The sequence below is a fragment of the Hyperolius riggenbachi genome, chromosome 2 (assembly GCF_040937935.1).
Source record: "Hyperolius riggenbachi isolate aHypRig1 chromosome 2, aHypRig1.pri, whole genome shotgun sequence".
Classification (NCBI taxonomy): domain Eukaryota; kingdom Metazoa; phylum Chordata; class Amphibia; order Anura; family Hyperoliidae; genus Hyperolius; species Hyperolius riggenbachi.
The window spans coordinates 439,575,487-439,719,665 of NC_090647.1; the positions used below are offsets into that span (position 1 = coordinate 439,575,487).

Consider the following 144,179-nt stretch of genomic DNA (forward strand, 5'->3'; position numbering starts at 1 on the left):
TCTCCATATCCCTCCATAATCTTTTGGCTGCTGCTAAAGTGTTATTTTTTGTTTTGAATCTCTTTTCCTCCTCTTTTTCATGCTTTCTTCACCCTAATTACTTCAAAAAAAGGTATTTTGAAAATAAAGGGAGATGATGGCAAATTGTAATGCCTTTGATGCTAAACCCAATAGCAGAAGTGTTACTATTTCAATTAGAGGTGTGATAATAAGGTGGGTGATCTCATGTTCTGTTAACACAGAGTAAGCTCGCTCACGCTATGTTTATATAGCCATATATTCCTTTTTCATAAGCAGTGGTAAAGAATTTAGTTTGTTTTGAACAAATTCCATTTGAATAGTTCCCATATTATTGGTTGGTTATTTAAAGTCACGGCACCTTAAACTTGGAATTAATTAAGCCATTCACCAAAATACATGATTTCAGAGCCATTTATTTTGAAAGGATGTGTAATGGAAAGTTGCAAAAGCGTACTATTTAATTTCCAAAAAGAGTGAGCGACTCTCATAAATCACTGCACAGTATTGCCCCTCTAGAGGGATGACTCATTGCCATATATTTCAGCACATCTACCCAGAGAGTGCTCTCAGAGCTGTCTGGACTATGCTAGGCAGGGGGGAGGAGAATCATTACTAGTATTATTGCACCTAATCAAATGGCTAGAACGTGACACCAATTCATCATCTGAGTACTGTATAACAGCTTTACTGACAAAACATCTCTTCTAACCTTACAGAATAATGGATTCTAAGAAATACTACAAAGTAAGAGCTGAAGTGAAGATACCTGACCTGCATCAGTTCCTGTAACACAGGGTGATCTGGTGCCTCTGTGTATGGCTAGTTTCCTGAATAATTCTGAATGTTCTATACTTTGCTGTAGGTATGCCTAGTGTCTCCAATAGATCAGGGCTGGGCAAACTACGGCCCGCAGCCACTATGAAGCCGGCACATCGCTAGAGGGCCAGATTCCGCTCCTCTCCCATTCACTCTCCCGCCATCCTTAAAAATGCGTGCAGCGCGTGTACAAGAGAAGGAACTTACCCAATCCCATTCTCCAGCGCCGATCTCCATGGCACCAGCGGAGTCATGTGACCTGCTGTTAGTATGTACAAGTGTGTCACATGATGCTGCCGTCGCCATGGAGATCACCACTGAAAAGTGCAATTGGGTGACTTACAACCAATCATTCCCTGCACGCTCAATTTGGAAGGGAGTGGGGGAGGAAGGGGACAGACACAGAAGCAGCGGGCCACATTCTAGAGGAATTTGTCTGATCCCTGAAAAGTTTGCACACCACTGCTCTAGAGGGCAGGAACCTCCTCCTATTGTTTCTTAGTTTGCTGCAATTAATTATATGAACGTGTACCAATATTGGCGATGTCTCAAACCACATACGTATCTACTATGTTAGTATTTGTACTTGTATTGCTGGATGCCCTGATTTTACAGTGCTTTGAACTTGTCACGTATTTATGTTTCCCAAAACATTTTTTGTACTATGTACAGCGCTATGGAAGATGTTGATGCTATATACATAATAAAAAAATAATAATAATGTAAATATTTCTAATCTCTTCTCATTGAAAAAACAACTGTGAAATGCTGAAGTGGAAGCACTGCACTCTAGTGGCGGGACGTCACTTCATGGGTCAGGAAACTGAAGTGCATTGTGGGAGATGTCATTTATGGGCAGTGTGCTAACTTAATAAATTAGCACAAACCTTATTTGAGACAATTACAAATATGAATTTGAAGCTCCCACGTGCCACAAAAAAAGGCGATTCGGCCTTGAGTTTGACACTTGTGTGCTAAACATCTTTTGGTGGATCTCAGTAGCTGGTATGGTAGGCCTGGTTAACCACTTAAGGACCACAGGCTTTCGCTTCCCCCCCAGTGACCAGGCTATTTTTTTCAAATTAGGGCTCTGCAGCTTTAACAACTTCTGTACCACTATGGGTTTTGCTGATCGGTGCTGCGTGGGCTCTCCAGCCCGCAGCACCGATCAGATAGCAGCCAGGCCGATCAGACTTCCCCCCTTTTTTCCCCACTAGGGGGATGTCCTGCTGGGGGGGTCTGATCGCCGCCGGCTGCTTGCGCTTGCGGGGGGGGGGCTCTTCAAAGCCCCCCTCCGCAGCGCTTCCTGGCCTCCTTCCCCTTCCCTCCCTCTCCCTCCCCCTGTGAGCGGCTCAGGACGGATTTCCGTCCTGCGCCTGATGGGATAGGCTTTAGCCTATCAGATGCCGGCGATCCCCGGCCAATCAGAGGCCGGGGATCGCCGATCTCCTCTACGGCGCTGCTGCGCAGCAGCGCCGTATACATGTAAACACCGGAGAAAGATCTTCCCCGTGTGTTTACATTTACCCTGCAAGCCGCCGATCGGCTCGCAGGGTGTTCACGGAGACACCCTCCGTGAACTGACATGAAACGGCCTCCATGGAATACACTTCAGGATTCAGGGGCGTACATATACGCACCGAGAATCCGGAAGTGGTTAATGGCTTCCGTGCACACAAATTAATTCCCTTTCTTTTCTGCCCACCAACAGAGCTTTCTGTTGGTGGGCTGTGATTGCTGCTGCAGGTTATTGTTTTTTTTTTTTTAAATAAATGTATGTCTCTTTTTTTTTTTAATAAAATGTACTTTTGATTTCCCTCCCGCGTCCCCCCCCCCCCCCCCAGCCAATCACCGCTATCGGCTGTCATAGGCATCAGCCTTTGAGAGCTGATCACTCTTGTGCCTCCCCAGGGGACAGTCGAGTGACACGGTTGTCCCCAGTACAGTGCTAGGGTAGATCGCAGGGCTGCACAGTGTAAATAGACGGCAAAACAGTCTAACAGTCTCTTAGCGGGGATCACCTGGAGACTGATGCCAAGCGGAATGCGTGCGCATTAGAGTGCGATCCCCAGCAAATCATGCCCCCAGGCATTGACACCAATTGGTGTTACGCGGTCCTAGGGAAGCCGCCACATTCTCGCCAATTGGCGTGACGCAGTGGTAAAGCAGTTAAATAATAATAATTAGTAGATCAGGCAACACCTGACCACACACACCAGCAATCTTCATTATACCATGCAGTCCTAAAATCAAGACCCTCTTAAATTCCTATGTACAATTCAGAGCCAAACAATTCACTGTACAGCCAGAAGAACATTATATACTGAGGTGAGGAATACTGAAGTGAAAATAAACTGATAAGATAAACATGTATCCATGCAGTGCCAAGCATACAAATAACTAGGCTCTGTGCCTTTTTTTCTTTGTGGCTGAAAAAGTAAATATTCAGGAATGCAAGTGACAGTTTCTCTCCAGTCGGGACCCAATAACATTACCCTCACTAATAAGGAATTACAGCCATTAAACTTTTTCCCCACAGAGAACAGCTCCTGAGTGCAGGGGATAGATAAATCAATAGTTCATAGATTTTAGCTCTGGCATACTTCAAAGACTGTGTCATTGAGTAGAGACAATGAAACATTAAAAGTTTAAAAAGTAGATTAAAACATGAAATACAACTGTGTGATATCTTACAAAGTCATTTTTTGGAGTAGGGAGATAGATACTATTGTTTATTTCTTCAGTTTATTTTCACCTCGTTATTTCTTTAGGTAGGTAAACTTCGAACAGAAAAGGTGACTAGTATTTACTATTTACCACTGTGATTACCAATATCTTATTGTATTATTCCAGCCCAGCACAACGATTATTTCAAACCATGCACAGGTTGTTGGCAGTAAAGACAGTCACATCATTTACTAATAAAAAGGGTTCTAAAGGGACCAAAATAAATAATAAAGTTCCACACTGAAGCTGTGTGTTTTATTCTTGGAGTAGTTCGACTTATTTTAATTATATTCCATCAGTATAACCTTAGATGCTCTTGCTGTTCCTACGGTAAATTACATTATGTGTTATTATTGTTGGAATTCAACCTATTTATGTTTTTTATCTTTACTGAGGGAATTTTGGAAAAGAGCTACATATATAAACTCATGACCACACATCACCAAACATATAAAACAAACCACTGCAAATAGAAGATGCACAGCGAGCGTTCCAATTTCTTGTCAACAAGCAAGCAGCTCCTTCCCTCAGAGAGGCACGGCGCACTCTCTAGGATAGGCCAGGCCTTCTGGGTCTGCAGAGCCCGATCATTTCATGGTTCAGGAATGCTGAGCTGAGCTGTCCAGGGTGGAGTATTTCTCTCTCTGATGCAGCCACATTGCCAGGGACTTGGCACCAAAACCAAATAGTTTGAGGTGTGTTTCTGTCTCTCAGTTAGTATTAAAATACAGAACTACTAGTTTATGAAATTGGCATTAACATATGGAAGTTTGACTCTAAGAAGAATTTTAGGTGTAGAAAAATGGGAATGGCTCATCATGCTCGTTGTGGCGAAAACCTAGCTATTATTCATGGTGAGAGGTAAAAGAAAAAGGCCTAAAGCCAAAAATCTTAGCAATAAATCTTCACAATGTATACATTTATTTTTACAATATGTAAGAACTTTCCCTAGCTTGTGTTGTTCTTTCATTCATTAGCCCAAGTCTATAGCTGAGAAGATTCATTAATGATTTACACATATGTAAGATTTATCTCCAAAGGCTGTGTAAGTTTCAAGACCAAGGCCATCAGTCATGTGATCAAGTATAAATCAATGGCATATCTAAGATAATAAGCACCTACTGTGACTTGAAGTTGGTGTTCAGTTGTTTCATGGCCAGTGAAAGGTGTGTGGCAACATGTCGGACTCACACAATGACAAATAAATAGGTCAGTGTATACAAGTCCCTCAGAATACATATAGGCAACAACATGGCACTCAAACAAGTAGCTCCAAATGTATATCCACAGCGCTAGGCGATCACACTGATATCTGTAGTCACACCACAGTGCATATTCTCAGACAGTGACCATCACCAAAGATAAAATCACCAACAGGTCACTCACTGTCCTTAAAAACAATATATTTTAATAAAAACTTCAGTAGCACATATACAATATCTTACTTTAGGGGTCCTTTTGACAGGGACCCTTAGTAGTGATAAGCATATAGTGTATACAAATACACAAAAACAGTCTCATGATCTCTTGTACAATTGCCCAGTGTACAGTTGCCGTATCGACTGGTTTCGGCCTTTCCCCGTCGTCAGGGAACACTGGAGACTGAGCTTCTGGGCAAATTTATAAAAGATTACCTCATCTGGTAACGATCGAGGCCGCCGCGGGCACATTCACCGGCTGATTCAACTTGCCGGTAAACTCAGGCCCTGATTGGTGGGCAAGCGTCATCTGACCCCAGCGCGGGGATGCTTGGGAATGACATACGTCACACCTGACTCCCTCAACGCGCTCCTATTGGTGGGGCGGGTATCCTTAGTGATACGGCGCTTGCTGTTAGTTGCAGCCAAAGAGAGTGTCGGGAGATGTAGTCCATAACATCCCCGTTCACTCATTATGCGGAGAACAGTTGATAACACATACTGGGTGCGAGTTCCACCTCGCATACCCCAGTTGGATTTCAAATAATTAAAAATACATGCCTTTAAAAATATATACAAAATTACAATTCATATCAATTAATCCACCGTACTCTCTTATCATATATTTCATTGCACAAATTCCCAAATAAATAAATAGTCTGACATCTAGTGTCCAAAAATGATTATTGCACCTATGAGTTATCTATAAAACAATTGATGTTAAAATCAATATTCAAACCCCTTGGTTGCATAGTTTTAAGGGTGAAGATCCATTTTGTTTCCTATCTTTGTTTGACCCCCTCCAGTCCTGTTTAAGTTGATCGATTATACAGTATTTCAGAACAAAGGGATCTTTATTATGGGCGATTTTAAAATGATTGGGGATTGAATAATCTATTTCCGCTTTCCTTATATTGTATACATGCTCATACAATCTTCGTTTAAATTCTCTCTCTGTTTTTCCAACATATTGGAGGCCACAAGGGCACTCCAATAGGTACACAATATATGTACTATTACAATTCAGGAAGCGTTTAATTTTGAATGTTTCCCCCGTGTAAGTACTAGTAAAGCTAGTCATTTTTCTAGGTTGATTAGTGCATGTCCAGCACCCAAAACATTTTTTACATTTGTAAAACCCCTCCAATTCCAAAAAGGTGGGATTACACACAGGTTGTTTATATAGGGTGCTACTCGTAATGCAATTTTGCAAGTTAGGTGCTTTCCTAAAGATGACTTGAGGTTTATCAGTAATTAGCCCTGTAAGATCAGGGTCTAATTTCAAGATAGGCCAATGTTTATCAACCAATTTCTTTATCTCTTTGTGTTGCATATTAAAATCGGTGATAAAAGTGCAAGTGAATAAATTATCCCCTTTGTCCTTTGGCACACCACATCCATTTATCATATCCGTTCTGTTTTTTGTGCCAATCTCATCTCGTAATTGCACTAAAAGATCATATTCGTATCCTTTCTCCACAAGCCTGTCGACCAGCACATCAGATTGTCTCATAAAGTCCTCAGAGTGAGTACAGTTCCAAACACTCTTAAAAATTGTCCCGATGGTATAGCCTTAAGCCAACTAGGATGATGACAACTCCCTAGTGGTATAAAACTGTTGCGATCTGTGGCTTTAAAAAAAGTGGAAGTACTACATTTTTTTGCCTCATTCGTGATAACCAAATCTAAAAAATTCACTTTTTCTATGCTATATTCACAATTAAAAACAAGATTATCATTGTTAAAATTGATAAAAGCAATAAAGTCCTTTAGCGATGCCTCATCTCCTTTCCAAATAAAAAACACGTCATCTATAAATCTCTTCCATAAAATCAAATTTTCATGTTGTTTGCTAAAAATGAAATGATCTTCCCATCTGGCCATAAATAGGTTAGCCAGACTCGGAGCATACCTCGCCCCCATAGCCACACCCTTAATTTGTTTATAAAAAGTCCCGTTAAAAGCAAAATAGTTGTGGTTCATTGCAAAATTCAAGGCTTCAATAAGGAAGTCCACCATATTCACACTCATATTTGCAGCATTAACCAGATAATATTCTACAGCTTTAAGTCCAGCATGTTGGTCAATCACAGTGTATAAGGAAGCAACATCTGCCGTGACTAAAAAATGTGGTGATAAAAACTCAAAAGTGTCTAAAATCTCAATAAGGTGCTTAGAGTCTTTAAGTTAAGAGGGTACTTTTACAACTAACAGTAGCAAAAAAGTGTCCAAAAAATGTCCCAATCGGGAAGTAACAGAATTTATTCCACTGACAATGGGCCTGCCAGGGGGGTTTACTGCATTTTTGTGCATTTTGGGTAAACAATACAGTACAGGGGTTCGTATATATGAGGGTACTAAGTACTTGCTTTCTTTCTCCATAACTAGGCCCCCTTGAGTCCCTCTCTTAACCAGTTCCTTTAATTCCTGATGATATTTGCATCCTGGGTCTCCTCTCATAATCTGATCAGTTTGGACATCTTTCAACAGATCATTTACCATATTAATATATTTAGATGTATCCATAACCACTACTCCCCCCCCCCCCCTTTGTCTGCAGGTTTAATAGTTATTTGCTTGTCAGTAGCTAGTTTTTTTAAAGCTATATCCATATTCCGTTCACTCCAGACTTTCTTAATAGGTAAATTTTCAATGTCTCTGATAATCAGAGATTTAAAGGGAAGGTTCAGGGACTAGCTAAAAAAAATAAAAATCCATTTCCACTTACCTGGGGCTTCCTCCAGCCCGTGGCAGGCAGGAGGTGCCCTCGGCGCCGCTCCGCAGGCTCCCGGTGGTCTCCGGTGGCCGACTCGACCTGGCCAGGCCGGCGGCCAGGTCGGGCCTCTTCTGCGCTCCATTGTGCGTTTCACGCCGGCGCGCTGACGTCATCGGACGTCCTCCGGGTTGTACTGCGCAGGCTCAGAACTACTGAGCCTGCGCAGTACAGCCCGGAGGACGTCCGATGACGTCAGTGCGCCGGCGTGGAACGCACCATGGAGCGCAGAAGAGGCCCGACCTGGCCGCCGGCCTGGCCAGGTCGGGTCGGCCACCGGAGACCACCGGGAGCCTGCGGAGCGGCGCCGAGGGCACCTCCTGCCTGTCACGGGCTGGAGGAAGCCCCAGGTAAGTGGAAATGGATTTTTTTTTTTTTAGCTAGTCCCTGAACCTTCCCTTTAAACGTTTCTACAGAGTGATTGTTTGATAGCTGTGGGTTAAATGTGGATCTGTTTTTAAGGCCACTTTTTAAATATTGTCCATTAATACTGATATCAACAGTAGAATTGGTTGGTCCAGGGTTAGTAGCAAAATTTTTTGTTATACTTAATTTTCTTGCAAATTTATGTGCATCAAAAAACATTTGAAATTTGTTTAATGATGTAGGGGGGGGGGGGGGGGCATATTTAAGCCCTATGTCTAGCAGTTTAACCACTTCCCGACCGCCTAACGCACAGGGGCGGCCGGGAAGTGGAGCCCGGAAGGACCAGCTCACCCACAGAGGCGGCGGTCCTTGTAAGGGCATGGGCGGAGCGATCGCGTCATCCGTGACGCGATCCTCCGCCGGCGCCTAACTTCGTTCACCCGCCGCAACATCCCGCCGGCCATACGGAAGCGCCGGCGGGATGTTAACCCGACGATCGCCGCATACAAAGTGTATAATACACTTTGTAATGTTTACAAAGTGTATTATACAGGCTGCCTCCTGCCCTGGTGGTCCCAGTGTCCGAGGGACCACCAGGGCAGGCTGCAGCCACCCTAGTCTGCACCCAAGCACACTGATCTCCCCCCCCCCCTGCCCCCTGATCGCCCACAGCACCCCTCAGACCCCCCCTGCCCACCCCCCAGACCCCGGTGTACACCCAATCACCCCCCTAATCACCCATCAATCACTCCCTGTCACTATCTGTCAACGCTATTTTTTTTAACCCTAAACTGCCCCCTGGGGACTCCTGATCACCCCCCACCCCTCAGATTCTCCCCAGACCCCCCCCCCCAGACCCCCCACCCCCTGTGTACTGTATACCTCTATCCCCCTGATCACCTGTCAATCACCTATCAATCACCCATCAATCATCCCCTGTCACTGCCACCCATCAATCAGCCCCTAACCTGCCCCTTGCGGGAAATCTGATCACCCACCCACACCAATAGATCGCCCGCAGATCCGTCGTCAGATCACCTCCCAAGTGCAGTGTTTACATCTATTCTCTACCCTAAACACCCACTAATTACCCATCAATCACCCCCTATCACCACCTGTCACTGTTACCCATCAGATCAGACCCTAATCTGCCCCTTGCGGGCACCCAATCACCCGCCTACACGCTCAGATTGCCCTCAGACCCCCCCTTATCAATTCGCCAGTGCATTAGTTACATCTGTTCTTCCCTGTAATAACCCACTGATCACCTGTCAATCACCCATCAATCACCCCCTGTCACTGCCACCCATCAATCACCCCCTGGCACTGCCACCCATTAATCAGCCCCTAACATGCCCCTTGCGGGCAATCTGATCACCCACCCACACCAATAGATCGCCCGCAGATCCGACGTCAGATAACCTCCCAAGTGCATTGTTTACATCTGTTCTCTCCTCCAAACACCCACTAATTACCCATCAATCACCCCCTGTCACTGCTATCCATCAGATTAGACCCCTATCTGCCCCTAGGGCACTCAATCACCCGCCCACACCCTCAGAACGCCCTCAGACCCCAGCCCTGATCACCTCGCCAGTGCATTGCTTGCATCTATTCCCCCCTCTAATCACACCTTGAGACACCCATCAATCACCTCCTGTCACCCCCTAGCACACCTACCCATCAGATCAGGCCCTAATTTGCCCCGTGTGGGCTCCTGATCACTCGGCCAAACCCTCAGATCCCCCTCAGACCCCCTTCCGATCACCTCCCCAGTGCATTGATTGCATCTATTTTCCCCTCTAACCACCCCCTGAGACACCCATCAATCACCTCCTGTCACCCCCCTAGCACTCCTATCCATCAGATCAGGCCCAATACAACCTGTCATCTAAAAGGCCACCCTGCTTATGACCGGTTCCACAAAATTCTCCCCCTCATACACCACCTGTCATCAAAATTTGCAGATGCTTATACCCCTGAACAGTCATTTTGAGACATTTGGTTTCCAGACTACTCACGGTTTTGGGCCCGTAAAATGCCAGGGCGGTATAGGAACCCCACAAACTGACCCCATTTTAGAAAAAAGACACCCCAATGTATTCTGTTTGGTGTATGACGAGTTCATAGAAGATTTTATTTTTTGTCAAAAGTTAGCAGAAATTGATTTTTATTGTTTTTTTTTCACAAAGTGTCATTTTTCACTATCTTGAGACAAAAAAATAAAATCTTCTATGAACTCGCCATACACCTAATGGAATACCTTGGGGTGTCTTCTTTCTAAAATTGGGTCACTTGTGGGGTTCCTATACTGCCCTGGCATTTTAGGGACCCTAAACCGTGAGGAGTAGTCTAGAAAACAAATGCCTCAAAATGACCTGTGAATAGGACGTTGGGCCCCTTAGCGCACCTAGGCTGCAAAAAAGTGTCACACATGTGGTATCGCCGTACTCAGGAGAAGTAGTATAATGTGTTTTGGGGTGTATTTTTACACATACCCATGCTGGGTGGGAGAAATATCTCTGTAAATGGACAATTGTGTGTAAAGAAAATCAAACAATTGTCATTTAAAGAGATATTTCTCCCACCCAGCATGGGTATGTGTAAAAATACACCCCAAAACACATTATACTACTTCTCCTGAGTTCGGCGGTACCACATGTGTGGCACTTTTTTACACTCTAAGTACGCTAAGGGGCCCAAAATCCAATGAGTACCTTTAGGATTTCACAGGTCATTTTGCGACATTTGGTTTCAAGACTACTCCTCACGGTTTAGGGCCCCTAAAATGCCAGGGCAGTATAGGAACCCCACAAATGACCCCATTCTAAAAAGAAGAGACCCAAAGGTATTCCGTTAGGAGTATGGTGAGTTCATAGAAGATTTTATTTTTTGTCACAAGTTAGCGAAAAATGACACTTTGTGAAAAAAACCAATTAAAATCAATTTCCGCTAACTTGTGACAAAAAATAAAAACTTCTATGAACTCACCATACTCCTAACGGAATACCTTGGGGTGTCTTCTTTCTAAAATGGGGTCATTAGTGGGGTTCCTATACTGCCCTGGCATTTTAGGGGCCCTAAACCGTGAGGAGTAGTCTTGAAACAAAAATGACCTGTGAAATCCTAAAGGTACTCATTGGACTTTGGGCCCCTTAGTGCAGTTAGGGTGCAAAAAAGTGCCACACATGTGGTATCGCCGTGCTCAGGAGAAGTAGTATAATGTGTTTTGGGGTGTATTTTTACACATACCCATGCTGGGTGGGAGATATACCTCTGTAAATGACAATCTTTTGATTTTTTTACACACAATTGTCCATTTACAGAGTTATTTCTCCCACGCAGCATGGGTATGTGTAAAAATACACCCCAAAACACATTGTACTACTTCTCCTGAGTACGGCGATACCACATGTGTGGCACTTTTTTGCACCCTAACTGCGCTAAGGGGCCCAAAGTCCAATGAGTACCTTTAGGATTTCACAGGTCATTTTGAGAAATTTTGATTCAAGACTACTCCTCACGGTTTAGGGCCCCTAAAATGCCAGGACAGTATAGGAACCCCACAAATTACCCCATTTTAGAAAGAAGACACCCCAAGGTATTCCGTTAGTAGTACGGTGAGTTCATAGAAGATTTTATTTTTTGTCACAAGTTAGCGGAAAATGACACTTTGTGAAAAAAACCAATAAAAAGAAATTTCCGCTAACTTGTGACAAAAAATAAAATCTTCTATGAACTCACCGTACTACTAACAGAATACCTTGGGGTGTCTTCTTTCTAAAATGGGGTCATTTGTGGGGTTCCTATACTGTCCTGGCATTTTAGGGGCCCTAAACCGTGAGGAGTAGTCTTGAAACGAAATTTCTCAAAATGACCTGTGAAATCCTAAAGGTACTCATTGGACTTTGGGCCCCTTAGCGCAGTTAGGGTGCAAAAAAGTGCCACACATGTGGTATCGCTGTACTCAGGAGAAGTAGTATAATGTGTTTTGGGGTGTATTTTTACACATACCCATGCTGAGTGGGAGAAACCTCTGTAAATGGACAATTGTGTGTAAAAAAAATTAAAAATTGTCATTTACAGAGATATTTCTCCCACCCAGCATGGGTATGTGTAAAAATACACCCCAAAACACATTATACTACTTCTCTTGAGTACGGCAATACCACATGTGTGGCACTTTTTTGCAGCCTAACTGCGCTAAGGGGCCCAAAGTCCAATGAGCACCTTTAGGCTTTACAGGGGTTCTTACAAATTAGCACCCCCCAAAATGCGAGGACAGTAAACACACCCCACAAATGACCCCATTTTGGAAAGTAGACACTTCAAGGTATTCAGAGAGGGGCATGGTGAGTCCGTGGCAGATTTCATTTTTTTTTTGTCGCAAGTTAGAAGAAATGGAAACTTTTTTTTTTTTGTCATTTTCCGCTTACTTGTCACAAAAAATAATATCTTCTATGAACTCACTATGCCTCTCAGTGAATACTTTGGGATGTCTTCTTTCCAAAATGGGGTCATTTGGGGGGTATTTATACTATCCTGGAATTCTAGCCCCTCATGAAACATGACAGGGGGTCAGAAAAGTCATAGATGCTTGAAAATGAGAAAATTCACTTTTTGCACCATAGTTTGTAAACGCTATAACTTTTACCCAAACCAATAAATATACACTGAATGGGTTTTTTTTAATCAAAAACATGTTTGTCCACATTTTTCGCGCTGCATGTATACAGAAATTTTACTTTATTTGAGAAATGTCAGCACAGAAACTTAAAAAAAATCATTTTTTTTGCCAAAATTCATGTCTTTTTTGATGAATATAATAAAAAGTAAAAATCGCAGCAGCAATCAAATAGCACCAAAAGAAAGCTTTATTAGTGACAAGAAAAGGAGCCAAAATTCATTTAGGTGGTAGGTTGTATGAGCGAGCAATAAACCGTGAAATCTGCAGTGGTCTGAATGGAAAAAAAGTGCCTGGTCCTTAAGGGGGGTAAATCCCACGGTCCTCAAGTGGTTAAGTTCCGGTTCAGTTAGTGTCTTACTGCTGAGGTTAAATATGCCCCCTCCTAATTTCCTTTTGTTTTTTTGTTGCTGGTTTCTCCTTTTGAATTTAATCCCTCCCCTATTTAATCCCTCCCCTAGTGTATTTGTATACACTATATGCTTATCACAACTAAGGGTCCCTGTCAAAAGGACCCCTAAATTAAGATATTGTATATGTGCTACTGTTTGAAGTTTTTATTAAAATATATTGTTTTTAAGGACAGTGAGTGACCTGTTGGTGATTTTATCTTTGGTGATGGTCACTGTCTGAGAATATACACTGTGGTGTGACTACAGATATCAGTGTGATCGCCTAGCGCTGTGGATATACATTTGGCGTTTTTTGATACCTATTGTGGATATGGTCATCCTGAGCAGCTTGTGAAAGACATATAGAGGAGTTTCGAGGTGAAGCAGCGCCTGTATTTCATCATTTAACTCAAACAAGTAGGCGACATGTTCTCAGATAACAAAATTAGACAGGAATTTCCCCCCAAGTAACATAATTAGGCAACATGTCCCATTGTGAGACAAATAGCAATTGACAGTGTTGCACCTGTATATAGTTCAGCTGCTAAACCGAGAATGGGGTTACCCCAAGACCCCCGATATTGTAGAACTAAAAAATTGATACTAGGTCAGCGCTATGTAAATAGTTTAACTTCTATTTTTTTCAAATTGATCTATATAATACAATTCATATAGCAGCCTTCAAATAAGTGTATCTATATCTAGCAGCCTCCAAATGAGTGTGTACAGATATACATTCACACTTACATGCACATGTGGACGTGATTGGTGCATGTATGTGTGAATGTATATTTGTACATTTGTCTCATTTGGAGGCTGCTAGATATAGATACACTTATTTGAAGGCTGCCTGCTATATGCATGGTATTATATAGATCAATTTGAATAAAATAGAAATTAAACAATTTACATAGTGCTGACCTAGTATCAATTTTTCCAGTGTGAGACAAGAAACCCCATGGCAGACCTCCAGTAAGAGACAGCAACCCATGACAGACTCCAGTTATAAATCGATCCCCCCTCACACACACCGAGCATAGTGCTGGGGTAGGGGAGGAGGCTGGGCAGAACTTGCTAGGGTGGAAAAGGGAGGCTGGCAGTCCAGTGATGCCTGACTGTGCAATGCTTGCTGGGGTTGGGAGGGCAGATGAGTGGCTCAGGGTGAGGTGTGTTGGATGATTTAGGTGCAGGCTGGGTAGGGAGGAAGACTGTATAGTGCTAGCAGGAATCAGGGAGAAGCTACAAACTAGTAGAGATGGTTAAGGAGATAAAAATAATATTTAACTGATGCATAAAATTAAGATATAATTTCTGTCAAGGCAGGATTAAGCATTTGGTAGGTCAGGGCTGGCACTTCTGCTTGCTCAAACTGGACAATGGCCCAGGGCCCAATCACTTTAGGAGGTCATCAAGTCACGGGTTGTAGAGGTCACATGAATGTTACTGCCCCAGTATTAAAATGAAAAGGACTCCTCTTCCATCCCTGTAATGTATGGGGCTGAACAAAAGGGGTTACCTTTTTCCCCCAAAATAGTGGAGCTTTACTTTCTGATAAGACTCAAATTTCTTCATATCATGCATGATTATTACCCTGCATATTTAAAGTTAACATAAGGTGCAGGGGCATAACTAGAGGGGAGAAGCCCCTGGGATCACAGGGGGCTCCAGAGCTGTTGGGGGCCCCAACTGCTAACCCTACCTCCAAATGGGACGGATCTAGGGGTGGGCAAGCGGGTATCAGGCAAGTTGTTGAATTCTTAAAATGGCGGCAAAATGAATGGCAGTTTAAGTGCCAAAACCTGACCTTTAGGCGCCAAAACCTGACCTTGCCCCAGGCGCAACTTGGTCTTGATCCACCCCTGCCTCCAATACAGGTAACTATACTTCAGAGCAGCTGTTTTTGTGGCTACATTTGTTATGGGTGTGAAGATCACAATGGCCACACTTGTTTTATGAGATGGGCCCCAAGGCCATGAAGGGCACCAAGAGGAGGCAAGGGAAGGGGTGTGAACATTTGGGGGGCCCCATCAAAGTTTTGCTGAGGGGCCCCATGAATTGTAGTTACGCCACTCCCAAAGTGAGATACATATGGAGGCTGACATATTTATTTTTTTAAAAATGCACATTGCCTGGCTGTCCAGCTGATCCTCTGCCTCTAATACTTTTAGCCATAGATGCTGAGCAAACAAACTGCAGTTTAGATGCTCTGACTCAAGTCTGACAAGATTAGCTGCATGCTTGTTTCAGGTGTGTGATGTCAGACACTACTGACCAGAAAGATCAGCAGGACTGCAAAGCAACTAGTATTATTTAACCTCCCTGGCGGTACGCAGTTTCAGATGCTGCATCCGCGGGAGGATTTTTTTTTAAAATAAAATTTGATTTAAATGCTTAAGATAGCACTTTGCTAGCTAACTATGGCCCCCAAGTCCCCCGGCACCGCTCTGATTCCCCCGATCGCCGCCGGCAATATTTACCCGTCCGCAATCCCGCGAGAGCCGCAGCTTCACCATTTAGCTTCAGTTGTCGCTATGGCGACGATCGGACATGACGTATGATGTCATCGACGTCATGAGCAGTCCCGATCCTCCCCATAGCGAAGCCTGGAGCTGATTGGGAGGCTGCGCCATAGCGGGATCTCAGGGGGGGGGTATATATAACGGCGGCGACCGGGGGTGATCGGACAAGAGCGGAGAAACTTGGGAGGCATGGTTAGCTAGCAAAGTGCTAGCTTAAGCATATAAATCAAATTTTATTTAAAAAAATCCTCCGGGGGCCATGTGATCCTCTCCGGCAGCTAGCCTGAACGTAGGTCGGGCTTACCACCAGGGAGGTTAAAGGGAAACAAATATGTCATCCTTCATTTGGCTCGCACTTTGGGTTCCTTTTAAGCACTTGACTCTGGTTTGTTCTGTAAATAATGTGATAATAGTAAAAGGTTGAAACACTTGTGCTACAATTAATAGGTCTCTATGGATAGTTTCCCCCCATTAAATGAATAAACATACTGTTTTGGATTATTTGTTTAACTGGATTCTCATTTAGTGTTATGAGGTGCTTGAAAACAGATCATGGCTTATTTTGTATTTATGCAGCAATATTGGAAAAACTTTCAAGCCACACTGTATATGGAAATGGTGAATACACAGCAAAGAATTTTGGATGCAAGACTTCTGGTTAACAGCCGTGCGAAGATTCACCCCATTGCCACTTCCTCTCATAAGCTGAGGGGATCGCATGTGTACAATGGCAGATTGCAATAAGCTTGCCAAATTCTTGAAATGCGCATATCTGTCCTGATGGAGTTTCTTTATTTCCTTCCATAAAAGTTCATTTCTGAAAAACAATCACAATTTATCTCAGTTAGGTAATGAACAAAGAATAAAAGCGAAATTTAAAATACATACATGTTAAATGTTAATTCCTCCCAGAGTAAAATGAACTACAAATGACCTTTTTCCTATGTTGCTGGTCCGGTGTTAGTCGAGGAGCAGAAATGCAGACATCAAATCAACAAGCGCTGATTCCAGTGATACCTTTAATGACTGACTGTACATGGTTTATTGAAAGCTTTCGAATTGTTCTTCTTCAGGCATTATACAGAACTGGGTCAGGACCGTACAATAAGAAGTTTTGAATTACATACAGCTTTAAATATCATTCTGTAGGCTCAATCTGACATGATGTCACACAGTTAAAGCCCCTTTGAAATGTAAAAAGACTTCCTCAGGGGGTCAGATAAAAATGGCGCACAGCGCCAAGGTATCAAAATGGCGCCGTATTGAACTGTTATATAAAACGCTATCTAACGTTATGAAAGTTAAAAAATGGTGCATGGGCTGAAATACAGTACTAGTGGCAAGGAAGTTGAAATATGGCACCCGATAAATAGCGGGCATCATTATTTACCCTCCTTGTTGCTTATCGCGACTTGTACACGCCCAGGCAGGGGGGATAGTGTTAGGCAGTGGGGGTCAGGGGAGGGGGGAGAGTGTTAGGCAGCGGGACACTGGTGTCAGGCAGCGGGAGTAGGGGAAGTAGGATTAGGTAGAGGGAGGATTCAATGTGTGCATAGGCATACATTACCTTGTCCCAGCGATCGCTCCTTCACTTCCTCGGTTAGTTTGCTGTAGTCCTGCATTCAGCCAATCACCTTGTGGCTTCAGTCCCCATATGGTGATTGGCTGGCTGCAGGTCTCCTGCAAACTAACTAGGAAGTGAAGGAGTGATCGCTGGGACAAGGTAATGTATATAAACAATAAATAGCGTTTTGAAAATGGCGCACCGTTCCGCTGATAAATGTATAAAAAAACCGCTATTTACCGTTTTAATGTATTAAACATGAATGTATTTACATTAAAACAGTAAATAGCGTTTTATGATACATTTATCAGCTGAACGGTGTGCCATTTTTTAACCTGCATTTTTAACGGTATGTTTCCTCAGTGTTCTAATGAACAGCATTTGTCACTACAGTTAAACACATGCTGCCAGAGTTCATTAGAACACTGAGGAAGTCCTTTTACATTTCAAAGGAGGTACAACTGTATGACATCAAGTCAGATCGAGCCCAGTTCTGTATAATGCCTGAAGAAGAAACTTAATATTTTGAAAGCTTGCAATAAACCATGTACAGTTAGTCATTAAAGCTGACAGAACTGACAGAGTTTAGACTAGTCCATCTCCTCTGGGAGAAATTTTTCACGATAGGTTTTTAAACTTATTTGTGCACCTTTAGCGCAAATAAGGTGTTTATAAAAGTCCAACCATACCTCTAAAACGCATGCATGGGAGCGCTCATGCACACTCATGGGAGCGTGTGTACACACGCATGCGGTACATGCACATTTGAAACCTTCAACCTACGTCATTAGGTGGTTAAGTGCAAGTTAAATATGGCTAGTATAACAACTTGAATCTGTTTTTATATAAACTAAACATAAATCCCTGCAAACTGTACACTCACAATGGGCTTGATTCACTAAGACAAATAGCATGCCTTATATGAGTCAACGTGCCTTATCAGGGTTAACACATCTTATCAGAGTTAACACGCCTTATCAGAGTAGCATAGCGAGCGCTACAAACTTATGCCTGCTAATTGGCAATGACGAGAGCTCCACTCGTCCTGCCCTGAGCCCCTGCGGTCCAATCATTTTAAAGGACATTATCCCTACACTTTGATTGGCCCAAATCACTTGACAGGAAACTTAACAGCAAGCCTAATCGCTGCCTAATCTTAACCAACCCCCCTCCGCTGCCTAACCACTCCACTCCAATGGCTAACCTTAACCACTACACCCCTTGCCTGACCTTAACCACCCCACCTTAACTTAACTACTGCAAGGAGGTCTCCAGATGTTACACACAAAAGGGAATACTAGGCAGATACCATCTTTTCATAAAGAGATATGTAATATGACAACATTGAGGAACATTATCCTCGATGGAGTTTACTTGAAGTCACCTTCAATTGTTTCTTTGAATATACCTGTACCTGGCAAGCATTTTGCGTTTATGTGCGCTTTTTTAGCGCTACCCGGCGCACCACTGTGCGTTGCGTTTTTGTTGAAAGCGCTTGTCACGGACGGTTGCGGGGCCGCAGGCGCGTCCTGTAACCGCCCGTGAAGAAAAGCGATCGCACTCGATTCTCTGCATCGATTGCGCTTCAAATCGATACAATCTGGGTTGAGTGTGTAGGGGCAGCTGAAGTCTTTTTTTTCCCAGCAGAGAGATAGCACCAGCCCAACTGCTGGATGGCTCTTTTGATATGCTAATGAGCCTGGGCCCAGAGAGTCCCTGGCTTCAAGCTGTGCTGATGGCCCATCCATCAGGTATAGACCATGACAGAAGCAATCTAGTTGGGAGAAAAGCCAGACCCTCTGGCTCCCTCCCAGCAGGGGAGCTGACACCTAGCTAGCTGCCCCAAACTTCAAAGAGCCTTTGCCTGGGAAGGACCTGCTATCAATCCCAGGGGTATCTCATATTCCATAAACTGCTATATGTATCATATTTTCTGTGTTGCCAGGCTGGCAGACCCTCCAAACTAACGGAGCATGCTTGGCCCTATCTGGCGCTGGTTCTGAAGAAATTTCAGACCATTCTGAGGGAAAGACTGCCAGTTAGGCAGTTCGAAAGTGCCCTGCTGATACCACAAGGGTCCCACCCCTCATGTTTGGTATCAGGCTGCTGGGTACATCGAGGCAGACCTGAAAATATTAGTAAATCTGCCCTGACCTGTACGGTTCTGTGAGATAGAGCCCATATATGGTTAAGGTATGATTTCTGGTTCCCAGGACAAGGGGAGGACTCATCTCATGTTCTAAGGGGGTGTGTGGGCCCGCCCTCACTCCCTCCTACTGAATCAGGGGCATAAGAATGGCAGAGGACCCAAACTCAGTGTCCTCCACCTTGAAACATCTTGAACTCATCTGTGCCAGCTTGAGGATATGCTGGCATCCACCTGGTCTGAACTCTGAACTTTGATTGAAACCAAGAACTTTACAAGTTTTCCCACTAAAGGACATCTTTCCAGGAACTAAGTATTTTTCTCCCTTCTTTTATTTTTTATACTGGCTATTACTGTTTTAATAATTGTTGATTTTAATAATTGTCTGTATATATTAATTATTTATATTGCTGTGAATAAAAGACTTCCTCCAAGTCATTCACTGTTCCGCTACCCTGCTTATCAGCACACACAGAACTGATCCCGGGTCTCTGAAGATACGCTACTGTTTGTTTGTTGTTGGCTAGACAGAATACCGTGTGTTTAACCGTTTTATTCGCAGGATTAGTCAGTAAATCGGGTCCACTGGCCCATACCAGTGGTGGTGGCAGATACCGTGGAATCGTGTGTATGTTGTAATTACCCGTGTCTCACAGGCTCCCTTCTGGGTTGTCTGCGGCTAATTCTTAACGGTTCCTGCGCATTGACTGCGACCAGAGTTCGCACGATCTGTGCGCTGGCACCGTTCAGAAGGCTAAGTGCGGTCAGCCACTAGGGCTCCTGTGACAGTGTTAGGCAGCGGTTGGGATCTGTGTTGTGCTGAAAGTATCTAAGATAGCGCTAGCGCTATCAAGAAACGAACTAATTCGTTGGTGTAGCTGGAAGGCAATATATTTTTTATATATACAGAGAGACTGTGTAGCCAGTACCCCTCCCCAAAAGTTTTATTTTATTTGGCGTGGAAATGTCCGGGAACTACAAGAAAATGTGCCTGGCGGACCTGCAAAATCTTTGCCAAGAGAGAGGCATTGATGTCGGCCGCAAGAGACAACAGGACCTGGTAGCGGAATTGTTTCAATGGGATACCCAGCAACTGCGGGAGTTGGATGTGTCTGCTGAGGTAGACGCTGACCCATCTGACTCAAGGCAAGGGGAACCAGAGGCTGAAGATCCTAGGCATACAGAGATTGAGCATCCTGCGGGCCCTGTTGCAACAGTTACGCCAGAGACTGTCAGTATGGACCCCAACCCCAGAGTTTCTGAAAGCACTCGCCTGGAACCAGCCAGTACTGGACTGTCCGTTTGTACTGATCCGCTAATGCAGCAAGCATTACAAAAGCTGATGGACACTGACCTGGAAAAGTACATGCAGTACATGGAAGCACGAGAGGAACGGGAGCGCCAATCAGCAGAACGCAAGGCTGCTGCTGCTGAACGCCACGCGGAGAGGGATGCCGCTGAGCGAGAACGGGAGCGTCAAGCTGCAGAGGCGCGGGAGAGACGACAGCATGAGCTCGACATGGCAAAGGTTCAACAGGCCAGCCGGAGTTCACCGCCCAGCCTCCCTGCTGAAGGAGCTGCAGCACCCGTAAGTGCAAAATTTAAATTTGCTAATATTGAGAAAGACACAGACATTGACTTGTTTTTGCGGTCTTTTGAAAAAGCATGCCGTCAGTATCGTCTGTCCCAAGACCAGTGGGCCAGACATCTGACACCTTTGCTGCACTACAAAGCGCTTGATGCCTTCGCAGAATTGCCTGCGGAGAAGGATAATGATTATGCTGCTATAAAAGACGCTATCATTACTAAGTACCAGCTGACGCCAGAAGCCTATCGGAAAAAGTTCAGGGCCTGGCAGAAAAAGTCTTCTGATTCGTACCGAGATGTGGTCAGCAGCTTGCTCACCACACTCCGCCAGTGGACTCTAGGCCTCACCAAAGGGTCTTATGGCGTCCTGGAGGACTTGATAGTCCTCGAACAATTTCTGAACATTTGCCCTGCTGATGTACGACAGTTTGTGTTAGAACGCAGGCCGGCTTCAGCCACTGTCGCTGCAGACCTTGCTGAGACTTTTGCAACTACCCGGGTGGCTGATACCCGCAGAACTGTCCCATCCAGCTGGAGAGGAGGTCAGCCCAATACCTCGGCAGACTCTCCTGCCCCTGTGAGCCGTCAGCCACAGAGGCCACCCAGCACAGCTTCTGCACCCAGGGCTGCAGCGCCTGGAGAGGTCACCTGTCACTACTGCCGCCAGCCCGGACACATGAAATTCGACTGTCCGGAGTGGAGACAGACACCACCAGCACCTGGATCATCTGCATCACCTGTACCTCACCCACAGCAGAGGCAACCCGCCAGCGAACCACAGCCTGGATCATCAGATTTTGTCCTGTTTGCCCGCGGAAAGGAAATCCGCGACCGAACCGACCAGCAGCAACTTGTTAGAGTGAACGGCAAAGTTGTCACCGGATTCCGAGACACCGGAGCTGACATTACATTAGTTCACTCGCACCTTGTGCCAAAGGAGAGCATCAGCCCCAGCCGATCCCTTGCCCTTACTGGAGTAGAGGGCACCCTTTTTCACATAGCCCACGCGAGAGTGAAGCTGGATTGGGGAGGAGGGGTCCACGAAAGGGTTGTTGGGGTTATGAAGGATCTCCCAGTCCCTGTGTTGCTGGGGACTGATTTGGGCAAGCTTGTGTCCTACTATGAACTTGCCACGACCGCCTTGTCGCTCACGGAAGGAGACGGACTCTCCACCCACCACCAGGTACTTTATACCCTTGGGGGAGCACCAGGGGGAGGTGGGTTGAATGTGCCCCATTCAAGGGTACCAGGTTCAATAGTGCCTGCTTCAAAGGCACCTGAGTTTGAGGTACAGACTGTCTGTTGTGATGATGCTGTAACTGTACCTGAGTTTACTGTACAACCTGTCTGTAATGAAAAAATGTCTATGCCTGTCAATGTCATTACTGCATGCAATGATGATTTGAGTAATGTCCGTCTGTGCCATTCTGACAGTGTACCTGTGCTAGCCATACCGCGCAGCTGCACTGCTCAGAACCTGAGCTCAGAACAGGTGGAGGGGGTTCCGGCCTCCTCCCCCTCCTCTGACCGCAGGGATGAGACCTTTCAGCCGCTGGCCTCGTGTGACATGAACCAGTTGGCTGAAACTGACAGCGCCGTATTCTCAGCCGCACTACAAAGTGACCCAAGCCTGGAGGTGCTCAGGCAGCAAGCCGCTGAGCCCCTCGCAGACGGGGCCGCTTTCAAGGTGTACTGGGAAGATGGGAGACTGTACAGTGAGTCTGTACAGCCCCCTACAAGTAGATCCCACGCGAATACCAAATGGCTTGTGGTCCCGAGTGCGTTCAGGGGACATGTGCTGAAATCCGCACATGGTAATCCTCTGACAGGGCACTCAGGGGTCCGCAAGACACTTGCCGGTATTCGGAACCAGTTTTATTGGCCCCGGATGAACAGGGATGTAGCAAACTACTGCAGAGCATGTGCCGTCTGTCAGGAGCTGGGAAGGTCCAGGGATTCCCGCGGGGTTCCCTTAGGTCCACGGCCACTTAGCAGGGGAACCCTGCGTGGGCTGGCTGTTGACCTAACCAACCCACTGCCCGTTGTCAGCAGTCCCGGCAGACACCACGTCCGACTGCAGTGGCGCAAACGCCCTGTCCAGAACGGTCCACGTCGGGTCAACCCTGAGGGTAGCAGACCGCGACCGGTCCAGGGGAACCGAGCCACAGGCTCCAATAGGTTTTCCCGCCGCACCGGTAACCCGAGACCCGTCAGCCAGGTTGGCCGACACGCAGCGGGCAGCCGACCCCAGAACGCCAACGGGGAACTAGATCAGATCTCGCAGGTTGGCGGCAACGACACACATCTTGCTGATGCATGTCTATCTGCCTTCTCCCCAGGGGGGGCTGTCACGGACGGTTGCGGGGCCGCAGGCGCTTCCTGTAACCGCCCGTGAAGAAAAGCGATCGCACTCGATTCTCTGCATCGATTGCGCTTCAAATCGATACAATCTGGGTTGAGTGTGTAGGGGCAGCTGAAGTCTTTTTTTTCCCAGCAGAGAGATAGCACCAGCCCAACTGCTGGATGGCTCTTTTGATATGCTAATGAGCCTGGGCCCAGAGAGTTCCTGGCTTCAAGCTGTGCTGATGGCCCATCCATCAGGTATAGACCATGACAGAAGCAATCTAGTTGGGAGAAAAGCCAGACCCTCTGGCTCCCTCCCAGCAGGGGAGCTGACACCTAGCTAGCTGCCCCAAACTTCAAAGAGCCTTTGCCTGGGAAGGACCTGCTATCAATCCCAGGGGTATCTCATATTCCATAAACTGCTATATGTATCATATTTTCTGTGTTGCCAGGCTGGCAGACCCTCCAAACTAACAGAGCATGCTTGGCCCTATCTGGCGCTGGTTCTGAAGAAATTTCAGACCATTCTGAGGGAAAGACTGCCAGTTAGGCAGTTCGAAAGTGCCCTGCTGATACCACAAGGGTCCCACCCCTCATGTTTGGTATCAGGCTGCTGGGTACATCGAGGAAGACCTGAAAATATTAGTAAATCTGCCCTGACCTGTACGGTTCTGTGAGATAGAGCCCATATATGGTTAAGGTATGATTTCTGGTTCCCAGGACAAGGGGAGGACTCATCTCATGTTCTAAGGGGGTGTGTGGGCCCGCCCTCACTCCCTCCTACTGAATCAGGGGCATAAGAATGGCAGAGGACCCAAACTCAGTGTCCTCCACCCTGAAACATCTTGAACTCATCTGTGCCAGCTTGAGGATATGCTGGCATCCACCTGGTCTGAACTCTGAACTTTGATTGAAACCAAGAACTTTACAAGTTTTCCCACTAAAGGACATCTTTCCAGGAACTAAGTATTTTTCTCCCTTCTTTTATTTTTTATACTGGCTATTACTGTTTTAATAATTGTTGATTTTAATAATTGTCTGTATATATTAATTATTTATATTGCTGTGAATAAAAGACTTCCTCCAAGTCATTCACTGTTCCGCTACCCTGCTTATCAGCACACACAGAACTGATCCCGGGTCTCTGAAGATACGCTACTGTTTGTTTGTTGTTGGCTAGACAGAATACCGTGTGTTTAACCGTTTTATTCGCAGGATTAGTCAGTAAATCGGGTCCACTGGCCCATACCAGTGGTGGTGGCAGATACCGTGGAATCGTGTGTACGTTGTAATTACCCGTGTCTCACAGGCTCCCTTCTGGGTTGTCTGCGGCTAATTCTTAACGGTTCCTGCGCATTGACTGCGACCAGAGTTCGCACGATCTGTGCGCTGGCACCGTTCAGAAGGCAAAGTGCGGTCAGCCACTAGGGCTCCTGTGACAGCGCTTTTCTAAGCGCTTTTCCAGAGCGTTTTTTTAATTCACTCCCTGACGCAAGTCAGGAAGTGAACTCTTCACAATGTATTTATTCTTAAAAACGCGAATGCAATCGCTGCACAAATCGATTTTGTGAGCGTTTTTCCTATACCTACCACTATAGCACAAATGCCCCCAATAAGGTACAGGAAGCGGACGAAATGCGCTGATATGAATCTTCTCATAGAGATTTATTGCACAAGCGTTATGTGCACCGGCGTACCTACCGGGGATGCGACCCCCTTAGCCGCAGGGGGACCCGGGGCCGCTCAGGGGCCCGCTCACTGTGCGCGGGGGGAGCGCTGCCGCCCGCCCGATTCTGTACCCCCCAGCAAGGTGCTCAACTGGCCGCAGCGTCTTATAGACGCTGCGCCAGTTCATTCCCCGCAGCCCCGCTCTGGCAGCCTGCATATTCCTCCGGCAGGCAGAGCAGGGCTACGGTAAGATGGCTGCCGAAGAAGCCCTGCACTGGAGACTATTTATGTCTCCAGTACAGGGAGACAGCCATCTTGCCGTAGCCCTGCACTCTGCCTGTCAGACTCAGCGCGGAAGATGTGCTGCAGTGCACAGGAGGATCGTCGCTGGAGGAGCTGCGTGCGCACCAGAGGCCGGGAGAGTCTCCTGACAGGTAAGGGAATTGTTTTTTTTTTTTTACAGGGGCATTTTTTTTTCTGGTAACTGCTGCCCACATTGCGATATTCTGGTGTCTGCTGCCCACATTGCGATTTTCTGGTAACTGCTGCCCATATTGCGATTTTCTGGTAACTGCTGCCCACATTGCGATTGTCTGATGCCTGCTGCCCACATTGAGATTTTCTGGTGTCTGCTGCCCACATTGCGATTTTCTGGTGCCTGCTGCCCACATTGTGATTTTCTGGTAACTGCTGCCCACATTGCGATTTTCTGGTGACTGCTGCCCACATTGCGATTTTCTGGTGACTGCTGCCCACATTGCGATTTTCTGATGCCTGCTGCCCACATTGCGATTTTTCTGGTGTCTGCTGCCCACATTGTGATATTCTGGTAACTGCTGCCCACATTACGATTTTCTGGTGCCTGCTGCCCACTGTACGATTTTCTGGTGACTGCTGCCCACATTGTGATTTTCTGGTGACTGCTGCCCACATTGCGATTTTCTGGTGACTGCTGCCCACATTGCGATTTTCTGGTGTCTGCTGCCCATATTGCGATTTTCTGGTGAACGCTGCCCACATTACGATTTTCTGGCCCACATTACGATTTTCTGGTGAACACTGCCCACGTTACGATTGTCTGGTGAATGCTGTCCACGTTACGATTTTCTGGTTAACGCTGCCCACATTACGATTTTCTGGTGAACGCTGCCCACATTACGATTTTCTGGCCCACATTACGATTTTCTGGTGAACACTGCCCACGTTACGATTGGTGAATGCTGTCCACGCTACGATTTTCTGGTTAACGCTGCCTACATTACGATTTTCTGGTGAACGCTGCCCACATTACGATTTTCTGGTGAACTCTGCCGACATTACGATTTTCTGGCCCACATTACGATATTCTGGTGAACGCTGCCCACATTACGATTGTCTGGTGAATGCTGTCCACGTTACAATTGTCTGGTGACTGCTGCCCACGTTACAATTTTCTGGTGACTGCTGCCCACGTTACAATTTTCTGGTGACCGCTGCCCACGTTACAATTTTCTGGTGACTGCTGCCCACGTTACAATTTTCTGGTGACTGCTGCCCACATTACGATTTTCTGGTGACTGCTGCCCACATTACGATTTTCTGGCCCACATTACGATTGTCTGGTGAACTCTGCCTACATTACAATTTTCTGGCCCACATTATGATTGTCTGGTGAAATGCTGCCCACTTTACAATTAATTTACAGTGAAACGCTGCCCCATTACGATTATTTGGCACCTATGGGGGGGGGGGGGGGGGGCATCCAAATATTCGCAGGGGGCCCAGTGATTTCTAGTTACGCCCCTGGTTATGTGGGCGATTTTGAAAATCGCCTGCGCTTGAAAAAAAGGCCGAAAACACCCTTAGTGTGAAACGTTACTTAACCTTTACTAATTCCAGTTCCAATTGGTTTTAAAAATAGCATTTTGTTAGAACCATTCTCCAATTGATTGTAGCGCCAATATAATTATGTAAAACTAGAATAACTCGTCTGTTCGCGCCTGTCTGTGTAATATTCAAAAAGCAACACAAGTGCTCCATCTGGTGGCAAGTATTAATACTGACACTTGATACTACAAGCAGTGAGAAGAGATGGGCACTGGAAGCATTACGTGTCCAGCAGAGTTTTCGGAAAATAGTGCATTGAAAGTAGTTTGTAGACCACATATTGTGCTTACGATAAAGAATATTAATTTCCACTCCTCAATGCTTGAGCAGGGCGCAACAATGCAATGCCCGTATTAAAGATGGAGGCCATTATGCTAACGTTGCCGCCGTCAGGAGGTGTGTTCGTGACGTCAGGTCGTAGCGGCAACAGTGGAGCAAGGCCCCTGAAAGGTTACAGGCGGCCGATCAGATTTGAGGTCGTCTGTGTCAGGCAGGTAGAATTGAAGATCGGAGAGTGACCCGGATCCTCTTCTGACCGGCCGCCCATGCAAAAGATGCTGTCCCTCCTGTCCCGTGTGCTGCAGGGCGCGGCCCATAAGCCTGGAACTGTGAGTATAAAAGAGACAGGGGAAGGGCATAGAGCAGTGCCACTGCCCTACAGGGAGATCCCTGGCCAGACTGGTGCGCTGTGTATAGACTGGTCACACTGAGACCTGTTATATGGGACACTGTCTGGCCAGGTGTATTATTATTGTGTATGTACTATTACAGTATCTTGAATTTACATAGCGCTGACATCTTTGCAGCACGTTACAGAGTGCATAGTTATTTTACTAACTGTCCCTCTGAGGGATTCACAATCTAATCCCTACCATAGGTCTAGTGTCCCTACCATAGTCATATGTCCATCATAGTCTAGGGCCAATTTCGGTGCTAGTCTAGTTTAGAAGACCCTGCTGGAAACCTCATAGGGATCAGTTCTGGTCTCCCCAGAAATGTTTTACAGCTGGGTGGCATGAAAAAGTAGCTGGGTGGGGCGAGATGAGAGAATGCAGGGTCTGTGCTTCTGTGAGCGCATACATTTGAAATCGGCGCAGGAAGACTTGGGTGCAGGATTCAGCCGGTATATCTTAATTACTATTCCCCTTCCAGGCCACCATGGATGGTGGGGAATGATATAATTCGGCTTCCAGCTATTGCTGGAGTCCGAATTACTGGGTTTTAAAGCAACTTCAGCTCTGTCTTCTGATGGCGTCGACGTTGCTCACTGAGCGCCGCTATAGAAGTAATTCGTATTATAGTCTATAGTGGCGCCGGCTGCTCCCAAATCTTCCTGCGCTGAAAAGGACTGCTCCGTCTGTGAGCAACTATGCTCACAGCATAGGAGGAGGTGAGACGATTACAGCCGGGTGCTCACAAAAACTAGCCGGGTGGAGCACCCGGCTAAAAGAGCTTGGGGAGAACTCAGTGTCCTCCCATCACAGCATCCTCTACTGCACGAAGCCCTGTGATTAGCCTAATAGTGTAGGGACAAAAAGTAGGGATAATAAAAATTGCACCCTGCAGGAAGAAAACACAGAGACAACAGGAGCCCAAATGGTGCAGTATGTCACAGTACCAGAAGCATGTAAAAAATGTGAATGTATTATACTCACAAAGGTGGGTTGCAGAAGGGCAACCGACCACTAGAAGCAGGTGGAGATGTATAACCCCGACTCCACTCTGGTAACCAGACGGTGATGGTAATGGTCGCACTCTTGATAAAAAGCAAACCTCAAATGACCTAAACTGGTCAAAGAGGGTTGATCGCCCTCCAAAAGGAGGGTGAAGGCACAAGGTAAAGGGGGAAGAGGCGCCCAGAGCAGATAAAATACGTTAAAAACAAATAAAATGAAAAAAGTGAGGTGGCTTACCTCAATGAAGACAAATTCACGTATTAATAGAATTTTATTGCACTGGCAACGCGTTTCGTGGGTGCATACCCACTTCCTCAGGCACTACAAGCACTATTAGGCACTGCTATTTGGCCTGAGGAAGTGGGTATGCACCCACGAAACGCGTTGCCAGTGCAATAAAATTCTATTAATACGTGAATTTGTCTTCATTGAGGTAAGCCACCTCACTTTTTTTATTTTATTTGTTTTTAACGTATTTTATCTGCTCTGGGCGCCTCTTCCCCCTTTACCTTGAGCCTAATAGTGTGGTCGTAGTTTACTACAACCTATCTAAAACCTAAAGATTTGAGAAGGTGCTGCTCTCCTAATCATATTATTGAAATTTTCCTATGAGGTTTCCTGCTGGATCCCCTACACTAGAATAGTATATAAATGTTAAGGGTTAGTCAATAATTATCCTTTTAGTATGGTTTTTGGGATGTTGGTGGATATTGGAGTGCCTGAAGCAAACCCTCGCAGATACAGGAAGAACAAACAAACTCTGTGCAGATAGATTCAAACTGGCGACTCAGTGCTGCAAGGCGAAAGTGCTGTCTGCCATGCCAGCATTACAGACTGACCAAATTAATGTTAAGCACTGGTTGTACATACTGAAGCATTGGGCACATGCTTGGCAGACAGCCACATTGGTACATGCTGGACAGGCTGTCAAGGTGGGTGGCAATTCAGCTGGTTGTTGCTTTGGGTTCCATCTTGGAAGGCTGTTGCATTGGGTACCTTGCAGTCTGTCCGTCATGCACTACATGGGCTGCCTTGTGCATGCCGTACATTACGTACTGTCTGGGCTGTCCAACATATTGTGTACCCTCGGGGCAAGATGTTACCATAGGCAAGCTTAAATGTTGGGTACTGGTTAAGCAAGCTGACACGTTGTGGTCTTGACAATCCAAAGAGAGGGAAAGAGAGCAGAGTGGCTGGTACACAATGGGCTGATGCCCTGTACCATGGATCTGAGGTTGTGCTCACAGTAGTCAGAACCACAAATTGTAGAAGTAGAACAAACAGCACTGGGCAACAAAGATGAATACTTCAGAATTTATTCCAGTAGGTACATGTAGACAGAGGCCTAACAGCCGTTTCACTGGATTTTACCAGCTTCTTCAGAGATCCTGAAGAAGCGGGTAAAATCCTGTCAAAGGGCTGTTAGGCCTTAGTTCACTTCCCATTAGCGCCCTATCTGTCTGTATGTACCTATTGGAATAAATTCTGAAGCCTTCATCTTTGGTGCCCACTGCTGTTCATTCTACTTTTGCATGCTTTGGACTTGGCTGGGCTAATTTATGCACTAGGTACCAGCAGGGCTAGACAGATTGATGTTTTGGACACCAGCTGAGCGGGCTGACACATTAGTTACGTGTTGGGTCATAACAAGCTGCTGTCAGGAATATATTTATTTCTGTATCGTCCATTCACTCCCTGATCATCTCCCAGCTGCAAGAAATACTATTGTCCCCAAAGACCTCTACCTGAGATGCTCAATCTCCCTTTCCATACAGTCTTTAGGTTTCTGACTTATAGGGGTATGGGTCATCACACTTAAATGGGAACCCGAGGTGAGAGGAATATGAAGGCTGATGAGTTTATTTCCTTTTAAATAATATATATTGCCTGGCTGTCCTGCTGATCCTCTGCCTTTAATGCCCGGTTCACATTCGCGTTCCAGGTCCGGCTTCCCCGGAACGCTCCGTACAATGTATCCATTCACACTCGTGCGCCGTCCGGATCCGATCCGGGAACGCAGCTCCGGGACGATCCGGCTTTTTTTCCAACATGCGCTATTTTTCAGTCCGTCCCGGTGCGGCTGCGGACCCGGGCCGGATCCTGACCCGAACATGCGGCCCATGCTGTGCAATGAGAAACGGATGTTTCTCATCACACTGGCAATAGGACCGGATGCTTCCTGCACCGGTCCTATGCCACTTGGGGGGGCCCGGACTACACGCCGGTATCCCCCATGCTTGCGGTGCCTTTCTGGCACTGCAAAGTATCTAGTTCCGGCTACTTTATTGTAGCCGGAACTGATACATTCCGGATCCACAACTTGTGCCGCCTTGTGGCCACCGCAGAGACCCGTACGGTTTCTTTGCGGGACCCAGGCCCCCGGACACTTGCGGACTCGAACCGCAAGTGTGAATGGGGCCTAATACTTTTAGCCATAGACCCTGAACAAGCATGCAAATCAGATGTCCATGACAAATCTGACAAGATTAGCTACATGTTTGTTTCAGGTGTGTAATTTAGACCCTACTGACCAGAAAGATTAGCAGGACTGTCAGACAACTGGTATTGTTTAAAAGGAAATAAATATGGCAGCCCTATATGCCTCTTACCTCAGGTTCCCTTTAACCATTTCAGCCCCTGGGTATTTTTCACCTTATGCATCAGTGCAATTTTCACCTCCCATTCATTTGCAATAACTTTATCAATAATTCTCACAAAGAATTGATCTATATCTTGTTTTTTCCGCCACCAATTAGGCTTTCTTTGGGTGGCACATTTTGCTAAAAATTATTTTTTTCTAAATGCATTTTAACAGGAATATTAAGTAAAAAATGGAAAAAAATCATTATTTCTCAGTTTTTGTCCATTATAGCATTAAAATAATATGTTACCATAATTAAAACCTATGTATTTTATTTGCCCATTTGTCCCAGTTATTACACCATTTAAATTATGTCCCTATCACAATGTATGGCGCTTATATTTTATTTGGAAATAAAGGTGTTTTTTTTTTCAGTTTTGTGTCGATCACTATTTACTAGCTTATAATTTAAAAAATACTCGTAATATACCCTTTTCACATGCATATTAACCCATTCAGGTTCCGTCGTTTTCACGTGAGAAATGTTCACTTCCCATTCATTAGCCTATAACTTTATCACTACTTATCACAATGCACTGATCTATATCTTGTTTTTTCCGCCACCAATTAGGCTTTCTTTGGGGGGTACATTTTGCTAAGAGCCACTTTACTGTAAATGCATTTTAACAGGAAGAATAAGAAAAAAATGGAAAAATTATTTCTCAGTTTTCAGCCATTATAGTTTTAAAATAATACATGCCTCCATAATTAAAACTCACGTATTGTATATGCCCATATGTCCCGGTTATTACACCGTTAAAATTATGTCCCTATCACAATGTATGGCGACAATATTTTATTTGGAAATAAAGGTGCATTTTTTCCATTTTGCGTCTATCACTATTTACAAGTTTAAAATAAAAAAAATATAGAAATATTTCATCTTTACATTGATATTTAAAAAGTTTAGACCCTTAGGTAAATATTTACATGTTTTTTTTTTTTTATTATTGTAATGGTTTTTTTTTTTTTATACTAAAAATTTTATTAGGGTACTTTTGGGAGGGTGGGAGGTAAACAATAGATATATAATGTAAATGTGTGTTAATTCTGTTTTTTTTTTTTTTTTTTAGGTGTAGTATTACTTTTTGGCCACAAGATGGCGGCCATGAGTTTGTTTACATGACGTCACTCTAAGCGTAGCACGCGCTTAGAGTGACTCATCGCAGAGGGAACGGCAAGAAAAGGCGCAGCTTCCGAGAGAAGCTGTCGCTTTTTCAGCGGGGGAGAGGAATCAATGATTGGGCTCCGTAGCCCGATACATTGATTCCTTGGCTACCGCATCCGCGGCTGGGAGTGCGCGTGCACGCGCACGATCGGCCGCGGGGGCGCGCGGTAGCGCGCATGGTTCCTGGACGTAGAAACTACGTCCAGGAACCAAAATAGGTTAAACAAGTTCAGACCCTTAGGTAACTATTTATGTGTGTTTGTTTTTTTAATTGTAATTTTTTTTTTCATTAAAAATTTTATTTGGGTAATTGGTGTGGGAGGTAAACAGTTAATTTTAAATGTAATAATGTGTTTATTTTATTTTAAAAATGTAGCTGTAGTTTTAATATTTAACCACAAGATGGCCACAGTGAATTTTTTTTTTTTTTTAGTCCAAGAAGTATAAAGATGGGAAACGTTTTTGTTTTTTCCTCAGAAAGACCTCGGCCTCTGTAAAAGAAGCTGTCAGTCTTTCTCCCGGGGACTTAGATCAATGAATGGGAACTATGTTCCTATTGATTGATCTCCGGGCTAACGGGGGGGGGGGGGGGGGGTGGCACGGGAGCTTGCGGGCACACGGGAGCGCACAGCAGCAGCTGCCTGGACGTGACAATCACGTCCAGGCAGCATAAATAGTTAAAGCGTGAGCTTTTTTAACACTGTGTATCCACTGATGTTACAATAAATGGACACTTTTTTTTTTCACCCAGCCATTGGTGTAGCGGAATCCCTTTTTTCTTTTGCAGTTAAAGCAGTGTTCTCCAACCCTGTCCTCAAGGCCCACCAACAGTGCATGTTTTGTGGAAAGCCACCGAGGTAGTTAATCAGCTCTGCTGAGGCACTTACCTCAATTACCTCACCTGTGTTTGGGGTTTTCTGCAAAACATGTACTGTTGGTGGGCCTTGAGGATATAGTTGGGGAACACTGCTTTAAAGGGACTCAGACCTGTAAAATTAAAAAGATTGTATACATACCTGGTGCTTTCTCCAGCCCCATCTGCTCCAAATCGCTCCCACGCCGCCATCCTCCGCTGCCTGCAGCTTTGGGAGCCGGGTCCCGTCAGACGTCAGTCGTGGAGAAGTGCGCCCTCTTGGTATCTCTTCAGCAGCTGCTGGAGAGATATGCAAACAGCTCACTTCTCTTACGCTAGACTGGCACCGACTGACGGAAGTGCGGGGACCCGGGTCCCAAAGCTGCGGGCAGCGGATGAGGCTGGAGGAAGCACCTGGTATGTATAAAATCTTTTTAATTTTACAGCTCTGGTACACTTTAAAGGACCACATCAGGTAAGAATCTAGCATGTATACAGTACAGGAACCCACAACATGCCTAAAGATCCGGCATGCTGGTTCTTTAGCAACATTAGGACTAACAGGAAACTAGTGACCACTTACAAAAAAAAATGCAAAAACTGTGACATCCGTATGTTATCACAGATTCACGTTATTTTTTGAGCATGCCAAGTATCTTTCTATTTGGTGAGTTGATATTTCTTCTTTTTTATGTCTTGTGCTTGCTGCTGTTAAAGGGGGCCACTAGTGAGGTAAGGATATGACTTTTGATGATATGATAGCTATGTGTGGTACTTATATTTATTTTTATTCTGGTTAAAATGTAATGTCAAAGTACGATTCTATTAAAGTTGATTACTCCATTTATAGTGAGCTCAGGCTACATGTGTCACTGCATTGATAGTGGCATGAAACCTCGTGAGGGTTTAGATCGATTTCCTGCCAAATTCAGTTGAAAGGGTCAATTGGAAATGCTGGAAAATCTCAAAATGGCTCAGTCGGGTGCACAGTGATAACGTTGTTCCATATCACAACTTTCCGACCCCCGGCCGGTGTTATCCCAAGACCACCACCACCGGTGTATGTGTCCCGCCCCAGTGCAAATGCAGTGCTCAGCTGTCACGTTAGAGCAAATCCTGTCCTCCTTCAGTTTCCGGCATCACTGCCAGTGCTTGTACCACGTGACACCGGGACAGTGTTGTCAGTACCTGAGCCAGTGTTACTTGGTACAGGTGCTCGCAGTGATGTACACAGGCGGGAATGTGGCTGCAAAGACTAGCAAAGATTTGACTAGCGTGTGTACGAGGCTATCAATGCTCAATCCTGCTGGTAGGATGTACGGTATGTGGTTCGGTGCTGACTGTATTACAGTATTGCCATTTCAACTTTTGTATATGTTTTTTATTCCAATGTCAATAATTAAGGATTTTTTTGCAGCAACCGACTGGTTCCCTTTTCACCAATTTTCTCTACCTTTCTATACCTAATCTACCTATCCTAATGCTAGCCTAATCCTTCTGCTGCTTATCACATTCCTTACATCTATTTTCCTTCCTTCAAATGTCCCGTGTGGGCAGGTATATGAATCAAGAGAAAGATGTGATCACTCTGCTTATTGTGTTTATAGCTCACTTTAGTAACCAGCACTGTTTCTTTCCCAGGCTGTCCGTGTTATGGTGGCATCCCGCAACTATGCTGACTTTGCCACAGAGGCAACGTTTGACATCAAAGTAAGTTAGGAGGTATCAAAGTAAGGAGGAATTTTACCAAAGCCTGTAAATTATTTTTTATACGTTTTTTTAATACGTTTTGTGTGATTTATGATATGTTAAAGGGAACCTAAACTGAGAAGCATATGGATTTTTCCTTTTAAAATACCAGTTGCCTGACTCGCCTGCTGATCCTGTGTGTCTAATACTTTTAGCCGCAGCCCCTCAACAAGCATGCAGATCAGGTGCTCTGACTGAAGTCAGACTGGATTAGCTGCATACTTGTTTCAGGTGTGTGATTCAGCCACCACTGCAGCCAAAGAGATCAGCAGGACTGCCGGGCAACTGGTTTTGTTTAAAAGGAAACATCCATATCCCTCTCAGTTAAGGTTTCCTATAAAGTACACACCAGACAACCACTTCATGTGCTACAAAAATTGTGCTCCCCTACAATAGAGCACTTGGACTGTTTTCTTTGCCTCTGGTCTTTAGACTGGAAACAGAGAGAGCCTGTTTTCCACTGCATGTGCTTCCATGCACTTTTCTGTTTTTCTGATGACCCCGGCACAATAATGTAACTAACGATGCTGTGTTACCACTAGTGTTATGCAATCTTTGTGAAAACATACCATTTGCTGCCGTTTTTGAGTGTTTGTGTAAAGTTAATGGGAGCACAATAATTCTTGCAATTTCTCTTTTTAAATATCACGATTGCAATAGCAAATTTAAAAATTAAACAAACGCACTAAAAAACAGTAAGTTGTATTTCATACACTGTTTATTCTAACAGGAAGAGTAAGGCCCCGTTCACACTTGCGGTTTTGCAAAAACCGCACCGGATGTCCGGACCGCACCGGAGCCGGATCGGACCTGAACCGTACGGTTCCTGTCCGGATCCGGTCCGGATCCGGTCCGGTTGCATACGGTTTCCGTGCGGTATGAACACGGTTGCGGTCCGGATCCGGATTCTTAAAGAGATAACAACCTGTATAAATACCTGGGGTTCTGGGAGGTCAGCAGAAGCTCTGGGGTCATTGTTGGAGACAGCTGGACGTGTGGAGACCATCCTTGGATACAGAGACAGCAGTTGGGACCATGGATCCAGTCATTTTTTACGCTTATTACCTGGGAATTCTCTCCTTCCTGTTGTTTACCTACTACTATGTGGGGAGAAGGCGTGCTCCTCGCAGGAGATGGTGGGTGCACCCTCTACTAGCCAGGAGGCAGAGGAAGGGAGAGTTCCAGGCCCTCTACCGGGACCTCAGACGACACCCACAGAAGTTCTACAGCTACACTCGGATGTCTATTCCCCTGTAAGTATATAGGCCTAAATACACCAACCCCCACCATTCCTAAACACCCCACCCTCACCCCCACAACACCTCATCCCTGTATACCTAGCTAAACACACCACCCTGACCCCCACACCCCTGTATACCTAGCTATACACTACACCCCCACCCTCCACAACACTCCCAAACCTCTGTAAACACACCTCCCCCATCCTCCACCCAACACCTTGTCCCACAACATACTTTACAGCTTCTTCCTTTACATCTCCTGACAGGTTTGATACCCTTTTGGAGATGGTGAAGGATGACCTTAGGAAGAAGGATACCACGTTCAGGAGAGCAGTCACACCACAAGAACAACTACTCATCACACTGAGGTATGTAAAAACAAATTTTTTTATTGCAAAAACAACCACTTTCCAACATGGAAACATTCTTCCAACATGGAAGACAAAAAAATAACATATCTATGGTATAGCCCGGTCAGTTTTAAGGAACACCAACCACCAACTTTGTGCTGGAAGAGTTGTAGGGCATAGCTGCCCAAGTGTCTTTCGGGGACACCAGGCCCTAATAAATTGAAGTGCTTCAAAAACCTAACCACTGGCACAGGACCCTCTGAGCCATGGATGAAGGACACAGGTCAGTGAAAAGGCTAGGCCTCTCACCGACCAGTCAAGGTGTCCTTCACCCATGGCTCCAAGGGTCTTGTGCAAGTGGTTAGGAACAAGAACAAAGTGAGGAGCAAGAGGAACCGATGGCAGAGGTGCATGACTACAGGTGCAGTGCAACAGGCACAAGGTTGTGACCCAGGTAGTGTCTTTCGGGGACACCAGGCCCTAAAATTGAAGTGCTTCAAAAACCTAACCACTGGCACATGACCCTCTGAGCCATGGATGAAGGACACAGGTCAGTGAAAAGGCTAGGCCTCTCACCGACCAGTCAAGGTGTCCTTCATCCATGGCTCCAAGGGTCTTGTGCAAGTGGTTAGGAACAAGAACAAAGTGAGGAGCAAGAGGAACCGATGGCAGAGGTGCATGACTACAGGTGCAGTGCAACAGGCACAAGGTTGTGACCCAGGTAGTGTCTTTCGGGGACACCAGGCCCTAAAGTTGAAGTGCTTCAAAAACCTAACCACTGGCACATGACCCTCTGAGCCATGGATGAAGGACACAGGTCAGTGAAAAGGCTAGGCCTCTCACCGACCAGTCAAGGTGTCCTTCACCCATGGCTCCAAGGGTCTTGTGCAAGTGGTTAGGAACAAGAACAAAGTGAGGAGCAAGAGGAACCGATGGCAGAGGTGCATGACTACAGGTGCAGTGCAACAGGCACAAGGTTGTGACCCAGGTAGTGTCTTTCGGGGACACCAGGCCCTAAAATTGAAGTGCTTCAAAAACCTAACCACTGGCACAGGACCCTCTGAGCCATGGATGAAGGACACAGGTCAGTGAAAAGGCTAGGCCTCTCACCGACCAGTCAAGGTGTCCTTCACCCATGGCTCCAAGGGTCTTGTGCAAGTGGTTAGGAACAAGAACAAAGTGAGGAGCAAGAGGAACCGATGGCAGAGGTGCATGACTACAGGTGCAGTGCAACAGGCACAAGGTTGTGACCCAGGTAGTGTCTTTCGGGGACACCAGGCCCTAAAATTGAAGTGCTTCAAAAACCTAACCACTGGCACATGACCCTCTGAGCCATGGATGAAGGACACAGGTCAGTGAAAAGGCTAGGCCTCTCACCGACCAGTCAAGGTGTCCTTCATCCATGGCTCCAAGGGTCTTGTGCAAGTGGTTAGGAACAAGAACAAAGTGAGGAGCAAGAGGAACCGATGGCAGAGGTGCATGACTACAGGTGCAGTGCAACAGGCACAAGGTTGTGACCCAGGTAGTGTCTTTCGGGGACACCAGGCCCTAAAATTGAAGTGCTTCAAAAACCTAACCACTGGCACATGACCCTCTGAGCCATGGATGAAGGACACATGGCAGTGAAAAGGCTAGGCCTCTCACCGACCAGTCAAGGTGTCCTTCACCCATGGCTCCAAGGGTCTTGTGCAAGTGGTTAGGAACAAGAACAAAGTGAGGAGCAAGAGGAACCGATGGCAGAGGTGCATGACTACAGGTGCAGTGCAACAGGCACAAGGTTGTGACCCAGGTAGTGTCTTTCGGGGACACCAGGCCCTAAAGTTGAAGTGCTTCAAAAACCTAACCACTGGCACATGACCCTCTGAGCCATGGATGAAGGACACAGGTCAGTGAAAAGGCTAGGCCTCTCACCGACCAGTCAAGGTGTCCTTCACCCATGGCTCCAAGGGTCTTGTGCAAGTGGTTAGGAACAAGAACAAAGTGAGGAGCAAGAGGAACCGATGGCAGAGGTGCATGACTACAGGTGCAGTGCAACAGGCACAAGGTTGTGACCCAGGTAGTGTCTTTCGGGGACACCAGGCCCTAAAATTGAAGTGCTTCAAAAACCTAACCACTGGCACAGGACCCTCTGAGCCATGGATGAAGGACACAGGTCAGTGAAAAGGCTAGGCCTCTCACCGACCAGTCAAGGTGTCCTTCACCCATGGCTCCAAGGGTCTTGTGCAAGTGGTTAGGAACAAGAACAAAGTGAGGAGCAAGAGGAACCGATGGCAGAGGTGCATGACTACAGGTGCAGTGCAACAGGCACAAGGTTGTGACCCAGGTAGTGTCTTTCGGGGACACCAGGCCCTAAAATTGAAGTGCTTCAAAAACCTAACCACTGGCACATGACCCTCTGAGCCATGGATGAAGGACACAGGTCAGTGAAAAGGCTAGGCCTCTCACCGACCAGTCAAGGTGTCCTTCATCCATGGCTCCAAGGGTCTTGTGCAAGTGGTTAGGAACAAGAACAAAGTGAGGAGCAAGAGGAACCGATGGCAGAGGTGCATGACTACAGGTGCAGTGCAACAGGCACAAGGTTGTGACCCAGGTAGTGTCTTTCGGGGACACCAGGCCCTAAAATTGAAGTGCTTCAAAAACCTAACCACTGGCACATGACCCTCTGAGCCATGGATGAAGGACACATGGCGGTGAAAAGGCTAGGCCTCTCACCGACCAGTCAAGGTGTCCTTCACCCATGGCTCCAAGGGTCTTGTGCAAGTGGTTAGGAACAAGAACAAAGTGAGGAGCAAGAGGAACCGATGGCAGAGGTGCATGACTACAGGTGCAGTGCAACAGGCACAAGGTTGTGACCCAGGTAGTGTCTTTCGGGGACACCAGGCCCTAAAATTGAAGTGCTTCAAAAACCTAACCACTGGCACAGGACCCTCTGAGCCATGGATGAAGGACACAGGTCAGTGAAAAGGCTAGGCCTCTCACCGACCAGTCAAGGTGTCCTTCACCCATGGCTCCAAGGGTCTTGTGCAAGTGGTTAGGAACAAGAACAAAGTGAGGAGCAAGAGGAACCGATGGCAGAGGTGCATGACTACAGGTGCAGTGCAACAGGCACAAGGTTGTGACCCAGGTAGTGTCTTTCGGGGACACCAGGCCCTAAAATTGAAGTGCTTCAAAAACCTAACCACTGGCACATGACCCTCTGAGCCATGGATGAAGGACACAGGTCAGTGAAAAGGCTAGGCCTCTCACCGACCAGTCAAGGTGTCCTTCATCCATGGCTCCAAGGGTCTTGTGCAAGTGGTTAGGAACAAGAACAAAGTGAGGAGCAAGAGGAACCGATGGCAGAGGTGCATGACTACAGGTGCAGTGCAACAGGCACAAGGTTGTGACCCAGGTAGTGTCTTTCGGGGACACCAGGCCCTAAAATTGAAGTGCTTCAAAAACCTAACCACTGGCACATGACCCTCTGAGCCATGGATGAAGGACACATGGCAGTGAAAAGGCTAGGCCTCTCACCGACCAGTCAAGGTGTCCTTCACCCATGGCTCCAAGGGTCTTGTGCAAGTGGTTAGGAACAAGAACAAAGTGAGGAGCAAGAGGAACCGATGGCAGAGGTGCATGACTACAGGTGCAGTGCAACAGGCACAAGGTTGTGACCCAGGTAGTGTCTTTCGGGGACACCAGGCCCTAAATTATTAGTGCTTCTAAAACCTAACGACTGGCACAGGACCCTCTGAGCCATGGATGAAGGACACAGGTCAGTGAAAAGGCTAGGCCTCTCACCGACCAGTCAAGGTGTCCTTCACCCATGGCTCCAAGGGTCTTGTGCAAGTGATTAGGATCAACAAAGTAAGGAACAAGAGGAATCAAAGGCACAGGTGCAGGACTACAGGTGCTGTGCAACAGGCACAAGGTTGTGACCCAGGTAGTGTCTTTCGGGGACACCAGGCCCTAAATTATTAGTGCTTCTAAAACCTAACGACTGGCACAGGACCCTCTGAGCCATGGATGAAGGACACAGGTCAGTGAAAAGGCTAGGCCTCTCACCGACCAGTGAAGGTGTCCTTCACCCATGGCTCCAAGGGTCTTGTGCAAGTGGTTAGGAACAAGAACAAAGTGAGGAGCAAGAGGAACCGATGGCAGAGGTGCATGACTACAGGTGCAGTGCAACAGGCACAAGGTTGTGACCCAGGTAGTGTCTTTCGGGGACACCAGGCCCTAAAGTTCAAGTCCAGCAAAACCAAAAGTTAAAAAGCCCTGTGATGGTATCCTTCCTCCGAGGATCGGAGGTATTCAGAGGAGCATGTCCAGGAACAATTTGACTTTTTTTTTCAAATTGTATCGGCACCACTACTAGAAAAGGTGGGAGTTGCTGCCTGGAAATCTGGACTCTCTTGGGTGCTGGTCGTGGATGAGCTGGACCCTGACAGCGGTGGCCCATATTGACTGCCTCTGTAGCCGGTGTACATCTGTGATGATTGCCAGGTGGGCACCGCTGTTGGTTGTGGGGGTCTAAAAATTGGTGGTTGCAATAATGGCGTGTCCATGTGCTGTTTAATCACCTCCAGCAAATTGGAATGGCACGCCATCAGGTTTTGTGAAGGCACCTTTTCAAGATATGGTATTAGAGACATCACAGTGTGAAAACACGGGTGTGCCTGCAATTTCAGTAGTTCCTTGCTTTGTTGATGCATTTGCTGCATCATGTTCTGCAGCTGGCCCACCGACTGATGATGCTGCGCACGCAGTTGGTCGATTTCTCCTCTGTGCATCTCATGCATCATTTTAAGCTCGTCCCTGTAGTGCCCATGTACAGCGTCGAGCTCACATTGCAGTGTAGTGATGTGGGACTTGTACTGCTCCATGATATGGCCCCTGTCCTCATCTTGCAACTGCCGGGTTATGAGAGTTTGGTGGCTCTGAAGAATCCCGAGAAGTCCGGAGACAGCCCCGGACATCTCGGACTCTGTCTCTCTCCTTGTTGGGGGGAGGGTACCTCGACGCCTCACTGGTGTGGTGGTCCTCACTGGTGGTGTGGCAGCATCTTCCCGTCCTCTGGCCTGTGTCGGGGTTGCCCTGCGCGCTGGTTGTGCTGCAGTCTCTCGGTGCTCCTCACTTTGTTCTTGTTCCCCTGGAGCTTCCATAGCGGTCGATTGTGGAGGTTCAGCTTCTTCCACACTCGGTCCTGCAACCTCAACATCCAAGCTCTCTTCTGCCAAGTCATCATCAAAGGACGGAGTTGTGATTAAGGACTCCCTCCTCCTACTCCTCGCCTCGGGGCAATAGGTTACATCGGCGACGTCATCATCCACCAAGCTCTCCTCACTGCTGAACCGTGCCTCCTGGGTCGGTTCCTCTTGCTCCAAATTGTCTTCAGTCCTGTAGATAAAAAAAATATTTATTGGTGTGCCAAACAGCATGTGGCGTCAATTCACAGAGCTAGCAAACACTAGCAATCACTTTATCACCCGTTTCTACCCAACATTTGATAAAGCTTGTGAGAAAAGTTCGCTAGCCATGGGAATTGAGGCCATAGCAATACATGGCCGAAGTCATGGTAAATGAGCTCTCAGTTCCTGCCCACAGTAGTGGTACTTACAGTCTAGGTTCCAGGCTTGCATTGATGAAAGACAATTGCTTGGCAAATTGGTAGTCTTTTTGTCGCCTTCCCCCGCCACTGCCACTTCGTTCGGCAAGTTTTTTCTTCCGTAGCCATTTCACATATGCATCCCGTATATTGCGCCACCTTGTCTTGTACCTTTCTCCTGTAACGACATGAAAAATTGATTTCGATTATTTCTCTTGTAGGTACATCGCAACTGGACAAACATATACATCGCTACATGTCACATTTCGTATTGGGAAGAGCACGGTGGCAGGCATCGTCGTGAGGACTTCGAGGATCCTTTGGACGCGACTGAGGGCCAGATACATGCCTGTGCCGGACACCACGAAATGGGAGGAGATCGCCCAGGGCTTCTGGACCGAGTGCAAGTTTCCTAATTGTGTTGGCGCACTGGATGGGAAACACATCCGGATTCAGAAACCCGTGGGGAGTGGCAGCCATTATTTCAACTATAAAAAATACTTCAGCATTGTTCTAATGGCAGTGGCAGATGCGGACTATAAGTTTGTGTACGTGGATGTGGGGTCGTACGGTAGTTCCAATGACTCTGGAATTTTCCAGCGTACGACCCTTTGCCGGCTGATGGAGGAAGGCAGACTGCGTCTCCCCCGTGACAGACCCTGGCCTGGGACAAGGGCACCGGCCTACCCCTATGTGTTTGTGGGGGACGAGGCCTTCGCCCTGTCCGACCATGTAATGCGTCCGTACCCAGACAGGGGACTTGATGCCAGCCAGCTACACTTCAATGCTCGGTTGAGCCGTGCAAGGAGAATGGTGGAGTGCACATTTGGGATCCTGGTGTCAAAGTGGAGGGTGTTCCACACGCCCATGCTGCTGAAACCGGGCAACGCAGTTGTCGTGGTGAAGGCAGCATGCATCCTCCACAACTTTGTGCGGCAGGAGGAAAGAGAGACTCCGGAACCCCCGAATGTGCTTCCACTAATGCCCCTGCGGAGGTATGCAACCAGGCCAAGGGTAGTGTCACTGCGGAACAGGGACCAACTGAGACTTTATTTTACCACACCACCTGGACGAGGGTGAATGTTTGGTTTTTAATATGTTTTGTTGAAATGTGTTTATTTTGGAGTTTCAAGTTTGAGTGATTTTAAATTTATTAATTTTTCACAATAAATTGATGTATAATAATTGGTCATTGTGTATGTTTTATGTGCACAGGTGGGGTACATCGCAGGTGGGTGGGATACATCACAGGTGGGTGGGATACATCACAGGTGGGGTAGAGGTGGGTGGGATACATCACAGGTGGGTGGGATACAGCACAGGTGGGGTACAGGTGGGTGGTTTACATCACAGGTGGGATACATCACAGGTGGGGTAGAGGTGGGTGGGATACATCACAGGTGGGGTAGAGGTGGGTGGGATACATCACAGGTGGGGTACAGGTGGGTGGGATACATCACAGGTGGGATACATCACAGGTGGGGTAGAGGTGGGTGGGATACATCACAGGTGGGGTAGAGGTGGGTGGGATACATCACAGGTGGGGTAGAGGTGGGTGGGATACATCACAGGTGGGGTACAGGTGGGTGGGATACATCACAGGTGGGGTAGAGGTGGGTGGGATACATCACAGGTGGGGTAGAGGTGGGTGGGATACATCACAGGTGGGGTAGAGGTGGGTGGGATACATCACAGGTGGGGTACAGGTGGGTGGGATACATCACAGGTGGGGTACTGGTGGGTGGGATACATCACAGGTGGGATACATCACAGGTGGGGTAGAGGTGGGTGGGATACATCACAGGTGGGTGGGATACAGCACAGGTGGGGTACAGGTGGGTGGTTTACATCACAGGTGGGATACATCACAGGTGGGGTAGAGGTGGGTGGGATACATCACAGGTGGGGTACAGGTGGGTGGGATACATCACCGGTGGGGTACAGGTGGGTGGGATACATCACAGGTGGGATACATCACAGGTGGGGTAGAGGTGGGTGGGATACATCACAGGTGGGGTAGAGGTGGGTGGGATACATCACAGGTGGGGTAGAGGTGGGTGGGATACATCACAGGTGGGGTACAGGTGGGTGGGATACATCACAGGTGGGGTACTGGTGGGTGGGATACATCACAGGTGGGATACATCACAGGTGGGGTACAGGTGGGTGGGGAACAGGTGGGTGGGCCACGGGTGGGTGGGCAACACGTGGGTGACACAAATCCATAGCAAAAGTTGAATACATCACAAGCTTAAACCACAAGCCCCCCCCAAAAAAACTTCTAGTCAACATACCCTCTGTGCCTTGCTGTCTCTTGCTCAAGTTCTCAAAGTCCTCCACATACAGCTTGGCAATTTTTTTCCACAGGCCTCTGCATTTTTTGATGTTGCTGTGGTCCGCATCCCCCTTGTCCCACAGGGCTGGTACCTGCTGCACCTGTAGGATGAGGTCTTCTGATGTGTAGGGCCTCACCCCCTCGCTATCAGACAGATCCTGCTCCATATTGCTGCCAAAGAGCTCCAGCATGAAGTCACTGCTGCTCCACTCTGTGAACGCTGGTGCCATGTGGTCCCCATCCAAAATGGCCACCATACCATAGAGTCAGCATAGGAAGTGTGGTACAACATCCGGTTTTTATAGCCAGTGTGTTGTGCGCTCTCCGGTTCTCATTGGTTTCCATTGGCCGGATGCAACATTCCGGCTACGGTCCGGATACGTCAGCCGGACCAGCCGGACCAAAAAATAGCGCATGTTGGAACGGACGCCGGAGTCCGGATCCGGTCCGGCTCCGGTCCGGACGAAACGGACGCATGTGAACGGTCGCATAGACTTTCATTGCTATGCCGTGCGTCCGTTTCGTCCGGTCCGCATGCGGTCCGGCTCCGGCACGGCTCCGGCACGGCGATTCCGGATAGCAGCCGCTAATGTGAACCGGGCCTTAGAACTGACTGACTGAATTTTTTTTTTATTAACTTCCTTCATTTCCTAAAACGGACCAAGGTTGATCTTGAAACCAGGGAAGTTTTTGGGGTTGCCATGGGCAGCAAATGATAGAGAACCTGTCCAATGGGAAGATAAGCAGGAGAAAACCCAAAAGATGTTCTAACACCATGCCACATTATGCAACTCTAAGACCAGATTTTACCTCTTTATTTTCACATTTTAAAGTGTTAGTGTGAGGCATTATTTTTCATTTATACTGATGGGTTAACGTGTGAATACATCATTGGCTATTTCCTCTGTCTTTGTAACTCGTTAATCCTGAACTCAAGACATGAAATCTTTGTTTTATTGCACCCAGTGGCAGTTCCATCATTGGTGGAACTTTGATGACCTTTTGAACTTTATGAATCAAAAAGGACACTTTGTGATGTTTAACAAGTGGTGAACATTTCATCTTGTATGTTTTGTTTCTCCCTGGACTTGGGCTTTAAGACCTAGGTTTATTATTATTGTTATTATTATAATTATTATTAATAATTATTTTGGCATTGCTTTACAGAGTACACTACGCAATTCATGTCATTAACACCAGGACTGTGGAGTTTTTTGGTAACTTGAGTCAGTCGTACAAAAATGCACCAACTCCAACACCTAATAAATGTAAACTTTTTAAGAGAAAAAATATAAAATGTTCTATTTCTCAGATGATAATATATTCATCATCAATAACTTGTAGACACAGTAATTGCTGTGCTTAGTCCACAAAAATGAAATGCAGTGTTCTCCCCAGGCTCTTTTAGCCGGGTGCTCCACCCGGCTAGATTTGGTGACCACCCGGCTGTCATCGGCTCACCTCCTCCTATGCTGTAAGCACAGTTGCCCTGCATTTTCAACTCGCCCCACCCGGCTACTTTTTCATGCCACCCGGCAGCTATTTCATGCCACCCGGCTGGAAAAAAATTCTGGGGAGAACACTGAAATGATAAACAAAAAAACAGTTACCGTATATACTCGCATATACAGGATCTTCTAAAAAAATTAGCATATTGCTTTTTCCCGGTTTCTGAGGAAAAAGTGGGAACTTCAGCTTATACGTGAGTCGGCTTACAGGATCTTCTCAAAAAATTAGCATATTGTAATAAAGTTCATTATTTTCTGTAATGTACTGATAAACATTAGACTTTCATATATTTTGGATTCAAATACACACAACTGAAGTAGTTCAAGCCTTTTATTGTTTTAATATTGATGATTTTGGCATACAGCTCATGAAAACCCAAATTTCCTATCTCAAAAAATTAGCATATTTCATCCGACTAATAAAAGAAAAGTGTTTTTAAAACAAAAAAAGTCAACCTTCAAATAATTATGTTCAGTTATGCAGTTATGAAAAGCTTTATGGAGATGAAGATTTCATTTTTCAGCACGACCTGGCACCTGCTCACAGTGCCAAAACCACTGGTAAATGGATTACTGACCATGGTATTACTGTGCTCAATTGGCCTGCCAACTCTCCTGACCTGAACCCCATAGAGAATCTGTGGGATATTGTGAAGAGTAAGTTGAGAGACGCATCCTGGGCCTCCATAACACCTGAGCAGTGCCACAGGCTGAATGCCTCCATGCCACGCCGCATTGAAGCAGTCATTTCTGCAAAAGGATTCGTATTGAGTGCATAACAGAATATAATTATTTGAAGGTTGACTTTTTTTGCGTAATTGTTTTGCGTATAAGACCCCTCCCCAGTATAGCCCCCTCCACAGTAGCCAGATGTGCCCCAAGCATGGTACAGCTCTGTGTCAAAACGCCACTAGATGGCATCATAGATACGAAACACAGCAATTGCCACACAGAAAGAATCCCTGATCATTGCACCGCTGATCGATTGCTTGCACGCTCAGCTCCACAAGCCAGGGGACACAGGTAGTCTTGAGCAGCACACTCTCTCTGCATACCACGTTGCATGGGGGGGGGGGCACATACACAGCAGGGAACCAGCTGGCAAGAGCAGGATCATGAGTGCACGATCCTTACGCGAGTAGATAAGGCACTTGTGCGGCTGCAATAAAGCAGCTGTTATACATATCTGACCATGTATACAGGAATCTTTTATATACCGTATGATGAATATCTTTGGTAGGAATAATGCCCGACGAGTAGTTGTCACAAGTCAATGAGATGGAAATAATTATGGTAAGTGTTGATGCAGATTTATGCAAATTTTGTATGCAAATTTATGCAGCTTTAAAAGTGGACTAATCCAATTCCACCTTTGCAGGAGATGATTGGTCCATGTTTAAAGAGTAACTGTTAGCCCAAAAAATCAAATTTAAATCTCTATTGCAATGTGTTAAATAGTTTGCAAGGGAGCCAAAAAGGCAATGCTGAAGTTAAAAAGCAATCTAATTTTTTTTGTTGTCTCACTATCATACAGCCTTTTCCCCCAGCTCCTCAGGAGGACGCAAGGCCGCATAACAGATACTGCAGAGCATGCCCATGTCTGCCCGACCCCTCTCCCCCCCCCCTCCTCCCCCCCCAGGACCAGGTGCCGATGTCTGTCCGCTCCCCCCCCTCAAGAGCCGATGTCTGTCCGACCCCCACCCCCCCCCCCCCCTAGGACCAGGTGCCGATATCTTCTCACCCCAAAAAGCTGACACCGAGAGAGAGTGGGAGCAGAGTACATCTACACACTTCCAGCACCGCCACCGCAAGTTTGCCCTGTCGCCGTGCATCTCTCTCTCTCCTGCTCGTGATTCTCTCACATGTGACTCGGCGGCTGAGCTGCGGTGGCAGCGCTGGAGGTGTGTAGATGTACTCTGCTCTCGCTCTCTCTCGGTGTCAGCTTTTTGGGGTGAGAAGATATCGGCACCTGGTCCTGGGGGGTCAGACAGACATCGGCTCTTGGGGGGGGGGGGGGGGGCGGCGGAGCGGACAGACATCTGCTCTTGGGGGGGGGGGGAGCGGACAGACATCGGCACCTGGTCCTGGGGGGGGAGGGGGTCGGGCAGACATGGGCATGCTCTGCAGTATCTGTTATGCGGCCTTGCGTCCTCCTTAGGAGCTGGGGGAAAAGGCTGAATGATAGTCACACAAGAAGAAAAATTAGATTGCTTTTTAACTTCAGCATTGCCTTTTTGGCTCCCTTGCAAACTATTTAACACATTGCAATAGAGATTTAAATTTGATTTTTTGGGCTAACAGTTACTCTTTAAGTTGTTTACCTCTTCATACAAAATTTGCATGATCCTCATAATCCTACATCAGCTCAGAATTATTTGCATCTCAACGATCTTCCTTAGTTACTATTAAGCTGGCCACTAACTGTCCAATTTATAGCGAAAAATCGTTCGAGCGATCAGAAATTCTGATCGGATTGGTTGCAAATAATCTCCATTGGTGGACACAATCGATTATGAACAAGTGAAAAAAATGTCGCCCGAATGAATTTTCGTCGAACGAAAATTTTGATTTTCTTGGTGGTCGTGATAGATAGGAAGCAATGATTGGTTAGTTGATGGAGTAGTGAACGATTTTTCGTCCGATCAGAATTTGATCGCTCGAACGATTTTTCACTAGAAATTGGACCGTTAGTGGCCAGCTTTAAAGGAAACCTGCAGTGGCCGTCAACTTGCAAGTCGGCGATGACGAAACTGAGCCGCGGCGGGAGAGTGGAGGATCGTTTTGCCCCGGCATGGGCATACATCATCTACAGGGAGCCGGTAGAAGTCCTTACAGGTTTCCTTTAATATATCCAGCTGAGCGATTTTGCAAATTGACATTCATATACTGTATCATTACAATATGTATTTTAGTACATTACAGAAGAGTAGTAATTTTTTATATGTGCTGTAGTTGGTTTAAACAAGTGCATTTGAGTGTTAACTAACAAATGTAACTATTGTCCGCTTCTGTACCAATTCTACATGAATAGGATGGCCGACAGGGTAGAGTGTCAGCTGCCTGTCCAAGAGCTTTCTGCTCCCAAAAACAGATGCCATCTTTATATTGCTTTAATATTCCTAAGCATGATGAATTGTCTTTTATGTTACATACTATTAAGCACAATTATTATATGTAAATTAGTGGAGTCAGAGTCTCTGAGTCAGAGGAATCATAAACTGAGGAGTCAGATGATTTATTTATTATCATAAACTGAGGAGTCGGATGATTTATTTATTTATTTATTTATTTTTTTTTATTTTTTTTTTTGTACCGACTCCACAGCCCTGATCAATACCATCTTAGAACTACTCGCTGCTTAATGTCCCTGCCATAGCCTAGGGCCTGTCTTTATGGGGAAGCCATTTTGTCTATCGGTAGGTTTTTAGCATATTGGAGGAAAGTGGAGTGCCCAGATAAAGTCATACAAATTCAGCAAGAACCTACAAACCCCATGCAGATTCTGTACTGGCCAGGAGCCAAGCTAGGGACTGTTGCTGCAAGATAAGAGTGCTACCCTCTTTGCCACTGTGCAAAAGGGCTAAAAAAAATCTGTTATGACCAGGATATACAGTTTAAATAACAGGGCTGTGGAGTCAGTACAAAAATCCACCGACTCCGACTCCTCAGTTTAGGATTCCTCCGACTCCTCTAATTTGCATATTGCAATCTTGTTAATTGAAAGTATGTAACATAAAATGCATCTCCTAACTGCCAACGCTTAGGAATTTTAACCTCCTGAGCGGTATGGACGAGCTCAGCTCGTCCATCACCGCCGGAGGCTGCCGCTCAGGCCCTGCTGGGCCGATTTTCTTCAAATAAAGTGCAGCACACGCAGCCGGCACTTTGCCAGCCGCGTGTGCTGCCTGATCGCCGCCGCTCTGCGGCGATCCGCCGCGAGCAGCGGCGAAAGAGGGTCCCCCCAGCCGCCTGAGCCCAGCGTAGCCGGAACAAAAAGTTCCGGCCAGCGCTAAGGGCTGGATCGGAGGCGGCTGACGTCAGGACGTCGGCTGACGTCCATGACGTCACTCCGCTCGTCGCTATGGCGACGATCTAAGCAAAACAAGGAAGGCCGCTCATTGCGGCCTTCCTTGTTTATTCTGGGCGCCGGAGGCGATCGGAAGAACGCCTCCGGAGCGCCCTCTAGTGGGCTTTCATGCAGCCAACTTTCAGTTGGCTGCATGAAATAGGTTTTTTTTTATTAAAAAAAAACCCTCCCGCAGCCTCCCTGGCGATCTCAATAGAACGCCGGGGAGGTTAAGAGACGGCTGAAGTGAGAGGGATATGGAGGCTGACATATTTATTCCCTTTTAAACAATGCCAGTTATCTGGCTCTATTCTGCCTCTAATACTTTTAGTCATAGACTAAAACTAGTCCTTGGTAAGAGTACTTGTAAAAGGTCCAAACCGGAACAAAGAACATCTATCAGGCTGTAGGCAATGTGACTGTGGGTACATGTAAGAGTGATGTGCAGGTACTCTGCAGGGGAATGAGGCGATTCTTTCTCTATTACACATTCTTCATGCACAATCTGAACCAGGTTTATGGGTGATAGACAACACCTCTGTGTTCAATGTGCACAACATTCTCAGTGGATTCCCTGCAGCTCTGTGGGGAGTGCATATGTAGAGTATAGTACTACTGTGTAACAAAGTAAACCTGAGACAGATGAAATTAAAGTTTTATACATACCTGGGGCTTCCTCCAGCCCCCTTCAGGCTAATTAGTCCCTTGCTGTCCTCCTCCGCCACCTGGATCTTCTGCTATGGGTCCAGGTACTTGAGCCAGTAGGGCGTAGTGGTGCAGAACGCTCCTGGCTGTGGGAGCGGCACGCGGCCGGACTGCGCTGACTGGCTGAATTACCGAGACTCCTAGCAGAAGATCTAGGTGGACGAGGAGGACAGCGAGGGACTGAATAGCCTGAAGTGGGCTGGAGGAAGCCCCCGGTATGTATAAAACTTTTCTTTTCATCCGTCTCAGGTACCATTTAATTTGTAGTCACCAAACCAAATTTTAACAACATATCAAATGATTTGATTTCATGAGCAAAGGGAGTGCATACACTTGCATAAACCAGCATCAACGCAGAATTATTTGCATCTCATTGACCATCTGTTAGTGACACAGCTACACATCAAGCTTTATTCTTACAGCATAGATGTTGTTTAGTGTATATATAAAAGATTTCTGTGTACACATCATGTATACAGTCACAATCCGATGTGTATATCTGACTTTAAAAATACGGGGACTGCAGCACAAGTAACTATTTTTTGATTGGTTTATGTCATTGTTGTGGACTAAGCACAGCTAATACTGTGTATATAAATGATTTATGATGACTGTTATCTGAAGAAATAGAACATTTTATCATATTGTTTATTTTAATTACAGTTTAAATTCATTAGGAGTCAGTCGGTGCGTTTTTTCCCGTCTCCGACTCCAGGTACCCAAAATTGCTTCGACTCCGACTCCACAGCCCTGTTCACTAACACGCATTTCTTTATGTCAGGTATTCCACACCCTATCAGTCTAATATCTAAAATTAATCTTTGCTCTCTGAATAGGTTAAACGTTGTCACCTTTTTTTTGTGATTAGAAATGTGATGTTCACAAGCTGGAAGAGGCCCCGCCTACGACAGCTGTTCTGACCAGAGAGCAGGGCCTGCAGTACTACAGGACCATGCAGATCATCCGACGTATGGAGCTCAAATCGGATCAGTTGTACAAGCAGAAGATCATCCGTGGGTTCTGTCATCTCTATGATGGTCAGGTAAAAACACGTCTATCACCAGTCTTAGGAAGATATGTATACAGGCATTAATGTTAAAGGATTATTAAAGCAAATGCAACTATGTATGCAATTAACCACTTCACCACTGATGGGTTTTTGCCCTTGTGGACGACAGCAATTTTCACCTTTCAGCGCACCTCCCTTTTATTTGCCAATAACTTTATCACTACTTATCACAACAAAATGATCTATATCTTGTTTTTTGCCAGTAATTGGGCTTTCTTTGGGTGGTATGTTATGAGAGAGACCTGGGGCCCCTGGGCTGTCATGTGGACCAGTGTTTGTGGTGGTATGTTATGCCAAGAATTATTTCATGCTAAATGCATTTTGACGGAAATAAGAAAGAAAAATTAAAAAAAATCATTTCTGTTTTCAATCATTTTAGTTTTAAAATAATACAAACTGCTGTAGTTGAAATCCACCTATTTTATTTGTCCCAGTTATTGCAACATTTAAAATATTTCCCTAGTACAATGTATGGCGCCAATATTTTATGTGGAAATAAAGTACATTTTTTTCAGTTTTGCATACATAACGGATTACAAGACCATATTTTCAAAAATAACAGTAATATACCCTTTTGGCATACATATTTAAAAAAAGTTCAGTCCCTAAGGTAACTATTTATGTAATTGTTTTTTTGGGGTTTTTGTGTGTGAAAAAGTTTCATTTGGGTAGCTATGGGAGAGTGTGGGAGGTAAGGGGTTAATTTTAATGGCATGTGTAGGTCCTTTTTTTTTATTTTTTTTATTTTTTATAATAAAAAAAATGTATGTAGGTGTAATTTTACTATTTGGCCACATGCATTAGCTTCCTGAGCATACTGTTAGTATCGGTGAACTAGTACATCGGAAAGGAGGAGGTGGGGGGTCGTAGACCTGAAGAAGACAGAAGACTTATGCTAGGTACACACCATACAGTTTTCTGTTACATTTACCTGCCAACATGTTGGAAAATAATCTATCTGCCAGGTAAATCTAACAGAGAATTATATGGTGTGTACCTAGCATGGCATCAATTCATCAAAGGCTGCTAGGTACACACCATAACATCTACACCCTTTGGAGCGGTAAGAGACCAACCCCGGGGAGTAGATATACTGCTGCTGCTGTGGCTAGTGGTTAAAGTGGTTCTCCTGCATGTTTTAAAAAACAAAAACAGACACTTACTTGGGGCTTCTATCGGCCCCCTACAGCTGTAATGTACCGGGCCTTCCTCATCCGGTGCTCCGTTCCCCACGGCCGGGATTGGTCTAATTATTCGTCTAACTCAGCCTTTCTCAACCTTTCTACCCTGGAGGAACCCTGCAAATAGCTTCTGGATCTCAAGGAACCCCTGCAAACAATTTTTTGATCTCGAGGAACCCCTGCATTTATTTTGCAGGAGGCATGGTCTTTAAAAGTATGTGTGGCTGTTTATTTCACTACCCCTATTACACTGCCACTCATTATACTGCCTCTTAAGCCCCTTATTTAGTGCTTCTTGTTACAGTACCACCTATTATAGTGTGCTCCATTATACGTCCCCACGATGGGGGAAAATGCCAAGGAACCCCTGCAGAGTCCTCAAGGAACCCTGGTGTTCCAGGGAACCCAGGTTGAGAAAGCCTGGTCTAACAAGATGAATAGAACTGTGGCTGTGTGGCCGTGGCCGCGTGTCATCGGGAGCTTACTGTGCAGGCGCAGTACAGGAAAACTTGGTACTGCGCCTGCGCATTAAGCTCACGGTGACTCTCGCGGGAGCGAGCAGCAGCCGCAGTTCTATCTGTCTAGTTAGACAAAAAATTAGACTGGCGTCGGGGAACGGAGCATCAGAGGAGGACGGCGCGGGACATTACAGCTGCAGGGGGCCAATGGAAGCCCCAGGTAAGTGTCAGTTTTTGTTTTTTTAAACATGCAGGAGAACCCCTTTAATATCATATTCAGATATCAAACACTATGATTAAGATTAGTTTAAAACGCTATAAACATTAAAACTATGTGCACATGCTGGTTTGAACTCGGCCAGGGTGGATGATAACTGACATGGCTGAGAAGTCGAAGTCAGACCAGTGTGTGTACAGTGGCTGTACAACGTCTGCTAAAGACCTGGCATCTTTACTGGTCCCTGATGCCGGAGCACTGCACGCTCGCATTGTTCTCCCCGCTTTTGTAGTGGCTGTAATGACCAGGGTTTGAATCTCGGCTCTGCCTGTTCAGTAAGCCTGCGCCTATTCAGTAGGATACCTTAGGAAAGTCTCCCTAACACGGCTACTGCCTATAGAGTGCATCCTAGTGGCTGCAGCTCTGGCACTTTGAGTCCGCCAGGAGAAAAGCGCTATATAAGTGTTTGTCTTTGTCGTCTTTCCCAACAATTACACCCGCCCCCCCCCCCCCCTCCCCTCCCCCTATCCTTGGGAATTATCTACATTGTTGGCTGCTGATTCTCTGTCCAACTTCCCGCATAGCCAAGAGGCAGGAGGCTGTACAGCATCAGCAGTGCTCTGTCACCTGACAGCGATTGGCACACGATCCCTTGGTCGACAGAGGTCCCCTGAAGATCCACCTATTTGTACGGATCTTTATCCTATGTACACAAGCCTTTGTACACAAGCACACACACACCACTTCCTGGTTAGCGGCCATGTTTTTTGTTTTGGAAACCCTGCCTAAAACTGGCAATTAAAAGCCAGGATTGCGGCGGGGAGCGACGGAAACGGCAAAGAGGGATCCAGGAGATCAGTGATCGGATTGGTATGTTTTTTTTTTTTATTGTACAAATCGGACAGTACAGATTCTCTTTAAGAAAGTCACATGAACAGCTGATATTGAAGTAAGAAGTATGTATATACATTATGTTGTGTTTTATGTGCAGTTTAGCTCTTTAACGGAGTAGCAGATTTAATTTAACCCTCCTGGCGGTTAATTGTTTTTGCCAAAAAGGCAAAAAACCTTTTTTTTTTTTTATTTTATTTTTTTTGTTTCATGTAAAGCTACCAGAGTGGTAGCTACATGAAACACCACTAGAGGGCGCATGTGTCCTTCTAGTGCGATCGTCGCCGGCATCAATAGCAAACAGGGGAACGCGTATATAACGCGCTCCCCTGTTTGGCTTCTCCTGTCGCCATGGCGACGACCGGAATGACGTCATGGACGTCAGCCGACGTCCTGACGTCAGACGCCTCCGATCCAGCCCATAGCGCTGCCCGGAACTCATTGGTCCGGGCAGCGCAGGGCTCTGGCGGGGCCCTCTTGCGCCGCTGCGTGCGGGCGATCGCCGCAGAGCGTTGGCGATCAAGCTGTACGCGCGGCTAGCAAAGTGCTAGCTGCGTGTACAGCATTTTAAATGAAGAAAATCGCCCCACCAGGGGCTGAGATATCTTCCTGCGCGGCATAGCCCGAGCTCAGCTCGGGCTTACCGCCAGGAAGGTTAATGAGCTAAACTAACTAAACCAGAAGCTTGCCATGATGATTATAAAATATACTGTCCTACTTTATTTCTGTAAATAATGTACTGCCTTAGTGAAACTACAAACCATTGTGTCTGCAGGAAGCGTGCTGTGTTGGTCTGGAAGCAGCCATAAACCCCACAGATCATCTGATCACTGCATATCGAGCTCATGGTTACACCTACACCCGGGGGGTGTCTGTGAAGGAAATCCTAGCTGAGCTTACAGGTATGTGTCCCATCACTATATGTGTATGATCCAAGTCAAACACTGTGCTGGCTGCAAATACTGGGATAGATATCCTAAATCAATAAAATTGCCTATAAAAGACACACATGTACAGCACTCGATGCAGTAAGTCCAGAAATACAAGTTGAGTTTGCAAAGTCTCTCAGAACCCACTCTAAACGGGTTCAAAGGCACCATGACAAAAGTAGGATTCTTCTTTCAAGTGAATACTACCACCTCGCACCTAGAAGGGGACACTCACCCTCTGTAATAGTCATATACTGACGAAACTATAGGGCGCGACTCTACTTATATTTCTGGACTGTTTTATTACAGAAGGATTTTTTTTTAAATAACAGCTATTAGGGATTTGCAATTACTACCACCATTGTTTTCCTTTTGCAGTGCAAGTGAAATGTGATTGGCTTTGTCTTAGTGACGGCTTCTACTGATATTTATTGACTTTATGAAAACTGAGATTTCATGTGTTGGTGAATGCTGAACATATGAAGTTAAATGCCAACCAAATACATTTTTCCTTTTTGATATAGTGGGGCACCTCTTTATAAAAGTGGCAATAAGCATGATTGTCAGAAAAGTGTCATTATTTCTGAGAAATAGTGGGACTTTTCAGATTGCCGTATTTAAAAAATAAATAAATAAATAAAAATAAAAAAAAAAATATGGCATTCAGTTGGGAAAAACTGGTATAAGCAGGCATCAACACAGGCCAAAGTAAATCTAAAAACTGTTTAAAGGAGGGGTGGTGACTTACTTCAAACATTATGTATTAGACACAAGACTAGGCATTTCATAGGTCAAGCCTGCTTCATCAGATCAATGGCAGTGTCAGAAATTGTTATAGTGATCGCAGCAATGCACCTCCCAAGTCCTTTTTGGCACTTCCTTATTAGTCATCCACCCTGATAGTGTTGGGCGGGTACTTTAGTTTCCCTTGCATTCCTGGAGCGCGATGATCACTATTTTTCATCAGAATTTCCATATTTGTTAGATTACTGGAAATATATTATTTCACAGCACTTTAACACTATCTGCCATATTTATAATTCTGCTCACCACATTATTGATCGCCAGGTAACGTTCATTACTATGGAGAACATCTTTGGCTTTGTGCGAGTGAAATGCCGTTTGCCAATTTGCTGTAGAGTACCACTTTATAAAGTAGTGTTATGCAGTTGCAATGACTGCAGTGTGTAACATGAATTAATGGTTGCAACTGGCCATCTGTTTCTCCATCTGCGTGCATGTGGCTATGAGTAACCAATTGGGGGGCGTGTACAGTATTACTATCCCTGAGATATTGCCTCATTTCCAGTACTGTTGAAAGGAGTGCCCTCATCTCACCCTTGACCACCATCATCACATGTCATCAGGCCACTTCAGGCTGCAGAGAGTTGCATTTTATTCTTTGTTAGGCTTCAGTTATACTCTAAGGCAGGGATGTCAAATTCCTCAAGCACCAAGGTTCTCGCATATTTTTGGCACAGCTTTAATTAATGGGACTGAATCAGGAAAGGTGTAGTTTATCAAGTAGGACACATTTCTGAGTCTCAGTCCATCCTAAACACTGGCATGGCTCTGGCCCTTAAGGACTGGAATTCCACATCTGTGCTCTAAGCACTACATTGTCTTTAGAAAGCCCATCTAATTTTGTTACAAAATATTGATTTTTTTTCTTTTTTCTTTCTGTTTTTCTGCAACAGGGAGAAAGGGTGGCTGTGCCAAAGGAAAAGGTGGTTCTATGCACATGTATGCCAGTAACTTCTATGGAGGAAACGGCATTGTTGGAGCTCAGGTGTGTGCCTTGCTGTTGACAAGCCTGCTTTTTCAGATCTATATCACCATGTATTGATTAGCTCCAAGTTACATAAAGCCACCACTACTGGTAGCTTCTTACTGGCTGTTTACAGACATAAGGACTGTGTCATCCAGCTGGTCCAGGAAATGTTTGCATGATTGCATGTCTGACTACTGATGATACCACCAGGCAGTCCAGTCTCACAGGAAAGCTAGATTAGCCGTGGTACATTTTTTACAGGCATTTGTTACATTGTTCCCTAAGCTAACACTAGCACTTGGAGTGCTTTTGGGGGTGGTCTGCACTGCCTCATGTACCGTATAATTGTTGCCTGGCGTCTTACTTAATGCCACAACTGATCTTCTGTCTGCTACTGGTTGGGAGCCTCCTTTTAAAAAAAAATGCTTGAGGCATAAGGCACAAACTGAATCTCCTCTCAAATTGTTGCACCTGGAGGAAATCTGAAGTAAGAAGAATACTGAACCAATCATTGCCGATTTCCTTTACAGTGTTTGCATAGTGTCTCCGGGTTTCTATCTCCATCGTCTACATAAGATAAATAAAGCCTGTTTAAAGGTACTGTTTAGTGAGGGGAAAAAGTTGTGTTGTGCTTACCCGGGGCTTCTTCCAGCCGCTCGTAGTATCTGAGGTCCCTCTGTGTCCTCATGCTGTCCTCCTTTGTGCTTTTGTGCCCTCAATTAAAGTCCACAACTTTCTCAGTCGCAGACAATGACGCAAATGCTGTCCCCTCTGCGCGCCTCCTTGATGGTGCTCCTGTGGCCTGGGGTCATTCTTTGCATGCGTACTTGCAAGTCTTTTATGAACCTTGCGTGTGGTGACAGTAGCAATACAGTGGGACTCCAAAGGACACCTGGGGATCGCCTATACTACAGGGGCTGGAAGAAGCCCCAGGTAAGTACATTTCAATTTTTTTCCCCTCACTTAAAGTGAACCAGAGACTAATCACACTCATGTATTTTACCATATATAGCAGTGGGAACATTAGAGAAAACTCCTACCCTGCTCTCTGTTTCATCTTTCACTGCTCAGCCTGCTTGTTATCAGCCCTGATAAAATCCCTGGCTGAGCATTCAGTCTGGATTTGCTCAGGAATCATTATAGCTGAGTCTGTCTTCTCTGATGTCTTTTCAAGCACAAGCCTGCCCCCTTCTGGTTCTGCTATAATGACTCAACTATAATGATTCCTGAGCAAAGTCAGACTGAATGCTCAGTCAGGGATTTTTTGTCAGGGCTGGTAACAAGCAGACTGAGCAGTGAAGGATGAAACAGAGCAGGGTATGTGTTTGCTCTAATGTTCCCACTGATGTATATGGTAAATACATGAGGATGCTTTGTCTCTGGTTCACTTTAAGGTTTCCATTCTGTTAAAACTAATCTAAATACTAAGCAGCTGACCATTTTTGTTTCATGCCCTCATGAGAACTTGGCTCAATGTAGCAGGTAGTCTGGGACCCCTCGCTAAGGAAATACAAAACTGTTTGTGATTTGCCTGCAATAAATACAAGAAAAAACATTTACCTAAAATTGTGTTATGATTAGAGCAGTGTTCCCCAACCCTGTCCTCAAGGCCCACCAACAGTGCATGTTTTGTATAAATCCAGAGGTAGTTAATCAGCTCTGCTGAGACACTAATTACTCCACCTGTGGATAGGGCTGTGGAGTCGGTACGAAAATCTCTTGATTCAAACTCAGTTTATGAAACCACCGCCTCCCACTCCGACTCCAGGTACCCAAAATTACTCCGACTCCTTAGTCCAATACTAACCAGGGCTGTGGATTTGGTACAAAAATCATCCGACTCCTGTCTTTGACTCCTCAGTTTATGAAACCACCGACTCCAGGTACCCAAAATTGCCCCTCCGACTCCACAGCCCTGCCTGTGGATCTGTGTGGTTTCCTGCAAAACATGCACTGTTGGTGGGCCTTGAGGACAGTGTTAGGGAACACTGGTTTAGAGAATTTGTTTTGGTTGGATATTTCTGTTGACCTGTGTATTAAGTGACTGGGTAGTTTTTTTTTTCTTTCATTTGTTTTTTATTACAAGAAAAGTGTCAACAGTAAAGGCAAAAAAGAAAATGAGCAGGTCTAATGGCATGCAACATTTATACAAATTAGCTTGCTTCAATTTTTCTTGCAGGTCCCCCTTGGCGCAGGCATAGCTTTGGCCTGTAAATATTTTGGCAAGGATGAGATTTGTGTGGCCTTATATGGTGATGGAGCTGCTAATCAGGTAAGAACAAGTATTCTATTTATATATGTATTTGACATATCTTTAACCACTTGATGACCCACCCTTTACCTCCCCTTAAGGACCAGCGCTGTGTTTAGTGATCTGTGCTGGGTGGGCTCTGCAGCCCCCAGCACAGATCAGGTAGCAGGCAGAGAGATCAGATTGCCCCCCTTTTTTCCCCACTAGGGGGATGATGTGCTGGGGGGGGTCCGATCTCTCCTGCCTGCGTGTGGCTGGCAGGGGGGGCACCTCAAAGCCCCCCTCCGCGGCGAAATTCCCCCCTCCCTCTCCTACCTGCTCCCCCAAGCCCCCCCCCCCGGAGGTCGGGGCTGCACAGGACGCTATCCGTCCTGTGCAGCCAGTAACAGGCTGTCCCCTGTCACATAGCGGCGATCCCCGGCCGCTGATTGGCCGGGGATCGCCGATCTGCCTTACAGCGCCGTACAATGTAAACAAAGCGGATTATTTCCGCTTGTGTTTACATTTAGCCTGCGAGCCGCCATCGGCGGCCCGCAGGCTATTCACGGAGCCCCCCGCCGTGAATTGACAGAAAGCAGCCGCTCGCGCGAGCGGCTGCTTCCTGATTAATCAGCCTGCAGCTGGCGACGCAGTACTGCGTCGCTGGTCCTACAGCTGCCACTTTGCCGACGCGCGTTATGAGTGCGCGGTCGGCAAGTGGTTAAAGGGGAACTTTCGCAAAAATCTTAAAATTTAAAACACATACAAATAAGAAGTACATTTCTCCCAGAGTAAAATGAGCCATACATTACTTTTCTCCTATGCTGCTGTCACTTACAGTAGGTAGTAGCAATCTGACATTACCAACAGGTTTTGGGCTAGTCCATCTCTTCATGGGGGATTCTTAGCGTGGCCTTTATTCTTTACAAAAACTTTTCCTGAAAATGAGTAATACAAAGAGCGGAGCAACTGCCATTCACTAAGTGCTTTTAAAAATAAAGAAAACCCTGAGAACCCCCCCACTATGAGAAGATGGGCTAGTCCAAAATCTGTCGGTAATGTCAAATTTCTACTACTTACTGTAAGTGACAGCAACATAGGAGAAAAGTAATTTATGGCTCATTTTACTCTGGGAGAAATGTAACTTCTTATGTGTATATGTTTTAAATGTTAAGATTTTTGCGACAGTTTCTCTTTAAGAAATCACTTTATCATATTATGAATAGGCTTTTATAGAACTGATAATCCATTTTGGTTGTGCTAAGCCTGCCATCTTGTGGCTGGAATGCTATGTACTAATTTATTTCATTTTTGGTCAGCTGCTCCCACTTAACAGCCATGCTTTTGGTGTATATGCAGAGCTTCTGTTTGGGTCCAAGGTGCGTTTGTAGTTTCTGGGGGGGCTCAGCGCACCTCTGATTAGAGGCCATTCGGAGGCGGCCTGGTGTTGCGCTGATCCACCTTTTGCGCAATGTGTGAAAGGTGCCCGTCCGATACTCCTGGCTAAATATTGTTTGAATAGGTAGAGGCAGCTGTGTTGCTTGGGAAAACCCTATGATATGAGGTTTATTTTTTTTTCTTTGTGAGGCCACATGAATCTGGTATCTAGAGGGGGATTGTATTGTCTGCATGTTCATCTGCCCTCACATTCTCTGTAGCCAGGTCTGGTTACTAAATTGTATTGAATATCAAACTTTGCTTCAGTACCAGGCTAGAATTCCTAAAGGCTTTTCAGTGCTCTGCTTGAATCCAGTACTGCTAATAAATGCTCTCTCCTGCTGCTTAAGCCATCTATTAGCAAAGATTTGAGGTTTCTGGCAGCATATTTTGTTATGTAAACTGTTGGGCCCTTTTCCCCTACACAGCTGAATCGCAAATCGCTAGGGTTGCTATTTTATCACAGAAATCATGAGAAGTATTTTCCACTATAGTGATTCCATTTGTAAATCGCAACCGCTTTCTGGAGCGATTTTCAGAGGGATAATGCAGTGCAAATGAAAATCGTAATCTCATAACCATTTATGAGCAATCACTGGCATATCTGATTTGTGATTGCGATTGCTAGTGGAAAAGGGCCCTTAGGCTTTTCCAGAGCAAACCCTAACTTGAGCAAAAGAAGCTGCAGTAAACAAAATCCATACTTAATCGTTACCTGTAGTGGAAACTGGAGACAGCAGTGTGGTGTATTAATCAGGGCTGTGGAGTTGGAGTCGGCGCAATTTTGGGTGCCTGGAGTCGGAGTTGGGAGTCGGATGATTTTTGTACCAAATCCACAGCCCTGGTAAGTATTAGACTAGGTTGGCTGAGAACGTTCAGCAGCAGATGTCTGAGGAAAAATGATAGCAAAGGGAAGCATAGACCCTCATACTCGGGTGTGGGATGGGATGATTAACCTGCAGAACATGATACAGTATATAGAGCACCTGCAGAACATGATACAGTATATAGATACAGTACATAGAGCACCAACAACAGATACAGTAAGCAAGTGAAGCAGTGTAATAGGGTGGTACATGGTGGCCACACTGGCAGCGTAAAGTCTGGATGTGTTTTGTTTTTTTTTTGTTTTTTTTTTTTTTAGGTATGTGTATCCTCTCCTTTGAGTCAGGATTCTATACATGTTTTGTTTTCCTATGATGTCCCATTCCCCAGATATCCTCACTTTATGCCTTGTGAATTCTCTCTTAAGGTGCCCATACATTACTCGACTTGGCAGCTGATTGACCATACAGCTTGATGATAATCGAATCGGATTAAAATCGGTGCCGCCAAGATCATGCCTGAAGAACTATGCAACCAATTTCAGGCTGATATCGGTCGCATGTATTGATCGGCCGGGCTGCAAAATATCGGACCGGCGTGGTCGATCGGGTGCATGCCGGTAACAGTGCGATATTGAGATGGAACCTCCGGCGCTGTCCACCCTAGTGTAAATGTGCCCCCCATGTGTGCATTTATGCTTTACTTGTCTGCTGTCACCTGCTGTGGTTCCCATTCATCTTCTACTTCCTCACACCACACTGTGCTGAAGACGGATGGGCACTGTGACGGGTGACAGTGGACAGGTTATATATAAATTAACTCATGGGGGGCACATTTACACAAGCGGGAAGTGACTGAGGCGGTGGATGCAGTGTCACAAGGCCAATTCCTGAGAGGTTTCATGCTGAAATAAATCAGGAATCGGCCTGTGGTGTATGGGCTGCCTACAGATGATCAGATTCGATCAGAGAGGAATCTGTCTCTTGGTTGAATCTGCCCATCATCACTAGATGTATGGCTACCTTTACTATAACTGTAACCAGTTCCATGCACTGGCCCCTCCCTCCCTGCTGGGTAAAGTGTTACCTCACACAAACTTAGAGATGAGATCTAGTTTGCTTTTAAGAGAGTCTGAAGCGAGAATAAATCTCGCTTCAGACCTCATAGATAGCAGGGGCATGTGTGCCCCTGCTAAAACGCTGCTATCCCGCGGCTTAACGGGGTCCCTTACCCCCCAAATCCCCTCCGTGCAGCGGGGGATCTCTTCCGCACTGAGGCAGGGCTAACTGCCGCAGCCCTGCCTCACGCGCGTCTATCAGACGCGTACCTCCGCCTCTCCCCCGCCCCCTCAGTCTTCCTTCACTGAGAGGGGCGGGGGAGAGGCGGCGATGCGCCGCTGATAGACGTGCTGTGAGGCAGGGCTGCAGCCGTTAGCCCTGCCTCCAGGAGGAGCAAAATCCACGACCAAGTTGATCGTGGATTTTGCAAGGGGGGGATTTGGGGGTGAAGGGACCCCCGTTTAGCCGCGGGATATCATTTTTTAGCAGGGGCACACATGCCCCTGCTAACTATGAGCTCTGAAGTGAGATTTATTCTCACTTCAGAGTTTCTTTAAGAAATGCAGATTTTATATAAAGTGTTCAAGTCTGGTCTGTGCGGTTATGGCTGTTTGGTTTGGGCTGTAAATTGTTAATGACATCTGCTTCTTTATCTTCAGAGATCATCATTCCAGAAAATAGTTTTATTTCTAGACTTGTTATGAGCTGTATTTCTTCTTACAGGGCCAGATATTTGAGACATACAACATGGCCGCTCTCTGGAAACTGCCTTGCATCTTTCTATGTGAGAACAACCGATACGGCATGGGCACATCTGTGGAGAGAGCTGCAGCCAGCACAGACTACTACAAGCGTGGGGACTACATACCAGGCCTGAGGGTGAGCACTGTCTCAGGAGGACAGAATCCTAGTGCGTCTGCCCTTCTGCTTCACACAGAATCATAAGCCGAGTTCATCTTCTGTCATCTGAAAGGATCGCTAAAGCATCCATCAACATGCGACCACCTCAGTCTGTTCACAGCTAGTACACCCATTACATTTGGAAAACCTTTGCAGGATATAAATCAACCTGTACACACTTCTTGCTTTCTGTAAAGGACCTCCAATAAATATGACCTTTTCTTAAGAAATTCACACTGCAGACCAACTTGTAAATGCTACTGTGCGGCAGTCACGGTAATGGGAAGCATAATTGTCCAATAGTGGAGCTTGGGCTTGGAAGGGGCCAGGGGTAAGCAAAACTGCTCTTTTCCAAGAAACTATCCTTAGGTAAAGGAAATGCTTTGAATGAAATTCTGTAGAGAAACAAACAAACTTTTTACTCCCTGCTCTGCTCTCAGTAGCAACTAAGCTGGAGAGGGAAGACCTGTCTTCTCTAATCCCCTCCTAATCTTCTGTCCAATTTGTCACCCAATTTCTGAACAAAAGCTAAAGTGAGCTGGTGACTAATTAGGTCCATCTCAGAGGAGACTACAGCTTGTGTACAAGTCCCCCTGAGCTTGTTTAAAGATCCAGTGCACTAGATCTTCAAATGACAAGTGTCACCCAAGTGCATAATTCATTATACAGTACTCGCATTCATACTACTCCTGGAGGTGTGGCAGTGGTCGTGCGCAACTTTACTGGTACCGTCGAAAAGCAGCATTGCTGCGGGAGCTTCTGGGAAAGATAGCAGATCCCTTACGGACAGGGGAGCAACCCCACCCCCCAGTGGCACACTCCAGTACAGTAGAATGCTTTATGGTAAACTCCAAGGGACCAGGAAAAGTAGTTTACTATATCAGACGTTAACTATATCAAAATTGGTCATGCATTATTTATTTATACAGATGCATTTTCTGGGACCTGAGGACTGGGTTTACTATATCCAGAGGTTTACTATATCAGAGTTTACTATAGCGAGAGTCTACTTTGCAATCAATGTTATAACCTGAACAAATCAAGACCTAAACTAAATTGAGGCACCATGACCATTCTGAAAAACAGAAAAGGCTTATTTCCGGTTTGCATGGATTTGCGACCTATAGTGCCCCCATTACATTGGTGTAGGTAGAGCATGCTTTTTGTTTTTTATGCCATAAGTCTGCTGTTTTATCCATTATTAAAGTGATTTTTATTTCATAGGTTGATGGCATGGATATTCTGTGTGTTAGAGAAGCTACCAAGTTTGCTGCTGACCACTGCAGATCTGGGAAGGTATTGCAGATAAATTATGTTCAGTGTGTCTAAGTTGTAACCTTATAAATTATGTATGTCTGTTTTTATGTAAATCATTTGTGACACAGTTATTGCTTTTTGCAGGGCCCTATATTGATGGAACTCCAGACTTATCGTTACCATGGACACAGTATGAGTGACCCTGGTGTGAGGTAAAGGCATGATCAGCTAATATTCCTGTGCGGTGATGACACCAAGTTTATGTTCTATTTCTTACTATATGACACTTATCAGTAATGACATATTCCTGCATTATTAATTAATTAGAAATGTAATGACCTATTCCTGCATTATTAATTAATTAGAAATGTATTTACTGGTGATCTTCTTATAAGATTGTCACCTGCATTGTGCTTCCCCATAAAACGGGCTGATGTGCCAGTCCTGTGCAGTAAGAAGTTTGCTCCACTTGACATCTAATCCTTGAATCTCTGTGTGATATCCACTAATGGAAATATGGAATATGAGGTTGGGGCTAGTTAGGAGGAAGGTTGTAGTGCTTGGTTCAGCCACCCAGAAGCCAGTGATCTACCACTGCTGTATGAGTATTAGTTCCGGCATTCTGCTCTCTACTTCTTTACTGTGCATTTGATATATACCTAGTTATACCTGGTTTTGAAAGTACCTGTGTGTGCTGCATCTATTAGCTCCTTACTGTCAGTTAGAGTTGTTTCCCCAGCACAAAGCAGATCACCTGCCCCAGCCAAACTTTTGTGGCCCACATTGCAACTTTGCTGTTGGGATTTTGGACACAAAAGCTAAATACAGTAGAATGCTGTCATAGTAAACACTAATAAAGTATACCTCTGGTTATAGTAAACTCAGTTCCCAGGGTCAGACCACGTGCCTATATAAATATACAATGTATGATCGACAACTCTGATATAGTAAACTACTTGGCCAGGTCTCTTAAAGTTTACTATAAAAGGATTCTACTGATTCAACAATGTTGTAACATGTTTGTAACCTGGGCATGCACCATATGAAGTTACAACCACAGGGTAAGTTCAGTGGTACTGTAGCTGTAACTTCTAATCCTCTTTCTCTTTCTCATTTTTTTTTTTTTATTGGTTTTATTTGACATAATGTACTTTATAAATATTTTTTTTGGGTGGTACCTTTTATTGTCTGGAGTGTTCTCTGTGTGGCTGTGTGTCTTCACGCCAGAAGCGCTCCTTTTACCATTGGATGAGGGGCTGTGTATTGGCGCAGTTTTTTTCATTATTTTTAATATTGCAGTGTTGGTTCCTTTTACCTGGCGTTTGATCTCTATACGTTCACTGGACTTACTGTTACTCATTGGAGAGGCGCTCACCAAGGGGTGAAAGGGATTGTGAACGGTGGTGTCCTGTTGTTAGTTTAATGCACGCACATTGGGTGACTGGCTCAGTTGGATCTGTAGTCGGTGGCTTCCACATTCCTACAAGTGTTTAGAAGAAAGTACCTGCGGTGAGTTGGGCACAACTCTGGAATGTATAGGCACACTTTACAGTTAATTTATAACCTAGACTGTACATGGACCAATGGGGCTTATATTCTGGGCAGTTTTGATCTCAGTAGGCAGACTAGTCACAATTCTGTTCAGTGATATTATGTCCATGTTTTTCACGTGGTGAGTGGATGTTCTGTTTGATTCTTGTTTAATGCATCAGACACACAAGGCATGTACAAATCTGCTGGGTCACAGTTGTCCTTTATTATTGCACATCGAGAAGCATATTTTAGGAGAGCGGTCATGTTCCTGAATACATATTTGATAACCTCTCTTTTTGTGATGTGTAGATAATTACTAGAGCCACTGTGGCTGATTTCACTGTTTGGGTGCATCAAAGCATGTGGGTGGATTGATTTTATTTACACGTGATTGAACACAATGTTTATACGCTATTTACGGTAGCTGTTTGGTTCCATGGTTGTGTATATATTTTGGTCTTTACAGGTGACACCTGTCAGTCACTATTCTTGAGCTACGTTGTTTATTTCTGGGAGACCCTTGGACAGGTATCCATATTTATGACATGAATGGTACATTTTTTTTTATTCCAGTTATGGTTTGATACAGTTGCATATTGTGCACCTCTATGTTGAGTGGTTTGTTGTAGTTTTATGCATTGTGCATTCTTTTTATTGCACATTGGATTTGTTATTTAACTTAGTACATGACTGAAGCCTTAACGGAAGTATCAGGCAATATAGAGAAAATGAGATCTAATTAGCCGGGGCTTCATCCAGCCCATGGCAGCCAATATGTCCCTTACTGCAGCTCCGATGTCCCCTCCATTGGAGATGCTGGCGTGGTTGAGTGTACAGCGCAGGCACAGTAGTTCTGCGCAGTACACCCCAGACCACGTGAGCTCGTGTGGCGCAGGCGCAGAAGATGCAGACCTGGCATCGTCGGCATCTCTAATGGAGGGGATCTCAAGAGTTGTGGAGAGGGACGTATCGGCTGCCAGGAGCTGGAGGAAGCCCCAGGTAAGTAGATCTCATTTTCTCTATATTGCCTGATGTTTCCTTTAATGTGATTTAGCCTCTGATGAAGCATCTCTTGGCCCTGAAACGGGCCTCAGGCAAGATTGGAATTGCATTGGTTGTTCATGCATCATACTTTTTTTTTTTAAACTCTTCCATTAATATGAATGAATTTTAGTAGGTAGAGACCGACACCATCTTGTGTAAATAAGCTATTTTATTGTTAAAAATGGCACATGACAGTATGGAACAGCGACGTTTCGGAGGACAAACCTCCTTTATCAAGCTCTGTCAGTGTATAAATCAAATATGACACAATCACACTATTTATACTTAAACACATGGAGTATAAACCAATCAAGTGCATTTGCCACTATGTGGCGACCGATCACCGTCCGTCTCTTCACACAGACCTGATGGGGAACTTCTTACGCATATGCAAAGTCCCATGACGTCTCAGCTATGCGGTAGGGCGGTCAGGTGCACAACAGAGCGCCAGGCATCCACAAAACGCTGACCAATAGGGAGAAACCAAGCAGATGGCAACACCCAGCTGATACACCTACCTTGCGGCGGACCAGATGGGTAACTGAGTCTCTCCAGGCCGCTCGAAGAGCCGCCCCTTGGCCGCGCGTCTGGCCGTCACGTGGGCGATGACAACATCCCGCCCACGTGACCGCTCTATGTGGATGCACGCACTCCAAGTACGCCTTCCGCCCCACCACATATCAACACATAAACAAACCCATGGCAACGCAGTATCGTACAGCGTATTACGCCGTGCTATGCTAGAAATGTAAATTATATGGTAGAAAAAGAGAGCCCTTAAAGAATAGCACCTGAGCGGCCTGGAGAGGCTCAGTTCCCCATCTGGTCCGCCGCAAGGTAGGCGTATCAGCACAGCCGCATGATGCAAAGCAATCGCACCTACTCGTATCGACATTGACAAGTTCATTATGGCACATAACAATATTTCCTCTCAAGCCTACACGGTTTTGCACAGGTAGATCTGCCAAGCACCTTCTTTCAGCAGTAGCTCATCATTAACAAATAAAGGTTCTAACAGAAGTAATTGCACTTTGGGTGCATACACACACTCAATTTTGATTGGCCCTCATACTACATGGAAAATCAAGATTGTGTGTGTGTGTATATGCACTCTTAAATCGGATTTTTTTTTTTTATATGAGCCTGGACGCAGTGTCTATTTCTTGCAACTCATAGCTGCAGCGGTGAAAGTGTCATCCTGGCCACCACAATGCATGCTGGGAGCTGTAGTACATTAACCTGCTGAGCGGTCTGGACGAGCTCAGCTCGTCCAACACCGCCAGAGGCTGCCGCTCAGGCCCTGCTGGGCCGATTTTCACCAAATAAAGTGCAGCACACGCAGCCGGCACTTTGCCAGCCGCGTGTGCTGCCTGATCGCCGCTGCAGCGCGGCGATCCGCCGCGTGCAGCGGCGAAAGAGGGTCCCCCCAGCCGCCCGAGCCCAGCGTAGCCGGAACAAACAGTTCCGGCCAGCGCTAAGGGCTGGATCGGAGGCGGCAGACGTCAGGACGTCGGCTGACGTCCATGACGTCACTCCGCTCGTCGCCATGGCGACGAGGAAAGCGAAACACGGAGGGCCGCTCATTGCGGCCTTCCGTGTTATTTCTTGCCGCCGGAGGCGATCAGAAGATCGCCTCCGGAGCGCCCTCTAGTGGGCTTTCATGCAGCCAACTTTCAGTTGGCTGCATGAAATAGTTTTTTTTTAATTAAAAAAAAACCCTCCCGCAGCCACCCTGGCGATTTAATCAGAACGCCAGGGTGGTTAATGTGCCTACATCTCCTATGATTACATTAATGTACAAATCTCCTAGTGTGCATTGCAGTGACCTAGGGGTGGGGGGGACACTTCCTCTAGATGGGGAGGAGCCTACAGCATACAGGGATGGATGTGGGTGCTCTGCTATTTGTTGTTTGAGCAGGGCTGTTACTTCTCGGTTTTTATTGATTTTAAACAAGAAAATCTTTAAAACACTTCTTTGGTTTGTGTATAAAAAAAATATTTTATTTACTTTACAGCTCCCCAATGTTGCCTTAAATGTGTACTTTAAAAGAAAATGGAAAAAGCGGGTTGCGGGTGGTTTGCGGGTATGAAAAAATTGGAACCGCGCACTGTTCTTACCTCTCCCACTGGAAGTCAGGCAGTCATGCGCAACACCATCATTTCTCCTCTGCCCTCCATATCAACAGTGCGCATCTGAAGACTGTAGCTTAGTGATGCATCCATCCCTAAACTGTCAGCCAAGGGAGGACGTCCCAATCTTTGCAGGTGACAATCGCAGTGGGTATATGCACCTTAAAGAGGCTCCGAAGTAAGTTAAAAAAAAGAAAAGTTTCACTTATCTGGGGTTTCTGCCAGCCCCTTGCAGCTACCCTGTGCCTGCAACATTATCAAACGATCCTCCAATCCTCCGGCGCGGCTCCGTTTCTTTACCGCCGTCTTACAAGTTGATGGCCACTGCACCTGCAAGGCCCTGGCCACGCGCATCATCACTCCCATCGCCAGGAGCGTCCTGTGCAGGCACAGCGCAAGAAAACCTTGCACTGCACCTGCACAGGACACTCCCGTCGATGCGGGTGCCCAGGGCCTCGCAGGTACAGTGACCCACCAACTCATAAACCGAAATTGAGCTGCGGCGAGGAACCAGAGGCCCTGGCGCGGGCACAGGACGTCTGCAAGCGGCTGGTAGAAGCCCCAGGTAAGTTAAACTTTTTTTTTTTAACCAACTTACAGGTTTCCTTTTAAGGCTTTTGCTGGATTTGCTCAGTGGCTCATGATGCTCACATCTCAAGGAATTATAGGATCTTTTCCAGGCATGGTAAATGAAATGGAAATAATTCCAAATTGATGCAGGATTCGGCAACTTTTGTGCAGCTTGAAAATGGACCATTCCAACTTGGTGGGGTTTGATTGGTTAATCTGTAATAAGCGAAATTTGTATATGGAATTTGCATAATCCATTAACTCAGAATGATTTGCATTTCATTGACCATCCCTAGTATTTTCTAGCTTTAACAAATGCATAACATATACATTCATTGTTTTTGGTTTGTAGTTACCGTACAAGAGAAGAAATCCAGGAGGTGAGGAGTAAAAGTGACCCAATCACCCTTCTAAAGGACAGGATGGTAAACAACAACCTCGCCAGTGTGGAGGAGCTGAAGGTATTACTATAAATAGAATACTTTACCATACAATCCCAGCCAGGGCACTATCTGCAAAGAGTTTGTATGTTCTCTCCGTGTCTGCGTGGGTTTCCTCCGGACACTCCGGTTTCCTCCCACATTCCAAAAACATACAGATAAGTTAATTGGCTCCCCCTAAAAATTGGCCCTAGACTACAGTACTTACACTACATAATATAGACATATGGCAATGGTAGGGATTAGATTGTGAGCTCCTTTGAGGGACAGTTAGTGACAAGACAATATAAATATAAATATATATATATATATATATATATATATATATATATATATATATATATATATATATATATTTTGTACAGCGCTGCGTAATATGTCGGCGCTATATAAATACTAAATAATAATAATAATACAATCATCTCCTGTCTGTAAGTTCCCTGCACGAACCTCTAACTGAATTGTCCTGGGAAGTAATTAAGCAAGATTACCCTTTTTATAAGCTGGTGCTGGTGATGTCTTTAAAGGTTCCCACTCCAGTCAACATAATACATGGCAGTGGCATCATGTGACCAGAAAGGGATAGTGGCCAAACCCTCACACTTGAGTGGCTGGTTTATGTGTGGTGGGCCTTGGGCTTCCCTAAGCATGGCTAAACCTTTTTTTTTCTGCCCACATATCTGACTGCTCCAACTGGTGTATCAGATGGGTTGAGGTGTGGCTACACTCCTGTACCAGGGTAAACATACAAAGTTCTAGAATAGATCTCTACAGACTCCTATTTCAACACAAACACTGTACCATGGCTTGAGGGGATAGCCGGGTACTGACAGCCAAACAACCTTCAGCCCCATACACACACTCAATGGCGGTCTTTTATGCAGCACAATTATTAACACCTTACATTGTTGGACTGACGTCTTATCAGTTGTTTGAACAATAGCAAACAACCTTTTTTTGGTTGTTTCAACTTGTTTCACAACAAAAGCTGTTTGATAATGTCGCTGCATAAAAGACCGCGGTTGTGCATGTGTATGGGGCGTTAAAGAGAAACTTCGACCAAGAATTGAACTTTATCGCAATCAGTAGCTGATACCCCCTTTTACATGAGAAATCTATTCCTTTTCACAAACAGACCATTAGGGGGCGTTGTATGACTTGATATTGTGGTGAAACCCCTCCCACAAGAAACTCTGAGGACCGTGGTACTCCTGGCAGTTTCCAGTCGGTGAACCTTGTTGCATTGTGGGAAATAGCCGTTTACAGCTGTTTCCAACTGCCAAAAAAGCATGCAGCAGCTACATCACCTGCCAACAGTAAAAGATGTCACCATGTAATGTCAGAATGTAAATCAGGGATTTAAAAGATTTTACAATGGGCAAACACTGACTAAATTATTTATACATAATTATTGTAACAATGAAGCACCTTTTTTTATTACATTATTTTCACTGGAGTTCCTCTTTAAACTGCTTCGAGTAGTACAAAGCTAGAGTGGCAGTGGTTCAATTGATTTTCTGAAACCTTATCAAGATTGAATGGTGCTACAACACATACAGCTCAGCGCTGTTGATTTCTACAGTATTTACATTAGTGACCCCCTAGAATAGATAACCCTTTAATAATGATGCATGGTATCTGCTACTGGCTAACACAAGTGTCCTTTTCACAGGAAATTGATGTTGAGGTACGAAAGGAAATAGAAGAAGCTGCTCAGTTCGCCACCACTGACCCTGAACCCCCCCTGGAGGAGATAGCACATCACATTTATCATAATGAACCAACCTTCGAAGTACGAGGGCCAAATCCCTGGATCAAGTACAAATCTGTCAGCTAAATATCAGAGACACTCCTATCCCTCCATCATTGTATATCCTCCATAGTCTCTTACTTTCAATGGGAACTGTTGAGATCCAAGTGAACTTTTCCTGCTTTACCAGTGTAAAGAACCTGACTATTGTTTTCAAGCATTTTAAACTCTACAGATGGAACTTCTACGCGGTCGGAAACATTTGGATCTGAAGCCTACTGGTTGCCTTATATTCTGTTGGTGACACCGTTGGAGAACACACCTGAACTGTTATTTATAAGAACGCTTCCATTTTTAAAGTGTATATTGAAAGCAAATCATGTGTCTTACCATATATACTTTTTGCTGTCATTAAATCTTGGCCTTTAAGTATTTTTTTTTCTTTATTGGCTGACTGTGCGCTTCATTTTGTTATCTTTATGCATTGCTGTAGATATTACATAACATCTAGAACTGACTGTAATCCACCGGAACACCTGAAGAGTAGGTTGTATACATTTTTAAAATAATTGTTTGCTTGGTGACAAATACAGTCTGGCTTCACTGTATACAAGTATCTGCTGATTTCTCTTGAGGTTGACACGTGGAACGCCTCATATATAAACATTGGCAGAAAATAGTAACGGATTTCACCAAAGTTGTAGTTTGGGGGAATGCAGAACCTATGGGGCTGCTGCACAGAGAAGAGATGGCTGTCTATGGCTTGGGTATTTCAGTGGTAGGCATAGAAATGTTAGACATTTTCTTTAAAAGAAACTAGCTAGAGGGGGAGCAGGGAAGGGGGGCCCAGGCGAGGGGGGCTGCTTCTCTTCCTGGCTGCTACCCCCTCTAGCATGGTGGCCCCCTCCCCACCCACAGACAGTGATGGGGAGTCGTTTGTTTGAAATGCAAGCGGATCCGAAACATATGTGGCAAACTAGCAGCACGGATCAGTTTGCGTTGCAGTTTTTTCAAAACCGGACCGCGGATTGCGTTCTGCAACCACATCTAGTGTGGCCCTACCTTAAGAACAGGCATTGTTAGTGGTTAGTACCACTGTAGTGGGAAGCGGTTTCTGCCAAAGGGTCTCACATGGTTTAGGGCCCGCAGATGTGTCATATGTAATTTTTACTTGGATGCTTTTAAACCAATAAACTAATAGACTGCACTGTTGAATCCCTCCTTTCTCTTTAGATCTTCCTGCATGGAGAACCTGTGAGTTTGAAGGTGATAACAAGGGAGAGGAAGTCACCCAGCAGCAGAGGAAATATGTATGCTCATAAAGATATAGCACTACAGGGTTTATTCTGCTGCGATGCAGTAATGCTCATGGGGTAGAACTCAATGGACATGTCTATTTTAAAGGGAACCTGAACTGAGTAAAATTATTTAAAATAAACACGAGGTAACGTCAAATGAACATTACATAGTTACCTCGCCATCAGTTTCTCTCAGAAGCTCACCATTTTCTTCTGACAACATTCTTTCAGAACTGAAATATATCAGTTGCTGTCAGTTATAGCTGAGAGGACAACTGATGTGCCAGGTAATGTCCATGTTTCTGTATGGCTTAAGTGGGAGATGTTACAGGTTAAAGGTGCGTACACACATGCGACTATAGTCGTTTGTAACGATCGTTCCCCGATCTTTACCAACGACGATCGTTACAAAAAACGAACCACCGACTATTAAGGCAAACGACGAACGAGCCAAATCGCTACAAAAGAAAGTTCTGTCTCGGCGGATTTTAACCAACGACGATCGTTTGCAAAAGTAGTACATCGTTGGAAACGATCGTTCGTACTAGGCTTGACATGCGCATTTCACTATTTCTCCATGGAACTTCTCATTTTTATGCGCAGGCGCAATAGTTGCTTTCTGTGATGTAACGTTCGTTCTAACGATCAGATCGTTACACACATTTTAAAACTACCTTTACTTAGGTCGTTCTTTCATCAATTAAAAGTTCGTTCGTCGTTCTTAACGAACGATCGTTGTCGCATGTGTGTACGTAGCATAAGTGTGCTGACCAGAAAGCTGTTAAGGAGCAATGGCCATTTTTTTTAAAAAGGAGGAGGAAGAATTCCCTTGATCACAGTGGACAGACATGATGCAGGAGAGGAGAAAGAGATTGAGTAGACTACATGGGAGGCAAGTATGATGTGTGTATGTTTATTTTGACTTTTAATTTTCGTTCAGGTTTTCTTTAAACCTAGACTGTGTAACTATGTACTGAAGGCACCCATAAAAGGTTTAAAAAAAATTAAAGTATTTAAACTGCCTTGAAAAGGATTACATAGGCTGCCAAGACTAGTGGTAATTTATTGATACGCACATGACAGCGTGTTCTGTGGTGTAGTCATCACTTTGGGTTGATGCACATCGATGTGACAGTGGTGGCTAAAGGCAGTTAAAATTACATTATGCCTTTTTTTTTTTTTTTTTTTTTTTGTAGTTCTAATTAATAATATTCAGTATATATTCAGCCAGCTACCAAAACAGTATCAGACTACCTGTCAAATTTTAAACTAGGTATTTCCCCGTCTTAAAGTGAACCTCCAGACTAAAAATCGACTCAGCAGCACTGAAAAGGCTTGGTGTTTCTTTAACAGTTTCACAGCATCAGAACTCTGTTTCTCTAATACAAGCCTCATTTTTAGCTGCACAGAAGAAAACTGCCCGGGCAGTTTTCCCTTTATCAGCGAGGAGAGCGCCAGCGCATACCACTAAAGGTGCGTACACACATGCGACTATAGTCGTTTGTAACGATCGTTCCCCGATCTTTACCAACGACGATCGTTACAAAAAACGAACCACCGACTATTAAGGCAAACGACGAACGAGCCAAATCGCTACAAAAGAAAGTTCTGTCTCGGCGGATTTTAACCAACGACGATTGTTTGCAAAAGTAGTACATCGTTGGAAACGATCGTTCGTACTAGGCTTGACATGCGCATTTCACAATTTCTCCGTGAAACTTCTCATTTTTATGCGCAGGCGCAATAGTTGCTTTACGTGATGTAACCTTCGTTCTAGCGATCAGATCGTTACACACCTTTTAAAACTAACTTTACTTAGGTCGTTCTTTCATCAATTAAAAGTTTGTTCGTCGTTCTCAACGAACGATCGTTGTCGCATGTGTGTATGTAGCATTAGGCTGCATCTGAAATGACCACCAGCTCAGTGTGAAGCACATAAATAGATTTTCTGCACACTTTGCATTCAATTCAGATGCAAATCATATGCAAATCTGCTACTACTTATTATGCAAACAGGAAACTCAGGAGGAGGGGCTGGGAGCAGCTAACCTGACAGTTACAAAGTTAAAAAAAGGTGGGGGGAAAGGCTGCGCGTCCCTAAACACATGTTGCAATTGAATGGCTAATCGCACAGGCATACACCGCGGTGTATGCCTGTGCGATTAACCATTCAATTGCAACATGTGTTTAGGGACGTGCAGCCTTCCCCCCCCCCCCCCCCCACCTTTTTTAGTTTTCCCTTTATGCTGTGCAAAGCATGATGGGATTTCTGATGTTGTTCTCGTTCTGCTGTTTTTTGTTTTTTTTACATTTTGAATTTGACATTTGAAGCCTAGTGTGTGCAGCTGGGAGGGGTTATCGGGACACAGGACAGTTGGAACTGTGTCTCATGCACCCTGTCACCTCCTTTCAACCAAAAAGATGGCTGCCCCCATGAATCACAAACATTTGCCTGTTCTTTTAAAACAGGGTGGGTAAAAGATTATATTACCTATCTATTCTAATTAACATAACTAATGTAACTTAATAACAGTATGTTTGTTTAGGCTGAAGTTTCCCTTTAAATCAAGGGCACCATACTTGATAAGTGTTCAGTGAGAACTTCTTGAAAAATAAAAGTTGCAGAACTCAGGAAGGATTAGGTGAGGTGAGATTTTTACCATATGATCAGGGGTCCAGACAGAGGTTAAGCTTTTTTTTTTTTTTTTAAACCATAAAAGATAAGTGTAATGACAGAACAAAAAGCTGGTAACTGTTATTGTTGCCACTTAACCCCTTCCCCACCACTGCTTGTAATTTAGCATTCTTGTAGCGCATACCCCCTTCTGCAGGTACATTTATTTACTGACACTCCTTTCTGTGCCTGCCAGGTTGGTTCTGGCAAATAGTCTAAATTCTCTTATCAGCCAAGTATTTGTAACCTGCTTGACACTATGGTGTACAAAAAACAAATCTTTAAAGGACACCTGAAGTGAAGGGGATATGGAGGCTGCCATATTTATTTCCTTTTAAATAATATCAGGTGCGTGGCATCCAGCTAATCCTTTAATACTCTTACCCATAGACCCTGAACCCAGATCATGTCTGAGGCCCAGTGCACACCAGAAGTCTCAAGCAGATCTGCAAAACGCTAGAGGTTTTTGAAGCCGATTTCAGAACGATTCTAGGAGCATTTTTGTGTAGCACATTTCAAATATTGTTACAGTAAAGCTGTTACTGAACAGCTTCTGTAACAAAACCGCCTGGAAAACTGCTCTGATCTAGCGTTTTTCAGAGCGGTTTTCCACTTTCCTATACTTTAACATTGAGGCAGAAACCCCTCAGAAATAAAAAAAAATGCTGCAGCCCCCGAGTTTGTGTTTGTGGAAAAAATCGACCCACTCTGGTGTGCACCATCCCATTCACTTTCATTAGCCAATCGGCTTTCCCCCTGCAAGCGTTTTAAATAACGCTCCAGAACTGCTCTGGTGTGCACCAGCCCTGACTGACTGGGTTTGCCATATGCTTGTTTCAAGTGTGTGATTTAGACACTACTGATGCCAGCCTCCATATCCCTCTAACTTCAGGTGTCCATTAAAGTACGGTTTCTGTTAGAGAGCCGTGGAGGCTGCCATCTTGTGTGTGTATGTGTATGTATATGTGTGTGTGTGTATATATGTATATATGTGTATATATATATATATATATATATATATATATATATATTTTAGCATATTGTGATAAAGTTCATTATTTTCTGTAATGTACTGATAAACATTAGACTTTCATATATTTTAGATTCATTACACACAACTGAAGTAGTCCAAGCGTTTTATTGTTTTAATATTGATGATTTTGGCATACAGCTCATGAAAACCAAAAATTCCTTTCTCAAAAAATTAGCATATCATGAAAAGGTTCTCTACACGAGCTATTAACCTAATCATCTGAATCAACTAATTAACTCTAAACACCTGCAAAAGATTCCTGAGGCTTTTAAAAACTCCCAGCCTGGTTCATTACTCAAAACCGCAATCATGGGTAAGACTACCGACCTGACTGCTGTCCATAAGGCCATCATTGACACCCTCAAGCAAGAGGGTAAGACGCAGAAAGACATTTCTGAATGAATAGGCTGTTCCCAGAGTGCTGTATCAAGGCACCTCAGTGGGAAGTCTGTGGGAAGGAAAAAGTGTGGCAGAAAACGCACAACGAGAAGAGGTGACCGGACCCTGAGAAAGATTGTGGAGAAGGACTGATTCCAGACCTTGGGGGACCTGCGGAAGTAGTTGACTGAGTCTGGAGTAGAAACATCCAGAGTCACCATGTAGAGGCGTGTGCAGGAAATGGGCTACAGGTGCCGCATTTCCCAGGTCAAGGCACTTTTGAACCAGAAACAGCGGCAGAAGCGCCTGACCTGGGCTACAGAGAAGCAGCACTGGACTGTTGCTCAGTGGTCCAAAGTACTTTTTTCGGATGAAAGCAACTTTTACATGTCATTCGGAAATCAAGGTGCCAGAGTCTGGAGGAAGACTGGGGAGAGGGAAATGCCAAAATGCCTGAAGTCCAGTGTCAAGTACCCACAGTCAGTGATGGTCTGGGGTGCCATGTCAGCTGCTGGTGTTGGTCCACTGTGTTTTATCAAGGGCAGGGTCAATGCAGCTAGCTATCAGGAGATTTTGGAGCACTTCATGCTTCCATCTGCTGAAAAGCTTTATGGAGATGAAGATTTCATTTTTCAGCACGACCTGGCACCTGCTTACAGTGCCAAAACCACTGGTAAATGGTTTACTGACCATGGTATTACTGTGCTCAATTGGCCTGCCAACTCTCCTGATCTGAACCCCATAGAGAATCTGTGGGATATTGTGAAGAGAAAGTTGAGAGACGCAAGACCCAACACTCTGGATGAGCTTAAGGCCGCTATCAAAGCATCCTGGGCCTCCATAACACCTGAGCAGTGGCACAGGCTGATTGCCTCCTTGCCACGCCGCATTGAAGCAGTCATTTCTGCAAAAGGATTCCTGACCAAGTATTGAGTGCATAACTGAACATAATTATTTGAAGGTTGATTTTTTTTGTTTTAAAAAACACTTTCCTTTTATTGGTCGGATGAAATATGCTAATTTTTTGAGATAGGAAATTTGGGTTTTCATGAGCTGTATGCCAAAATCATCAATATTAACCCTCCTGGCGGTCTAATTATTTCCGCCAGGAGGCAACGCAGCAGTTTTTTTTGTGTTTTTTTTTTTTTTAATTCATGTAGCGAGCCTAGGGCTCGCTGCATGATAGCTTCGATCGCCTTCGGCGATCTCCGATCAGGAAATCCCGTTCAAAGAACGGGATTTCCTGGTGGGCTTCCCCCGTCGCCATGGCGACGGGGCGGGATGACGTCAGCGACGTCGTGACGTCATTGGGAGTCCCGATCCACCCCTCAGCGCTGCCTGGCACTGATTGGCCAGGCAGCGCACGGGGTCTGTGAGGGGGGGGGGGGGGCGCGACGGATAGCGGCGATCGAGCGTGGGGCGGCGGCGATCGGTATGCCGACGCAAAGTGCAGCAAAAAAAAAAAAATTAAGCAAATCGGCCCAGCAGGGCCTGAGAAAACCTCCTGCGCGGCTTACCCCGAACTACGTTACCGCCAGGAACGTTAAAAGAATAAAAGGCTTGAACTACTTCAGTTGTATGTAATGAATCTAAAATATATGAAAGTCTAATGTTTGGCCTGGTGCACACCAAAACCCGCTAGCAGATTTTGAAACGCTTTTTCTTCTTTTTCTGTAGCGTTTCAGCTAGCGTTTTGCGGTTTTGTGTAGCGGTTTTGGTGTAGTAGATTTCATATATTGTTAAAGTAAAACTGTTACTGAACAGCTTCTGTAACAAAAACGCCGACAAAATCGCTCTGAACAGGCGTTTTTCAGAGCGGTTTGCATTTTTCCTATACTTAACATTGAGGCAGAAACGCATCCGAAATCCAAAAAATGCCTCACCCCGGGAGGATTCGTTTCTGCAAAACGCCTCCCGCTCTGGTGTGCACCACCCCATTGAGATACATTGACTAAGCGGATCCGCAGCCGCAAGCGGCTGCAGAAACGCTGAAAAAGCCGCTCGGTGTGCACCAGCCCTTAATCAGTACATTACAGAAAATAATGAACTTTATCACAATATGCTTATTTTTTGAGGACCTGCGCACGCACGCACGCACACACACACTTTTTCACCGAAAATAAGACAGTGTCTTATATTAATTTTTGCATCAAAGGACGTGCTAAAGGTGGCCATACATGGTACAATTTTTCATTATTTTTTTTTCCATTAGATAATTTAGTTCGATTATTCCGTTAGATCGAATATAACGATTTTTCCAGCATGTCCGATCAGATTTATCTCGAGAAAACTGGATAATCCTTCCAATTTCTTGATCGAAAAAAAAATATTTTCTACTTTCATTCAATTCGATCATTTAGATCGAACAAAAAGGGAAAATCAAACATTTTTATTGTATCGTGTATGGCCACCTTAAGGCTTATTTTCAGGGGATGTCTTATATTTCTATGAACACACAAGTTCATGTGCTGTGTGTACTCCGGCCTTCCCCACTGTGCCGCCTCATCCTCTGCTGGATCCACCTCTTCTGTACCCCTGTGTCCCCCTTGTACCTTTAGTGTCCTCCTCTGTCCCCTGTATCCTGTCTACCCTTATGTCCTCCACTGTGTCTTTCACTGCCCCCCATGTCTTCCTGGTGTCCCCTTGTGTCCTCCGATGTCCTCTGCATCCTCCTCTTACCCCATGCCGCTGTGTCCCCAAGCTTCAGCTCATGGGGATTAAGTATGGCAATTTGTGTTTCTACTGGACCTGATGGTCTCTCAGGTGGGACAATGGCTATGTTATTGGGTCAATGACTACACTCGCTGAGTAGCAGCAAATGCAGTGATTGGCCCTAAGACTGAGCCATGGTCCTGCCGGTGAGACCATGGGCTATACTAATGACACAAGTTGCGAAACATTTTCCCCTTACTGCTACTAGGGCTTACTTTCGGGGTAGGGCTTATATTTTGAACTTGCTCAAAATTCTTGCTAGGGCTTACTTTCGGGAAATGTCTTAATTTGGGGGAAAGAGGGTATATAGATATGTTTTCTGGCTATAATGTTTAGTGCCTGGCTGTAATTACACCTTTTGAACAGCTTGCTACTGACTGGTTATTCAGCCAAAGAATCTGGAGAATCAGCAGTACAGCCAGGAAACGTCCACTTTTAGGCCTCTTTTCCACGAACTGTTGAGCTGTGTGTTCCACAAGCGGCTACCAGGCAGCAGTTACCAGGCAGCAGTCAGCAGTTACCAGGCAGCGAGAAGCGGTTACCAGGCAGCAGTATTAGAGAGGGTCAATGAGTTGCAAATAATTCCAGCTTGCATGGAAATTGTTTGCAGTTTGCAATTGGGCCCATTAAATTCCACAGAAAGTCCATTTGATTGGCCCGATTCCAAGCGTACATAATTTGCATGCAAGTTGGCTTATTTGTTATTGACCATCTTTACTAATGATAAGTGTACCTTTTTAAGAGCTTAGCTTTAGAGAACTGAAGAAATAAGGCTACTTACAAAGGGGTTACTATAGAAATTGGTCATTGGTGTTTGATATGTTTTCTAGAAAGTGGAACAAGATTTCTAATTGCCTGCTGTGGGATGTTTCTGTAGACTTGTGCCTTTTGGCCAGATCCGAATCTTATTGCATGAAAAGAAGTCAACACAGCACACTTAATAAAAAAGAGCCACTTTATTGTAACTGAATACGGGACAGTTGTGACAGTGCACTTTTAGTACAGAAATCCTATGTAAACTAACACTATACACATTTTACAGATTTAAAGGCATTCTGCAGCCTAATGCACTTTAATACTATTAAAGTAAGGGAGAGAAAAAAAGAGCACTTAAGTGATAGCAGGCACATAAATACAATGTATTACAACAACATGAACCCTGCAGGGAACTGTGCTGACCGGCTTATAGCTATGGCACTACATAGTGAGACAGCACATCAGCACAGTTAGTCTGCTTGAGGCCCCATTCACACTAGAGCGTTTTGCTGGAAATTTCAGCAAAACGCTCAAGCGCTAGCGCTTTTTGAAAGCGCTAGTGCAATAGAAACCTATGGGCCCGTTCTCACGCGGGTGATTTGCGTTAATCGCCGGCGATTAACGCAAATCACCAAACACAAACGTGTAGCCTGCACCATTTTCAGGCGAATTCCCGACGATCGTGTTTCAGTGCTATAGAAGCGCTAACCGCGATCGCAGGAAAATTGCTACAGTGTCCAGTGATTTTTCTGCGTGAAATCGCAGAAAAGTCACTACCACAAAGCCAGCGGTTTGCGCTTTCAAGTGTGAATGGGGCCTCAGTGACTGTTTTAATCAATACATTATTCAGAAAGGTGGAGTTTTGATAACCTGATTGTCTATGAAGAAGTGTACAGGGTGAATATAGACAGAAAGGGTACCTAGTCTGACAAGACTGCTGATCTAGAAAAGGCAAAATATAGACTATGTATTAGAAACCGTACAGCACCCAGAACAAACTGGCTTATTCAATAACTGTGTACAGTGTGGTGATCTTTGGCAAATGATTCCCATCTCACTGACAAGTTAAAGTGGACCTGAACTCTTGCACAGTACAGAAGGAAAGCTTCTAGAAATGCACACTGTATGTGTATAGGCTAGGTTCACAGTGCTCAGTTGCGTTGCAGAAACATTCTGCATGTCATCTTACTTCCCATACAATTCTAGGGGCCTATTCACAGTAACTGATCAAGTTGTTCTAACTCACTGCATGCAGGCATTGTATTAAAGTCTATAGCCTGTCTCCATTGCAGTTCACACACACATTTTAACACGTGCGTTATGCAACTGACCACTGTGAATCCAGCCTTAGAGAGTTTAGCCTGTCTAATTCCCCCACATCTGCAACTAATTGCAACTTTAATTTGATCTCTCAGTTGCGTCAGCTCAGGAATCTCGACAGTCCTCGGCAGAGCAGCTAATCTGTAAACACAGGATGTTAACCCTATGTCTGCTTCCATGAAAGCAGGAAGGAGACACACTGCATGTTTATTGCAGGATCTGTCTCAGCTGTAACAATGAAAAGATTTCTTTAAAGGTTATTCAGCTGTTGCTTATCTTTTAGAGCAGGGAGGAAGTTCTGAGTTCAGGTCTGCTTTAATGTGATGGAGAATCAACAGTGTAAAATGTGGTGAAATCTCATGATATTTCCCAAGACAAATACATTGTTTCCATCTATAATGTTAATGGATGAATGATCAGTAGTAACATAACATCTGACTGGCTTCCATAAGTTACAACCTTTTGCATTAAAGAAGTCCATAAATGGAACAATGCAGAAGAGAGTACCAGTCTGAGGTACTTATTATCCCACAGTGACTTCAGCATTTAATCTTGTTCACATTTCAGCAAATCTGGTGAAACTGATGTAATGACTGTCCTAGTTTTGAATTGCCTGGTGCATTAAATACATTTGGACCACCTGATAGTGAAAATTATCGTTGCCTCCAACACTGGCTGGAAGATCATCGATCTGCATGGATAGAGGGAATAAATCTACCAACAAATTAATCAGAATTTGTTGGGAACCAAATTATTTTAAGCGGAACTGAAATACACACAAAAAAATAAGAGTTTCACTTATCTGGGGCTTCTGCCAGCCCCCTGCAGCCGACCTGTTCCCACGCAGCCACTCACTGCTCCGGTCCCCCGCCACGACTCACTTTCACTCTGCGCAGGTCGAGTGCACTGCGTGGCCCTGGCCGCTTGAGTCCTCGTTCACGCTCCCGTAGCCGGGAGTGTACTGTGCAGGCGCAGTAGAGATTATCTCGTACTGTGCCTGCACAGGGCGCTCCTGGCTACAGGAACGCGTATGAGGATACGTGTGGCCAGGGCGCAGTGGAGGTCGACTTAGAAGTCAGCTTCCACTACGTGAAGAAGTGAGCCGCACCGGGGGAACGGAGGATTGTTCCAGGACGGCATGGGCACAGGTCAGCTGCAGGGGGCTGGCAGAAGCCCCAGATAAGTGAAATACTTTTTTTGTTTTGGTTTATTTTAGTTCTGCTTTAAGGCTATTGAAGAGATGATCTTTGTTCTTATGGCTGGATATGTACTCATTTGAGGCTGGATTCGCATCTTGTCTTTTTTTCTGTGCATTTTCTGCATAGGAAAACTGAGGACCCATATTAATCAAAACTGAGAACCCATATTAATCAATGGGATAGTTCACTCTTGAATGTGTTTTTTTACATGCAGAAAAACAACTGACAGCAATGCAGCACTGTCAGAAAACACGTTAGAAAAATGCATTGCAGAAAACTGATAGAAGTGTGAATCCAGGCTTAGACAGTTAATGGAAATGTGTTTACTGTTCCTAACAGAAGAGAATTAAAGCTGAGATCCAGGCAACGGAAAATTATCTGCACAGTAAACTAATGAAATGTTTAAATACCTTACCTTAGGCATAAAGTTATAGCCATTTAACCACCACTTGGCAGTGGACGTACAGCGCCCTGTTGGATGACATTAACCTCCTGACGACCGCGTCACGCCGAGTTTTTGCCAGAGATCTATCGTGCATCTCCGTTCCGTCATCAGTCTCCCAGTGACTATCGCCGTTGGGAGACTGTTAGACGCAAAACCGCTGTTTACAATGTACAGCGCTGCAATCTAAGGCAGCGCTGTACTGGAGACAGCCGTGTCACTCTGCTGTCCCCTCTGGAGGCACAGGAGCGATCGGCTGTCATAAGCTGATGCCTATGACTGCCAATCAATGTCATTGGCTAGTGCGGGGAGGGAGGGCGGAGTTAATATAACAAAAATGAAAAAATTGTAACATTGATAAAAAATAAAAAGGGGGGGGAGAATCACTTGTGTACTGAGTTGTATGGCATTGCAACAAGCCCTTAAAGCTGCAGTGGCCTAATTAGTTAAAAATAGCCTGGTCACTAGGGGGTGTAAGCCTATGGTCCTGAACAGGTTAAGTCCCTCTGCTTCAACAGTAAGGCAAGAAAAATGTCGCAGAGCAACCTCTGGACTTTGCTGCCTTATGAGAATGTAAATGTCCCAAGCCATCCCCTGTACCTTATCTCATTGCAGTGCCTTATAGGAGGGGAAGTGCTCTAGACCAGACACTGGACCATGTGTGACTGCTGTGTTATATGAGAGGGAAAGTATCCCAGACCAACCCCATTTGTCTGTCTGTGGTGCCTTATGGAAGGAGCTGTGTCCCAGAACAAGAACTGGACATTGCCTGATTGCGGTGACTTTATTGGAGGGTGAGTGTTTCAGACCACCGGCTGGACCTTATCTGACTGTGGTGCCCTGCGGGAGGAGCAGTGACCCAGATCAGCCCTAGACCTGGTCTGCCTACAGTTCCCTATGGTAGGGAAAGTGTCTCAGATCACCAGCTGGACCTTATCTGATTGTGGTGCCATATGGAAGGGCAAGCATTCCAGTCCAACCCCTGGACATTGACTGCAGTGCCTCATAGAAGGAAAAGTGTTCCAGTCTAACCCTGGGTCCATCAAACAAATATGTATCACTTGTGTGTGGTCACCTCCACCCCAGTGTGTGGCTACAATCTACCCACAAGTTCTTTGCGGTGGACTGGTAGATCACAGCTGATGCAATGGGCAGCCTTGCTGTAAATCAATGCTCAACAGGAGACTATTTTAAATGCAAAATTTCCACTTTCAGTGGAATATCAATTTCAGTAGTCCTAGCTAAGGAAGCTGGAATTAGGCAGTTCCAAGGATAGTTACAGTTCCTGGGAGAGAAAGGAGGTTGCATACTCCACATATTAGGGAGCAGTGAGACTAGCAGGGTAGTGCTGGACTAGTCAGTACTAGCACTTTGCTGTGGTTTTTTTTTGCCACTGAAGATGACATCACTTACTATTTAAAACAGACTGGCAGAGAGAGAAAGTCTGTGTCACTAAGCCGCAAAGACCATCAGAACATTAGCAAGAGGTACCATTGACCCTTTTGATGTACTTTAGAAGGCAAACGGTAACTGTTCTTACCTTAAAGTGAACCAGAGACGAAGCATCCTCATGTATTTTACCATATATATCAGTAGGAACATTAGAGAAAACACCTACCCTGCTCTCTGTTTCATTATTTACTATTCAGATTGCTTCTTATCAGCCCAGATAAAATCCCCGACTGAGCATTCAGTCTAGCTTTGCTATGACTCAGCTATAATGATTTCTGAGCAGAGCCACAAGGGGGCAGGCTTGGGCTTGAAAAGACAGCACAGAAGACAGACTCAGCTATAAAGATTCCTGAACAAAGCCAGACTGAATTCTCAGTCTGGGATTTTATCAGGGCGGTTAGAAGCAATCTGAACAGTAAATAATGAAACAGAGAGCAGGGTAGGTGTTTTCTCTAATGTTCCCACTGATATATGTGGTAAAATACATGAGGGTGCTTCGTCTCTGGTTCCCTTTAAGGGCCTGCTTCTGCTAAGTGCTGAAGCGATTATTCACATTGAAATTGAAACCGATGCATGTCAATGGAGTCATTTACATTGAATGCAAATTTTCAAGTGCGGTGCGATGCAGAATATGGACTCCATGCTGCAAATTTCTGCACCACACATCAGTTTCCCATGAATTGTTAGCCGCATATGGAAAGTGTCATTAAAAACGTGTAAATCTGCATACAGAAAAACGTATGCAAATTCTAATATGCTGGTGGAAATAGACCCTACGGCCTAGTGCACACCAAAACCGCTAGCAGATCCACAAAACGCTAGCGGTTTTGGGTGCGGATGACAGAGTTTAGTCCCAGTGCACACCGGGGCGGATCTTGATGTGATCCGCCGGGTGTTCACCGGCCGCATCAGCATCCGCATGGCTAATGTATCTCTATGGGCTGGTGCACACCGGCGGCTTGAGGTTTTTAGCAAACCGCAAACGTGCAGCAAGAGGCACGTTTGCAGCTTGCTAAAAACCTCAAACCGCCGGTATGCACCAGCCCATAGAGATACATTAGCCATGCGGATTTTCAGGCGGATTCGGCTGGCGGATCTGCCCAGTGTGCACTGGGCCTAAGTTCAGTTTGTTCTGATAACAATTAATAGTAGTTAATGAGGAAACCCAAGCTCATTTAGAAAGAATGTACAAGGCTGCTGTCTGTTATCCACTGTTCTCCCCACTCTTATCTTAGTTTATAATTTTTTTTCTCATTTAGCATTCAAAAACTCCAGTAACCATATCGCCTCTAAATCAAACGCAATATTTATCTGAATAGGAAAAGCATTTTCCAGAAGTCATTAGGCTGTTGCACTATTTTCAGATTTAGGCTAGGTTCACAGTGGTCAGTTGCATAACGAATGTGTTATACTGAGTGTGAACTACAAATGAGACTGGAATAGACTTTAACTGGAAGACAACCGCGTCACGCCTATGGGTGTGACCGCGGAGGCAGTGCCAGGACCACAGTCCTGGGGTGGGGAATTGCAGGAGATTGCGTGCGCCGATGCGCACACATCTCCGCTTGGATGACGGAGCCCTGCTCCGTCATCAGTCTCCCAGCGGCAATTGCCGCTAAGAGGCTGGTAGACAGTGAGACGGCCGTCTATTTGCTCTGTACAGTCCTGTGATCTATGGCAGCGATGTACTGGGGACAGCTGTGTGACACGGCTGTCCCCCTGGTGGGACAGGAGCGATCCGCTGTCATAGGCTGATGGCTATGACACCCGATTGCTGTCATAGGCTGGCAGAGGGAGGGGTATAAAAATAATTAAAAAAAAATAGCTTTTTAAAAAAAAAAAACAAAATACAATAAATATTGATTTAAAAAAAAAACATCCTGGGAGCCATCACAGCCCACTAACAGAAAGCTCTGTTGGTGGGCAAAAAAGGGGATGGGGGAATCACTTGTGTGCTGAGTTGTACGGCCCTGCAGCGAGACCTTAAAGCTGTAGTGGCCTATTTTGTAAAAAAAAAGACCTGGTCACTAGGTGGGTTTTAATCCCAGGGTCCTCAAGTGGTTAACCTCCCTGGCAGTAATCCCGAGCTGAGCTTGGGCTAGCCGCCGGGAGCTCTATGCAGAGTATGGCGCGCAGTGGGAGCTTTTACTCACCTCCCGAGGGATCCAGACGTCGGTAGCCATTCTCCTTCCTGTCCTTGGAGGCCCTGAAACACTCTGGTGAGATCGCTGTCATTTATCTCTCCAAAGAGTTACAGCGCTATCCAGAGGATTGAGGTAAAATTGCAGCACTGGAGCCCAGGGAGGCGAGTGAAAGCAGGGGCTGCTGCTGGCATTCTGGCAGCATGATTATTTCCTTATTTTAGGGTCTGAAACCTTTTAAAAAGACCCTAAAATCCAGAAATAATCATGACGCCAAGGGGTTAATACAAAGTCTGCATACAGCGAGTAAGAATAATGAAATCAGTTACAACACGGCACTGTGAACAGGCCCATAGAATTGCATGGGCAGTGATTTGACATACAGAATTATTCTGCAACACAACTGAGCACTGTGAACTGGGCCTTAAAGGACAGTATGACAGTGTACAGACCTTAAAGAAAAGGTTCGAGAGCAAATAAAAAAAAAATCTGCTTACCTGGGACTTCCTCCAGCCCCTGGTAGCCGTCCAGTGCCCTCACCGCAGCTCCGCATCCAGATTTGATGGGCATCTACTGTGCCTGCACGAGAGCTGCTCCCGGTCGCGCTGACGTGATCTGGAGTGTTCTGCGCAGGCGCAGAACTAAAGTGCCTGCACAGTACACTACAGACCACGTCAGCACGACCATGAGCGGCTCTTGCACAGACGCAGTAGATGCCGTCCTATCGAGGTCGGCATCTGCCACCGACTGGATCTGCGGTGAGGGCAAAGGATGGCTGCCAGGGGCTGGAGGAAGCCCTGGGTAAGTAGATTTTTTTAATTTAATTTGCTCTCGGACCTTTTCTTTAAGGTCTGTATACACTTGCAACTTAAAGAGTAACCGTGACCAAGAATTGAACTTCATCCCAATCAGTAGCTGATACCCCCTTTTACATGAGAAATCTATCCCTTTTCACAAACTGATCACCAGGGGGTTCTGTATGACTGATGTTGTGGTGAAACCCATCTCCAAAGGAAACTGTGAAGACCATGGTCCTGGCAGTTTCCTGTCTGTGAACCTCGTTGCATTGTGCGAAACAGCTGTTTCCAACTGCCAAAAAAAGCAAGCAGCAGCTACTTCCAGTGACATCACCTGCCAGCAGTAACAATGTCACTATGTAATAAATGTCAGATTGTAAATCAGGAAAGCTTTTACAATGGGCAAAGATTGACTAAATCATTTATACATATTTATTGTAAAAATGAAGCCCTTTTTTATTAAATTATTTTCACTGGAGTTTCTCTTAAACCTGAAATAATTGTTCAAGGCACCAATATAGATCAGTCACATTATGGAAAAACCAACCTGATTGTTGCAGAGTTGTGCTAAAGCTGGGCTGAAAGTACTATCACAACTTGTAGTAGAATGTAAAAGATCAGTGATCTTGTGGTATAAACATATGCCTTTGCTTTCTTTGCTCACTAGTCATCTGCATTGATGTGCCATTTGGATGGGGCAGAATACCCAATATCAGTCACTCATCAATGTAATTTAAAGTAATTTGGCTATATTTTTTTAGAACAATTGTTGTCCGATACAGGGATATCTGACATTTGTCAAACCAACTTTGTCTGAAGTGTATACTTAGGTGAAAAATAAGTAAGGCAAAATAATTCATGAAAAACTCTGTGAAGCGACCCCAATGTAGGAACCTTGCTATACAGTGTATCGCTATAAATATATCTAACTTAGCTATTCCACACCTTATATAGCAGTTGGTTAGACCACCCAAAGATCATTCATCAGTTTGCTTCCCTCATCCTTTCTGAGTCTCGGCATTTCAGAACGCTAACTTTACTAACTGCCCTCAGAGTTATGAGTTTTGACAGCACAGCTGAATGAAATACTGGTCGTTTCTACAACTAAGAGAGAAATGCAGTGCTATATAGTTATAAAAAAAGGTAAAAAGTGACAATATTACCTCCAGCTAAATGACACACACACATACCGCTCACATTACAGCTTTCTTCCACGCAAAATATCAGCTGGAATAATACAGTCTGAATTGGCATCTTGTAATAGAAGTAGTGGTCACAACATAACATAAAACATTTTCATATACTGGAAAGTGTCTCAGTGCATTGCCTGTGTGCTGACTTGTGGTGGTGTTTCCTGTGCTGTATGTAGCTCAGGGCACAGAACTCCAATCACACACCATCGCAAGACTCTGTCAGTGAATAGACTTTATCTATTTTCTACAAGAAAAAGTCATTTTCTTTCTTAAAGCGATCAGTAATATGGGTAGCTTCCACATCCATTGAGGGCCTGTTTCCACTACACGCATATTCTGGATGCAAAAAAACTGACTCCAATGAATGCTTATGGGCCTGTTTCCATTAAAAGTGATTTTTCTGATGCAGATTTCCCCTAGGCATTCATTGGAGTCTGTTTTCTGGAAAAAGGCCCTAAGTAATACTGTGCAAATAAATGCTTTGAGTAGGTTTCTCACATAATTCAAAATTTAATTTAATTAAAGCTGTGTAGTGGTTGGTTGGTGGCTTAAAGTGGACATGTCAAAATATTTCAGCTTGTAGTACTAGAGTTAGTTTCTAATTATGTAGACTTTCATATTACCAGTGGTGTAGCTATGGAGCCATTCAGGGCCGGGCCAAGTCATAGGCAGGAGAGGCTCCAGCCTCAGGGCGCAGAGTAGAAGGGGGCGCAGAATTCATTCAGCTGTCATTCCTAATTGTGTTTGAAGCAGAAAGAAATAAGAAAAGGGGATACATGACAGTGACTGCAAGCCAGATAACTAAATATTAAGGTGTTGGGGAGGTTGTGGGCCCTGTGGCCCTCTTAGTCTAATAGCAATCAGTGTGTGACGGCTGGGGTGGGAGGGATGGAGGTGCGCAGCCTTGGGTGCTGGAGGACCTTGTCCCGACTCTGGAGCCATTAGCCCCAGTGCAAATGTTAAACTACGTGTATGATTGTCACATGAGACAGGCCTTCTCAGGACAGCCACAGTGCGTGAGAGGTGTAAGCAGACGCAAAGGAATAGTTTGATAATAATCACCACTATTTGAAGCACATATAGATCTGATCATTACTGCAACACCAATAAAGTCAAATTGGAGCATTTGACAAAGAGCTACCTTGCCTAAAATGTTGTGCTTTTCTGCTAATGTTACTGCTGTGTAAACACACTATACAAGGATACCCTTATTGAACAGGTCGAGCCCCGGTTTCTGGTTGCATTGGATTTGACTTCACAAGCCATGGGTGGGGCTTATAAGCCAGAGTAGCTTCCTGTGCAACATTATACAGATATTTGAGGCCTGATTAACCAGAATTGCTGGTGAGTAACTGGCAGCAGTGATATCACTAACACCACAAGAATTAGCAACTCTGCATGATGTTACATCCATGTATAACATTAGCCAACCCACACATTACAATTGCCTCTGACATTTGTGCACAGCAAGGGCCAGGGAAGTCTGAGGTTTCAGTCATCTATACTTAGATGCATTGTACAATTTTACTGAAATTATTTGACAGGTCCACTTTAAATTGCATGTTCAGTGGTAGCAGCTGTCTTGCCAGATCAGTGTCATTGCCCCAGCAGTGTCATTGACAGTTCAATGTAAATATGATGATCCTCCTCCCTTGCTGAAGTGACAGCTGTGATTGAAATCAAACTTGTGGCTGGAATACAAAATATAACCTGAAATGGATAGAAGCAGTTTCCATGTGCAGTGTGCTCATGACCCATTATTTGTCAGACAGCTGAACTAGGGATGAGCTCCCAAATTCTGCGTACTTCTGGAATTCGTGACATACCGCATTAGTGAGCCTCTGAATTTTTAGGCCAATCACAGGACTCTCAAGTAGGATTGGACCAATCAGAGAATCAATATTGTACCACGGAAATCATAATTCTGCAGAATACCGAGTACCAACACTCAACATTTTTAGGCCAATCACAAGACTTAGAATTGCAAGGCCAATCAGAGAATTAAGAAGTGTACCATGGTTGTCATCCGGAAATACAGTTTAGGCGTAATAGCGTACATCCACAAAATATAGTGAATTCCGCACAAAAACGTATTTAAAAAAAACTCAACTACCGGTAACTTTATTGACTATATATACTGTATGTATGTATACAGTATATATATATATATTCAGCGGAAATCTGAAAGACACCTCTTGAATGAGGAATTCCTTTGGAATTGGAAATCGGCAATTCCGACCAACCCTAATATGAACCCTTGGATATCTGGTATCTGTGGTCTTTAAAATCAGAGTGGTACTCCAATGCCTCTGTGATAGACTGACACTGCAGGCAACATAAAGAGCTCAGACTACAGGCCTGAAAGTTGAGTCCCTTAAAGTGAACCATAGAGGAAGCACCCTCATGTATTTTACCACATATATCAGTGGGAACATTAGAAAAAAACACCTACCCTGCTCTCTGTTTCATTCTTCACTGCTCAGCCTGCTTGTTATCAGCCTTGAGAAAATCCCCGACTCAGTATTCAGTCTGACTTTGCTGTAATGACTCAGCTATAATGATTCCTGAGCAGAGCCACAAGGGGGCAGACTTGGGCTTGAAAAGACACCAGAGAACACAGACTCAGCTATAATGATTCCTGAGCAAAGCCAAACTGAATGCTCAGTCAGGGATTTTATCAGGGCTGATAAGAAGCAAGCTGTGCAGTGAAGAATGAAACAGAGAGCAGGGTAGATGTTTTCTCTAATGTTCCCAATGATATATATGGTAAAATACATAAGGGTGCTTCGTCTCTGGTTCATTTTAAGCTTAATACTCACCTAATGATGGATTGGGGAACCTCACAACGACGCCTACCGACAAACGAGCTGCCCCGATCCACCGTCCGCCACACGACGGAGTTGAAACAATCGCGGCACTTTGCGCAGGATCTTAAAGATCCGCCATGACTGCCGTTATTGCCATGCGTCACAAAGCGTCGTTCACTTAATCGTGCACTCATACCTACCTCGCGGAAATGATCGCTTGTCGCTTAAGAAATCTCCAGTTGTCGGAAGAATCGTGCGAAGAATTGCAAGGTGGGTACGAGCCTTAAGGAACAACCCAAGCATGATAGAGTTCTGTCCTAGCACCTTTTAGTGTTTGCTTCTCAATGTCTCAGGTTTTATTTTTTACTTCTGCCACAGGTTGATTCCAAATGAAATCTCACATACCTGTTTACATCAGGAGTGAAAATGGTCATGAAACCTGGCACTGTGCAGCTCTGACATATATACACACATTTTGTTTGGTTTCCTTTGCAAAATAATGCTGCACTCTTTACATACATTTACAGCAGCCTCCGGATGACACCCACTATGACAGACATTTCATGGTCTTTTGGTATCACAGATGAGACTGATGAGAAATCCTATTTTGTACACAAGTCACAGTACGAGTTTAAAATCTACAGCTCTACGTAACAAGAACGTACACAGAGGAGGAACAGCTATACAGTGATGTACAAAAGATAAATAATTTAAAAGGTGGAATGTGTTTCTTCCTATGATGCACAGTTGGCATAACTCGCTGTACCAATGTACTTTTTCTTGTTTAATTTTCTACTCCAATGATCTTGTTAGGTTTCCTGTACTTGGAGATAGCTCTCCATATTCGGCACAGTGGTCCTCCCCTATGAAAGAATATACAGTATCAGTTCCTGGACATTATAATATATCTGATAAACTATTGCAAACTGTTTTATACATCAAAGTAATTGGGTTAATCCCTGTATTTTTTTTTTTAGTAATCATCATTTAAGGTCAATGGTTGACCTTCTGAGGTACAAATATAAACAAAATTGACTCAGGCTTCTTGGGTCATGGGTTCTTTCTTTTTCTTTTATTTTCTTGTTGCATTAAGATCAGTGATCACAGTCTGGCCAGAACTATGTCACTTCGCTCCTCATCAGGTGCCTGGGCCACTTTTGTGTATATTTGTGTACTCTTCCTACAGAAAAGGCATGAGGGATTGGGATGGTGGCACCCAATATATATGTTTGGTGTGGATTGGATTGGTATATAGAAAAACAATCTATAAAGGGGCATGGGCCCATATGTATTTGTTTGTATTGACCCGAGGAAGTGGGCAAGGACCCGTGAAACACGTCAACAACATAACTTTTTTTTAACATTAAAGTCTCCTTTTTGCAACTTTCTTGTGTGAGTCATCATAGGAGGTAAGGCACCTCCTTAAATCATTTTTTCTATCTACCAATCCACTCCAAACATAAGTATTCGGTGTCTCCCCACCATCCCAATCACACATGTCAGTTGGACATCTCATCCAGAGGTGTTAGTCCTTTGCTAGCTGTGATAGTTTGTCTAGGAAAGAACACAGGAGGAAAGCAACCACGCAGGTCCAGAAGGATCTGGGACACCGAGTGGAACGGTCAATTTCCCACAAGCCTATGTGGTGGTTGCAGGATTGCATTCCATCTTTGTGAGTATTTACTACCAACAATTTTGACTCTACATATCTCACCTAAAGATACTGTACCATTAGGCTCCTGGTTTCCCCTCACTCCACAGCCACTGGGATCTCCTCTCTCCTTGGTTGAGGAGAACCCTTGAAACCTGACCTACAGACTAGGCCTTTAGACGTTTCCAATCTATATATGTAAGTAAGTAGATACCTGCAGACCATTGCATGTTGACCTTCTGAGGTAATGAATCATGTTATACCTGAGACTTAGGCTCTTCAGGTCCTCTTTGGTAACATCATGCAAAACATCACATAGGGTGTAACCCTCTTCCACAAACTGCAAAAAAAATAAATATAGAAAGGCAATGTACATTTATCTTTTATCTTCTGCTAATACCTCTAGATAAACAAGTAATTGAAGACTGATAACTCTTACTTGATCAATCACATCCTCGCCAGCTCCCTGCTGTCTCAGCCACTCCACTAGTTCTTGGTCTCTGTTAATGCCAATTGACACATATGATGCTGATCTTGGAATATCTAAACAAAACCAGAGAAATGTCATCATGCTAATCCAAATCAACTGAACTGGAAGGGTGTGTTGTCACTGCATGCAAACTCTCATGACCTTGGCTCTAAGCTCATAAGTAGCTTTCAGTATGGGAGCACTTGGTTTACCAGTCTATATGCTGGTACACACCATACAATTTTCACTTCAGATACTATTAACGATTGAGAAAATGATTGGGCAAAAAATATACAGCTGAGTGCCAGCGACCGAACCCAAGATAAAAGTCAATCTCTGTCTTGATCCAAAGCAGATCCGACGTGCCGGAAAATATTGTACAAAATACTGACTACTGCTCTCAGTGTTTTCTGATATCCAATTGGAAAAATGATTGGAAATATGGTCCGAATTTGACAAATATGTGTGTATGCTAGCTTTCTTCTATATCCGATTGATGTCAGATCCGAATATCGATCTGATCATTCACTCGAATAGGATCTGAAGTAAAAATTGCATGGTGTGTAACAGGCATCACATCTTGGTACCTCATGCTGTTGAGTTTTCTTTGGCATGTAAAGTTATAGTAGGAGTCAATTGGAGTACTTATCTGTGAGTGCTACTTTGAGAACATTCAAAAGGTAGAGCTTGGGCTAATGTCTTCATTATATTAAATAGTAATTCATATATTACATACTGGATGTAAGGATATCACCTCTTTGGTACACATACAAATTCACTGCATTAAGAAATACACATGTGAAAAAAGTTTATTATAATTTATTATTATAAATATGGCAGAAATATAAAAGGGGGAAAAAGTCCAAACATTAAAAATCTCTATAATAAGGCCAAATCTGTTTGTACATAACAATCATATGATGAATATTCGATGTTAAATGTCCCTTCACTAAAAAGCAGGTAAGACTGACTAATCGAGAGCAGATCCTAGATGCTGATTGAGTTAGTAAGTTACAAATATAAAGAAGCATTGGAGTTCACACACAGCAAATGTGCTGAATGACATTCAGTTGGGTAAACATGAGACTCCACATCAGCACTTACATGGATATCTGAGACCAGCGCAGAATGTTCAAGACACTTGGCAGTGAGTCTGCACCAATCCTGTGTGGCTCCAAGTAGCAAGGCTGTGAGTGACCTTGTTGTATCAACACACAGTGTGCCAGATACTATCCACCAGGGACAGAAATAAAAATGAAGTCTACAGTATCGAGCATCAATAACTGAAGATAAGCAGCACGAGGATCATATCCATGCTGTCAGTATAAACAATGAACAGTCACTGAAGTGTGCACACAAGTCAATTCACTGCTGAGAGAATAATAAAGGCATAGGGTCTGATTCAACTGAGATTAAGGACTTGTTCCATCGACAGTGCATTGAATTTAATACACAATTTAATTGACCAGCACCTCTTTCTTAAAATCTGTTCAGAGTTAGCCTCCTACAGCAGATTCATCGAATCATCTTGAGCAATTAAAGGATACCCGATGTGACATGATGAAATAGACATGGGTATGTATAGTGCCTAGCACACAAATAACTATGTTGTGTTCCTTTTTTTCTTTCTATGCCTGAAAGAGTTAAATATCAGGTATGTAAGTGGCTGACTCAGTCCTGACTCAGACAGGAAGTGACTACAGTGTGACCCTCACTGATAAGAAATTCCAACTATAAAACACTTTTCCTAGCAGGAAAGAGATAAAAAGGGTCAATCGTTCATAGATTTTAGCTCTGGCATACTTCAATGAATGTGTCATTGAGCAAACACAATAAAACAGTTAAAACTGAAAAAGTAGATTTAAAGAGACTCTGAAGCGAGAATAAATCTCGCTTCAGAGCTCATAGTTAGCAGGGGCATGTGTGCCCCTGCTAAACCGCCGCTACAGCACCGCTAAACGGGGGTCCCTTCACCCCCAAACCCCCCACTGCAACACTTGGTCGCAGACTTGGTCGCTACTGGAGGCAGGGCTAACGGCTGCAGCCCTGCCTCCAGTCGCGTCTATCAGCGGCGCATCGCCGCCTCTCTCCTGCCCCTCTCAGTGAAGGAAGACTGAGAGGGGCGGGGGAGAGGCAGAGATACACGCTGACAGATGCGCGTGGGGCAGGGCTGCGGCGGTTAGCCCTGCCCCAACCAAGAAGCGCTCCTCCGCTGCACCGAGGGGATTTGGGGGTGAAGGGACCCCCGTTTAGCGGCGCGATAGCGGCGGTTTAGCAGGGGCACACATGCCCCTGCTAACTATGAGGTCTGAAGCGAGATTTATTCTCGCTTCAGACTCTCTTTAAATATAAAATAAAACTGTGGAATATCTTAAAAAGTCATTTTTAGGAAAAGGAAGATAGATACAATAGTTTTTTTCATTCGTTTATTTTCGCCTCAGGTATCCTTTAAAGGAGTCATCAGGGAAAATGTAATAAAATAAGTGCTACTTACCGGGGGCTTCCTCCAGCCCCAAGTTCCCAGCTGGAGGTCGCCCTGACGTCATCGCCGGAGACCGGGAGCGAGCTGCGGCGAATGGCTGCGGGGAGAGCTGTGGTGAGGGACATGCTGAAGGAAGCCCCCGGTAAGTAGCACTTATTTTATTACATTTTCCTGATGACTCCTTTAAGGAGAGTTTTGAGTGAAATGTGATTTTTGAGCAAGATGCCAAGCATAGAACTGTCTTCAGCACCATGCTCCACTTCTGATCTCTGTCTTGTTTTCCTTTTAACTACCTTTAAATATAGAATATGTTTCTCCTGCCCGCCCAAGCCTCTTTAACCACCTGTCCCCTGTGCAAGCTGCTAGACCAGAATGGCTGAGCTGGACTGTGTAAGCTTTGCCACCTGATACACAACTGCCACTGGCATAGGGCCCGCGGTCGCAGGGGTCACCGTGTCGACCGGGCCCGCCTCCTGAAGAGGCAGGGGAGTGGCCCGGGCCCCGGGGGCTGTGTGTTGGAGGACCCGGGCCCCCCCCCCCCGCTCTAGTCGTCGCTCCCTCCCTCCCTCTAGCCATCAGACCTCGATCAGGCGGCGCCGCGGCGACCAATAGTGCGGGCGCTAGGACCCAGCGCCTGCACTGATATGCGGAAGTGACATCACTTCCGCATATAGAGCGCGTGCGTCCGGCGCCTGCTCTTACTGGTCGGGTCGCCGCTGATCCTGAGGTCTGACACGCCGCAGCCTGCAAGGTAAGGAGAAGTGGTTGCAGCGGCTGCGGGGGCTCCCTGTCACTCACTAGCTAAAGGGGCTCCCTGTCACTCACTGCCTAAAGGGGCTCCCTGTCACTCACTCACTGCCTAAAGGGGCTCCCTGTCACTCACTCACTGCCTAAAGGGGCTCCCTTTCACTCACTCACTGCCTAAAGGGGCTCCCTGTCACTCACTCACTGCCTAAAGGGGCTCCCTGTCACTCACTGCCTAAAGGAGCTCCCTGTCACTCACTCACTACCTAAAGGGGCTCCCTGTCACTCACTCACTACCTAAAGGGGCTGCCTGTCACTCACTCACTACCTAAAGGGGTTGCCTGTCACTCACTCACTACCTAAAGGGGCTCCCTGTCACTCACTCACTACCTAAAGGGGCTCCCTGTCACTCACTCACTACCTAAAGGGGCTGCCTGTCACTCACTCACTACCAAAAGGGGCTCCCTGTCACTCACTGCCTAAAGGGGCTCCCTGTCACTCACTCACTACCTAAAGGGGCTCCCTGTCACTCACTGCCTAAAGGGGCTCCCTGTCACTCACTCACTGCCTAAAGGGGCTCCCTGTCACTCACTGCCTAAAGGGGCTCCCTGTCACTCACTCACTGCCTAAAGGGGCTCCCTGTCACTCACTGCCTAAAGGGGCTCCCTGTCACTCACTCACTGCCTAAAGGGGCTCTCTGTCACTCACTCACTGCCTAAAGGGGCTCCCTTTCACTCACTCACTGCCTAAAGGGGCTCCCTGTCACTCACTCACTGCCTAAAGGGGCTCCCTGTCACTCACTGCCTAAAGGGGCTCCCTGTCACTCATTGCCTAAAGGGGCTCCCTGTCACTCACTCACTGCCTAAAGGGGCTCCCTGTCACTCACTCACTACCTAAAGGGGCTCCCTGTCACTCACTCACTACCTAAAGGGGCTCCCTGTCACTCACTGCCTAAAGGGGCTCCCTGTCACTCACTCACTATCTAAAGGGGCTCCCTGTCACTCACTGCCTAAAGGGGCTCCCTGTCACTCACTGCCTAAAGGGGCTCCCTGTCACTCACTGCCTAAAGGGGCTCCCTGTCACTCACTGCCTAAAGGGGCTGACTGTCACTCACTGCCTAAAGGGGCTCCCTGTCACTCACTGCCTAAAGGGCTTATTATGTGCATTTACTGATGAAAAGCTGTCTCTTATTATGTGAATTTACTGGTGAAAAAAGCTGTTTCTCATTATGTGCATTTACTGGGGAAAAGCTGTCTCTTATTATGTGCATTTGCTGGGGAAAAGCTGTCTCTTATTATGTGCATTTACTGGTGAAAAGCGGTCTCCTATTATGTGCATTTACTGGGGAAAAGCTGTCTCTCATTATGTGCATTTACTGATGAAAGGCTGTCTGTCATTACGTGCATTTACTGGTGAAACGGTGTCTCTTATGTGTATTTAGTGGGGAAATTTTGTCAGTAAAAATAATCTTTCTCAGTAAATTTTTAGGTATTTGTCAGTAAAAAATAACATGAAAGGTTGGCAACACTGGCAGGCTGCGCAGCGCAACGGGAAAGATACAGACAGCCCACCTCTCGCTTGGGCTTGGCGGGGGGAGGAGCCGACGGCAGCGAGCGAGAGTAGGGTGGCCGCAGGCAGCCATAAATACGCAGTGTGTGACTGCGTCGCACTCGCAGAACCTCTCAGCCTGCGTCAGTCCAGAGACTAGCAGACTCGCAGGCAGCCAAAGCCAGCCAGGAGCAAGCCAATGGAAGAGGGGTAGGAATGGGGTATCACATGCATGCGTAAAGAGGTGGAAGGTGTGGGTGTGATTAGGCAGGACATAGGTGTGGTTATGTGGTTGGGCGCGGTTAATTTGAACACTCCCATAGGCGCCAGAGAAAATCTTGCACCCAGGTGCCAGGCACCCCAGGCTCACCCCTGATTGCCTGGGTATGTTTGTTGTGTTGGTCCTATAATCTGTCCAGGAAATTTATGCTTCATAATGTAGCATTTTATTGCAGTATTTTTAGTATTCTGGAGTGGTTAATCACTTGTATTATTATCCTATTTAAGTGTGAAGTTTAATTAGGCATGTTTGTATAATACAAATTGGTATTACCAGTCAGCTTTGTGACCCAGTGCTAAGGTGTGTGCGTCGTGCGTGTGTGTCAGTCAGCAGCAGTGTGTGTGTATATATATGTGCGTGTTGGCAGCAAAGTTTTTAAACATAAGTGTGAGCCGGTCCTTATGCTGGGAATACACGGGTTGATTCTGGGGCTTGATTCTGGGGCTCAATTCTGCGCCCAATCGTTTTTGCCACTCAAATCTGTGGGCGATTCTCTTATTTTCCGCTTGTTTTTCTTATCTTTTTCCATTGTCCCCAATGCAGAATCGAGCGGCAAAACGATCGGACGTGTCGTAAATTATCTATTGAGCCATCTTATCAGCTCAGAATCGAGCCATGTATTCCCAGCACTAGGTTCGGGCTGATCTCTGCTACTTTCTATGTGTACAGTATAAGCTGTTATTCTGTGCCTGTACTGATAGTAAACTAGCTGCAGCGTGTGCTGATCCTTGCTACCTCCAGTATGTACAGTATAAGCTGTTACTCTGTGCCTGTACTGATAGTAAACTAGCTCCCTGTCACTCACTGCCTAAAGGGCTTATTATGTGCATTTACTGGTGAAAAGCTGTCTCTTATTATGTGAATTTACTGGTGAAAAGCTGTCTCTCATTATGTGCATTTACTGGGGAAAAGCTGTCTCTTATTATGTGCATTTGCTGGGGAAAAGCTGTCTCTTATTATGTGCATTTACTGGTGAAAAGCGGTCTCCTATTATGTGCATTTACTGGGGAAAAGCTGTCTCTCATTATGTGCATTTACTGATGAAAGGCTGTCTGTCATTACGTGCATTTACTGGTGAAACGGTGTCTCTTATGTGCATTTAGTGGGGAAATTTTGTCAGTAAAAATAATCTTTCTCAGTAAATTTTTAGGTATTTGTCAGTAAAAAATAACATGAAAGGTTGGCAACACTGGCAGGCTGCGCAGCGCAACGGGAAAGATACAGGCAGCCCACCTCTCGCTTGGGCTTGGCGGGGGGAGGAGCCGACGGCAGCGAGCGAGAGTAGGGTGGCCGCAGGCAGCCATAAATACGCAGTGTGTGACTGCGTCGCACTCGCAGAACCTCTCAGCCTGCGTCAGTCCAGAGACTAGCAGACTCGCAGGCAGCCAAAGCCAGCCAGAAGCAAGCCAATGGAAGAGGGGTAGGAATGGGGTATCACATGCATGCGTAAAGAGGTGGAAGGTGTGGGTGTGATTAGGCAGGACATAGGTGTGGTTATGTGGTTGGGCGCGGTTAATTTGAACACTCCCATAGGTGCCAGAGAAAATCTTGCACCCAGGTGCCAGGCACCCCCGGCTCACCCCTGATTGCCTGGGTATGTTTGTTGTGTTGGTCCTATAATCTGTCCAGGGAATTTATGCTTCATAATGTAGCATTTTATTGCAGTATTTTTAGTATTCTGGAGTGGTTAATCACTTGTATTATTATCCTATTTAAGTGTGAAGTTTAATTAGGCATGTTTGTATAATACAAATTGGTATTACCAGTCAGATTTGTGACCCAGTGCTAAGGTGCGTGCGTGCGTGCGTGTGTGTCAGTCAGCAGCAGTGTGTGTGTATATATATGTGCGTGTTGGCAGCAAAGTTTTTAAACGTAAGTGTGAGCCGGGCCTTTGCTGGGAATACACGGGTTGATTCTGGGGCTTGACTCTGGGGCTCAATTCTGCGCCCAATCGTTTTTGCCACTCAAATCTGTGGGCGATTCTCTTATTTTCCGCTTGTTTTTCTTATCTTTTTTCCATTGTCCCCAATGCAGAATCGAGCGGCAAAACGATCGGACGTGTCGTAAATTATCTATTGAGCCATCTTATCAGCTCAGAATCGAGCCATGTATTCCCAGCACTAGGTTCGGGCTGATCTCTGCTACTTTCAATGTGTACAGTATAAGCTGTTATTCTGTGCCTGTACTGATAGTAAACTAGCTGCAGCGTGTGCTGATCCTTGCTACCTCCAGTATGTACAGTATAAGCTGTTACTCTGTGCCTGTACTGATGGTAAACTAACTGCAGCGTGTGGTGATCTCTGCTGCCTCCAGCATGTACAGTATAAGCTGTTACTCTGTGCCTGTACTGATGGTAAACTACCTGCAGCGTGTGGTGATCTCTGCTGCCTCCAGCATGTACAGTATAAGCTGTTACTCTGTGCCTGTACTGATAGTAAACTAGCTGCAGTGTTTGCTGATCTGTTACCTCCTGTATGTACAGTATAAGGTGTTGCTCTGTGCCTGTACTGACAGTAAACTAGCTGCAGTGTGTGCTGATCCCTGCTACCTCCAGTATGTACAGTATAAGGTGTTGCTCTGTCCCTTTACTGATTGTAAACCAGCTGTATTGTATGTACAGTATTAGCTGTAAAGCCTGGTACACACATACAATTTTGAATAGCCAATTTTACTACTTCTAGGTATTATGAGAGCCCAGCTCTGTTCACAGTATTCAAAGTCTCTTGGCTCTCATACTACATGCAGTGGTAAAATTGGTCAGTGATTGACCAATCAAAATTGAATGTGTGTATGCATCTTTATTCTATGCCTATACTGATAGTAATCTATCTAATTAAAGGCATCTTGCTACTAATTGCCCTATTTCCTCTGGGTGCTGCGTATGTCTGCAAATTAAACGTGGCACCGATGCTGCTGCAAAGCTGAATTGATATAGCCATGCCATGCACAGCTATAGGGATTCGGATATGTGTGTGCGCCGGGTGTTGTGTGTGTGTGTGTGTGTGGGGGGGGGGGGGGGGGGCGGTTGTTGCCGGGGGGGGGGGGCACTATCCAGATTCCGCATCGGGGCCCAGAGGTTTGTAGCTACGCCACTGACAACTGCATGTCCATGACATGGAGGTGGGTGGGGGGGGGGGAGACTCTATAATGGAGGGGTACAGATCCTTCCTGTCTACTGCAAATCCATGTCAAAGCAAAGGGGCTAATTTCCACCTTTCGTACGTAAATTTATATTATTGTTAAATTTGCAAAAAAGGCTCGTAATTGGTAACGGCTGCAAAACGGAAAAAATACACCTTTAATTCCAAATAAAATATTGTCGCTATACATCAGGGGTCCCCAAACCTTTTGGGTCGAGGGCTGGGTCCACATACTTCAGACTGCTGGGGGGCCGGAGTATACATATAATGATGTAGAAGTCTTTGCGGACCAGTCAGTGAAGCATACCCAGGTGACAACCTGCAGTCCAATTGGACAGCAGTGTCACCTGAATTTGATTAGCAAATTACTGCTTTCTGGCTTCCATGTGGATAGGTGGTGCCAGAACTGCTATTCTATATGTGTACCAACAATTAAAGATGTAGCTGACCCCATCTATAAGTAATACGTTTTGTGTGTGGGGGGGCCGGTAAAAAAGCCTCAGGGGGCCACATTCGGCCCGCAGGCCTTAGTTTGAGAACCACTGCTATACATTGTGATAGGGACATCATTTAAACGGTGTAATAACCAAGACAAATGGTAAAATAAAATACATGGGTTTTAATTATGGTGGCATGTATTATTTTAAAACTATAATGGGTGAAAACTGAGCAATAATGAATTCTTTCCATTTTTATATTATTCCCATTAAAATGCATTTATAAAAAAATGATTCTTAGCAGAAAGTACCACCCAAAGAAAGCCTAATTGGTGGCAAATAACAAGGTATAGATCATTTTTGTTGTGATAACTAGTGGCAAATGAAAAAAGTTATTGGCAAATGAAATGGAGGAGCACTGAAAGGTGAACAATGCTCTGGTCCATAAGGGGAAAAACCCCTAGGTGGTAAACTGGTTAATTACCATATTTTCGGTTGCTACCGGACTATAAAACGCACATATATTTAGAGGGCAAAAATCGGGGGGGAAAAAAACTATGGTGCAAGAGCGTCTTATGGACCTTTCCCCCCAAAACTATCTCAAAGTTACACTTCACTAATCCCTGCTGCCCACAGTTACACTAAACTACACTCAGGTAGCTTTTGCCTCTCCCCTAGTATAGGTAGCATTAGCCTCAGTATAGGTAGCCTTTCCCTACCCCCCCCCCACACTGTATAGGAAGACTTAGCCTACCCCCACTGTATAGGTAGCATTTGCCCCTCCCCCATTGTATAGGTAGCATTTGCTTCCCCCATTGTATAGGTAGCCTTTGCTTCTCCCCCACTGTATAGGAAGACTTAGCCTACCCCCACTGTATAGGTAGCATTTGCCCCTCCCACATTGTATAGGTAGCATTTTCTTCCCCCATTGTATAGGTAGCCTTTGCTTCTCCCCATTGTATAGGAAGCCTTTGCTTCCCCCCACCTTATAGGTAGCCTTTTCCCCTAGTATAAGTAGCTATTGCCCCACCCCTGTATAAGTAGCCTTTGCCTTCCCCTTTTCACACCTTGTATAAGTAGCTTCCCCCTTCCCCCCCATAGTTACTAACCCCTTGTTTACCATCTGCCCCGGGCTGCTCCCTCTTGCCTAAAGGCTGGCTCCCTCTCACTGAGCTTCATGGAGGCATACTTCAGAGTAACCCGCAGTGACAGCGAGCGTCATTTACAAGCCATTTACAGTGGCCGCGGTATACAGGAAGTAACCAGTGATGGCACTTCCTGCATACGGCGGCAGCTGTAATTGGGCAAGGCTTACTGTCACTGCGGGTCACCGCTGATCTGAGGCCTACTTTGAAGTATGCTGCTGGGAGGCACAGCAAGAGGGAGCCGGACTATATGCAGGAGGGGGCGCCCAAGGTAGATGGTGAACAAGCGCTGGCTGGATGCATAAGTGCTTCCCTGCACACTCTGCATGGCTTTTTACTGTACATTTGGAATATAAAAGGCAAAGTGCGTCGTAGTTACATAGTTACATAGTTTGGTTGAAAAAAGATATCCGTCCATCAAGTCCAATCAAAAAATAAATATATATATATATATATATATATATATATATATATATATATATATATATATATATATATATATATATATATATATATAAAATAAAAAACACTATCCTGAACTTGGACATATCCCAGTTGATCCAGGGGAAGGCAATAAAACCTTACGAGGCCTGGGCCAATTAGCCTTAAAAGGGAAAAATTCCTTCCCGACTCCAGATGGCAGTCAGATAAATACCTGGATCAACTCTGGGAATTACCTAAAAATTATAGCCGTGGATGCCCTTCAATGCAAGGGAAGCATGCAAGCCCTCTTTAAATGCAGATACAGAGTTTGCCATATCTACTTCCTGAGGTAAAGGTGGCCATTCACTGGTCGATTTGCCATCAGATCGACCAACAGATAGATCCCTCTCTGATCGAATCTGATCAGAGAGGGATCGTATGGCTGCCTTTACTGCAAACAGATTGTGAATCGATTTCAGCATGAAACCAATCACAATCTGTGGAGCTGCCGCCGCCGCCGCCCGCCCGCATACATTACCTGATCCGGCCGGCGCGAGTTCCCTGGTCTCCGCTGTCTTCTTCTCCGCGCTCGCTCTCAGCTTCACTGAACTTCCTGTCCGGGGAAGTTTAAACAGTAGAGGGCACTCTACTGCTTTAACTTCCCGCTGGGACAGGAAGAAGTGAAGCCTGCCGGACTCGGAGCCCAGCGGAGAAGGAGCAGCGGTGACAGTGGGGACATGCGACGGCGGAACAGGTAATGTATTGCCGCTGTATTGCTTCGGTCGTCGGGCATTCGAACGCCACTATCGACGCACTCCCGATCTGCCGGCTGATCGAGCGAAATCTTCTGCACGGATGGGAACTACGGTAATCGACGGGAATGATCGATTTCGGTTGGAAATCGACCGTTCGGTCAATGTTTGCGCAACGATTTCACAGCAGATTCGATCACAGTGATCGAATCTGCTGTATATCGGCGGGAAAATCGTTAGGTGTATGGGCCCCTTAAGATGTTCCAGATTTTAACCACTCTCACTGTGAAGGACCCCTTTCTAAACAGAGGGCTAAAACTTTTTTCCTCCACCCGCAAATCATATCCCCTTGTCCATCGTACAACCCTAGGGAAAAAAAGCTCATCTGCCAAGCTTTTGTACTGCCCTCTGATGTATTTATACATGTTAATCAGGTCACCTCTCAGTCACCTTTTTTTCCAAGCTAAATAATCCCAGTTTGTCCAACCTTTCTTGGTAAATTAGATCTTCTATCCTCCTCATTAATTTAGTTACCCATCTTTGTACCCATTCCAGAAGGTCAATGTCCTTTCTACAGTGTGGTGCCCAAAACTGTATTCCGTACTCCAGATGTGTCCTCTCAAGTGATTTATACAGAGGGCGTAGTATACTAGCATCTCGAGATATTATTACCCTTTTTATGCATCACAGAATTTTTTTTTGCTCTAGCTACCACTGCTTGGCATTGTATACAATTACCTAACTTGTTATCAACCAGTATTCCTAAGTCCTTTTCCAAGTCTGATGTTCCCAGCTGTATGTCATTTATTTTATATGATGATCTACCACTGGTACATCCAAGGTGCATGACTTTACATTTATCAACATTACATTTGATCTGCCACGTGCCTGCCCATATGGCCATGTTGTCAAGATTCTGTTGTAATATGTCACTTCAGTCTTAGTGTTGATAATTCTGCATAATTTTGTATCATCTGCAAAGATGGCTACATTACTCTGTATTCGGTATAGTAGATCATAAATAAACTGAAAAGAATAGGACCAAGGACTGACCCCTGTGGTACTCCACTGCTAACAGTTTTGAGTATATTCCGTTTACCACCACTGTTTGCCTTCTATCCTTTAACCAATTCTCTATCTACCTATACACATTTCCTCCTAGTCCCTGTATCCTCAGCTTTTGTACCTATTGTGGGAAACAGTGTTAAAAGCCTTTGCAAAGTCCAAGTACACGACATTCATAGCTTTCCCAAGATCTAAATTTTCATTCACCACTTCAAAGCTGAGCATGTTGGTGAGACAGGACCTGTCTTTAGTAAAACCATGCTGTTCGAACTGAAATAAGATTATTCTGTGCTACATAATTTTGTATAGCATCCCATAGGATACCTTCAAACAATTTACATACAACTGATGTTAAGCTTACTGGTCTAGTTTCCTGGCTCTGATTTTTTTTCTCTTCTTGAATAAGGGGGAAAAAATCAGCTGTAGGCCAGTCATAGGGAACTGACCCACTTGAAAGAGAATCACAGAAAATAAGATAAAATGGCTTATCGATAACTGAACTCAACTCCTTTAACCTCTCTAGCGTTCTGGACGAGCTGAGTTCGTCCAGAGACGCCGGAGGTCACCACCCAGGCCCTGCTGGGCCGATTTGAAGAATTTTTTTTTCAAACACGCAACTAGCACTTTGCTAGCTGTGTGTTTACTGCGATCGCCGCCACCTGACGCGAAAGAGGGCCCTCCCCAGCAGACCCCTTGCGCAGCCTGGCCAATCAGTGTCAGGCAGCGCTGAGGGATGGATCGGGACTCCCTATGACGTCATGACGTCGATGTCGTCATTTCGTTCCTCGCCATGGCGACAGGAGAAGCCCTAAAGGAAATCCCGTTTAGAACGGGATTTCCTTATGGGCAATCGCGCCGGCGGCGATCGGAGGGGTGGGTGGGAAAGCGCAGCGAGGGGGGCATCATGTAGCTAGCGATAGGCTAGCTACATCGAGAGAAAAAAATTGGGCGAAAAAAAACACCCACGGCCGTGCAGGTTAATACCCAGGGGTAGATACCATCTGGGTGAGGTGCCTTGCCTATCTTAACCACTTGCCGACTGCCCACAGCCGATGGGCGGCGGCGGCAAAGTGGACGCCAAAAGGACCGCAATACGCCCAAGGGCGTTGCATCCTTTCGGCATGCCGGGGGAGCGATCGCGTCACTGGTGACGCACGCATCCCCCGGCAACTGGCTCCGCCCACCCGCGACGACAACCTGCCGGCCGTTCGGAAGCGCCAGCTGGTTGGTAACCCCACGATCGCCGCATACAAAGTGTATAATACACTTTGTAATGTATACAAAGTGTATTATACAGGCTGCCTCCTGCCCTGGTGGTCCCAGTGTCCGAGGGACCACCAGGGCAGGCTGCAGCCACCCTAGTCTGCACCAAACACACTGATCCTGCCCCCCCTTCCCTCTGATCACCCACAGCACCCCTCAGACCCCCCCTGGCAACCCCTCAGACCACTGTTTGCACCCAATCACTCCCCTAACCACCCATCAATCACTCCCTGTCATTATCTGTTTTTTTATTTTAGGTCCTAACTGCCCCCTAGGGGCTCCTGATCACCCCCCCCCCACCCCTCAGATTCTCCCCAGACCCCCCCCCCCTGTGTACTGTATGCATCTATCGCCCCTGTAATAACCCACTGATCACCTGTCAATCACCCATCAATCACCCCCTATCACTGCTACCCATCAATCAGCCCCTAACCTGCCCCTTGCGGGCAATCTGATCACCCACCCACACCATCAGATCGCCCGCAAACTCGCCGTCAGATCACCTCCCAAGTGCATTGTTTACATCTGTTCTCTCCTCTAAACACCAACTAATTACCCATCAATCACCCATCAATCACCCCCTATCACTGTTACCCATTAGATTAGGCCCTAATCTGCCCCTTGCGGGCACCCAATCAATTGGCCACATGCTCAGATTGCCCTCAGACCCCCCCTTATCAATTCGCCAGTGCATTATTTACATCTGTTCTTCCCTGTAATAACCCACTGATCACCTGTCAATCACCCGTCAATCACCCCCTGTCACTGCCACCCATCAATCAGCCCCTAACCTGCCCCTTGCAGGCAATCTGATCACCCACCCACACCATCAGATCGCCCGCAAACCCGCCATCAGATCACCTCCCAAGTGCATTGTTTACATCTGTTCTCTCCTCTAAACACCCACTTATTACCCATCAATCACCCCCTGTCACTGCTACCCATCAGATCAGACCCCTATCTGCCCCTAGGGCACCCAATCACCCACCCACACCCTCAGAACGCCCTCAGACCCCAGCCCTGATCACCTTGCCAGTGCATTGCTTGCATCTATTCCCCCCTCTAATCACACCTCGAGACACCCATCAATCACCTCCTGTCACCACCTGTCACCCCCTAGCACACCTACTCATCAGATCAGGCCCTAATTTGCCCCGTGTGGGCTCATGATCACTCGGCCAAACCCTCAGATCCCCCTCAGACCCCCTTCCGATCACCTCCCCAGTGCATTGATTGCATCTATTTTCCCCTCTAATCACCCCCTGAGACACCCATCAATCACCTCCTGTCACCCCCCTAGCACTTCTATCCATCAGATCAGGCCCAATACAACCTGTCATCTAAGAGGCCACCCTGATTATGGCCGGTTCCACAAAATTTGCCCCCTCATAGACCACCTGCCATCAAAATTTGCAGATGCTTATACCCCTGAACAGTCATTTTGAGGCATTTGGTTTCCAGACTAAACCTCACGGTTTTGGGCCCCTAAAATGCCAGGGCTGTATAGGAACCCCACAAGTGACCCCATTTCAGAAAAAAAAGACACCCCAAGATATTCCGTTAGGTGTATGACGAGTTCATAGAAGATTTTATTTTTTGTCAAAAGTTAGCGGAAATTGATTTTTATTGTTTTTTTCACAAAGTGTCATTTTCCACTAACTTGTGACAAAAAAATAAATCTTCTATGAACTCACTATACACCTAACGGAATACCTTGGGTGTCTTCTTTCTAAAATGGGGTCACTTGTGGGGTTCCTATACTGCCCTGGCATTTTAGGGGCCCCTAAACTGTGAGTAGTCTAGAAACCAAATGGCTCAAAATGACCCGTGAATAGGACGTTGGGCCCCTTAGCGTACCTAGGTTGCAAAAAAAGTGTCACACATGTGGTATCGCCATACTCAAGAGAAGTAGTATAATGCGTTTCGGGGTGTATTTTTACACATACCCATGCTGGGTGGGAGAAATATCTCTGTAAATGACAATTTTTTGATTTTTTTACACAAAATTGCCCATTTACAGAGATATTTCTCCCGCACAGCATGGGTATGTGTAAAAATACACCCCAAAACACATTATACTACTTCTCCTGAGTACGGCGATACCACATGTGTGGCACTTTTTTTGCAGTCTAGGTGCGCTAAGGGGCCCAACGTCCTATTCACAGGTCATTTTGAGGCATTTGCTTTCCAGACTACTCACGTTTAGGGCCCCTAAAATGCCAGGGCGGTGTAGGAACCCCACAAGTGACCCCTTTTAGAAAGGAGACACCCCAAGGTATTCCGTTAGTAGTATGGTGAGTTCATAGAAGTTTTTATTTTTTTGTCATAAGTTAGTGGAAAATGACACTTTGTGAAAAAAAAAATCAATTTCCGCTAACTTGTGACAAAAAATAAAATCTTCTATAAACTCACCATAATATTAATGTAATACCTTGGGGTGTCTTTCTAAAATGGGGTCACTTGTGGGCAGTGGTGCTCAGCAGAGCTCGAATATTCGAGTAGCTCGAATATTCGAGCTCTTTTCCAGCTATTCGAGCTCGGTATTCGAGCTCCGAATAGCTGTAGCTATTCGAATGGGCTATTCGCGTACACTCGAATAGCCCATTCACTATTCGAGCTATTCGAGCAAACGGCGCTATTCGAGCTCGGTACCGAGCTCGAATAGCGTCATAGCCCAGATTGATGTCCTTAGAGCCAATCAGAGGGCTCCCAGGCCCTCTGACGGCAGCCAATCACAGAGGGGGACCCTGGCCAGCCCCTACCCTTTAAATAGCGGCCGCCATGTTACGTTTCTCCGTCCTTGCCTGAGACTTGCATAGAGAGAGAGTTGCTCCTTTGTGCTTTGGCTTAGCAAGAGCTTTATTGTGGTCATTTACCTAGCGTTTTTGCTCACATACACCTCCTATACACACCTATATTGTTGTTAGTTAGTTAGACATTGTATTTTAGTTAGTAGCTTTTGTGTTACATAGAGACAGGCCAGCTGCTGCAGGCTTACAGCTTTAGGCCTCAGGGCCTTGCCTGTGTGGGCAGCTGTCCTCCTGTCCTCTGTTTATTTCTCTCTATTCTATACCAGTATTTCTGCTGTCCTTTACTACTGATTGTATTAGTATTGTAGTTATATACTGTAACTGTACTAGGACACTCACTGTCACTGTTCATATGCTACTAGCTGCTCCTGCGTGTGTGCACTCACTGTCTGTGTACACACTACACACACTCTATTTCCTTCTGATAACTGATTGATTATTGTAATTGAATATTGTAATTAGTTAGTTGTACTCACTGTTACTACTTACTGTACTAGGAGTCTAGGACACTCAGTCACTGTTCATAGGCTACTAGCTCCTGCGTGTGTGCACTCACTGTCTGTGTACACACACTACACACACTCTATTTCCTTCTGATAACTGATTGATTATTGTAATTAGTTAGTTGTACTTACTGTTACTACTTACTCTTACTGTACTAGGAGTCTAGGACACTCAGTCACTGTTCATAGGCTACTAGCTCCTGCGTGTGTGCACTCACTGTCTGTGTACACACACTACACACACTCTATTTCCTTCTGATAACTGATTGCTTATTGTAATTAGTTAGTTGTACTTACTGTTACTACTTACTCTTACTGTACTAGGAGTCTAGGACACTCAGTCACTGTTCATAGGCTACTAGCTCCTGCGTGTGTGCACTCACTGTCTGTGTACACACACTACACACACTCTATTTCCTTCTGATAACTGATTGCTTATTGTAATTAGTTAGTTGTACTTACTGACTGTTACTACTTACTTACTTACTGTACTAGGGACACTCACTCAGTCACTGTTCATAGGCTAGCTCCTGCGCGTGTTTGCGCGTGCGTGCACTCACTGTCTGTAGTGTACACACACTAAATTTACTTGTGATTACTACTGATTATTGTAACTGCTAGTTGTACTTCCTGACTGTTACTACTTACTTACTGTACTAGGGACACTCACTCAGTCACCTCACCCACCAACCCACTCCATTAAAGTACCCCACTTTTCACCCGCCCTTTTAAAAAACTTTTGTCTATACGCCCAAAACATCGAAGATGTCTGGAAGTGGCAGCCAGCGCGGTTTGGGCAAGGGGAAGGGCAGCAAGGGAATCAGGAGGAGAGGGAGCAGCATTGTGGCAAGCCGCGGGCGCGGGCGCGCCACCATGCACAGTTCCGCAGCAGCAGCAGCAGCGTCAGTGGCTAACATTCCTCCCATAGCCACTGGCCGTGGACGCCTTGGGCGCCGCCCAGCAGGAGCATCTGCAACTCACGCTGCAGAGACACAGCAGCAGCAGCGTGTAGCACCTGCTCCGATTTTCCTCCAGCCGGGTCGGAAACGTCCCATTGAGGAAAAGCATGCAGACACTGTGGTGCAACTGATGACGGAGGATGAGCAGCCCGCCATCAGCTCTGCATCCGAGGCCTCCACCCTCACCACCACCCCTGTTCGCAGCAGCCGCCCAGCAGGGCCTGGGGAGGAGGCCAGTTCACCGTCAGTTGGCGGCCTGTCATTCAGCAGTCTTTTGACCCCAGGCATCATGAGTCAATTGTCTGCTGTTGTTGGCGATTTTGAGGAGGAGATGCTGATGGGCACTTTGGGGGATGAGGGATTGGACAGCAAGACTGTGGCGACAGTCAAGCAGCCCATCCATGCATCAGGAGAGGAGTTTGGGGGGTCCTCATCCCAGCAGGACATGTTTCAGGAGGGGGAGGATGATGATGACCCGGTGACAGACAGAGACTGGGTGCCACCACCTCCAGGGGATGTCGTCCTCAGCAGCTCTGAGGAGGAGGAGGAGGATGCTCTTGTGGGCCTTGCAAGGAGGCGCATCATTGCAAGCATTGGCAGCAGCAGTAGGCAGGTCCCACAGCCTGCTGGTGTCTCAGGCTCAGCAGCAGCAGCAGCAGCATCTGCCAGTACCACCACCAGCCGCACTCAAGCCCCCCCCCCCAACCACCACAGGAAGACAGGCAGCAGCGCTTCCATGCCGTAGGGGGATGTTTCTGTCACCAATCTGGCGCTTTTTCACCATGCCCACAGTGTACAGCAAGTACGCCACTTGCAACCACTGTCAGCGGAAGTTGAGCAGAGGTGCAGACCCCTTAAAGTTCTGCACCAGCTCGCTCATCAACCACCTTGCTGCGAAACATTTCCACCAGCATCAGGAGTTCCAGAGGCTGAAGGCATCTGGTGCTGGCAGTGGCACCACACCCATCACTGCACAGCCTTCAGCAGCAGCAGCAACAGCAGCCACCCGCCCTCTTGCTCCTCCAGCAGCACCAGCAGCAGTGCGGAAACGCACTGCTCCTCCCCCCTCTGCAACTCCTGCCGCCGACACTGAGGCCTGTTCTGGCAGCCAGTCCTCAGTGGCCTCCTCCGCTGTGTCTGCTGATTCCCGTGCCAGCAAAAGGCCACGCCGGAGCCTTTTGAGCGAGTCCTTCCAGGGGGTGGTTAGGGCTCTGCCTCCCAGCAGCCGTCGCGTGCGGCAGCTGAACGGCTTGCTGGCACGGGCCATGTGCTCCCAACTTCTGCCGTACACGCTCGTGCAGGAGGGGAGCGACATTCGTGCGCTGCTTGCTTGCGCAGCCCCAGACTGGCAGCTCCCCAGCAGACACTTTTTCTCCCGCAAGGCCATTCCTGCACTGCACCGCTTTGTGATAGCCAATGTGGAGCGAGGGCTGGAGCACGCGGTTGGTGAAAGGGTCCACGTCACCATGGACTCCTGGAGCAGCCGCTTCGGGACAGGCCGCTACCTGTCCTTCACTGTCCACTGGGTCAGCTTGGTGGAAGGGGGTGAGGATGGGAGAGCAGCAGCGGGCACAGCAGCAGCAGCAACACAGTGGGTGGTGCCACCCCGCAGGGTCAGGGGAACTGCAGCAGGTTCCTCCGATCCTCTGCCATCCTCCGGCACACCTGGCCAAACCCCCCGCCTCAGCAGCAGCGTGAAGGCCCGCCACTGCCAAGCGCTGCTGCACTTGGTCAGCCTTGGGAAGACCAAGCTGACGGCAACCCATGTGTTGGCCAAACTCCAGGAGCAGGAGAGGATTTGGCTGACCCCCAGAGGCCTCAGAGTCGGAGAGGTGGTGGCCGACAATGGGGCCAATCTGGTTGCCGCAATAGACAGGGGAAACCTGACCCACATCCCCTGTCTTGCCCACGTGCTGAACCTGGTGGTGCAGAAGTTCTTGTGCACCTACCAGGGGATGGGCGAACTGCTGGAAACGGCAAGGAACGTTGTGCGTCACTTCCGGCGCTCGGCTGCAGCCTGTGCGAGCCTGGAAGACGTGCAAAAGGAGCTGGATCTGCCACGCCATCGGCTGATCCTTGACGTTCCGACTCGCTGGAACTCCACCCTGGCGATGTTGGAGCGTCTGGTTGAACAGAAGCGCGCTGTCAAACAGTACCTTGCCCTGGCCACTGTTTCCGCCGCTCAGAGAAGGGACAAGACCAGCAACATCCCGTCCATCGTCCCCGATGATGACTGGAGGCACATGCAGCAGGTGTGCTTAGTGCTGGCTCCCTTTCTGCAGGCCACTAACATGGTGAGCAGGGACCATGCTATGGTCTGCGAGTGGGTGCCCCTGGTTTGTCTGCTGAACAGGGCCCTCGATGCTTTGCTGGAACAGGGAGCGGCAGCCTTGGACCAGCAGGAGCGGCAAGCAGCTGCACAGTCCACCTCTGAGGGGGAGGAGGAGGAGGACTTGGTGGAGGTCCCTGACCTTGCTGCTGATGAGGGGGATCAGCACAGTGCAGCTAAGTTGGTGCGGGGGTGGAGAGAGGATGAGGCTGACGAGGCAGAGGAGGAGGATGAGGACAGCAGCACTGCCGTCGATGTGCCAGCAGACGTGGCCCGCCTCTTCCCAATGGCAGCGCACATGCTGACGTGCCTGCGCAGAGACCCCAGGGTGATCCAGATGAAGCAGAGGGAGAACATCTGGATCAGCATGATGTTGGACCCACGCCTCAAGGGGAAGTTGAGCCAGTTCCTGCCGCCTGCAGGAGGAGACCCAGCGCAACAAATAAGGAGCTTGCAGCAGGCCCTTGTTGAGCGCTTGGAGGAAGCCTTCCCCCAGCCTTCCACCCCCACTGTCCAGCAGCCAGCACAGAGGCAGCAGCAGGTGCCTGCATCCAGCAGCAAGCGCCCCACAGACCTGCTGTCTCTCAGCCACGAGCTCTACAGGACTGTAGAGGCTCCGGCAGCAGTGACTAGAGAGGAGGTGCATGCAGCAGCATCCTCCACCGGTCACAGCCAGCGCCTGACCCGCATGGTGGCTGACTACATGGGGTCCTACAGCGGGCTTGACAGCGATGCCCCTGTTGATCCCATGGAGTATTGGGTCAAGCGCCTGGAGATCTGGAGCGAGCTGGCGCAGTACGCCCTGGAAGTGCTGTCCTGCCCCCCTTCCAGCGTGCTGTCCGAGCGCTGCTTCAGTGCAGCTGGTGGTGTGGTCACCGAGAAACGCTCACGTCTGTCTCACAAGTCTGTGGACAGACTGACGTTTCTCAAGATGAACCAGGCGTGGGTGGAAGGCGAGTTCCTGGCCCCTGTTGTCGGCGAGAGGGGGACATGAACTGGCTAAGAACCATCGTTAATGTGCCTTACCACCCTTTACCACCTCCTGGCTCCTGCTCACTAAGCCAGCCTGGTTCACTTTGACTATTACGTCGCCTGCAGCCACACATTTTACACCTACAGTGGGCTGCTGTGTACTTCCCTTCTGCTGTCTGTCTGTGTTTCCCACTGCCAGGGTACACAGATTTACCTTCTGCTGCCACTCTGCCACCAGCTATTACGTCAAACAATAGCTATATATCTGTGTAATTTGTTTTACAAACAAAACCAAAAAACCATAAAAAAAAAAAAAAAAGGTTTAATTTTTCTGAGGTGCCCGGGTTGAAAACTGTGTTGTCCCAGTTGTGTATTGGACACGATGTGGGCTGCACGACCGCTGTCTGGGACCTCCTGTTGTGTTCATTTACGGCCTGGTATCACCGCTAGGTACCAGGGCTATTATGTCACGCTGCCTGCCTGCTGCCACACTCACACTACTCCTCCATTCCTCCTGCTGATGCTGCTGTCTGTCTGTGTTTCCCAACGCCAGGGTACACAGATTTACCTTCTGCTGCCACTCTGCCACCAGCTATTACGTCAAAAAATAGCTATATCTGTGTAATTGGTTGTAAAACCAAAACTACAAAACCATAAAAAAAAAAAAAAAGGTTTAATTTTTCTGAGGTGCCCGGGTTGAAAACTGTGTTGTCCCAGTTGTGTATTGGACACAATGTGGGCTACACGACCGCTGTCTGGGACCTCCTGCCTGCTGTGTTTATTTACAGCCCTGGTATCACCGCTAGGTACCAGGGCTATTATGTCACGCTGCCTGCCTGCTGCCACACTCACACTACTCCTCCATTCCTCCTGCTGATGCTGCTGTCTGTCTGTGTTTCCCAACGCCAGGGTACACAGATTTACCTTCTGCTGCCACTCTGCCACCAGCTATTACGTCAAACAATAGCTGCTCACATTACTCCTCCATTCCTCCTGCTGCTGCTGCTGCTGTCTGTCTGTCTGTGTTTCCCAACGCCAGGGTACACAGATTTACCTTCTGCTGCCACTCTGCCACCAGCTATTACGTCAAAAAATAGCTATATCTGTCTGTGTAATTTGTTGTAAAAACAAAACTACAAAACCATAAAAAAAAAAAAAAAAAAAGGTTTAATTTTTCTGAGGTGCCCGGGTTGAAAACTGTGTTGTCCCAGTTGTGTATTGGACACAATGTGGGCTGCACGACCGCTGTCTGGGACCTCCTGCCTGCTGTGTTTATTTACAGCCCTGGTATCACCGCTAGGTACCAGGGCTATTATGTCACGCTGCCTGCCTCATTGACTGCCTGCTGCCACACACTCATCCTCCTCCTCCTGCTGCTGAATTTACCTCCTGCTGTCTGTGTGTTTCCACTGCCAGGGAGCACATACAATGGCGCTTCCAACATGCGTGCGCCACCAGCTATTTGTTACGCTCAAAAATAGCTGCATTTCTTTAAAAAAAAAATTTGAAAAGAGAAATAAGTGAAGAAGAAGACGATATAGAAGAAGATGAAGAAGATGAAGAAGAAGAAGAAGAAGAAGAAGAAGAAGAAGAAGAAGAAGAAGAAGAAGAAGAAGAAGAAGAAGAAGAAGAAGAAGAAGAAGAAGAAGAAGAAGAAGAAGAAGATGAAGAAGAAGAAGAAGGAGAAGGAGAAGGAGAAGAAGATGAAGATGAAGAAGAAGAAGATGAAGAAGAAGAAGATGAAGAAGATGAAGATGAAGAAGATGAAGAAGAAGAAGATGAAGAAGAAGAAGATGAAGAAGAAGAAGATGAAGATGATGAAGAAGAAGAAGATGAAGAAGAAGATGAAGATGATGAAGAAGAAGAAGATGAAGAAGATGAAGAAGATGAAGATGAAGAAGATGAAGAAGATGATGAAGAAGAAGATGATGAAGAAGAAGAAGAAGATGAAGAAGAAGATGAAGAAGATGAAGAAGAAGAAGAAGAAGATGAAGAAGATGAAGATGAAGAAGATGAAGAAGAAGAAGATGAAGATGATGAAGAAGAAGAAGATGAAGAAGAAGATGAAGATGATGAAGAAGAAGAAGATGAAGAAGATGAAGAAGATGAAGATGAAGAAGATGAAGAAGATGAAGAAGAAGAAGATGATGATGAAGAAGAAGAAGATGAAGAAGATGATGATGAAGAAGAAGAAGATGAAGAAGAAGATGAAGAAGATGAAGAAGAAGAAGAAGATGAAGAAGATGAAGATGAAGAAGATGATGAAGAAGAAGAAGATGAAGAAGATGAAGAAGATGAAGAAGAAGATGAAGAAGATGAAGAAGAAGATGAAGAAGAAGATGAAGAAGATGAAGAAAAAGAAGACGAAGAAGAAGAAGATGATGATGAAGAAGATGAAGAAGAAGAAGAAGAAGACAATATAAAAGAAGAAGAAGATATAGAAGAAGATATAGAAGAAGAAGATATAGAAGAAGAAGAAGAAGATATAGAAGATAAAGAAGAAGAAGAAGAAGTATATACAGTACTGAACAAATTTCTGGACACAACTTCTCTTTTCAACTTTTTTTTTTTAAAGGAACATCCCCACATAATCACTTGCTGTTGTTACTTGGAAAAAAAGAGGTTTCTTGCATCATTCACCCTCAAAACAAGTGTTGGAAGCTATTTAAGGCCATTTCGAATAGTCAGCTCGAATAATGAGCTCGAATACCGACTCGAATAGTGAGCTCGAATTCCGAGGTCGAATCGAATAGTAAAAATTATTCGACTCGAATATTCGACTGATCTCGAATAATTTACTATTCGAATTCGACCTAACTCGAATTTTGAAAAGGGGTATTTGAGCACCACTACTTGTGGGATTCCTATACTGCCCTGGCATTTTAGGGGCCCTAAACCGTGAAGAGTAGTCTAGAAACCAAATGCCTCAAAATGACCTGTGAAATCCTAAAGGTACTCATAGGATGTTGGGCCCCTTAGCGCAGTTAGGGTGCAAAAAAGTGCCACACATGTGGTATCGCCATACTCAGGAGAAGTAGTATAATGTGTTTTGTGGTGTATTTTTACACATACCCTTGCTGGGTGGGAGAAATATCTCTGTAAATAGACAATTGTTTGTAAAAAAATCAAAAAATTGTCATTTACAGAGATAATGGCATAGGAGGGCAGGAGGTAGCTTTTAATGCAGCCCAGGTGTGTCGTGTGCCATGAGCCAGTCAACCAAAGAAAAGGAGAGGTAAGAGAAAAGGCGTGTACAGCTAACTACAGTATTCACAGTGACACACACACTATGATGCATGCCAGAGCTGCCGCACTGCTTCTGTCCTGCTTTAAGTTGACCTAAACTCAGAACTTCCTCTCTACTCTAAAAGATAAGCAACAGCATTATAGCCTTTATAGAAACACGTTACTTTTTTACAACTTATAAACCTCCTGCAGTGTTTACTGCCTGGAATTCCTGGGAGCACAGGAAGGGTTAACCTCCAATGTTTACATATTAGCACAGAATAATGGCACAATTCAGACACAGCTGAAAGCATGCTGGGCAGACTTTTAGCCGACAGTAGTGCGTGTGTACGCACTGTCGGGGGGACTGATAAGGCTGTTCCTCAACGATCCGCTCAGCGGATCATTCATTAACAGCCTTATCAGTCCGCCAACAGTGCGTACACACGCACTACTGTCGGCTGAAAGTAAGTGTCATTCTGGCCCCTTTTCACTTTTGAATGTACACATTATCTCTGCTTTAATAGTGATGACACACCGCTAGAGTGAGATTTATATGATGGTTTATAGATCCATCCTATCCAGTGCCAGGCCGAAGCAGAGGCAAGAGAGGTTCCAGCCTCAGAGCGCAGTGTAGGAGGGAGCGCAAAACTCACTTAGCTATCATTCCCCTACTGTCTTTGAAGCACAGAGAAATAAGAAAAGGGGATACATAGCAGTGAATGCAAGCCAGATAAGTAGAGATTAAGGTGTTGGAGGGACGGGGGGGGTTGGGGTCCCTAAGACACCTCTTACTCTAATAGTAATCAGTGTGTGACGGCTGGAGTGGGAGGGATGGAGGGGCGCACTTTGGAGTCTCAGCCTTGGGTGTTGGAGGACCTTGTCCCGGCTCTGATCCTATCAAAGGTCTAAGTAAGATTTGCACATATCCCTCAAGATGGGATTCTTGCAAACCTTTTGTTTCTTAATGACATTTACATTCACAGCATATTATATTCTGTTTTGTAGCAAGTAAAATTAATTTCAGAAACATTTTGCTTATGTTATGCCATTACTGATAATCTTTCCCTTATGGTAACTAGCACCCCCTAGTGAACTTTACAGAAAATGCAGCAAGATACAGACCTGTCAGCAATAACTAATAAACCCTTTATAAGACCTTCACCACTATAAACGTGCAGGAGCCTATCTCCTAAACCACAAACAATATAAGAATGGTAATGCTGATTACAAAGGCATCATAGGAAGTATTGTAATCAAGCTTTCATGTGATATACATCTTTAATCATTCTGCACTCCACTGCTGTACTTGATTCCACTGATATTTAGGCATCTACAATTTATTTATACACTGACCTACTGTATCATCAATAATCTGAGCTGTTTAACAAAAAAACTCACATTGTGCTTACTTATTCCATTGTCAACTACAGTAATCAGGGAGGACACAAAGTAATACAACGCAGGCTGGCAATTTTTATTCCACAACCATCCCCATGGTGGTATATAATGGAAATACCGTATAACAGGGGTACTAGGATAAGGAAAAAGGAGGAGGTGGAAAAGGGAAGTTATTGCATTTGGCAATGGGATCTGGGAGGAGGAAACGAGGCATACATTAGCAAGACAGGTGGTCCCCTATTTACAAACCGGTTCAATTCCAGGAACTTGTTTGTAAGTTGGGTCCTGCGGTGAAACGTAGATAAAGGATTTACTTTTAGACAACTATGGATTTAAACATATAGTATAAACAATGTACTTCAATGCATTTTAAACTAGTTGTAACAGTATATATATACAAAACTGTAGCATGTAATAACAAAAATATGTAATAAAAAAAACCAAATACACAGTATTGTAGGTTTTGTCCATGAAAACAACTTTGTTTGTATCTCTGAAATGTAACTTGTTTGAAAGTAGGGGACTGTATACAAATTCTGTAATATAGTAAGAGACCCCTCAATGTAAATAAAGGAGTCACATTTATATCCTTCTCAATGGAGCTCTGCTGTTCATCAATATGTCCATCTGCAGTTCCCACTTATTACAAGTCCAGTGCAAGGAAGCACTCATAAAACAGAAGGGGTGGTGGATCGAGCAGGGAAAAGGCACAGAATAGCAATATGTGGGGAAGGGAAGGAGTCAGAAGTACAGCAGGAACACACGGCGAAATATCACCCCTGGAAACCATATTTATTATGGAAGAGGAATTGTGAAATGACCACACCCCACTGAGCTCCACAAGGGACATCTGTGCAAAGCGGCTAAATTGGGCGTATCTGTAGACCTGGTAATTTGGGTGCCACAGTCCGCAGTGTATATTTTGGCACTGGAGTTGCACAATATTATAATATTATTATATTATAATGTAATATAAATATATTGCTGGGAACAAACAGTTTGGGCGGGACAGCACAGATATCAGTGGAAGTGAAGATAGCGGCGGGGCTAAGTGGAGGTTAGTGTTTGGTGTAGATGGTGGGGTAGGTTAGTGTGAGGCGTAAGTAGGGGGAGGTTTGGTGTGAGAAGTAAGTTTAGTAAAGTGGTAGTGGAATATTGGTAAAATTACCAATATTCTGCCTTTGGTATTAACCATTGCCCAATAATAGAATATCAGTAATTCTACCGATAGTCCACTACCAGCTTCTCCAGGTGCCCACATTTACCCAGCACCCTTTTCCGGTGTAACCCATCTGTGAAGCCTAGTTGAAGGGCTTAACAGACTTGCTGTTATCTTTTATTTCCCAGCTCAGATGCACCACATACAGACAGGGTAGAATAAACACACATGCATGTGACAGAAACAGACAGCTGTGTTACCTATGCTTGATTTGATCTGTAGTAAATGCAAGTCGTGATTCCTCTGCTCCAAACACTGCTTTACAAGGTACTGGTATTCCCTTTCCTTCTGTGCCAGCTCTTCTAATAGCCTAAAAACAAGGAAAAGAAAGTCTCAACTAATTCATTCTGTATTTATATTCTGCTGACATGGTACACAGTGCTTGTACAGAGTAGCACATATCCTCAACTATAAGTTAATCCCCTCCCTTGGTAATCAGTGTTGTCAGTACCAATACCCCCCCCCCCCCCCCGATCTTGGTAATCAATAAAGTCAAAATGTATCACTCTCTCACCCTCCTGCTTCCCAGGGTCCTTCATGCCTATTATATGCAGAACGACCCCAGTGGGGGTTGGGAGCCGCCTCTCTCTTCCCCTATGTGCCCCAAGTGTGCACGCCTCTCTATAAGCAGAGCTACCACAGCAGAATGCACATACCTATTGAACCACTGGGCCCCTGGACCTACATCTCTTCAGTGCAGCTTTGACAGGAACTTCAGTTTGTGGGGGATGAACCAGGATCACGCAGTGGTCAAATCGACTTCAGGAACTGCCGATCAATTAACCAGCAGTTGTCCAATTGGATTTGGCAACTGCAAAGATCTGGTTTAAGCCCCTCAAATTCCAGTTCCATTTCAACTAAAATTGGCACATTAATCAAAAATTTAGCTCACTGCCGCTTCTTATTCCAGTCTTTGAAACTCTCATTAATTTTCTATTTTTTTTTTTTATAAATTATCTCTTGGAATGCCAATACTTAAAAACACGCTAATATTATAGCATCACACAATTTATACCTACAAGATTACGGCCACACTACCTGTTGGTCTCTTGCCTCAGTTTTCCAAGCTGTAGGTTTAGATGTTGGCTTTGTGTGTCACTTGAAAGCACTGAGCTCAGGGTGCTGACTCCTGATGTGTGGACAGCCTCCTCCAAGGTGTTCTGCTGTACTGGCTGATAATCTTCATCTTCAACTTCCTTATCTACACCTTCACTTTCTGATGCTGGTCCCAAATGTGTTCTGAGTTCTGTGCACAGAAATATGGACAGCTTTACAACAATTACTGGAAGGAAACCTGTATTTGAGATCTGTCAGGTCTGTCATTGCTGAACTGCTTCTGAACACATCAATCATCTGACTTTCTCTAGCTTCAGTAATTTGGAAGATCCCGCTCACAGTGGGCTGTTGCGGTGCAACGTAACGGATGAATTGTAAGGAAGTTATAAAGTCGCACTGCAATGCTAAACCTATGCAACATTCACAGTGTGGTCGGTGTGGTGCGATCTAGCAGAGTGCGGTATCCCAACACACTGCATGCAGTGAGTTAACTCACATGAAGCATGTTTTAATTGAATGTATGCTTCACTACACACATGCAATTTGGATTGGCCAATCACTGATTTTATCACCTCCATGTAGCATGAGCGCCAACAGATTTTGAATACTATGCACAAATTGCGTGGGTAAGCTCTCGTACTACGATACATGGAAGTGGTCAAATAAACTTATGAGATAATAAATTGTATGTGTAGTGCAGCTAAGAAGTAGAACGTTCGTAGCAATGAAAAGTCTCATATTGTTTTCCAGTACAGGAAGAGTTAAGAAATTTCAGTTGTTATCTATGAAAAAAAAGCTTCTCTGAGCTCTTCAAAGACAGTCCTGTTCTCTGAAGCATTTATTTCAACCTGTCTCTCGCCGTTTCTTGGTTGTTTAAGGTTTTACTGCAGGATAATTCAAAGGGTCATTAGCTCTGCTCTGTCTCTGTTTTATAGTTTAAAATACAGAGTGTGGTTTGTTCTAAAAAAAAAAAACACGATATAGTAAAATCCTTTAAAGCGGTATTGTCACCATAAAAATCAAATTTCAACAGCAACTGGTCTGAGTGTTTGAAAGGGGAACTGAAGAGAGAGGTATATGGAGGCTGCCATATTTATTTCCTTTTAAGCAATACCAGTTGCCTGGCAGCCCTGCTGATCCTCTGCCTCTAATACTATTAGCCATAGCCCCTGAACAAGCATGCAGCAGATCAGGTGTTTCAGACTTTAAAGTCAGATCTGACAAGACTAGCTGCATGCTTGTTTCTGGTGTTATTCAGATGCTACTGCAGAGAAATAGACCAGCAGGGTTGCCAGGCAAATGGTATTGATTAGAAGGAAATAAATATGGCAGCCTCCGTATACCTCTTACTTCAGTTCCCCTTTAAGTGATAAAGATGCTAATCCTGCATTCAAAACTTGAAAAACTTTTTCTGCTGTTATGGTTTGGCGTTATCACATACTTTAGGAGCACTGGCCCTAGTGCCAAACAGTGCCAAAAAGTTGAATGCTGGGAGTTATTTTTATCTATAATATATTCCTCCTCTTCCATTTATTTCCCTGCCTAGCTGATCACTTGTGTTTACAAGCTAGGCTGAGATGACTCAGTGATTGGATGTGTAAATAAAAAAAGACTCTCGGAGGAGGGCAGCTAATGAATACACAATGAGCAAAAGAAAGGAGGGGGGAAAACAAGAGTCAGGGAGGATATGATGTCAGCATTTGCTTGGCAAGATGGCCACTGCCTAGAATAGGATTTTCTGCTTTTCCTTTGTATAATTGTAAAACGGAAGCATTACGTGGATAGCACAATACATCTGTTATGTAAGTAGAAGTAGTATTTATCTACTTATATATGTGTTTTTTATTTCTAGGTTAGTGTAATTATCTGCTCTGCTGTCTGCACAAGCAGACAGCTTTTTGACCATTTTTTAGGTCTGAGTGCTGCAGGACCCTGGAAAAGAGACCTGTCTTCACTCTGCAACTTTCAGAGTTGCTGTTCTGGTGAGGAATTTGCATCCACTTGTCATGCAAATTGCTTAGCTGCTTCCTTTGATGGCTTACAGTATAAATACCATTTCCCTATGAATGCAAAAAACACTAACCAACTTTCTCAGTACCACCGCCCTATGGCACACTGCCTGGCACACACCACAACAGGTACCTATAGCTTGATTCGCCGAGTAAAATTCGTTTCCTAGTATATAATTGCACTACTTCCCATGACACCTATCTATTCCCATAAGGGTATTGCACTTCGCTTTAGATTAGCAGTTCCAGCTTATCTTCATTCTGCTGGATAACCTCCACAGAATGTCATATGTTTGATAGATCTGCATATTGTATACAAAATCCTGCAGGATATAAGAGAACGCTGGAATCACCAATATATCTCTGGTGGATAGCTATGGAAGTCTTTTCTGGTATATGAGATACACTGCTGTGAGCTAATAGGACGTAATTAACTGATGATACTTGAATGAAGATAAGCTAGAACTGCTAATCTAAAGCGAAGTGCAATACCCTTATGGGAATAGATTTGTGTCATAGGAAGTAGTGCAATTATATACTAGGAAACGAATTTTACTCGGCGAATCAAGCAATAGGTACCTGTTGTGGTGTGTGCCAGGCAGTGTGCCATAGGGCGGTGGTACTGAGAAAGTTGGTTAGTGTTTTTTGCATTCATAGGTAATTTTATCTGGTTTTATAGGGGATTCATGCTTTTGTATTTATGACTTTGAATAAAAGAATGTATATGTGATGGTACATACAGGCGCATAAGTGTTTTCTGAGATATTTTTTACTTTAACGGTGGGGGTGTGAGTAACCCCACTTATCACTTGTTGCAGCCAATCGGATTGATTTTAGATTCAGTGGGCGCAAAATCACTTATTTACATATTTTTAAATACCATTTCCTCCCAGAATTCCCTGCTGGTCATGAAGGTTTGTTCCTGCTAACTTGCCTGGAGTCTCAGACCTCTACTAATTGTTTACTGATATTGCTATCTTAGAGTAATTCCTTGGGTGTGCACTACCATTCCTTCTAGCATAGTGAGGTCATAATTATCTGAATTGCCTTGTTCTGTCTTTCTGGTGCGTTTGTTCTGTCGCCAGCGGCGGCTGACAGGAAATCGCTCTATCTGTTTGGATTGCATTCGCCCTAGCGTTAGAGGCGGTGGATTTCTCTGTATTCTGTCTAGGAGTGTAGCCAGAGCTGCGGTTGCTGGCTATTCCTTCTGTCTGTCTTGTTGTGCGGATCGCACTCGCTCTTGCGGAAGAGCAGTAGATCCTTTCAATCCTGTTCCCGTGTACGGATCACACTCGCTCTTGCTGAAGAGTAGTGCATCCTATCTGACCTGTTCCTGTTGTCTGTTTATCTGTCGGTCTGGAGCAAACACTTGCTGAGGTAAGGCAACCGATTAGCAAGCGTTTCTGTTATTTGTTTGTTTGTGTTTTCTGTGTTCTTTTGTTAGTCAAGGTTGGCGCGTTTTTGTCTCTGTTTTTGTCTCCGTTGCACTTCTCGTGCGGAGACCGCGCCATTAACGTGTTTTGTCGCTATTGCGCTTCTCGTGTGGCGACCACGTTTAGCGAGTGCGTTTGTTATTTTCCTTGGGGTTCTGTTCATTATTGTTTGCTGTGTCTTTCTTCTACACCTATGATCTGTCTTTACTTAGTCTTATTCCTACCTGGCATCTGTGGCAGTGCAGAGGCTTTTTTCCTCTGCACTCCACAGCTCCATCTGCCGGTAGGAATTCCCCTCTACAGGTGCCTTGCACCAAAGCTGGGTTCTGTTATTCGAACGCTTGTGGAGGATTTCCGCAGTGTCAGCGCGCATCTTGTGCGCTGACCACGGAGATAATTCCATAATCGTTACAGTTAGCATGGGTGTCGCTTGTTCTTTAATGTATGCTCAGCACACTTCCTTTTCGAAACGTATATGATCTCACCAGGAATAAGGATGGTAACAGCTGCTTGAACTGCTCGTCTAATGATATTATCCATAGCAAACATCCAGTGAGGCCGGATCAAGTGATTCCTTAAAACTTTATTAACCTGGTAAAACAGACAAGCGACATATAACATTGTTTGGTATAAGTGTTTCTAAAAGTCATAGCAACCAGTTCACATAATTATTCTTCAGGCACTGGTGACAGCTCATTACAGTTATTATTATTTATTGTATTTATAAAGTGTCAACATATTATGCATCGCTGTACAATAGATAAAAGGGGTTTACATAACAAGGTAGGACATACAAGGAGCACAAGCAAAAAAACAATAAGCAGGATCAGGCATAGGGGTAAGTGTCTTTGATAACAATAGTTCTAGTGTGTTGGAGTCTGTGAGCAGGGTTCTCAAAAGTGAGAGTGCATGACCAAGCTGGGAACATTGGGGGATGGGTCTGCTATAGGCTTACAATTTAAAGGGTGTGGGTAGAGTTACATTAGGTGAGTTTGCTGAGATAGTGCTTAGCGGGGCATACTAGGGTTCTGATGTAGGGCAATAGGCGAGCCTGAACAAGTGAGTTTTTTGAGGTCTCGTTTGAAGGAGTTAAAGGAAGGGCAAATCTGAAGGCTGGTGGGAGGGAGTTCCAGAGAGTGAGGACAGCCCTTGAGAAGTCTTGCAGTCACATGTGGGAGTGAGAAGTGCACAAAGCTGACAGGTGCAGGTCGTTAGAAGTTTGAAGGGGGCAGGCAGGAATGCGCCTGTGGCTGTAGGTCGGGCAGATCATGTGGACTGATATCTAGGCCAAGTACAGAATCTTGAAGCTGATCCTGGAGCTGATGGGGAGCCAGTGGAGTGATTTACAAAGGGAAGCTGCAGAGGCAAGTCAATGGGAGGAGTTGATTAGTTTGGCTGCTGCATTCATGACAGATTGAAGGGGGGCAATGCAGCTTTGAGGGAGGCCTGATAAAAGGGAGCCCAGACGGGAGATGACGAGAGCATGGATAAGGAGCTTGCAGTATAGCTAGAAGGATAAAGTTGTTCTTGGAAAACAACAAAAGTAGATGTTTTCACTTTATTACACAAAAAAAACTAAAAGTATTTTCTTGCTCAAAATTCAATCAAATCTTCATGGAAATCAACAATTTACGTAGCACAAAATAAAAGAATCTTCATAGAGCAAATAAAATGTGTAGTCTAGGCTTGAGGTAATTTGATTATTTGATTACTTGAGGTAATAGGATAATTTGATTACAAATAAGGCAACAACACTAGTTTGTGCCGGGCCGTACATGCCCTTCATCAGGTCTTTAAAATAAAGAATTACAGAATTACATAAAAGACAGCGGCCCATATGCAATTCACTTTTTCTCCTGAGTTTTCTCCTTGGTGATATTTTCACACCTTGTCAATAAAATGCCTTTTAAGTCCCCAGCAAGCAAGAAAATACTGAAAAATACTTTTGACAATACTTTTCATTTACTTTTTGATAATTGTTCAATTGCAAAGTGCTGAAAAGTTATTTTAAAAAGAAGTTGAAAAATGATCTCTTAGGAGAAAACTTGGGAGAAAAAGTTAATTGCATATGTTAACAGCATCTGTTCCCAGCAGATATCACCATGCGCCATCCTCATGGCCAGGGAAACCATCCACTGTGCAGCTACATAGGAGTGCCTGCTTCAACTGAGGCCTGATATAAGGGAGTTGCAATATTCCAGGGGGAGATGATGAAAGCATGGATAAGGAGCTTGGTGGTGTCAGGGGACAGGTAGGAGCGGATCCTGGAAATGTTGCGAAGGTGAAAGTTGCAGGATCGGATGATGTTTTGGATGTGGGGCACAAAGGAAAGGGACGGAGAAGAGAAGAGAACAATAAACATGAATAACGGAACATTACAATTTCAACTATTGTCTGTGATTTGAACTGAAAAAGATTGGAGGCATCCATGTTTATTTACTTTTAAACAATACCAGTTGCCCAGCATTCCTGATCTCTTTGGCTGCAGTAGTGTCTGAATAACACACCTGATACAAGTATGATATATTTATCAGAAACATCTGATATGCATGCTTGTTCAGGGTCTATGACTAAAAGTATTAGAGGCAGATGATCAACAGGACAGCCAGGAAACTGGTATTGGTTAAAAGGAAATAAATATGGCAGCCTCCATATCCCTCTCAGTTCAGGTGTCCTTTAAGCACTCTCCATCTAACCCATGATAAACCATTATGACTTGTTACTCAATAAAATATGCATATTTGTATATCTCTTTTATTTGCACTGTTGCACATTCTGACAATTCTTTGTGATCCTTTATGGCTTATAATGCACAGAATGTTGGAAACATGAAACTAATAATTCTGAAAACATTTTAAAGTGAGCAGTACTGATATCTGATTGGTGAGCACAGGTTAAGGCACAGAATTTAGTTTATGCTATTATCATTCAGAACTTACTGCATCTTGAAATCCAAACAAAACCAGTTGAATTTGATTTATAGATGTGCTATCGAAGTCCAAGTCCACTTTCAGTTTGGATATTGTGGAGGCCATAACTCTGTGCTCTGGAGAGCGGATAAAGTCCCTCAAGATACTGATAATTTGCTTGATATGAGTGACCGATAGCTGCACATCTTCTGAACTCTGCACATGAAACACAGTTTGGTCATGTAAGCATATGGACTACATAACACAGATCAAGAAACCTCCAACACAATAGTCTTCAGAAAGTGGAAGATAAAAGGATCATATCTCACAAAAGTGAGGGCACATCTCATATGAATATTTTATCCTATCTTTTCATGGGACAGCACTGCAGACATGACACTTTGATACAATGTAAAGTAGTTAGTGTTCAGCTTATATAACAATGTAAATTTAAATAACTCAACACACAAACATTAATGTCTAAACAACTAGCAACAAAAGTGAGTACAATAAAGATTGTCAAGATACTACCCAGTTAGACATTTTCCCTTCCCGGGGTCATGCTACTCATTAGTGTTACACAGTCTCAGGTCAAAATGGGGAGAAAGTGTGTTAAATTTGGTCTTATCACTCTTACATTCTCTCATACTGGTCACTGGCAGCTGAAAATGCCACCTCATGGCAGAGAACACTCCGAGGATCTTAAAAAAATGTCGCTCTACATAAAGATGGCCTAGGCTATCAAAAGATTGCCAACACCCTGAAACTGAGCTACAGCATGGTGACCAAGATCAGAGCACTTGAGAAAGGTTAGATACATCGAAACGTATTTTTTACTGTGAAATTCATTACAAACTGGCCTAAATCCAGGTAGAAACCTAGTCGCTTCTTTGATTTGGTCATTCACTGCACCTATGGTGGATTGGGGTCTTGGCTGGTTTGACACCCTGGTTGTAACGATTGTGGAACTTTCCCCGTGATCAGCGCACAACGCGTGTGCTGACACGGCGGAAATCCTCCACAAGCGTATAATTTGCAGGAACCCAGCAAAAGGTGCTACGCACCCGTAGAGGGAAAATTCCGGTCGGCAGATGGCGCTGGGGAGTGCAGAGGAGCCAATCCTCTGTACCTCCACAAATGCCAGACAGGAATTGTACAAAACGCAGAACGCAATCGCAAGAGAGGCGATTGCGAATGAGAATGAGCAAAGGGACAGGTTGTATGTGTGTGTGCCAATCCAGTCGCCACCCCGCAACCGCACACACACAACAGCAGATATGAAATAGGAACGCGATCGCGAGAGGTGCGATCGCCAGACGAGACACAAGGCAGATCAGAACAGAATACGAGGTTAGCAAAGGCACAGCAAATAATACAATGAGGAGATATGGAAAATAACAAATGCTAGCTAACCGCGAACACCGCACTCATTCGCAACAGTGCACGCGGTTATGCGCGGTCTCCACGTGATAAGCACAATAGAGACAAGCACGCCTAACTAACCATTAACAGACAAACATGAAACAGAGGACGCGAGCGCTTGCTTAACGGTTACCTCACTGAGCCTCCAGCAAGCGTAGCAGACAGACACACGAAAACAGGGACAAGCGAGAGATAGGATCCACAGCACTAGCGAAAAGTGGCTAGCGCGATCCAAGTACAGAGTAGCAGAACAGAAGGATCCCCAGCGCCAGCGAAAAGTGGCCAGCGTGATCCCAGAAGACAGAACAGAAGGATCCCCAGCGCTAGCGAAAAGTAGCTAGCGCAATCCCAGGAGACAGAACAGAAGGATCCCCAGCGCTAGCGAAAAGTAGCTAGCGCGATCCCAGGAGACAGAACAGAAGGATCCCCAGCGCTAGCGAAAAGTAGCTAGCGCGATCCCAGGAGACAGAACAGAAGGATCCCCGGCGCTAGCAAAAAGTAGCTAGTGCGATCCCAGGAGACAGAACAGAAGAGATAGCTGGTAGCAACCGCTGCACCAGCTATACTCCAAGAACAGAGATCAGAACCATTTCCTGTCAACCACCATAGGGACAGGACAATGGCAAACAGGCAAGACAAGACAGAACAGGCAATACAGATAATACAATCCTAACAGCACTAGGGAAATCTGCCTAGCGCAGATTTAGGAATTACTCTAAGCTGATGTTCAAACAGAGAGCAAGGCTGACACCCCACCAGGAGTGTTACATAGGAAGAAATCCTTATAAACAACGAAGCATTGTGGGAAAGACATAGTACTTATAGTACACGCCTCCAATGAATGTGGCCAGGCAATTTGCATGACAACATATGCAAATTCCTCTGCAAGCACAAGCTGCAAAACTGACAGAAGCTCTTCTTTCCAGAGTCCTGCAGCATGCAAACCTACACAATGGTCAAAAGGCTGGCTGCCTGCACAGGCAGCTGAGCAAATCATCACACTGGTGTGTGGAATTCAGTGGGTTGCAGCTCTGAAGCTTTTTTTATGGCTGCATGGCTGTCTACCCAGATGAAAACTTCTTCTAAAGATGGCGCACAATTAAGCTCACACACAGTTTCCTTAAAGGGAAGGTCCAAGCAAAAAAAAAAAAATGAGTTTCACTTACCTGGGGCTTCTACCAGCCCCATGCAGCCATCCTGTGCCCTCGTAGTCACTCACTGCTGCTCCAGTCCCCGGCTGGCAGCTTTCTGACCTCGGAGGTCGGGGCCAAATTGCGTACATTTTTACACATTCCAGCTAATGCAGGAACATTAACACATACATTTTTACGCGCTAGTGGTGCAACGCATACATTTTTGTTCCTGCACTAGCTGGAATGCGTAAAAATGTATGCAATGTGGCCCTGACCTCCGAGGTCAGAAAGCTGCCAGCGGGGGACTGGAGCAGCAGTGAGTGACTACGAGTGCACAGGATGGCTGCATGGGGCTGGTAGAAGCCCCAGGTAAGTGAAACTCATTTTTTTTTTTTGCTTGGACCTTCCCTTTAAGACAAGCAAGTTTAAGATCATGAACTACTAGAACCATGTCCTGTGGTCTGATGAGACCAAGTATATTTGGACTCAGATGGTCAACTTTCAAGCGTGTGTGGTGGTAACCAAGTGGGAAGTACAATAACAAGTGTGTCTTGCTTTCAGAAAAGCTGGAAGTGTCGTGGTTTGGAGCTACATGAGTGCTGCCAGCACTAGGGAGCTACTGTTCACTGAGGGAACCATGAATGCCAACATGTACTGCAACATGGTGAAGCAGAGCATGATCCCCTCCCTTTGGAAATTGGACCACAGGGCAGTATTCAAATATAATATTGATACCAAACACAATTCCAAGACCACCAGCGCCTTGCTAAAGATACTGAGGGTAAAAGTGCTGGACTTGCCAAGCATGTCTTCAGACCTAAAGCCTATTGAGCATCTCTGGCCCAACCTCAAGCGCAAGGTGGAGGAGCACAAGGTCTCTAACATCAACCAGCTTCATAATGGAGTAGTGGAAGAGGATTTCAGTGGCAACTAGTGATGGACAAACATATTTGTTGGCAAATATTGGCTGTTCGCATTTACTGCAAACTTGATGCAAAGTTCGCGTTCATCCTATACATTAACATGGAGCCATTTTTCTACCCTTTACCCCTAAGTCAGATGGGACAGGACAACCAATTAACCATTTTTACCACACAAGCCACACACCCCTATAAAAGAAATGAACCTGGCCACCATTTTACAGTCTACCTGGAGTCAGTGTAGGGAGAGATGTGCTGCTGATTGAGGGACAGATAGCAGCTCTGTGTGATCCAGTGCTATGTAGTTGCTTCTATAAGTGTTCTGCTCCTTGCAGTTCACCAGCTTGGACCCCAATAGTCCTTTTGAGGACTAAACCTGCTGTTACTTTTTGTTGCTGTTTGTGGTGTGGTGTTTAGCTAGCTTATAGCACACCACCTGCATAGTATAGTGTAGTGCGTGGCTGCGTCACTGTTACAACCCGTCAGCCTGTCACTGTGCTAAAATAAAAACATTGAGTGACCGCACTGTACTTTAAAAAAATGTGTTTCACCTGGCATTGTCACACAAGGGGCTTGATTCACTAAACAGTGGTAACTGTAATATCACACCTTATCAAAGATATTACACCTTATCAACGGTAACGTGCCTTATCAGAGTAGCATAGTGAATGCTCTTTATGCTACTCTGATAAGGCATGTTAAGTTTGATAAGGTGTGATATCTTTGATAAGGTGTGATATTTGAGTTATCACGGTTTAGTGAATCAAGCCCAAAGTGTTTAGCATCACTGTCTTTATAGTGTAGTGAATACTATCCAGGGGTGCAGCTAAGGTTTTTGTGGCCCCAAGCGGACTGTAGCAAGAGGCCCTATCCTGCGGCGCGCGAAGCGCGCCGCGGCGAAAAATGGGTGTGGCTATCCCGCATAAGTGGGCGTGGCCATGACATGTGGGTGGAGCAGGAGGGCGGATTGGGGCGGGGCTGTTTGCGGGGAAAAAAATGGATGTTGGGGTGATTGAGGCGCGCGTAGCGCGCCGAAAGATTGGCGCGGCCATGACATTGTATGGGCGAAGCTTAACCGTAGCACAGCAAATATAGCCAACTATGACCATTAAATAATAAATGCAGCAACAGTTACCCCAGACACCAGAAAATAAAAACGCAATTTGGGCCACATTTCAGCAGAAATCAAACGCAATTAGGGCACATTTTCAGCAGAAATCAAACGCAATTAGGGCACATTTTCAGCCGAAATCAAACGCAATTAGGGCACATTTTCAGCAGAAATCAAACGCAATTAGGGCAGAGTTCAGCAGAAATCAAACGCAATTAGGGCCACATTTTCAGCAGATATCAAACGCAATTAGGGCACAGTTCAGCAGAAATCAATCGCAATTAGGGCCACATTTTCAGCAGATATCAAACGCATTTAGGGCACAGTTCAGCAGAAATCAATCGCAATTAGGGCCACATTTTCAGCAGATATCAAACGCAATTAGGGCACAGTTCAGCAGAAATCAATCGCAATTAGGGCCACATTTTCAGCAGATATCAAATGCAATTAGGGCACAGTTCAGCAGAAATCAATCGCAATTAGGGCCACATTTTCAGCAGATATCAAACGCAATTAGGGCACAGTTCAGCAGAAATCAATCGCAATTAGGGCCACATTTTCAGCAGATATCAAATGCAATTAGGGCACAGTTCAGCAGAAATCAATCGCAATTAGGGCTGCGGCTGCAAAAAGAAAAGAATTTACTCACCTGGCAGGCTGGCACTGGCAGAAGTCTTCTCTCCTGGTCTCCTCTCCCGGCCGGCTCCTCAGGCGCGCAGTTCCCACGGAGCTCCCTCCCTGGCTTCCTCCTCCAATCTCCCGCGCTGATTCATGCAGGGCTACGGGAAGATGGCCACCCGAAGCCCTGTACTGGAGACATAGTCTCCAGAGCAGGGCTTCGGCGGCGGCCATCTTCCTGTAGCCCTGCTCTGCTCTGCCAGTGCCAGCCCGGCGGGGCTGCAGGGAAAAAGTGACGTCACGCCGACGTCACGGAGCCGCCGAGGCCCCTAAGATTGTGAGGCCCCAAGCGACCGCTTGGTTTGCTTTATGCCTCGCGGCGCCCCTGATACTATCAATACCCAAGTGTTATACAAGGACAATGTACAAATAATGTCTAAGTAGCTGTGTAAACATTTTCCTATTTTTCATGTTAAATATCAGTGGCAAAAGCTTTAATTAACAGTGTGCAGGATTTAGCTTTATTGGGACAAATCATTTGCAGAAGGTTTGTCTGCTTCAATGCACAGCCAGTGTTGTTTTTTGCATATCAGACTACAGAGTATTTTTCCCGGAAAGCCAAAAAAATATATGAAAAGCTGTGCTGTCGTAGACAATTACATGTTTAAAACAAATTAAATTTCCTCTGCTCTCTTGCAGACAGCACAGCTCAGAAACACGCAGCTTCTTCTGAGAGCTCTCTGACACACAGTTACACAGAGATAACTACACTGTGAGGGAAACTCCCCTCCCCTCATTAACTCTCCAGTCAGAAATGAGCAGACAGTGCAGTCAGTTCAGAGTGAAAGGAATTTGTTACAGTAAACAAAAGAGATAAGCAAATGAAATGTATACATCATTATTTACTAGCACTTCAGGAACTCTCTCAAACTCAGGTTAAAAAACAAATGTTAATCAATAGTATCCCTTTAAACAGCAGATTAAGTAACCGAAGTGTACTTTAAACATTTGTGTCATCTAACCAGACATTGTCACACAAAGGGTTTGATTCACTAAACCGTGATAACTCAAATACCACACTTTGGGTTTGATTCACAAAACGGTGCTAACTGCTAGCATGGCTTTTCGCACATTTTAGCGTGTTTTCGTGCAAATAGAATGGTTTTCTTGTGAATTTTTCACGCCAATGTGACCGCTACCGCGTAAAAAAATCACGTTAACACGTGAACGCTAATTTTTGCACGCGATAACCGTTAACACGTTAAATTTTGAGCAAAGCACTTTTCACAGGATGCTAACAGTTAGCACCGTTTTGTGAATTAAGCCCCTTATCAAAGATATCACACCTTATAATAGTTAACAGGCCTTACCAGAGTAGCATAGCGAGCGCTACGAACTTATGCCTGCTAATTGGCAATGGCACTCGTCCTGCCCTGAGCCCCTGCGGGTTCGTAGCGCTCGCTATGCTACGATGATAAGGCAGGTTAACTTTGATAAGGTGTGATATCTTTGATAAGGTGTGGTATTTGAGTTATCACGGTTTAGTGAATCAAGCGCAAAGTGTTTTACATCACTGTTGGGTTTATAGGGCAGTTTTCGACTGTTTGCATTTACACATTTAAAAAATCCTCTGCGGAAAGTATGTAAGTTTGGAGGAAAACTTTGCCATTGATCCCCATCAGCCATGCCACTGTCCAGGATTTTGAACACTTTGTATACCTTTTTGAAAGAAACTGTGGCTGCAGAGATGCCGTGAAAATTTTAGAAGTCCGCCTGCCATTAAAGTTTGGTGTAAAAGTTCAGTTTGCAAACTTCTACACAAAAGTTTTCTAACAGTTCGCTAATATTCATTCGCAATGTTCGTCCATCGCTAGCTGCAACCTGTGAAGCACTAGTGAACTCTATGCCCAAGAGAGGTAATGCAGTGCTGGAAAAGAATAGAGTCTGTGTGTGGGTGACAGCAGTGCTTTAATTAGTATTCAGAGAATGTGAGCAGTTAAAGATGTAGTGAGGTTCTGCTCCAAGTACAAGAGGTGCAGGAAACTGTAAAGACAAAGAGTAGCACACATTCAGGGAGATACACAAACAGTGGGCAAAGCCGCCAGGGGGGGGGGGGGGGGGGGGTCATCTTTCTCCTCTAAAGTGTCCATTATTAGTGGTAGGAAACACAGCAAAGGCTGGGTGATAGCAGGGAGCATTAGATAACAATGGCAGCTAAGACAGCCAGTATGTTTGCAAGTTTGTGTGGACGTGGAGTTCCATTCAAGGAATAGAGTTCCAAATTCAATAAATACCTTATGTATCTATGGTTCCATGTAGTATGAGAGCTTACCTACACAATAAGTTCAAAGTACTGGAAATCTGTTAGACTTTATACTACATGTAGGTTACATTTAGGTTGGCAATGATGATGTTATATCTTGTAGAACCTCTATTTGTGGTTTCTGGACATAGAAAAACTTTATACTATAACAACCCGTAGTTGGGAATCCTTAGCAAGCACAGCAGTAATATTCAGAGATCTGTGGACACCATTCACTGGCATTCACGTGTGTTATAGTTTAGACTCTGCCTACACACAGCGTATACACTGACCTGCTTGAGACATTCCTGCAGATTGGATGAGACTTTATTCTGTTCTTCCTTGAGGATTTTGTAGAGTATGGCCCGACGTTCACTGTCCTTTCTTAGAAGGAATAATCCAGAGTCCCTCTCGTCTGGGGAAGGAGGGGTACTTCTATCTTCTGACACTGTGCCGTCATCTGGCACACTATGTGCAGAAAAGAGACAACTAATAAACTGGACCAGGCATCAGTATCCCTGACTTCATGCAATGTGCTCTCTATAATGGAATTACATGTAACTGATACGTTTAAATTTATGTCAAAACTGCTCATCATCGTGAATATAGTAACCTGTTTAATTGTGTGGGCAGGCATGTGCCACTTGTCAACAGAAGATAACAAGTTCCAAACAACACCCTATTGTGGTATAATAACACACCACACAGCAGACTGCAGCACCACACAGCAAATCTGAAGTGAATATAAACTAACGAGATAATACATTGTATGTGTGAGACTGATAATAATTAGAATACTAGTAGCAAAAAAGAGTGTCATTTTTATTTTCAGTTATGCAGTTTTATTTATAACATTGACATTCACAGAGGCAGTTTAGAATCCACACTCTGTCTTTTATGCTGTAAAACAAAGCAGAGTTAATGACTCTGAACTTTCCTGCATTCAAATCAACTGAAGTAAAATGTATATGGAGGCTGCCATATTTATTTCCTGTTAAACAATGCCAGTTGCCCGGCAGCCCTGCTGATCTATTTGGCTGCAGTAGTGTCTGAATAACACCCGAAACAAGCATGCAGCTAATCTTGTCAGATCTGACAAAAATGTCAGAAACACCCGATCTGCTGCATGCTTGTTCAGGGTCTATGGCTAAAAGCATTAGAGGCAGAGGATCAGCAGGACAGCCAGGCAACTGGTATTGCTTAAAAGGAGAATAAATATGGCAGCCTCCATATCCCTTTTGTTACAGTTGTCCTTTAAGCTCTTCAGAAAACAGGACTGAGTTTGAGGAATAGCACAGAGAAGCTCTTTAGCATAGGTAACTAACAAACTCAATTTGTTAACTCTTCCTGTATTGAAACACAATAGGAGACACTTATTTTCTACTTATGTTCTATTTATTATTTGCACTACACATACAATTCACTATCTCATACATTTCTTTTCGCTTCAGATTTCTTTTAAAAGTCACTGTGCTGTGAATATTCCAACAAGGCTGCATACTGGCAGATAAAAAAGTGCTATGAGGTTAGGCTAGCTTTAATGTGGAGCAAAGACTTCACTTATGACTAGTTAACCCAGATGTGACCTAATCAGCATGTCAGCATGTCAAGAGAACACTTGTTATGTCCTCCTAATTTCTTAAAAAAAACCTGTACAATGCAGGAAGATCAGCATCACTGCAGTGAAAGAGATACGCTCACAGCACAGATAAAAGAAGAAGGTACAAGTCTTACCTTAGATAATTGGCAATAGGCGATTTGCTAGAAGGACTTTCTGAAACGGATGTTTTTGCTTTTTCAAAGAATATTTCATTCCTTGCATCTGAGTCTGGAGATACTGATCCATGTTCACTGCTGCTGCTGCCTGCCAGCTCTCCAGGCACCGGCAGTGGTAGAGATGTACTACGGTTGTAATCTGGAACAACAAAACTACATTTGTAGCAGAACATCTAAGCATGACATAAATAACAAGAAGGCTCTGTGCTGTGTGGTGGAAATGTTTACTATTGTCATTCCTTGTGCTGCAGTTAATCTGCTGCAGGGGGTGGGGGTGGTGGGGGGGGGGGTAGAGTGGCTCTGCTCCATTCGGGCGCATCCTTCTCCATTATGGAAAACTATAAGCTATTGTATATTAGTAATGCTAGGAATACACCATGAGTTTTATTGGCAGATAGATGGCTCGATAGATAATTTCCGACAGGTCCGATTTGATTTCGATAGTTTTTCCGATCTATTTTTTTCAATGAAGGTAATGGAATTCGATCGGAAAAACGATCAGCCAGTACATCCACTGAAAAAACTCCTCAATTCTGGTAGCTATGTGAGGTAAATATTTTTTTGTAGGTAAAATACCTCATGAGGTATTTACCTCTTTAAATAGCAATTCTGAAAGATTTTTCTAAATTTCCGAACATGAGGTAAAACATGCGGTAAAACATGAGGTAAATGCATAAAGTGAGGTAAAACATGAGGTATTGCAGTGGTAAGCATGCAGTAAATAAATAATAGTAGTCTTTAATTGTCTTCCATAAGTTAGGATTTGGATTTGTCTTCCATAAGTTTGGAAGATTTTTATTTTTTTTTGAGGGAGGAAGGTGTATTTTATTATGTAGCAACCTATGAAAAGTATAATTATAGACATCCCTTATTTAAAAAAATAAAATAAAATTCAGTAAATATTTGGAGTTTTATTTCCACGGTTCTTTTCTATTACACAACCTGAATAGGAACGACACTAAAACAGCAATAGGAACTCCACTAAAAACTGCAAAATGCATGCAAATTGACTTTACCTCCAGGTACAGGCAGGTCTTAAACTGATCGGTAAATTATGTGCTAACATGCCCCCTAATTTCCATGAGAATAGCTATTTTTGGTAAATTACCTCATGGATTACCTCATAATTTACCTCATGAGGTAAAACATGACTAAAACCTACCAGAATTGCTAAATGTCATTACCTCATGAGGTAAATTACCTCACATGAGGTCATTTGTTTGATAACCCTACCAGAATTGAGGCCATTGTGTATTCCCAGCATTAGGGGTCCACTAGATTGTCATTGAAAAAGAGTGCTAGTTCCTGCCTCTAGTAGTCAGGGCACGCTGCTAAAATAAACTGAAGCAAAACTGGTGAAATCTGAAGTCAACTAGAATGCCAGTTTTGCTGCGAAATATGCAAGATTGCAACTCATCACTGTGAACAATCTCCATCTTCACTTTTAACAATTTTACACCAAACTCAGTGCATACTGCAGGTCAATTGGCAGTGCAAACTCAGTGCATACTGCAGGTCATACTGCATACTAAGTGCATACTGCAGGTCAATTGGCAAATTCACTGAAATTAAATGCTAACATTTTGTAAAGTGCTTTTCTCCTCTGGGACTTAAAGCCCATAGGTCATTAAAGTGCACACATGTCAAAGAAGTCGTCTGGTAATTAAGGTCCCAGATGAAGCCGATGGTACTATTCTACTGTCAACTTCTGTAACCTAACAGGAACCACCTCCTGCTGAAGTCAAACCCTTAACCACTTCCCGACCGCCGTATATACAATTGGCGGCCGGGAAGTGGACGCCGCAAGGACCGCCGTATTGACAATTGGCGGCGGTCCTTGTATGGGCATGGGCGGAGCGATCGCGTCATCCGTGACGCGATTCTCTGCCTCCGCCTGGCGCCGCTCACCCGCCGCAACATCCCGCCGGCCATACGGAAGCGCCGGCGGGATGTTAGCCCGACGATCGCCGCATACAAAGTGTATAATACACTTTGTAATGTTTACAAAGTGTATTATACAGGCTGCCTCCTGCCCTGGTGGTCCCAATGTCCGAGGGACCACCAGGGCAGGCTGCAGCCACCCTAGTCTGTACCAAGCACACTGATTTCCCCCCCCCCGCCCCAGATCGCCCACAGCAGCCATCAGACCCCCCCCTGCCCACCCCCCAGACCCCTGTTTGCACCCAATCACCCCCCTAATCACCCATCAATCACTCCCTGTCACTATCTGTCAACGCTATTTTTTTTTGTCCCCCCCCCCCTGCCCCCCGCTCCCTCCTGATCACCCCCCCACCCCTCAGATTCTCCCCAGACCCCCCCCCCCCAGACCCCCCCCATGTACTGTATGCATCTATCCCCCCTGATCACCTGTCAATCACATGTCCATCACCTGTCAATCACCCGTCAATCACCCCCTGTCACTGCCACCCATCAATCAGCCCCTAACCTGCCCCTTGCGGGCAATCTGATCACCTCCCCACACCAATAGATCGCCCGCAGATCCGACATCAGATCACCTCCCAAATCCATTGTTTACATCTATTCTCTCCTCTAAACACCCACTAATTACCCATCAATCACCCATCAATCACCCCCTATCACCACCTGTCACTTTTACCTATCAGATCAGACCCTAATCTGCCCCTTGCGGGCACCCAATCACCCGCCCACACGCTCAGATTGCCCTCTGACCCCCCCTTATCAATTCACCAGTGCATTAATTACATCTGTTCTTCCCTGTAATAACCCACTGATCACCTGTCAATCACCTGCCAATCACCTATCACCCATCAATCACCCCCTGTCACCCCCTGTCACTGCCACCCATCAATCAGCCCCTAACCTGCCCCTTGCGGGCAATCTGATCACCCACCCACACCATTAGATCGCCCGCAAACCTGCCGTCAGATTACCTCCCAAATGTATTGTTTACATCTGTTATCTTCTCTAAACACCCACTAATTACCCATCAATCACCCATCAATCACCCCCTATCACCAACCGTCACTGTTACCTATCAGATCAGACCCTAATCTGCCCCTTGCGGGCACCCAATCACCCGCCCACACGCTCAGATTGCCCTCAGACCCCCCCCCCCTTATAAATTCGCCAGTGCATTAATTACATCTGGCCTTCCCTGTAATAACCCACTGATCACCTGTCAATCACCTGCCAATCACCTATCACCCATCAATCACCCCCTGTCACTGCCACCCAACAATCAGCCCCTAACCTGCCCCTTGCGGGCAAACTGATCACCCACCCACACCAATAGATCGCCCGCAGATCCGACATCACATCACCACCCAAGCGCAGTGTTTCCATCTATTCTCTCCTCTAAACACCCACTAATTACCCATCAATCACCCATCAATCACCCCCTATCACCACCTGTCACTGTTACCCATCAGATCAGACCCTAATCTGCCCCTTGCGGGCACCCAACCGCCCGCCTACACGCTCAGATTGCCCTCAGACCCCCCCTTATCAATTCGCCAGTGCAATATTTACATCTGTTCTCCCCTGTAATAACCCACTGATTACCTGTCAATCACCCATCAATCACCCCCTGTCACTGCCACCCATCAATCACCCCCTGTCACTGCCGCCCATCAATCACCCGCTGTCACTGCCACCCATCAATCAGCCCCTAACCTGCCCCTTGCAGGCAATCTGATCACCCACCCACACCAATAGATCGCCCGCAGATCCGACGTCCGATCACCTCCCAAGTGCAGTGTTTACATCTGTTCTCTACCCTAAACACCCACTAATTACCCATCAATCACCCCCTGTCACTGCTACCTATCAGATTAGACCCCTATCTGCCCCTAGGGCACTCAATCACCTGCCCACACCCTCAGAATGCCCTCAGACCCCAGCCCTGATCACCTCGCCAGTGCATTGCTTGCATCTATTCCCCCCTCTAATCACACCTTGAGACACCCATCAATCACCTCCTGTCACCCCCTAGCACACCTACCCATCAGATCAGGCCCCAATTTGCCCCGTGTGGGCTCCTGATCACTCGGCCAAACCCTCAGACCCCCTTCCGATCACCTCCCCAGTGCATTGATTGCATCTATTTTCCCCTCTAACCACCCCCTGAGACACCCATCAATCACCTCCTGTCACCCCCCTAGCACTCCTATCCATCAGATCAGGCCCAATACAACCTGTCATCTAAAAGGCCACCCTGCTTATGACCGGTTCCACAAAATTCGCCCCCTCATAGACCACCTGTCATCAAAATTTGCAGATGCTTATACCCCTGAACAGTCATTTTGAGACATTTGGTTTCCAGACTACTCACGGTTTTGGGCCTGTAAAATACCAGGGCGGTATAGGAACCCCACAAGTGACCCCATTTTAGAAAAAAAGACACCCCAAGGTATTCTGTTAGGTGTATGACGAGTTCATAGAAGATTTTATTTGTTGTCAAAAGTTAGCGGAAATTGATTTTTATTGTTTTTTTTTCACAAAGTGTCATTTTTCACTAACTTGTGACAAAAAATAAAATCTTCTATGAACTCGCCATACACCTAACGGAATACCTTGGGGTATCTTCTTTCTAAAATGGGGTCACTTGTGGGGTTCCTATACTGCCCTTGCATTTTAGGGGCCCTAAACCGCGAGGAGTAGTCTAGAAAACAAATGCCTCAAAATGACCTGTGAATAGGACGTTGGGCCCCTTAGCGCACCCAGGCTGCAAAAAAGTGTCACACATGTGGTACCGCCGTACTCAGGAAAAGTAGTATAATGTGTTTTGGGGTGTATTTTTACACATACCCATGCTGGGTGGGAGAAATTTCTATGTAAATGGACAATTGTGTGTAAAAAAAATCAAACAATTGTCATTTACAGAGATATTTCTCCCACTTAGCATGGGTATGTGTAAAAATACACCCCAAAACGCATTATACTACTTCTCCTGAGTACGGCGGTACCACATGTGTGGCACTTTTTTTTACACCCTAAGTACGCTAAGGGGCCCAAAGTCCAATGAGTACCTTTAGGATTTCGCAGGTCATTTTGCGACATTTGGTTTCAAGACTACTCCTCACGGTTTAGGGCCCCTAAAATGCCAGGGCAGTATAGGAACCCCACAAATGACCCCATTCTAGAAAGAAGACACCCAAAGGTATTCCGTACGGAGTATGGTGAGTTCATAGAAGATTTTTTTTTTGTCACAAGTTAGCGGAAAATGACACTTTGTGAAAAAAAAACAATTAAAATCAATTTCCGCTAACTTGTGACAAAAAAATAAAAACTTCTATGAACTCACCATACTCCTAACGGAATACCTTGGGGTGTCTTCTTTCTAAAATTGGGTCATTAGTGGGGTTCCTATACTGCCCTGGCATTTTAGGGGCCCTAAACTGTGAGGAGTAGTCTTGAAACAAAAATGACCTGTGAAATCCTAAAGGTACTCATTGGACTTTGGGCCCCTTAGTGCAGTTAGGGTGCAAAAAAGTGCCACACATGTGGTATCGCCGTACTCGGGAGAAGTAGTATAATGTGTTTTGGGGTGTATTTTTACACATACCCATGCTGGGTGGGAGAAATACTTCTGTAAATGACAATCTTTTGATTTTTTTACACACAATTGTCCATTTACAGAGGTATTTCTCCCCCCCAGCATGGGTATGTGTAAAAATACACCCCAAAACACATTGTACTACTTCTCCTGAATATGGCGATACCACATGTGTGGCACTTTTTTGCACCCTAACTGCGCTAAAGGGCCCAAAGTCCAATGAGTACCTTTAGGATTTCACAGGTCATTTTGAGAAATTTCGTTTCAAGACTACTCCTCACGGTTTAGGGCCCCTAAAATGCCAGGGCAGTATAGGAACCCCACAAATGACCCCATTTTAGAAAGAAGACACCCCAAGGTATTCCGTTAGTAGTATGGCGAGTTCATAGAAGATTTTATTTTTTGTCACAAGTTAGCGGAAATTGATTTTAATTGTGTTTTTTCACAAAGTGTCATTTTCCGCTAACTTTTGACAAAAA

General features: G+C 45.3%; 2 protein-coding genes across 4 annotated transcripts in view; one reads left to right on the top strand and one right to left on the bottom strand.

Moving 5' to 3' along the window:
* The first annotated feature begins 27,287 nt into the window (after positions 1-27,287).
* Positions 27,288-72,885, top strand: PDHA1 (pyruvate dehydrogenase E1 subunit alpha 1). Of its 2 annotated transcripts, XM_068269983.1 has the most exons (12): positions 27,288-27,498; positions 33,946-33,960; positions 34,870-34,938; positions 51,635-51,808; positions 55,358-55,484; positions 57,209-57,300; positions 59,462-59,554; positions 63,556-63,711; positions 64,957-65,028; positions 65,134-65,201; positions 70,619-70,727; positions 72,379-72,885. In XM_068269983.1, exons 1-12 carry the CDS (start codon positions 27,436-27,438, stop codon positions 72,541-72,543), a joined length of 1,203 nt encoding a protein of 400 aa, XP_068126084.1. In that variant the 5' UTR covers positions 27,288-27,435; the 3' UTR covers positions 72,544-72,885. The 2 variants fall into 2 exon arrangements, with proteins under 2 accessions (XP_068126084.1, XP_068126085.1); XM_068269984.1 differs by lacking the exon at positions 33,946-33,960.
* A 19,753-nt stretch (positions 72,886-92,638) lies between these two features.
* LOC137546930 (mitogen-activated protein kinase kinase kinase 15-like) overlaps positions 92,639-144,179 on the bottom strand; it is a 246,622-nt gene continuing 195,081 nt past the window's right edge. For both annotated transcript variants that reach the window (XM_068269985.1, XM_068269986.1), the window contains 9 exons: positions 138,123-138,303; positions 136,682-136,856; positions 128,913-129,098; positions 126,459-126,564; positions 122,514-122,721; positions 121,676-121,785; positions 94,749-94,852; positions 94,573-94,649; positions 92,639-93,521 (listed from right to left, as the gene is read on the bottom strand). In XM_068269985.1, coding sequence (XP_068126086.1) covers positions 93,443-93,521; positions 94,573-94,649; positions 94,749-94,852; positions 121,676-121,785; positions 122,514-122,721; positions 126,459-126,564; positions 128,913-129,098; positions 136,682-136,856; positions 138,123-138,303 — 1,226 coding nt within the window. In that variant the 3' untranslated portion in view covers positions 92,639-93,442. The remainder of the gene's footprint in view (positions 93,522-94,572; positions 94,650-94,748; positions 94,853-121,675; positions 121,786-122,513; positions 122,722-126,458; positions 126,565-128,912; positions 129,099-136,681; positions 136,857-138,122; positions 138,304-144,179) is intronic.

Excerpts from the sequence above, each read along its gene's own strand:
- PDHA1 (XM_068269983.1), top strand. The coding sequence starts at position 27,436 with ATGCAAAAGATGCTGTCCCTCCTGTCCCGTGTGCTGCAGGGCGCGGCC. Across the intron at positions 51,809-55,357 it reads GTCATCTCTATGATGGTCAG|GAAGCGTGCTGTGTTGGTCT; the intron begins GTAAAAACACGT and ends TTGTGTCTGCAG. Across the intron at positions 63,712-64,956 it reads ACTACATACCAGGCCTGAGG|GTTGATGGCATGGATATTCT; the intron begins GTGAGCACTGTC and ends TTTATTTCATAG.